Below are 144,179 nucleotides of genomic sequence, written 5' to 3'. Positions count from 1 at the left end.
TTATCTTCTAATTACATAAATAGGCATACAAAAGTCAGGTTATACATCAAATGTTAACAATGGTTATAGTTTGCTGTAAATATATTTTCAATTTTTATTTAAAATTGGTAGTAGAGGTGTGCCTGGGTGGCTCAGTCGGTTGAGCATCAGCCACTTGGTTTTGGCTCAGGTCATGATCTCATGGGTTGGGGGATTGAGCCCTGCTTGGGGGGGAATCTGCTTGAAGATTCTCTCTGCCCCTCTTCCCACTCATGCCCCCCATAAATAAAATGAATCTTTAAAAGAATGGTAGTTGAAACATTTGAAACTTAAAAATATCTTTTCATGTGAATAGATATTTTTATTCTCAATCTAGACTAAATCATATTCTATCATGTGCTCTCTCATAACTTAACCAGACTCTTATTAATGGACATTTTAATTTATTCTGATTTTCATCATTATTTGAAACAATATTTTTGTAGAAACACTCATACATAAATTTTAATGCTCGTCTCAGATTATACCCTTAGGATAAATTTCTGAAATGTTATTGCTAGAATAAATGTTTTTCAGATTTTGTGGCTTTCTACACATATTACCAAATTCCTTATAGAACAACTGTACAAATATATACTTTATATAACAACGTGTGAGAAAGTCTATTAAAAGGGCTTTCTCACACCCAAGTTATTAGATCTTTCATCAATTTTTATAGATGAAAACATGGCATTTCAATGTAACTTCAATTTGCATTTCTTCAAATACTAGCAAGGTCGACTGTATCTACAAATTTTCATTGGTTATTTAAAATTTTTCTGTTCTGAATTAGTCATTCATATCATAATGTAAATTTTCATTTTAAATTGGGTATTCACAGTTTTTGATAAATCTGCCAGAATAATTTAAATCCTAAGAAAATCATGTGTTTTTTCATAATAATACTTTACAAAGTAAATAACCTACCAGGATATGTTTTGCAATCTTGCTTTTTTTCATGTTTATATAGTAAAAATCAGGTGTTACTTTCTCTTATTTTCATCCACTTAGGTTACCTTTACAAAGTCCATTTCACCTTTGAGTATTCATTTGTTTCCTTGTGTTTTCTTAATTTTTACCATGTAGATTTAGATCTATAGTCCTAGAATCTATTTTGAGGACTATAAGGATATATTTTCTTTAGGTTTCAATTTGGTTGTACTGTCTACATAAAAAGTGAGCTCTACCTTTTGTGTATTCTAGAAACATATAGGATTAGCTTTGTGTGGGTTTTTGACAATTCCTTTTTTCATTTCTTCTTTCACTGTTGTCTTTTTGCGGTTCTCCACATCTGTTTGAATATGTCTTCATAATTTATATTTTCCTCAAACTATTTCTTAGAAAAATTTAAATATTTACTGAATATCAAACGTGTCTTTCACTTAATTTATGTTTTTTCTTATTTAATGCATTGTGTTTTTTATCTCTCTGTTTTTCTAGAGGTTTGTCCACATTGCCTTTTAAAAAATTACCTCTTGGGCACTTGGGTGGCTCAGTCGGTTGGGCATCTGCCTTCGGCTCAGGTCATGATCCTGAAGTCCTAGGGTCGAGCCCCACATTGGGCTCCCTGCTCAGTGGGGTGGCTGCTTCTCCCTCTGCCTAATGCTCGTGTTATCTCTCTCTCTCTCTCTCTCTCAAATAAATAAATAAAATCTTTTTAAAAAATTACCTCTTGGTTATATTTATGAATTATAATCTTTCTTTCTTTCTATCTTATTCCTGATTTTATCTTACTAAGTCTCAATTTCCTAACAGTTTAGCTTAGGTTACTGAGGAAGAAAATGCTTAGAATCTTTTCATTATTGTCATTTAATAATAAATAATAAAAGGCAAATTTTTTTGAACTTATTCTCTATGGATTACTTCTTTTCCTCTCTGTCCTGTGCTTTGTCTTATTTTTTCAAAGAATTTAAAAAACTTTTACTGTCATTTCCTGTCTCTAATCCTTGTTCCTACCTCTAAGGACATGGCTTGGAATTTTTGTCCAGATACTATTACATTGTTTTATATTGAGGAGCTTCTCCTCTGAAAATTTTAACTTTAAAATTATGTTTTATAACAAGATTTAAAGCAAATTCTCTCCCTCACTCTCTTTTTTTTGTTGTTGCTGTTGTTGTCTTCACTGGTTTTGGGAGTTTTTACCCGGCTTTCTAAGCTGTGACATACAACTTCTTTCACATGGGAAACAAAGTGACACATGGAAAGAGGCAGGGAGAAACGAGAAAGCTGGTAGGGTTCTATTCTTAGATTCTTGTTTCTGAGTTGCACTGCGTCCTTGCCCTTTCTGTGGTAGGATTTATCAACAAAATTTTGAAAACCAATAAATGTTATTATTTCTAATTTATGTAGTGTTTTGGAAGTTGCAATAAAAAGGCTTGAGAAATGCCATTAATATATTTCCTGAATGTATACCCATCTTAGAATGCCTTTCTGTGGCCTCACTTACAAACAACAACTTAACCATGTATAATATCATCACCACGACATTTCTTCAACAGCCGTTGTCTTGCACATAGTTTTGTAAAAGAGAAGTTAACATCAGTTCTGTTTGTATTCATTTAAGTAAGCTATATGTTTTCTACCTGGATGTATATAAATTTTTTTTCTTTTATCAATGCATTTAAAAAAATTTCCTCAAGTATTGATTAGTATTTCCACTAACTGATTTTATCTAGAAAAGAATGACTCCTTTAAACTTACATGCATCTTCAGTTCTTTCTTGAAGAAATGTCCTATTATATCCTTGTCTATTTTTCCTATTGAAGTTACTCTGGATCTTCTTTCCAAAGTAATGTTTATTTTTGTTTGACTTTACTACAGTTAAAAAAAATGGTCCCTAACCTCAGTAATTTACACAACAAGCATTTATATCCTGCTTATGATATGTCACTTATGTTACCCTTCACATATTTTTTTATCCTGCGATCTAGGCTGATAGAGCAGCTCGTTTTTGGAGTTTGCAGTCTGGTAGCAGAGGGAATGGTAAGAGAGATGGTAGAGGCATGGAATGCTTTTAAGGAATTATTCTAAGACATGATATATTATTATTTCCACCACGTTTACTTGGCCCAAGCAATCCATGATCAGATTTAAAAATAGAGAAGCATACTCCACCTTCAGGGAGGCATTGCAAGCCATGTTGAATTGGGTAGAAATGCATCATCTTCTTACAGGGCAGGGAGCACCTGGTAGTAAACAATAATAAAATCAATTACAGTATCTATCCTATTGTTGTCTATCCTCCAATTTTATCAGCTTTTTTTTATCGCATTCATTACTTTGCTCTTTTCCTCTATATACATGAAAACTGATCAATTGTATCCTTCAGTTTACTTACCCAGATTTCCATGGCGCTAATTTTATTTACCATCACTAAAAGGGGTCTGGTTGTTTCTAATTACCTTGTAAACTGTCTTGTCATTTATTTCTATTACTATGTTTCTTCATCTTATTCTATTCTTCTTTCATAGAGGGCATATACTCTTAAAATCTGCTCTAGATAAAGATAGTCACATAATTTTTTGCTCTTTCCTTTGTATTTACTCATTGTTAAACAGAGCAAGATTTGTCCATACTCCTTAATTGCCAACACACAAAATAAGTAAGTACTCTTTCTTCTTGTTTTATCTGGGTTGGTTGCTGAATCCTCTTTGTAAATCAGTTGGAGTAGAGGTTGATAAAAACATTTTAATTCTATATTTTTGTTATGTATTCACCTGTTTTATAGATATTTTTGCTTCTTTTCCTCCTTTATGGTCGTCTGCTCTTTGGCTCCTAAGGTTCAGGGTTCTCATGAAGTACCTTCCCCTATTCCACCTTTAGAATCCTGCTTTTGGGGGTGACAACTGTCAGATTGCGCTTTGCCATCAAAAATTCTCATTGATTGTTGTTGATCATTTTATCTGTGAATATGAAGTATCTCTTGGTTTTAAGAAGGTATTATGGAAGGAGTAGAAGAAAAGNNGAAAGAGTGATATCTATAGGGCAAGGAAAGCAGTATTTCTTCTTATAGAGTATTTTCTTATGAGTAGGAGGAAGCTGCAGAACGTTTACATACTGTTGCGCCCTGCATAAAGATGGCCAGTGACAGGCACTGGCAAGAGCTGAAATTTATCCCTTTCCATCAACTAAGCCATATGCTCTTCATCAGCCTGGAGAAAGAGTGCATTTTGGCTGTTTGCACAACAGTGTTATATGTGATAACAGCAGCCCACTTTTTACCATTTATGTACTTTATATAAATAGGGTCCTAAGTATATAGTCTTTGTGTCTGGCTTCTTTCAACATTATTTTTGTAATCTTCATTCATATTGTTGTGTGTGGTTGTTATTTATTCATTCTCAGTGCTGTATGGTGTTTATACAACTTAATTTATTCTATTAAGGTTCATTTGAGTAGTTTTCAGCTTGGAGCATATAAATATTTTTGCTACTACAATTAACATAGATGTTTTGGGGGAATATATTTGCTTATTTCTGTTAAATATATTCTTAGAGGTATAATTGCTAGATCATTGTGTGTGTGTGTTATATAGTTATATATAGTTATATATATATCGTCATAGTCATAGTCATAGTATATGTATGAGTTTTAGTAGTATGAGCATATAGTTCTTCTCCACAGTGTTTTACTGGTTGACACTTCTACCATTTGTGTGTTGGGGTTCTGGTTATTTTATATTTTTGCCATTGCTTAGCCCTCTGATGGGTATGCAATGGGTTTTTATTAGGGTTTAATTATCAAGTCCCTAATGATTAACAAAGTTGAGCATCTTTTAGCATATGTATTAACCTTTTGGATATGCTCTTTTATTGGGTGTTAATGTCTTTTACCAATTTTTCTATTTTTTTAAGATTTATTTATTTATTTGAGAGAGAGAGAGAGAGAGAGAGGGAGAGAGCTCATAAGCAAGGGGCAGGGGCAGAAGGAGAGGAAGAAACAAGAAACCTGACTCAGGGCTCAATCCCAGGACCCTGGGATCATGACCTGAGCCTAAGGCAGATGCTTAACATACTGAGCCACCCAGGTGCCCCTAATTTTTCTATTGAATTGTCTTTTTTCTTATTGATAGGGGTTCTTTATACAATCTATTGTTGATTATATGCTTCATGAAAATATTTTCCTATTTGCAGATTGTTTTATCACTCTCCTAAAGGTGTTTTTTGATAACAGAAATTCTTAATTTTAATGTAATACAGTTCATTAAGTTTTTCTTTTGTGAATACTACCTTGGGGCCCCTTTAAGAAATCTTTGCATAATCCAAGTTAACAAAGATTTCTTTAAAAAATTTGTAGATATGCATATTTGAACTGATTATTTTTCTGTGATAAGTTGCCCAAACACATTTTTCTTACAGATATCCAATTGATCCCAGCTCCTATATTGAAAAGTTCATCTTCTACCCACTGTAATATAGTATCACCTTTCTCATAAATTCTAGGCAAATTTTAAAGTTGAAAACATTTTTTAAAATGATGTGTAACAAATGCCCGCTATGAACATCCACATTTGAAATGGTTTTTTCTTTATCTGGAGTTAAAATATTTTTAAAATATTTTATTAACTTCTTATTTCTTTATTCAACTCAGTGAGAAGCAGTGATGATACTTTCTTGGGTAATGTGATTTTTATTAAGCTTTCTTGCCATGTGCAAATGATAAACATTTAAAAATAAATGAAGTAAAAGGTGTGCTTCTGCTCAGAGGTATCTCTACTCACTATAGTGACCTCTTACACCTGCAGAGAAATTTCTATCTCCAAGTAACCTTAGAAATATATTTATTTTAATATAAGAAAATTTTAGTCCCAGAAAAATGAAGTGAGTTGTCACAGTTCTGGTTAGGGAAGGAGCCTGGAATTTAAATCCAGAAATCCTGAGTCTTATTTTCTTAGAGACTCTTATATTTTTAAAAAAACAATAAAAGAAAAGTATGACTTACGTAATCATTTTTGATAACCTGGCAATTTAACAAACATATATTTTCACTAGCTTCTTTGCTCTCCATATGATTGGAGATCATTGGGTCTCTGGATTTTGAGCTTGAGACAATGGAAGCCCTATACCAGTCTCCTGAGGACCCCTGTTATGGTCTGGATGTTTGTGTACCCCAAAATTCATGTGTTGAAATCCTAGCCCCCAAACATATTGAGAGGTGATATTAAGAACCTTTGGGAGGTTCTTAGGTCATGGGGGCAGAGCCCTCTTGAATGCAAATAAAGAGGGGAGGTGGGGGATAAGAAAATAGGTGGTGGGGATTAAGGATTGCACTTGCTGTGATGAGCAGCGGGTGGTATATGGAACTGTTGAATCACATTGTACACCAAAACTAATATTACACTGTATGTTAACTAATTGGAATTTAAATAAGAACTTAAAAAAAGAGAGAGAGAGCTCCCTAGCCCCTTTTACTGTATAAGGACACAGAGAAGGCACTGGCTGTGAACCAGAAAGAGAACCTTTATCAAAATATGACCATGCTGATGCCTTGATCTCAAACTTCCATCCTTCAAAACTGTGAGAAATAAGTTTCTGTTGTTTATAAGGCATGCTGTCTGTGATATCTTGTTATGGCAGCCTGCACAGACTAAGACACAACTTAACCTCCTGGTGAAAAATCAGGGAAGCAACAGAAAATGGCAAAAAGGGGCCCTGCCTGTATGAATTCTTGCTAATAATACCTAGATTCATGACTCTAAGACACCATTCACTGTGTAGATTTTGGAAAATTATAAACAATTTGTGAGGAAAACCAAATTTCTCTCAATATATCTGTGTATGTATACATGTGTGATAGGGTATATCTAGTTTCTGTACATTGTATAATCTTTCATATATTTTTCTTGATCTTTTTACTTGGACTTTACATAATCAAAAAAATATATAGGGATGGCTGGGTGGCTTAGTCCATTAAGCATCTGCCTTCGGCTCAGGTCATGATCCTGGGGTCCTGGGATCAGGCCCCATGTTGGGCTCCCGCTTAGCAGAGAGTCTGTTTCTCCCCCTCTGCCCCTTTCTTGTGCTCTCTCTCTTACTCTTTCTTTCAAATAAATCAATGAAATCTTTTAAAAAATACAAATTAATTCTAATTGATAGGCATTCTATATTTTTTTCATCCAGAAGTCAGTATCTAAGGTAATCATATATTTCCTCTGTTTGAAAATGGGGGCATTTGCTCCTTTCTTGTCCTGCATTTTTCCCTTTCTGCATAATTAATATATTTCTGGCATGAGTCTGAGATCATATTTGTACAGTTCTACAGCTCCCTAGAATATAAATCTTCACAGTTTTGAGACTTGGGTTAATCTAAAGTAACTAGGGAGTGCCTTGGGCCATTTACATATTACCTCAAGCAGCAACATCATTTTTTTTTGCATTGCTCTTTTTTTAGCTCAAAGGTCATTTTTTTTTGCTAGAAAAGATGGAATTCAAAGAATGTTTGGATATTGTTCCTTCTTTCATTTGTAATAATAAATTTTTGCTAAGTAATGTGTCTATTCTTCTCATCTCTCTACCAGTAAAACTTTAGAAGAATATGGATTTTCTTCTTTTGATATGGGGTGGCTTAATGGATTCAAGAAGACATGAATGTGAATCCTAATATTGTTTCATTTATTAGTTTGGGCAAGTTTCTTAACTTTTAGAAGCTTTTTTCATCTGTAATTCTGAAAAAAGTATAATCACTCAAGATTTATGATAAGGACTTAGAGAACATGCAGTGTAAATATAAAATATTTAGCACAGTGTTTGGCATATACTTTACATAACAAATTGTTAATCTCATTAAGTCACATTTCAATTTACACTGTTTTCAGGGGGTCATCATCACAGAGTGATTAAGAGTGATTGTATGAGTCGTGTCTCTGGACACGAGCTGGAGTTAAGAGTGCAAGACTTTAATTTGGCTGGGGTGGAGGGGTGTGGGCAGGAAGAGCCTTCAGACCGCCGTCCAGATCTATCTTCTGTGAAAAGAGAAGTGAGATCTTAGACTAAGGTAGAGATCTGTCACATTCTTATCTGGCCGAAGGAGTTTTGGAGCAAAATTACCCATTAGAGGAGACTTGCAATAGGCAGAAATACCAGACTCTAACATCTCTGCTACACTCATCACTGGATGGGGAAAATCCTGGGAGGAAGGTAGCCTTGGTTCAAAAATTTAGACATTGTAGTTAGACAGTGTCAGCCAACTGCACTTCTTGTAGCCAAACAGCAAACTTTCTTGAAGGGAAATCCAAGCAATGCCTCTCATGCTGCCCCGTATAGTTGTGGAGCAAAACTACCTGTGTTCATTCAAATATGACTCCTACCCTTACTAACTGGGGGGCTATAAGGTACTTCACCCCTCTGCCCTTGGTTTCTTCATCTGTAACATGCAGAAAGTAATGGTAGCTACTATAACATTATTGTTAAAGTTAAATGACATATATAGAGTACCTTGGATAACATCTGGAACAGAGACTTAATAAATATTTGCTATTATTATTGGCATATTCTTACAAATTTTGCTACTTCCTTTGATTTATTCTTGCCTATATACTCCCCTCTTGCATCTTATGTACCTACTGTTTACAAAGAAATACAGGTTTTGCTGTGAACTTAAAATTCCTTTTAAAAAAAAGCCTTAATAAAACCTCTTCAAAGAATATCCTGAGTAAATATTCATTGATTATATGCTTTTCCTTCCTCTGATTTCTCACTGTTCATTGTTGTCAGTCCAGGTAATTGCTTTTATTAATATTTCATTTAATAATCACATTTGGTATAGGTAAGAAGAGAATCTACATGAGATTTTCATGTAAAAAGCTTGCAAAGTCGATGTCCTGGTTCCACAGTATGAACAAAATAAGCTTCTCTCAGAGAAAATCATAAGCATTATGTACTATATCCTTCCCAGATAAAATGGAGCTATTTTACGTCCATCAAAGTTGAAATAAGGTTTAGTTTAGTGGACCAGAAAAATATTACCTGTTTTGAAGTAAATACAATGGAACAATTCCAAAGAAATCCAATTTTGATCAGCATTGCATGCAAGGATTGGAAAGTTTCAGAAGATTTGGATGTTTGGAATGCTTTTTGTTGTTTGAGGTGTTCTCCTACGATTAACTGAGCTTATTATGTAAAGATGAACCAGCTTTATTCTTGTGCTTTTTCAATCTCTTCAAAAATGAAAAATTTAATAATGAGTTATCATATTCTCATCCATTCCAAGAATCTAAGTCTTTTTAAGTTGTAGCATGTTTTATTTCTTAAATAAGAATGTTTAAATTAGTTGTTGAGATTTAAAACTATTTTGAAGTCATTTTTTTACATAGTTGATGCTAGTAAAGTGATATATCAATATGAGTCTTGATTTGATAAGGGAGCCCCATAAAAAGCCTTCAGTGGGTTCCCCATTAAATTGTCTTTTTTGTGCCAACACATAAAATGTCAACAAAGGTTGAAGTTTTTAGGTGTATCATCTCCTTAAGAAGATACTCCTTTGGAGCTGTCCCAGGGCCACTGTTAGTATTCTTATTTAAAAATAGAAAATATGGTGCACTGGGTGTTATATGCAACTAATGAATCATCGAACTTTGCATCAGAAACCAGGGATGTACCGTATGGTGACTAACATAATAGAATAAAAAAAATTAAAAAATAAATTAAAAAAAAAAGAAAATATAGGGCCACCTGGGTGGCTCAGTCAGTTAAGCATCTGACTCTTGATTTCAGCTCAGGTCATGATTTCAGGGTTGTGAGATCAAGCCCCACATTGGGCTCTGCACTGGACACAGAGCCTGCTTAAGAATTTTGGGGCACCTGGGTGGCACAGTCATTAAGTGTCTGCCTTTGGCTCAGGGTGTGATCCCAGTGTTCTGGGACCGAGCCCCACATCAGGCTTCTCCGCTAGGAGACTGCTTCTTCCTCTCCCACTCCCCCTGCTTGTGTTCCCTCTCTCTCTGGCTGTCTCTCTCCGTCAAATAAACCCTTAAAAAAAAATTTCTCTCTCTCCCTCTGCCCCTCCCCCACCTCTTTCTATCTCTCTTAAAAAGAATAGAAACTATAAACTATGTTTGTAGAAAAGAAATTGGGATTGTTTTGGCCAGCTTAAATGATCATGTCTTTGTTTTCTTTTAAAATGTCCTTCTTTAAAATCATGTAATATGACAGCATGACATACAGGAATGTAAGTAATGAATCTGAGTACTCTTTTCATGATCCTTGAGTCACCACTCTTCAAATACTGCCATAGCATCATTTAGTCACTGTAAATATTTATTGAGCAGCTACTTTGTGGCTGGCCTACTTCTAGGTACAATGGCATAGAAGTGAACAATTGACATAGGATTTATTCTCCAGCATAAAGAATTCTTACATTGTCTACAAGGCTAAATCAATATGCAAGTCTTTATATCTATGAGCTTAAGTCATACAATATCTCCTGAGCTTATTCTCCTGTAAGCCACACTGTTTTACTGCCCTTCTCTTTGTTTGTGAGCATGTCAAATTTTTCCTGACTCAGGCCATTTGCACTGGCTGTTATCTTTATCAGGTATAGCCCTTCCTTCAGATCCTATAGTTTCTTTTCATTATTCAGATCTCTGTCAAAAATGCAACCTCACAGGTCTAAATAAAAGAGCTCCCAGCCTCACTCTCCAATCACTACCTATCCTTTAATACTGTTTTATTTTCTTATCCAAAATAAGAATTATTGGAAGTCATCTTACTTGTTTTTTAATATATATTGACTTTTAACTGGGGGCTACAGAAGGTAACAGAAGGGAACGGGTGGGGGAATGGGGTAACCGGGTGATGGGTATGAAGGAGGGCAGGTGATGTGATGGGCACTGGGTGTTATATGCAACTAATGAATCACTAACCACTACATCAAAAACTAATGATGTACTATATACTGGCTAATTGAACATAATAATAAAAAAATGTGTGTGTATGTTTGGATACACACACACACACACACACACACACACACAAAGAGCAGATTGAATTTCTTCCCACAGTGATAACATTGTTGGAATTTTGGAATTTCTTCCAACATTAATTATAGTTCTTCAGTATCATGAAAACCAATTATTAGTTTTTTAAGGAGAAGTATGCTTGTTATTTATCACATCATAACAGGTAATTCCCCCTATTCAGATAGACTTATGGAGTAGATACTAGATAAGAAAAAGGCAGAATACTTAATGACTTAGTTATATGCAGAGAACAAAATATAAATCTATTATTTGATTATGGTTATTTTCATAAGAATTCTGTTTCAAAATGGAATTTATGTCTTCAAATACTTAGAAGAAAACAGAATAAGATAGATCACCAATTAATATAGCTACAACATGTGCCACTGAAGTAACTTCCTCATATGTCACTGGGATTAGCCAGAATAAAGACACTATTGCTTGACTCATTACCTTAACATTATACAAAGAAAGATAATTCAGCTTTTATATTCAAATATTCTTCCATACATGGTTAAAAATACATATCAATGACAGGAACATCAGAAATTGTATTAAATAAACAAACTGGGCCAAGTATTAGGTAAAGCCATTACTTAATTCTTCAATAACCTTAGATCTAGAATTAAGTTTTTAAAAAATATTAAACTGTTTCCTCATAAAAGAGAACCTTTCATTAATTTGTTTTAGAATGTCATCTACTCTGGAATTATATTTTCAAGAGCATAGTTATTTTTATGCTCTGGAAAAGGTATGGGTTGGCATTGCTTTTGTTTTCTATTATTTTTACTGAAGCAGTTCAGGCAACTTGAACTGAAATTAATGCGAGAGAGAAAGATCAGCATCATTCAATGGAAATTTCCATGCACCACAGTCTGTGGTGTTCTTTGTAGCAATCTAGGGTGAAATGAGCAGTGATTTCCATTCTAAAGAGTTTTTTTAACATTGGCCTTTGATAGTGCATGAAAAGATGTATTCCAGTCACTGGCAGCCACACTTGCCCAAATATTCACAGTGATCGCACCTTACATAGATTTATATGTTGAGGCTTTTACACAACTGAGATAGTCAGAGATTTATGTCCACATTCCTCCAATGTGGAAAAAAAGATATGTGCAAACTACATGCCAAGTGGTTATGAATAATACCTCAACTTGGGTAGCACTGCTTTAAAAGAAAGATGAGAGCAAACTGGAAAGAAGAGAAAATGTGGCCTAGAAGAAAAGACACATTGATTTATTCCACTTAGCGTAATACCCTCTAGTTCCATCCATGTCAATCAGAGAAACACAATTATCATATGGTTTCACTCATATGTGGAACATAAGGAATAGTGCAGAGGACAATAGGGGTGCGGGGAGAAACTGAATGCGAAGTCATCAGAGAGGAAGAAAAACCATGAGAGACTCCTGACTTCGGGAAACAAACTGAGGGCTGCTGGAGGGAAGGTGGGGGGGGGGGATGCAGTAACTAGGTAACAGGCATTAAGGATGGCATGTGGTGTGATGAGCACTGGGTATTTTACTGAACTGATGAATCATTGAATATTATATCAAAAACCAATGATGTGCTATACCTTGACTAATTGAATTTCAATTTAAAAAATAAAGAACAGAGAAAGGGGAGAAGAGTATAGATAAGGCTATAGAATACTGAAATGAGCAAAGGGGTAAAAAAGAATGGTGGATGGCCTAGATTTTATCTTCAAGTCCCATAACAAATTTAGGTTCATTTTCTTATTACCTTCTCCAGTTCCCCAAACATTTGTCATACTCAGTCCATATTGTCTTCCAGATCATTTTACGTTCTTAATCTTTTAAAACTAGTACGAGAATTAGTTCCAGAAAGAGGCTTGTTGGCCTCCTGACTTCACATGAGCAAAGATAGTCCTTTAGGACTGCAGGTAATGACCTCTAGCATGTCATGTATAGACAATTTTAATTTTAAGTGAGTAAAAAGTTTGGCAGAAATATTAGGGACAAGTGAGGGCATATACAATAAATGAGATAACAGCTCCATTTTCCCCCACACGTGAATGAAGCAAGTTGTCACGAGGGCAGGTAGGATGTGCCCAGGCTCCCCTACCATAGTGAGGGAATTTCTCTCCCACAGTACATGCTGGGAAGTATTCTTGTTTTATAAACCCTCCAAAGGCTTATGATCATGAGGAGAGCTGCGTTGGAAGAAAACAAACAACTGACCACACTGTAACCATAATGCTTTTCCTATTCCGTGTCTATATACTAAAGATGATCCCTCTCTCTGTGACACGTGCATTTTCCCCAAGGTGAGCTCTGCTCAGCTGATGTGTCAACCTGTGGTCTAAAAATGCAAGCTAACTATTGGGTAAAGTATGGCCCTAACTACAGAAGCATGAGGGATGAAATTGATCTGTATTAACAGTTATTTTCCTTTCTACAACCCTATGCCCTAGATTTTAATGTAATTTTTAATAAATAAGGACTCCCAAATTTCACCTCTCCTGTTACTCCATATCTTCCCATTAGAAGTTTTAACCCATTAACCTTTCCCAATAACCTGTTTTTTGAGGACATGGACCTTTAAAGTAAATAATAAAATTGCTTTTTTTCTGGAATAATTTACGTGCTTTATATTCATGAAAATATGTCATACAATGTGGGGTTTGACAGTTCCCCACATTTTTGGGATGAACGCTGGATTCAAAATGAGACTTTTTCATGAGGAATCGAATAGAGGCTTTCAAAACATGGTGTTGTATTCAAAAAAGAGGAGGATGATGAGTAAGTTTGATTTTAAGTGACTAAATAATAAACTGAAGGACAGCAAAAACAGAACAATAGGAGAAATCATTGTGCTCTTTTGTGATTAGAACAGAGATTGTTTGATATGCCTCCTCTTTTCAAAGACCTGCATTTTAAAATAATTATCTTCTGTTTAGCTCACGTGATAATCTTTTGCTTAGAATTTCTACTTGTATTACTGACATTTTAAAAAATATTCTCCCCACTCCCCATTTCTCCTTTACAAACTAGAATCTCAAAAGAAGGATTTAAACATGTATGCATTTAGACAATACAAGGTACATGACTGAGAAAATTTTAAATACTGCAGTTTAAGACACATGTCACAGTAACTTTCATATTAGTTACACTCTCATATTATTACAATCAAATCTAAATTTCTGGCTCAACATGCTTGATTCTATGAGCATGGTCTCAGGTGTCCAAAGCCTTTAGATACTTTCCCATTTTTGTTTAGATTCAATAATGTGGTTATTGAAACAATTAGGGGGAAAAAGCACAATGAACAAGCTTTCAAAACAAAATTCTATTAATCTGTAAAATCCACCCAATGACCAAATTTTAGACCTATCAAATAACCTTAAGTCAGATCATTTTGATCTAGACTATTTCTACCCTCAGAAACATATAGGAGGCTACTCTTCTGCTAATGAGTAGAGTTTTTTTTTTATTTTTTTAGAGATTTCATTTTTAAGTAATCTCTGTGCCTAATGCAGGGCTCGAACTCACAAACCCAAGATCAAGAGTCACTCTCTCTACTGACTGAAACACCCAGGCACCCTTTAAAAAAATTTTTTTTAATAATTTTAAGTAATTCCAGTGAATAGTTTTAAAAAATGTAAAAAATCCTTTTTCACCGATTGATCATCGCTTTCTCATCTTACCTGACCATCACCTGTCACATCAGTGAAAGCATGCCTACCTTCTCTCAGAAACATAGCAAAAGTTACAGCTTTTTCTCCCAGCAGAGGTGGAGTGGTGGAGATGATAAAGAAGTGAGGAAATTTGGAAGTCTTGTAAGGATCAATGAGAAACATGAAATTACTTTATAAATTGTATATTCCTATGTATATATAAATATTGCCATTCTTTTCTCCATGATTATTATTGCTGATGTTGCTGCTGCTACTACTTTTACCATAGTTAATAGTTGGATTTTCTAGAGCCTGAAGGAATCCCAAAGATCCTGTTTGTCCTGAGGGGAGGCATAGTACCATCAATTGATAATAGGCCTTATCATAGATATCCATATCTGAATTCTGGCTCAGTATTCAATATCTATGTGATTTAAGGCAAATTATCTTAATTATCTGTGCCTCAGGTTCTTTTTATGTAAAATGGGAATAAAAATTGTATCTGAGTTTCAATTTTAAAAAATGTATCTGGGGTGCCTGGATGGCTCAGTCGGTTGAGCATCTGCCTTCAGCTCAGGTCATGATCCTGAGGTCCTGGGATAGGGCCCCATGCCAGGCTCTCTCTGCTCAGCGGGGAGTCTGCTTCTCCCTCTGCTGCTCCCCCTCTTTGTGTGTGCACTCTCTCTCTCTTCTATGTAAAGAACTAGATAAATATGTATAAATAACCTATATGAACCAACTTTTTCCAGACATTAGGCCATACCCAGAGCTGACTTTTTTGTCCTTAAAGAAGGGAAAAACATGCTGAGACCTGCAATCATTTCAGCTTTCTACCTGGATGTATGTTCCAGATTATGGAGCAGGGAGAGAGAATCTACGTAAGGGTGACATTTTTGCTCAGTTGAGTTAGCAAGCAGAGATCAGGGAAGCTAAGGCTGCTGGGATTTTTAGGGCAGTACAGTAGTCAAGGGAGCAACACAAAAGAGCACTAAAACTTACAGAGGGGTTCCATTGGTCTTTAACTCTCGAACTATTACATGTGACCAAACTCTATGAGCCCGTCAAAGAACAATTACTGGAACAGGACAATTCTGGGAGCTTTCCCTGAAAGCTACCAAATGGAATTTTTAAAGGGATTGAATATATTTGAGTTCTGACCAGCCAGAATAGAGATATCTTACTGAATATTCAGTGGAGAATTTACTATGTAGCAAAAAAACCTTTAAACAGTTTAGCCTGTATTGCTTCTCTTCATGGAGCCCCTTCTTGTTCCTGCTTCATTTTCTAAAGTTAGGTGTGGGGTTGGGGGTAAACTTTACTAAAAGGGAAGTGGAGATGTGACCATCTTCTTACAAGAGGAAAAAGAAGAATAGAAGGAGAGGGATAGAAAATAAACATAGGACATGCATACGTATGAATCCAAGGGGAAAGGGACAAATTTCATAAAAACAAGAATTCTGAACCTCTAACACTCATGATAAACACTCTTACCTCTCAGCACCATGGCCTAATAATGTTCTTCACTATGACTCCCATCGGTGCTTCTTTTTCTTGGGGGGTAGAATGCAGAGGGCTTGAATTCGGCTAGCGAAACTGAAGTTTGCCATTAGTAATCATAACCTGAACTCCAGTGATGGCAACATGAGGAAAAAAAGGAAATAAATCGAGAGGTGCTGCAGAGGGATAAATTAAAGGCTGGAGTTTCAAGGATTAAACAGAAAGAAAATGGTGGCACCATTAATCGTATATGGAACATGTACATAATAGATAAAGATACAAAAAGTATGCAATGTCTCGAACACGTGGAAGTGAGTCTAATTTTGCATATGCTGAATTGGAAGTGTTGGGATGGCACTGAGGTGAAGTTGTACAGCTGAAAACAGAATAAAGAGACTTATTTTATGTGAGCTGTTGGAATTGAATATATAGAATTTGAAGTGATCTGCTTGGAGGTGACCATTGACATTTAGAAGGTAATTAATGAAGAAGTTGACATTAAGGATAAAAGAAAGTTTAGGATAAAATCTGAAGTAAATCGGACATTCAGATGAGTGAAATGGAAGATGAGATACCCAACATAGATGAAGGGTGGTGAGAAGTGAGATGTCCAGTGCTCAGTGGGTAAAAAATTAGCTTACTAGTAAGACTGTGTGATATTATGATTATAATAGGAAATATATATTTATTTTTTGACATCCTTCCAGCACAGAGCTCCTAAAGCACTTAGGATTTCCCTAAGTGATGGGAACAATAATTGTGGTTTTGTTATGGTAATGAGGTGATTTTGGAACACACCTAAAGGAGAGGGCAGTTGCTCCTGTGATTGGAGGATTGGAACTTTCCCACTCCCCAAAAAACATCATGGGAAAGAAGGGGGGGCTGGATATTGTGTTCAATCACCAGTGATTGATGATTTAATCAAGCATGCCTATGTAATGAAGCCTCCATAAAAACCCAAAGGGTGTGGTTTGGAGACTTTTCAGGTTGGTGAACATGAGAAGATTAGGGGAGAGTGGCAAAGCACGGTGGCTCCACATGCTTTCCCCATGCCTTGCTCTATGCATCTCTTTCATCTGTCCGTTCCTGAGTTATATTGCTTTGTAATGATCTGGTTATCTAGTAAGTAAAGTGTTTCTCTAAATTCTGTGAGCTGCCCTAGCAAATTAATCAAACCTGAGGAGGGGGTCATGGGACTCTCCAATCTGTGGCCAGTGGGTCAGAAACTCAGATGACAGCATAGGCTTACAATTGACATCTGAAGTGAGCATGGGGGAGCAGGACAATCTTGCAGGACTGAGCCCTTAACTTGTGGAATATGATGCTATCTCTAGGTAGATAGCGTCAGAATTGAGTTGAGTAGGACACCCAGCTGTTGTCAGAAAATTGGTGGCTGTATGGGGAATACACACACACACACCACACACACACACACAGGGCAATTGGGTGTAGTACCCTCAGGCTGCTATAACAAAATACCATAGACTGGGTGGCTTAAACAATAGAAACTTGTTTTCTTAACATTCTGAAGGCTAGAAGTCTAAGACCAAGGTGTCAGCAAGGTTGGATTCTTCTAGACCTTTCTCCTTGGTTTGTGGGTGACTGCATTTTCACTGTGTCATTTGGGTCTTTTCTCTGTGAAGGAAGATTCCTGATGTGTCTCTGTATGTCCTAATATCCCCTTCTTATAAGAACACCAGTCAGATTGGTTTAGGGCCTACCCTAACAGACTCATTTTTACTTAATTACTTCTTTAAAGGCCCTATCTTCAAATATAGGCACATTCTGAGGTACTGGAGGCTAAGACTCAACATATAAATTTTGAGGGAACGCAATCAGCCCATAACAGTGAGGGAGAAAGAAGAGCATCTCAAGAAAAGCGTATTGAAGGATATCTACAATTAAGTATAGAGTGACCAAGGATAAAGGGATTACAAAATGTAAGCTATGGAATTCATAAACAGAATAGTGTGACAGGGATAGAGGACAGAATGAATGTAAAGGGTTTAGGATTGAGGGGTTGAATGGGCAATGAAGACATAGATGTTGAGATTGGAAGGGCTATTTTTTTAAATGCAAAGATCTGAGCATTTTTGGTTGAATGGAAGAAGTTGATGATACACAACAAAATAGGTATGGTTAATAGAAAAAATTATGAAGGACTTTGGAAGGAAATGGATTAGAAAGAAAAGAGGTTAAGGGGATTTAATTTGTCATGGAAGAGAGAAGTTGAATATGCCAATTGGTCTCAAGCTTCATTAAAATATGTTGCTAGGCCATCTTGAAAAAAATGAGAAGTGTTTGTCTTTCTCTGACTAGCTTATTTCACTTAGCAACTTGTATGAGATATCCAAACTGGTCAAACACAAAGAAGCAGAGAGTCAAATAATGTTTGTCAGAGGCTGGGGGAATGGGGAATGGGAACTGGGTATAAACTGGGTATAAAGTTGCCATTATATGAGATGATTACCTTCTAGAGATCTGCTATACAACAGGGTCCCTCTAGTTATAATACTGTATTGTACACTTAAAATTTAAGAGGTAGATTTCATGTTAAGTGCTCTTACCATAATAAAAAAAATAAATTGGTGCAGCTCTAGCTTACTGGTAATGCAAACAAACAGGGAGTGATGGAGAGAACAGAAGTTAATATAATGTTGGTGTTGAGAAGGTTTAATAAGAACGGATGGGAGGTTGAAGAGAGGAATTGTATTTAAAGATAGAAAATTGCGTTTGGTAGAATGCTGGAGAAATCATAGGAATAGAATGTTCTTCAGAAGAAACAATGATAACACTATGGGTTTCAAGGATTTGGCGAATAAAGAAAAGTAGTTTAATTTCACTAAAGAATGGGTGAGAGATGAGCTAATATCAGGCAGCTGACATTAACAGAAGTAATCCCTTATTTTTTTTCTGTCTCTCTTAGTGGCCCTGCTCACATAATAAACCACATTAGGAGCTAAGGGGTTATTTTCATTCTGTAACAGTGCCTCATCTTTGAATTATATGAGTGGTTTTCATTATAAACTTTTGTTGCAAATTTTAATAGTCTGAATATACACAGCCTTAGGAAAGCTAATTTGTTTCTAAGGAATTCTTTAATAGCTATTACAAAAACTAAGAAAAAACAGGCCTTAAAAAAAGGATTAAAGTTGATTTATCTATGTCTCAGAAAATGCAAGCTAACTGAAAACACAACATGCCTCAATGCATGGAAATTGTTGTCATAAAAATAAATTATCTCAGTGGATATGCATTCAGAAGGTGGTAAATAATGCTATTCACTCATAAGAACACATTTAAACTGGAAAAAAATTACAGACATCTCCCATTAAGAAAGATAGCCTCTTATGTTCTTGTAATATAGACACAGTAAATGGTATAAAATCACAACACAGTCAGCAAGTCTGAAAACTCTTGAGGTCGTATCTACATAATGATAGTACTAGGATCCAGGTTCAAAAATTATCTCATGCCCATGTTGCCTGTTCTCATTCTAGTACAAAATAATGTAACTAAAATGGAAATAGATGAGCAGATTTTTTATCTATGGTTTCCCAGGATCAGAAAAATTTGGTACATAATCACATTCACAAGGAGATAAATTTGGCAGGGTAACATATTCACTTCCATTGCAGTTCAAAGGAAAAAAAGAGTTACATAGACCTTTTATTCTTTCTATCTGATCTGTTCTTCCTCAGAAGTCTCCAACCCCACTGGGCAGCTGAAAGAAAGAAAGCTAAATTTACCTAGTTCAGTAATTTTAGTTTGATTCAATAATGTCAAACAACTAAGTAATTCCATTTCTTTGGATAAAAAGATTTCTTTCAGATGTCTATCTCTGCCCTTTTGAGAGAATGTGAACTTTTATGCACTCTCCTGTCAGCAGAAGAGATGCAGGCTGTAAACCCACATGTTATATATACGAGTGTTGACAATACTGACTCCATCTTGTTCATGTCCCAGTGATGACCTCCCTTGGGGATAAGTGTTCTAGGCCCCTTGTATGTTAATGTATGCCTGACCAGAATTCAGCAAGGCTTATACTGATCTTCCCTAAAGTTTAGATAACTAGTAGAGAGAACATAGTTTCGTCCCCTCTGGCACACAGATGGTGACACTTTGGATACCTACCCTTTGACTTCACCATAATGCCCCTTGCTCTATAATATCCAGGTATTTAGGTGAGACTTTGTGGAGAATAGCTGTCTATTGCCTGATCGTTATCTACCCAACCACCCATCCGTAAGTTACCCTGAACAAAACTCTGTGTAAATGGTATGGAGTGGCTTGATTCATTTTGTGGTCTCAAAGTGACTTCACAGTCTAGAGGATGTTTTACTGTCCCTTCTCCACCTTCTAACAGTGTCCCATGCATCCTCCATGATCTTGGCGGTGGAGGGCCTTAGACTGGTCAACTCTCTGATGCAGTGAAGTACGACTAATCACGTATCACTCTATGTGTGTTATGCTGGCACCCACTTCTGGCTACAGGTACTTGTCCTATGCCTCTCATTTCCAATCTGTAATAGCTCTGTCATGAAACTGCAAGTTTGACAGGACATCTCCTGTCCCCCTTCGCACATCTGCTTTCCCTCTCAAGGCGTGTCTGACGGCCCAGAGCCTTAGTACAAAAAATAAAGGCCCAGAAGAAGATGTGCACGCACATCTTCAAGTCTATCGGCGTGCCTCTGGCCATCACTGTTGAGCCAGTACTTTTGTGCCACATTGACACAGTGGATTCAGAACATTTTATCAGGGATTTGCAGCTGCCATCACAATTCCTATGGAATTATGCCACTTGCTACAACGTTCCCAAAATCTAACCTACAAGAATAGATTTTTTAAAAACCCTCACCTTAAAGTGCTGAGTGATAAAGGAATTTTGACCTTGACACTATTTAATTTCCCTTAAGAGAGCAAGACTTAGGACCTAATCATCGTAAGCAGATGGGAATATCTTCTCTGCAGTATGAAAGAAAATCTATGAATGGAGTCTATTAGGCTTATTGCTTCATGTACTAAAAAATTTTAGAAAATCATGTCTCTCTGGAAAAGCTTAGATATCTAGAAAATTGTTTTTCATCAAAATACTATTTTGAACATTATAAATCAAGTACAGAATTAACTCTTTAATTCCCTTTGCATTCCTGCTGCATCAGCTATTATTCTTCACATATAAACTGAAAAGGTTGCCTTGCTTCTGACAGACTAGTGAGACAGTCACAAACGCATTACAGAAAGAAAAACCAGTGCCTTAATATATTTCAAAATATCAGATCCCCTACACTTAAAAGGGAAACTGTAGACTTAGGGTGGAATTGATTTGAATTTGGAATCTATTATCTACCAATTTCCTCCAGACTTTCCACTGACTTCTTTTGAATTGAGAGAACCAAGCAAGTAGGGCTCATATTTTATCACTTCTCTATTATCTATGCATTCCTCAGGCCAAATCGGAAATTGACTCCCTTATGTAACATGAGTTATCCTTGAGAACCTGTAACTCTGGGATGATCCGCTAACTCTCTGATGAAAAAACAAAATTTTCGTACTCCATTTTTTGATGTATGGTAGGGTTCTATTAATGTCTATTAATTATCTACCTTACTTTGTTACTGTTCCCACAGAAACCTAGACTTCATTCATCTCTTATATGGCTTTGTTTTCTTTCTTTGTCCATCACCTTCACCCTAAATTTGGCCTTTATAACTTGTACCAGTCATACTTTTTTTTGCCTGTTAAGCATCATTTCTGTATTAGTTTTTAATAGCTGAGTAACAAATTACCTCACAATTTAGTTCTTAAAAGGCATTTATTATTGTACCACTCTGTGTATCAAGAACTGGGGAGCCCTTATGAGTGCTTCTGGCACAAAGTTTTGCATGAGGTTGCTATCAGGATTCAGCTAGGCTGCAGTCATCTGGAGGCGAGCTGAAGGATTTACTTGGAATCTCACTCACATGGCTGTTGGCAAGAAGCCTCATTTCCTTGCAGGCTATTAGCCAGAGGCCTCCATTCCTCACCATAGGGGCCATAGGAAAGTTCTAGTGTTCTCATGACATGGAGAAAGCTGCATACTTTTTATGATCTAGTCTGGGAACTGTGACTGGCTATGACTTCATGTTCACCATATTCTATTTTTCAGAATCAAGTGATTAAATCTAGCCCACATTTAAGGAGAGGGGAATTAAGCTTTACCTCTCAAAAGGCGGAGTATTTGTGGATACTCAGATAATTTGTGGATATATTTTGAAACCACAATACCCTCCTACAGAGAACTACTTTTCTGCCATAATAATGCATCTGACTTTCATAGCGCTCTCCTGGACCCAGAAGTTAGCATGTAACCAGATCAGGCCAATGACTTCCATCCACTGGACAATGATAGTACATTACAGAGCCTACTACTAAAGATCTTCACTCTTCACCCCAAGAGTTGTATGTACACTTACCTATCATAATCCTCTTACCTACATACTCTCTGCTCTCCCAAATCTATGTATTTGTCCACCAGATTCCTGCCTGAAATACATTTCTAACTAATTTCCTCGTCTTATTATATCTTCTTAATCTTTGTGTATAAAATCCTAACATATCTCTCAATTCTAGCTCAAATGCTATCTCATGTTAAGGTTTTCTGTATAAAAAACATCTTACCCCCCCATCCTCTTACATTCTCTTGGTCTACCTTTTCCTTCAGCCATTGCCATAGCAACCATCTTCACACAGATATGACCTGACGGCACCTCCCATTAGCTGTACCAGTGATCTTTTACTTTCTGTCCCAAGCTTCTCTGACGTGGGACACCTGTGGGAACCAATCTGGACACTTATGTGCAACTTGGAAGTATGAGTGCGTTAATGACCCAATGGACCACTATTAACAGAATAGAGAGAGAATCATTGTTATTAAGTTCTGACTTCTTTTGTCCTCCAGACAGGCAGTTCTAGGACACACCCTTCATGGCTCCACAGAATGTCAAGAGAGAATCAAGCCAAGTTGCTATCAGTAGCGACCAATTCAATAATGTACTCTGGATTTGACTTTCCCTCCTTCCCTATTTCCCTCAGCCTGATCTGCTACTCCTCTTCCCTGCAGCTATTGCTGAAAATAAACTAACCATCTACTAGCAATATTTTCTACCTCTGTTTCTAGGTCTATAGCTTGAGGAAGACAATCTACTTGGTGATAATGGAAAGCAATCACTTCTTCCTTCTCTATCACATTAGGTCTTCTATGTTGTCCTTATTATGCTTCCCTGTACTTGGCTGTAACATTTTTTAAAGTGGAAACAGTGTGCTATTTATCTTCACAACTGTGATGCCTATCCCAGCGTTTTTCATATCATAGGTTTTCAATCATTTCTTGAATGAAGATGTAACTTTTAGATTCCTTAAAAGTAGATGACATAGTGAATACATATGCATGTTGTCCACAAACCCAGATAAGAAACTTCTTTGTAAAATGTTCACTGTAACATTTAGTCAATGAGACAAATCAATTTCAACTTGTTTATATTCTTAAAACAGATGCAAACTCTGGCAATTTGGATTGTGGGAGGCATCTCTTCTAGGAAATTATAGCTATAGACTTATGGGGAACTTTCAGGGATTTTAAAGACTTTATAAAACCTAAGCATCTTGGGAAGATCATCTGAGGCTATGTTATATGACATCAGAAAAAAAGAAAATAACTTATAGAATAGCCAGATTAATATAAGAATGAAAAAAATATATTAACATAGAAACTAGCCCTATCATTTCCCTTTGCCTTTATTTCATAGTGTTCCACAGTAATAAAGGAGATTTCTAGCAAAAAATCCTTCTTATTTTTTGGTCGATCTGTTTCCCAAATCGTCACAAAGTCAACATCTTTCATTTTAAAGAGTTATAAGGTATAACTGTTCTCCCTGTTCCCATTTGACTTTCTTAAAATTAATTTCCCACACACAGCAGCCAAAATATTTTTGAAATTGCCTATCAGATCATGTCATCATTCTGCTTAAGACAGGAGATATTAGAATAAACCCACATCTTACCTTGAGTTATGGAGCCCTGTATCATTGGACTCTTACTTGTCTCTCCCACCTTTCATACCATTCTTACTCTTGATTATGGTGCCAGGCACACAGTCCAATATTTTCTAACATTCTAATTTTTTCTCGTGTTGTGGTCTTTACCCTACTTCCCTCTATCTGGAGTGCTCTTCTGCCTTTTTTGCATGTCTGAGTCCTTATCCTTCAGTATCAGTTCAGTGTTATCTTCTTAAGATAATTCTCCCCTAATAATCATATCTAATGAAACCATGCTCAACCATTTATTTCACAGCACCTTTTACAATCCAACATTAAATTATATGTTTATTTGTTTATTATCAGTTTTCCTTGTCTCTCTCCACCCCCATCAGGTCCATTAAAACAGGGACCTTGTCTTTTGCTATATCCCTAGTGATCTGTCCGTATCATGTGGTATTCAATAATTCTCTGTTGAATAAATGAATAAGAAACTATATATAGCATGGTAGGAAGAGCAACGGGCTTTAGAGTCAGACTGTCTGGTTTTGAATATCAGCCCCACTACCCACTAACTATACACCATGAGCAATTTACTCGGTCTCATTTTAAAATGAGATGGTAAAATGGAAACGATGAAAAATCAATCTCAACATTATTGTGAAGATTAAATGCCTAGAACACAGCTCAGCATTACAAGGACTCAATGAACATTAGATTTGTCAGGGTGGGGGGCATCATGGCCTTATTTAAAGAGATGGAAACTGCCTATATCTCCACCACTCATTTTCAAAATTAGGGATGCCAGTAATTGGAGGAAAGGAGAGTGGTGGTGGGTATTTATGTAGAAAGGGAAAATTTAAAACTTTTCCAACAGCAAGACCCCTGAAAAAACTGGCCACTATCATGGGGTGACTTAGAGGCAGCTAAGAAAAATGTCTAGGAGGCAGTGATGGTTCTTCATTGAGTACCACACAAAATGACATGAAAGATTGTCAGAAAGAAAGGTCAAGGTGGTAAATGCTAGAATTTCCTAAGATTAACTCATTAAAAGATTAAATAATTTTTGAAAGGGGACTTTGTACAGATGAAAAACACTATTTTGAACCAGAAGCAATGGATAAGCTAAATTTAAAGTTTGTTTTTTGTTCTTTATTTCAGTATTTTGAAACTAGAGTTAGGTAGCAAGCTGAAATCAGTAATAGGAAATAAGATTACAGATTTTATGAATTTGAGTTACAATGCATACTTTTTGAAATTCCACACACACACATATACACTTATTTTGAATATTTAAAAAATATACTATGAAAAATTTTGCCATATCTGGAACCAAGGAATAGATCCTCAAACTTGAATGGGCAAAAGAATTGCATGGTGGTGTTATAACTACAGATATGCAGACTTTAACTCTGAAGAGTCTGATTCAGTAGGGCCAGGCAGGCCTGGAAATCTGTTTTAAAAACACTCTGTAGATGACCAATCATATGACAGGCCGTATGAGGACTAAACTCAAAACTCTTTGCTCTAAAGATTTGTTCAACTCATAGTTCCAATAAACTATGGGGGCATTTTCACAAGGCTTATTCCACAAGGGAATAACAAGCCCAGATTTTAGATAGTATGAAAAGAGGGGAGTAAATCGTTGAAAATACAAATGCCATCTGCTCACAATCTAAAAACCTAATAACTAACGTTGGTTGTATTCACTGATAACCAGAAAAAGTTGAAATACTGTAGAGAATGCAAACTCTGTATAATTAAAAAGTTTAGGGAAAAAAATCTTAAAAAGAAATAAAGACAAAATTTCATATATTTTATTCTTCTACCCTTCCTAATTATTTCATTTTCAAATAGCTTAAATTATTCCTGAGGTCAAATATAAGTGTGCCAACTGCTGACAGATACCTTAATTTTATACCAATGAATGGGCGTAATCAAGGGCAAATATGTTCCCATTGGAGCCTCAAGTGACTTGAGCCAATTTGTCAGTTAAAAAAGAATCTTCTTTGCACTGTGTGATTCCATCTGTATTTTACAGTCAGCAACAGGCAAAACTAATCTATGCTGTTAGAGGTCAGGATTGTGGTTGCCTTTGGGGAAGGGGTGGTAAGGACAGGGGATGGAGGTCCTGGGGAGAATGAGGAGGCTTCCATGGTGCTGGTGATATTCTACTGGGAGCTAGACACACAAGGGTTTAAAAACATTGAGCTATATACATAGGACATGTATTTTTTAAAACAACTTTTTGTAAAATAAAATAAACTAACTTTGTTGTTTTAGAATAGTTTTAGATTTACAGAAAGATTGTAAACATAGTCCTGAGAATTTCCATATACCTCACACCCAATTTCCCCTATTATTAACATCTTACTTTTGCCATACTTAGTTTCTTCATACTTAGTTTTCTGTTCCAGTGCTCTATGCAGAATTTCACACTGCATTTAGACATGATGTCTCATTAGCTGTGAAGTTTATCAAAGTTTTTTTTTTTTTTTCAGTTTTGATGACCTTGATCAGGTATTTTGCAAACTATCCCTCAATTAGGATTTATCTGATATTTTTCTCATTATAGATTGGGCCTATGGGTTTTGGGGGAGGAAGTGTCATTCTTATCACATCATATCAAGAGTACATGCTATCTACATGATTTACCTCTCTTGATGTTAACATTTATCACCTGCATATGGTAGTTATTGTCGGATGTCTCCACTGTAAAGCCCCTTTTTTTTCTCCCTTTCTATACTGCGCTGTATGGATGGAAATCACTGTGTGTAGCCCACACTCAATGAGTGGGAAGTTATGCTCTAACTACTTGACGTTAGGGTACCTACAAAAATTATTTGGAATTCTTCTGCACAGGGGCTTTATCTATTTTCCCTGTTTATTCGTTTATTCTGTTAGTTATATCAATATGAACTCATAAATTTATATATAAATTTATGTATAAATTTATATATAAAATATATCAATATGAACTCATAAACTTCTTTGATGAGGTATATTGATATATTTTATATTATACTTTGGATTGAACTAATATGATTTTACTGTTTGCTCAAACTTTTACGAATTTGGTCACTGGGAACCGTTTTAGTTGGTTCTTGCGCCCTTTTGATATATCCACACACTGTGCCTCCTTTGTTTTGTTTTGTTGTATTTGTTTGTTCATTTGTTTCGGTAAGCAATTCCTTCCTTCCTGGCACGACAAAATGTTCCAGCCTCCTCTTATATATTTCCTGCCTCAGGCCTAGAATCAGCCATTTCTTCAAGGAGCAACTGGCTCTTTTTATTGGAGAATGATAAAACCAAGATCTGAGTGTTAAGTGTGATCACTGCCCCTAGGATGTTGTTGATTCTAATCCTTCTCAGCTGACAGATCAAGAAAATATGTGTGTATATACCAGCTAATATACGTTTAAATATCCATAAATATTTCTATATGTCATCACCTGTATCTACATTAAGCTGAATATAAATATAGGCAAACTCTATTCCGTTACTCCATGAATCCTTCTGGGTTCTTGTTCTTACTTACCTGTATGTAACCTCCCACTCCAATAATAAGAAAGCTGGCTCCCACTGTATATAAGCCATAATGGTCAGTTGCAGTATACATAAAAACATTATCAGAATTGTTAATCAGTTATGCTGTGTGACAACAGTTTTATCAACTAGGGTACATACTTCCATGCAGTTTCTTTTTCCTTTAGTCTCACTGATTCCACACATTTCCAAAATTACTTCAGTCAGCACCTTTCATTCCATCCCCTTTAGTGAAGTTGTTTCATACATTTACTCTGCATTCTATTGTATGGTATCTTTTTAAATATTTCAAATGACTTTAAAAAATTTACATACATAAAGTCTCCTTTTTTTGTAAAGTTCTATGGGTTATGTTAAATACACAGTTTTGTATACTCATCATTACAGCATCATACTGAACAGCTTTGCCTCCCCCCAAAATTCCCATCCCCTGTAAATCACCCTTCCCCCACAACCACTGAACCCCTAAAAGCCACTGATCTGCTTATTGTCCTTACAATTTTGCCCTTTCCAGAATGTTATATAATTGAATATGTATTGAATATATATGTAGCCTTTGAGAATGACTTATTTTCTTTAGTAATATGCATTTTAGATCCATCCATGTGTTTGTGTGGCTTTATACTTTGTTCATCTGTATTGTGTAGCATTCCCTTGTATGGATATAAAACAGCCTGTTTATCAATTTACCTATTGAAGAACATCTTCGTTGCTTCCAGTCTTTGGTGATTATGAATGGTTGAATCTTCGGTATTATAAAAAATTCCATGTAGGTTTTTTGTGGATATACATTTTTAAATGATTTGGGCAGATATCTAAGAGTTTGCTGAATCACAAGTTAAGATTATGTTTGGCTTTGAAAGAAACTGCCAAAGTGTCTTCCAAAGTGGGTGTACCCACTTGCATTCCCTCCAGTAATGAATGAGAGTTTCTGTTTCTGAATATCCTCACCAACATTTGGAAATGTCAGTTGTTTGGATTTTAGCCATTCTGATACATGTGTAGTGGGATGTCATTATAGTTTTAGTTGGTATTGCCCTAATGACATATAATGTTGAGCATCTTTTCAGGTGCTCATTTGTTATCATTATATCTTCTTTGATGAGGTATTTGTTCAGCTCTTGTGCTCATTATTTACTGATTTAACTTATTTTTGTGTTTGAAGAGTTCTTTGTATATTTTAATACATTCTTTATCATATATGTGTTATAAATATTTTCTCCTAGTCTGTGGCTTATCTTTCATTCCCTTAATAGTATTTTTTTGCAAAGTTTTTCATTTTATTAAAGACCAGCTTACCATGTTTTGACTTTTATAGATTATGCTTTTAGTGTTGCATCAAAAACTACTCACCAGATTTAAGGTCATCTAGATTTTCTCATATATTTTCTTCCATCAGTTTTATAATTTTTCCATTTGGGATATACATTTTTTATGTCAGATATACATCAGTTAAAATATCTTGTTTTGTTACTTTTGTTAAGATGAATCTTCTGTTCCAAGACATTTGTGTTAAGTGCTCAGCCACCAGGGATTGAGCTGGATTAAAGGAAAGTTGTATCTGGGAGTGGTCTGGCCTCAATTAGATAGGCCAAAACGTTGGCAACATTTTCCCTAGATGTGATAGCTCTGTTGGTGGCCAAGACCAAGCTCCACCTTGGTGCTATGGGACCCTAGAGTTCGAGTCCGTTACTCATGTTCCATGTTTCCAGGTGCAGATTTTCTCTGGGTCTTGGGTGAACTTGAGGGCTCCTGAAATCTTAAATAAAAGGTATCGTAGAGAAGAAGGGTAGAAGGTAGTGGTGTATTGTACATGGCATACTCTTATATCCTTAGTTGCCATGTTTGAGGCTCAATTCTATAAATTGTTTTATAGTAAAGACAAAGTAGCTTGACTTGATTATATAAACTAAAGTTACTTTGTTCTTGTGCAAATCTTCAGCAATTGAAACCAGGAGGTCAGATTGATAGACAGTTCTTTGGAAACCATAGGACGGTTATCAGAAATGCAGGCGGGTGGGCATGGCTGACATTTTAAAAACTAGATTTATTATACAGCTAATTCTACGGTTCAAGTACTCTCCCTTAGGTTGGAATTCAGCTTTTGTTAATTAAAAACCCATTTATCTAAATTGTATTAGGTTTCCCACAAATCTGAGATGTGAACACCTGTAAGTGATATTGACATTCTAAAGCCCTGGCTGCGTAAGGATAGGCGAGTTATTTTTCATTGTCAGAAATGCCCTTTTTCCAGATCTCGCTATGAGGAAAATAAGTATGTAATAGAGGAAAAAAAATGAAGCCCAGCATTATCCTCTGAGAAGACAGATACTTTTTAGAGGCAAGAGAATGTCACTATATTGATAAATCCTTATTCTGAATTATTTTGCAGTGGATATTTAGAAGCAGTAGAACATTATGATAAATGAAACTCTAATGCCAGACTACATGGGCTTATATCCCAGGTCCAAAAATGACTGAATAGTTGATCTTCCACAAGTTATTTAATCTCAGTTTCCTAATGAATATAGTATGTTAATTACATACACTTTAATGAGTTTAATGTTACCTATGCTCACAGGGATATATGCTGGTTTAATTTAATGCTCCCTTGGTCAGGGATGAGGTTCTTTCTTCAGCCTTGTTTCCATCAGGATGTTCGAATTTCCTACCATCTCTTTAAGAGAGAGCTTATAAGCATTCAACCAGTGGAAGATCAGGTTGTTTACCATTTATAGATTAGTGGGGGTAGGGGAAATTCATGACCCACCACAGTTCCATCTTAGAGGTCTCTCCAAACCATCCAGTCTCTCCTTTAGGTTATAGATATCACATCATTTTTTTCTCTCATTTCCTCAGACTGTTTTATCTAAGACTAAGCCTGTTTCTGAAAAGAAAACTGTGTTTTTCCCCTTGGATTGGCAATTTCTTTCAATCTTTCTTTTCCCTTTAGTGTAAGATAGGCAGAAGGAAAATAGCCCCTGGGTTACAGGTATGAAAGAAGAGGGTAGAGAAGTAGAGAAAATAGCTATCTTAATTAATACTTCCGGGTATAATTCCACCATGTATATAATGCCCAAAGCTCAGTGCCTGGCACTAGTAAGAGACTAGTAATGGACTTGTTACTGTCTAATCATAATCACCACTATTACGATGCCTGTCTTAGTCAGTTTAGGCTGTTATAACGAAATACCACAGATTGAGTAGCTTATAACCAACAGAAATTTAGCGCCAGCATGGTCAGATGAGGGCCCTCTTCCTCTGGTAAAAGGGGAAAGGGAGCTCCCTGAGGACTCTTTTATATGAACGTTATTCCATTCAGGAGGGCTCTACCTGCATGACCCAAGCAACTCCGGAGGTCTCCACTTCCTAATACCATCATTTTGGGGCTTTAGGTTTTTAACGTGAATTTGGGTGGGTGGGTGGCACACAGACATTCAGACCATAGATATGACCCAGGAAGTTTCCCTGACATGGGGTTTAGAGAAGATTATAAATAAGAGTTCCTGACTAGAGTGACTTAAAAAGAAGAAAGGAAGAAAAGGAAAGGAGAAGGGAAAGGGAAAAGAAAGGAAAAGAAAGGAAAACTGTCCTGACTACTTCAAATAGTAACCAAACCAATAATAGAGACTGTAGAGTGACCCAAGGTATGAAAGGGATCAGAACTGTCCTGAATGCTTTCTTTGACTAGCTTGTACTTTACTCTAAATAGCACTTGATCTCAGATCCAGGAAAGAAAAATCAGTCCTGCTCAGAAACCCACATATATTTTGGCAAGTGCCAACAGAACATTGTTCAATGAACAGCAAGACAGGTAACACACATCTCTCTCACATCAGTTTGAACTTTGGTGTTGGTCTTTCTAGAGCCTCAGATGGTGCCAAGACCAGGGCTCAGGTTGGGTGACCCTTAACATTTTCCTTCTCTTTTCGGCACAAATGATTTCCAAGTCACTTGGAATAAAGCAACTTTAATAAATAGGAAACTCTCTCACACAATTGGCTAATGTTTATTAACCCGAAATAATGATGTGGTTAGAAGATCGATCCCAATTTAAGGGTTTAATCAATTTGAGAAGTCATTTTTTATTTCTTGAGTCAGTTTTACATGTTGTATCCAGAAGCTAGAGTTATTCCTATTACTAAAATCATCAAGCCTATTCCTTTTCCTGCCATTCCTATGATCCTCTAGGATATTCTCTGAAGCTGCTCTGCGGCTACAGTGACTTAATCATAATTTTTTATTTGTTTTCACTAAACATGCAGACTTTTAGCACTGAACCTCAGCTTGACTTTTACATAATAATGGTCCATTTGCATATGCTTTACATGTTAATTATTATGCTGCTAATCTCTTTGCTATAATTAAAGTTAGCACTTCATTATAAAATCCTATTTTCTAAGTTTTATAGCATGACAGTAAATATTTCCTGAAGCTAATATTAACCTACCCACTTATTTGCAGTTCCTTTTTATGTATTGAGATATACTTGTGTGTGTGTGTGTGTGTGTGTGTGTGTGTGTGTGTGTGTTTTCCCAAGTTGGGGATGGTACAAAGTTTAGAGAGTTTTATGTTTTTGTTGTTTTCATTTCTTAGCCTGAAGTTAGTTTACTCATTTGACAATGATTGAACATTTTCATTAATAGTTGTTTTATCTTTGCTACATTAGCTTGCATTACGTATATCTGATGCAATATTTCCTATATCAAAACTTTCATATTAAATCACTTCTACCATCTCATGATTTGTGTAGGTTTTGAATAATCTAACTAGTTGAGTGTCTTCTTGCAATGGAAATAGACTTTACCAGAACTTTGCTAAGGGCTAACACCAGTATTGACTCAGCCAGTCTTACTAAGTGTAGAGACTCAAGGAGAACCCCAAACTATAGGTATCATTTACTTTCCAAAACATGAGCCACATCTATTTTCTCTTCCAAATCCATCTTTACTAACTGAAGAAAATATTCGGAAAAGAATTTGTGACAATATGGATTGGTTGTCAGGAGACCTAAGTTTTATCTAGCAGTTTGACCAGGTACATGACTCTTAATTTCTCTGGTATTTGGTTCAAAATATGAGGGTTTTGTTAAGATCATTTCTAGGGGCTACATGATGTAAAATTCTGACAACTGAAATTTTAAAAGGCCTATGTTCAAATTCCAAATCTACTCTGATAAACTCTATTGATTGGCCGGTTGATCTCTCCATGGGGTTAGGTTTCTCATCTGTGAAACAAGGGAAAGAAAGTATCTGATATCCATCAGCTTTTTCAAGTATAACATTAAGTATTGTAGATTACTAGTGCAGCAAAATAAAGACTGAAACCACAAATGATGGCATGTTGAATGTATGTATTATGTTCTGCTTCCTCCTAAAATCCCATTGACACCAAAAGAATGTTTATAAGATTTGGAGATTTGAAGATTTGGAAAGAAAATCTAAGAAAATGACAAGAACAATGAGAATGGGAGAAGACACAATAGCAACAAAATTTGTAAGGTGGAAAATTGAGGCAGAAGGAGCAACTGACGTGGTACACCCAAGACAACTAAACCTTAAGCCAATGGTATGGAAAGCAGAACAGCAACTATATTTATACTGTGACCCTTCAAAAGGCTCCAGAATTCACTTTACTGGTTACTTCTGAAAATGAGGCAGAAAATAGGACTGTAAAAGGCTGATTGAAAATCTCTTTAGGATATCGGTATACCTCCACATGCCATTCTCAGTTTTACAACTGTGCAATGCCTCTTCCTCTATCCAGAGAGTGACTGAAGTTTTGCTAATCGGTTGAATCAGACTGAGGGTTTCTGAACTGAGAGAGAGCAGACCAAGGTGAAAGTTAGAGTCCATACAGAAAAGAGGGAGAAAATTAAAGTGCATATACTGATTAAGTCCTCAAATTTTCTCCCTCACTTGGCCCCTAGAATGCTAGCAGCCAGGTCAGGAGATAGAAAGAACCTTCTCCAAGTACTCTGGATCAATCAAGAGGGAAGACTTAATGATATTGACAGAAAATGTCTCAATAAATAAATAGTCCAGATGAACATCCCACATTACAACTACACTCAATACACTCTAACTTAGATGTCCCTATCAGTGTATTATTATCTACTCTAAAATATAAATGGACAGCCAAAGGTAATCTGACATTTTAGGGATGCATTTAGTATAAAAGACAAGGCCAGAAACGAACACACAAACAGAGTAAAAGGATAACTTGGAGGAAACAATTTTTTAAAAAAACAAGTTGACAAAGAATTACCATAAGGATTTGGAAAGACAAGGGAAAGTATAGCAGTGGAGGGATGAAGGGCAGGAGGAGACGAAGGAAGAGCCACTCTGTGGATAACTGATGTAGTAAACTGGGCCAAATTTCAGCCAATCAATGCCCAGAAAGAAAACTTTATAAGCTATTTACCAATTCATTTCTTTCTTTAATATGAATAAATCAAGAGGTAAATTTCAGGTGTAAGGAGTATTCAAAGATAAGATCCTAAAATAAGAATTTATGATGAACTTTTATTTAAAACTCTTTTAGTCATGGTTATTTAGATTCATTGCCTGAATCTTCTACTCAATTTTGCTAGCTGAATCCTGACTGCAGTGACACAAATATGCTGAATTCTTTCTTCTTGCCTGTTTTGGAACCGATTCAGAGGGAAGTCCTGAACAACCCTTTCATATCGCTAGAGGTTGTCTGGGGGACCTACAAGGGCAGTCCCAGGGGTTAGAGCCACACATTTGTTGGGGGAACCACTGATTTACTCCTGTCACTCTCAGAACATTGTGATAAAGGAAATCCACATGTACATGGATCCATATGTTTGATCTTCTTCCCTGTGGCATTGTCCAGGGAAAGCCAGGAGCCCAGGCCCAGCTCATCACTTTCTGTGCTTCCTGTGATACAGGGGCCTGTTTGGTATGTGCAATTCACAGGCTGAACTGCCCACTTTTCTCTCAACTTTGTCAGTGTTCAGTTTCTATGTTTTAGCCCAGTGGTTAGCCAGGCCCAGGAGTTCCCAGCTAAGGGAGGAAGCTATGCTGTGTGAAATAGCCCTTCTGCTTTGTGAAGTAGATTTCAGAGCAGTGGGAGAGGCAGCACACAGCTATTCTAACATATTTTGTGGAAAAGGAAACCAATAGGCTTCCTGTGTTTGTTTCTCTGCCACTGCTTTTTATTAGTGTGCAGGAGGGTAATTATTCTTAAAACACCAATTTTTAATTTGATTGGTATTTACTTCATATTTTTAGGTGTGGAAATACTATTTAATGATATAGCATGCCCGCGATATCTCTTCTTGTTCCAATATTCCCTACTTACTGCACAGAGGCGAAAGAGATTGTCACACTTCAATGAAGGATCCTTCATAAACTGCAAGTGCTAGTTGGAGAAAGCTGACATTTGAGAAGTCATGCTGTGTTTCCATGGAAACTACTTGCAGTTTTAAGAAAAACTCTTAGAGCCAGATTTTAATCTCAAATGCAAGAAGCACAGAACTACACATTCTAAATGGAGAAGAGGAATGGAGTGATATAAGAAATGCTAATTTGAAAGCACAGAGTGATTGTTTTTTGCAAGTTTAAAACCTCATCCTAAAGTTATATTTGTTGTATGTATATAGCTTTCTAATAGTGCATCCAGGTTGGATTTTGTCAGAGGTCCAAGTGCACTGAAAATGAAATGAAGCATTTTTAGTATGAGACTCTCATCTTCAATTTTGGAGGGAATTTGAGAAAGCTGCTTAAAAGGAATAACACTATGAAGGGATACTTTTGCAGTAATGCACGATGGGGCTATGAAAGTTTGGCATAGACTCATCTCTGTGGAAATATAGCACCATTCTTAGGCACTAAATGACAAATTGGCTGTGTGTTAAAAATTTATTATGAGGATGGGCAGGGTGTGAGAAACATGTTAAATAAAGAATCAGAATAAAGGACCAGGATTCTTTTGTAATATTTATAATGAAAAAAGAAATGGGAAAAAGGAAAAGCTTTGTGATAGTCTCAAAAACATTCATAGGTATGCTGGCACATTTAAAAAGTATGTTGGAAGGAGATAAGAGGTATTGATAGCTAAGACAAAATGTCTTTCAAAAGTTTTGAAAGGTCTTTTGAATGTTTTTGCCATCTGTAAAAGATCAAAGCTAACTAGAGGATTACTGATTAGGTAATGAATGTTATAAAATGTCCTAAATAATTCTTTTTTCTCAGTGAAATTTTCAGAAAAGGATCAGTTAATGAGAATTTCTTAAAAGCCTAGATAAATACGGCTATGATAGTTGAACAAGGAGAACAGAGACAAGAACCCCTATTTCCCAGAAGAGAAAAATGAATCTATCAGAAATGTGATAAGATCATCAAAACCACATATATGGCTACAAATAAATTATAGCACTAGGTGATGGATCTATTGCATAACAGAAAATTCTTCATCAAGATATAAAAATTTTAATGGAAAACCGTCTTTTCTATAACCCAACAAATGGTAGTATTTTGATATTTTAGTTTTTTATGATTTGCTGCTTTGCTCATGCTTCACTTAACCCCAGGAACTTGTATGCATTGAGATATGGTAGTGAGTAGACAAAGAGAGGACTTACCAGGACATGGAACTTAAACTCCAGAAGGGATGACAGACTATAAAAATGACTATATAATATTTTTTTCTTTTGGTAAAAGAGCTTTGAAGAAAATGACATAGTACAAAGGAATAGAAAGTGATATGGCTACTATTTTAAATAGTATAGTTGGGGAATGAATTTGAGACTTTTGGGCAGAGGCGAAAATGAAATGAGGGTAACAGGAAGCTTTACAAACATCTTAAGGGAAGATCATTCCAGGAAGAGAAAGCAGCAAGGACAGAGAAAGGAGGAGCCTGAGGAACACACCTGCATAGAGCACGCTAGAGAGAGCAAAAAGGTCTGTGTGGCTAGGATGGAGTGAGAAAAGGAAGAATGAGGAAAAGATCATCACGACAGAAGCAGAGGCTAGATCATGCAGGCTTAGATGCCTACTAAATACTTTAGATTTTATTCTTAAGGTTGAAGGGAGTCATTGGGTGGTTTTATGAAATATGATGATGTAGCTTAGTAAAAAGAATCACTCCCTCAGCTACTAAGAAGGAGTTACACTGAATGCTTCCAAATATAGGAACAAGGTGAGAAGTTACAGTCAGGAAAGAAAAGATGGTGGCTACAACCAAAGTGTGGCCTCGGTGGATGGAGTGAGAAAGGTTTATATTTGGGACATATTTTAAAGGCAGAACTGGCATATTCACCACAAAAAAATGGATGTGGGATGTGAAGTAGAGATTGATTCCAAGGATTTTGGCATGAGGAATAGAAGGTATACTGAGGCCCTTGCTGGGAAAGCTAATCTTTGTGGGATGCAGGAAATTGAGTTGTTTTAAAAAAGTTAAATTTAAGTTACCTATTAGAAATCCAAATTCAGATTAGTTATATAAGCCTAGACATTCAGATGAAAACTCAGGGCTCTAGATAGAATTTTGGAAGTTACAACCTATAGATACAGTTTTGGAAGTTATGTGCATATCCATGAGATATAAAGCCATGGAACTAGACAAGTGTGCCTAGAAAGAGAATGTGGATAGAGAAGATGTACAAGTACAGAGCCCAGAGCCTTGTAACCTTCAGTGGTTAAGAAAGGCATGAGTATGCGGCAAAGTAGACTGAAAAAGAGCAATGAATGTTAGACGGAAAACCAGAAGTGGGTGATGTCACCAAAACTAAGGGAAGAAAGTTCTTTAAGGAGGAGGAAGTGATCCACTGTGTCACACTGTGTCACTGCTGAATTTAAATAAGATGGAGACAGAATTACCTTTTAAATTTGGCAATGTGAAGGTCATTAAAGACCGTAATAAGAGCATTTTTAGTGAAGTGGTAGGAAAAAAAGATTTAATTGGATCCAAAAGAGAATACCAGAAGGAATAGATGAGGGTATAAACAATTCTCCTGAAACATTTGCTATATAAAGGAACAGGGCTATAACTCGTGGGAGAGAAAGTCAAGGGAAGGTTTTTTTGTTTTATGATGGGGATATTATACATTCTTCTATGCAAATGAGAACTATCCAATAGATAAAAAATGAAAGAAACAATTCTAGGAGCAAAGTCTCTGAGGTGAAGGGAAGGAATTGGGTTACATGCACAATTCAAAAGATGGCCTTAGGGGGCGCCTGTGTGGCTCAGTCGTTAAGCATCTGCCTTTGGCTCAGGGTGTGATCTCGGAGTCCTGGGATCGAGACCTGCATCGGGCTCCTTCACTGGGAGCCTGCTTCTTCCTCTCCCACTCCCCCTGCTTGTGTTCCCTCTCTCGCTGGCTGTCTCTCTCTGTGTCAAATAAAAAAAAATAAAATCTTAAAAAAAAAAAAAAAAGATGGCCTTAGGAACACGGAAATTTTATACATTGTAACAGGAAAGACAGTTGAATAATCAAGGGAAAAAATGTAGGTAGATTGGAATACTTGCTGATGGATGTAGAAATTCTCTTCAGATAGCTTCTGTTTCCTCAATGAATTCCAGAGATCATAGACAAAGTGTTTTGGGAATTCAGGGATGTATTAGTTGCATATTGCCATGTAAAAATATCACAAATTTAGCAGCTGAAAACAAGGCAGATTTATCATCTTCCAATTTCTGTGGGTCAAGAGTCTAAGCATGATTTATCTGATCCTCTAAAAGACTGCAATCAAGGTGTTAGCCAAAGCGTGTTCTCAAAACTTGACTAGGGAGGATTCACTTTCATACTCATGTAGTCGTTGGCAGGATTCAGTACTTGCACACTGATGGATTAAGGGCCTTAGTTTCTTGTTTAGTTTCTTGCTTCTGTCAGCTGATTTCCTTCAGCTCTTTGTAATGTAGACTTTCCAAGTAAAGTTGCTTGCTCATCAAAACCAGCAAGGGAAAGCAGAAATCATAATCTCATATCATAACCACAGATGTGAACATCTAGTCACTTTTGTAGTATTCTATTGGTTAGAAGCAAGTCCCAGGCTCCCACACACACTCAAGAGGAAGAGATTACACAAAAACTCGAGTACCAAGAAGTTGGGATAGCTGAGGTTGTCTTAGAGTCTGTGGACCACAGGAAGGAATGGGAGCTTGAATCAGATTTAAAAATGTTTAGTCTCATGTGCAGGTAAATTGAGAAGGGATATGGGGTATGGACTTTTTGTCAGGGGGACTAAGATTACAGGAATATAGGACACAATGGTATTTGTATTGATGGTATTTTATGGGGAGATGGATGATTAAGTCTAATTATAGACCCATCTTGGAACTGGTTCAAGGTAAAATTTGGATGATTGGAGGATGGGAAGTCATGATCATAGTGAAAGTAAGCCAAACTCGGTCATCTCCCTCCTACCCCCTGCAATTCCTGATCCAATGGAGAGCAGTGCAAGAGCTAGGGGCCAGAAGCAGTTAGCTTTCAGTATGTCATTATAGCACAATTAAGCACACAAGCCCTAGAGTTGAACATGTCTAGGTTTAAATCCTGGTCCTATACTTGTTAGCTCTAGAAGCCTGCATAGGTTACTGTGAATCATTTTCCGCAACTAATAGCACATAATTCCAGGAGGTAAGTGCTACTATTATCTGCATTTTACAGATAGGAAACTAATACTGGAGCTAAATTTAGCTCCTTTACCCTACAAGGATGTTTTGAAGGTTAACGGGATAACAAACTTAGAACATAGTAGATATTCAAAAACAATTAGTCATAAATATCATCCTCATCTAAGATGTAAATATATGTAGGGAGAGTAATGGAAGTTCAACTATTACCTAATTTAGAGTTTGTAATTTATGAAAAATATGGTAGACCATTACCACTAAAACTTATTTTCAAAGTCCACAAAGTTCAAGGCAGATTATAACATGTAAAAATTACTTTGGTATTTAGATTTAAAAATTGAAAAGAGAATTTAAAAATGTATGGCATCATACTTTGTATCCCAATAGTTCTACCTATAAAAAAAAAAAAAATCTGGTTTGGAGGAATGTTATTTGTAGCACTTAGATTTTTTTTTTTTTCAAAGAAGGAAAAAAAGTAATGGAGAGGGAAGGAAGGAAGAAAGAAGGGGGAAAGACAGAAAGCAAGAAAGAAGTAAAGAGAAAAAAAAAGAGAGAAAAGAAGGTCCTAGAGAAATTTTTAAAACTTTGAAAATGAACTACATTTAAGCTTATTTCCAAGTTGATTATCAAGCTTTTAGTGTCACTATATTGTTAGCTCACTTGAAGCTAGTTAGGTAAAATAGGTTTCTCAAATTCATAGTTGAAAATGTTTTATTTCTTAGAGCATAGTAATTTCCATTAAGAAAGCATGATGCTTATAAATGGTGAACAAAAACACATTTCTCTGGAGTTCTTGGAAATCAGTACACAATAAAGAAGAAATACTTCAGCTTATGAACTCTTGGATTAATGTCTACAAAAGGTAAAAAGTCAAAAAGACTGAAATGTTCAGGACATCATTAAAGAAAATCAATAGCTTCTCAGCTATCTTAATAATATATAATGCCATAATGCTGAGCAACAAAAGAACAGTTGTCAATTAGTGAAAGATACCTTAATTAAAGAAGTTTTGGGTGTTTGACTAACGATAAAGAGATTACTGAGATCAATCTGCATGGCATTGTAATCACATCTGCAGAATATCAGATATTATTTGAATAAAGCGAATGTTTGACAATGTGGAGAAAAGGGAACCCTTGTGAATTGTTGATGGGAATGTAAATTGGTACAGCCACTATGGAAAACAGTATGGAGGTTCCACAAAAAATTGAAAATAGAACTATTGGGTCCAGTAATTCCACTTCTGGGTATTGGTTTGAAGAAAACAGAAACACTAATTCAGAAAGATATATGCACCCCTATGTTCACTGCAGCATTATTTACAATAGACAAGATATGGATATATCCATAGATGAATATAGAAAGAAGATGTGATACGTACACACACACACACACACACACACACACACACACACACTGGAATATCACTCAGCCATAAAAAACAATGAAATCTTAAGATTTGCTATGACATGAATCTAGGGGTATTGTTTTAAGTGAAATAAGTCAGAGAAAGACAAATACTATATGATTTCACTTTTATGTAAAATCTAAGAAAACAAACAAATGAAACAAAACAGAAACAGGACTCACAGATACAGGAAACAAACTGATGTTTGGGGAGGGATGGAGAATGAGTGAAATAGGTGAAGGAGATTAAAATGTACAAACTTCCCATTATAAAATAAGTCATTTAAAGTACAGCATAGGGAATATAGTCAATAATATAATAACTATATGGTAACAGATGGTAACTAGACTTAACCTCCATCATTTTCTAAAGTATTTAAATTATCTTAGTTAAACCAAAGTTAGAACACTTGAAACTAATATTTTATTGTATATCTTCTATATGTAAATAAAAAATTGAAATAAAATAGAATAAACTAAAACAATGTTTAAGTGAATCCCGGTCTTACTTGACCATAATAGTATGGAATTTTTTGTTCATACTTACACAATATAAGAAATCTAAGAATGAATAAATTTAAATAAATCTGAAAATATGTTATTAAATGTGATTTCATAAAATTACCAAATACTGTAATAACCACACGTAGTAGACAACTGGTCAATAAACTTATTCTTCCTACGCCCCATTTCTGTTTCACCCATTGGTCCTTAGTATATTGTTCACCTTAAGTAAACAAAAATTAGACGTTTCAGGACTCAAATCATTTTCTTTATAGGAAATCCAATCCACAACAAATAAACTTTTTGTGTATTAGTTTAATGAGTTCTTAGAACATGGCAAACATTTCAAAAATTACATATCATAAAACCTGTTGTCCTAAAAAGTGCAGACAATGGAATTTGGCTGATGATTCAGTTATCAGATGTAAACTTGAGCAATTTACTAATTGCTTTTTCCCTCCATTAAGAAATTGATGACAGTAACAGAGTTTGTTTCATAACATATGTGATATACCTAAGACAATGCTTGACTCAGAGTAAGAATTCAGAAATTCAATAAGGTATTTTTCTTGGTTAGCCCATCTGTGAATGTTTCCTTAGCCTTTCAGAGAGGATTGACTCCCTCTTCCTGATGTCTTTTCCTTATCTACCTCTATGCTGAGCCTTAAACAGTATACGCAGTTGTATTAATCAGAACACTTTCAGTTCCACGAATGAAATCTAACCAAAATTAGCTTAACCAAAAAGAAAGGTTTACTGGCTAATGGAATGGAGCTGAAAGGCAGACATAGTTAAGGGTAGAATTTGAGGGTTCCAAATATGTCTAGACACAATTATGACTAGACTGGGATTATTGTTTCTTGGAGGGGATACCACAGAGGCAGCATGTTTTTTGAAGTTAGAAGAAAACAGATCCTGTTTGCTGATGAAATGAGTCAGTAAAGAAGGGGAGATTTAATGATGTTGGAGTAAGAGAATACTACTAGTGTCAGAGTCACGCCTTTGAGCACACAAGAAGGAATAGGATTTAGAACCCAGAGGGAGAAATTGGCCTTAGATGAAACAGGATGGTTTATTCATCATTAAAGGAAAGGCTGACAGAGTTTATGAGCACAGAGGCGTGCAGGAGAGTGCATGTGGTGGTAGCAGCTTAAGCACATTTTCTTTTGGTTGTATATTAGTTTTCCATTGCTATGTAACAAATTATCACAACTTTAGCAGCTTAAAACAACAAATATTTTATTATCTTACAGTTTCTGTGAGTCAGGATACATGGCACGGCCTACCTGGCTTCTCAGCTCCAGGGTTTCACAGGGCTATACTTAAGGTGTTAGCTGGTGTTGAGGAAAACGTAAAGCTGACTTCTCTTCCCAGCTCAAGTGGTTGCTGGGGGAATTCATTTCCTTGAAGCTGTAGACTCATGGTGGTTTGCTTCTTGTCAGCAAGAGAGTATCTCTAACATCTTGTCTCTAACCTCTGGACTTTTTTTTTTTTTTTTTTTTAACAAAGTACTCACTTGATTAGATCAGCCCATCAAGGATTAATTACCTTTTGATTAACTTAAAATCAACTGAATAGGTATTTCAATTATATCCTCAAAATCCGTTCACCTTTGCCATATAATAATTGCAGGAATGATAACCCATTTACTGTGCTGAATTCCATTAGAAATAAATTATAGATCCTGCTCACACATATGGGAAGGGGATTATATTAAGGGCATGGCTCATTGGGTATCATCTTCAACTGCTTCTACTTTCTTAGTTACTGGACAGAGAAGGTGGTGGAGGTTTCAGGAAATGGGAAAAAGACTGACCTATATCTAGGAATGGGTGCCTTTTGACTAATCTTCACAAGATTTTTCCAGGATGTGGTTTCCTTGGATAATGGCTTATTCAACCCAATCATCATACTTTTGTCAAGTACTTAATGCTCTGAATGGTATTTATGGGACTATATCACAAATAGCAAGAAAATAATTGATTCTACTGTCTTTTTTTTTATTCTACTGTCTTTCTTAAGATTGAATGATCTATAAGGAATTATGATTAATGGAGAAATGAGGTTAATATTCAACACATGGTTTTCTAAATCTTAATATTGATTGAAAAGCATGTCAATATTTACTTTTTAAAAAAATTTCTGGTGCATGTTCTCTTTTAATAGCTGTGTTAAATTTAGCAAAACATTTAGTAGAAAGAGCACAGGGATTATGCAAATAGCTCAGAAGCTATGACTATCTCAAACATTATACTGTTAGAGTAAATGACTGATTACGAGTCTGTTTAATTGGGACACTTCTAGAATTTCTACCACTAATATGTTTAATCAACAAAATAGCTTTACTTTTATGTAAGCAATCGAGTTTTTTTGTTTCTTTGTTTTTGTTTGCATTATAGAACTTTCCTGAAATTTACTTTGTGTAAAAGGGTCAGAAAAACAACAACAAAAAACCCTTATGAGATACAACTAAAATTTTATTTTTAATGTTTTAATGAAGATTAAAAAGAAATTATATATGCCAATATTTGATTATAACCATCAAATCATGGAACACATCTACAATTTTCTTGCCAGTAGCTCAAGAGGAATAGGATAACAATAAATGTTCATGAATAGAAATCTTCGTGTAACACATTGTTTTGTACATGCAAAGCTTCGTATAAATCTGTCTTCAATTCAACAAGTATTTAATTTGCATCTACTCTGTGTCAGACCCTGAGAGTGTAAGGTAGAAAAGACATACTCCCTGAGGTTTCAAAGTTATGAGGAATGCTACATTTCATTAAATTTAGTGTTGGGTCATGACTGCGTTTAAAGAAAAACTTAAATATCTACTATGAACTCTTTCCTATGTGTGATATATTTATATTCTTAAAAAAGTGAAACCAAAGATATTTCCCACCCCCAGAAAGATACTCACTGATGAAGCTTATCTCAGTATAAAGTAGTTGAAGTGCTAGGATAGAAGTATACTCAGAGTACCTAAACTGTGTGAGAGCAGGGGAAGTGTTGGGCATAGGGAAATACTTCTAGATAAGTTGGCTCCATAGTGGAATAACATAGTTTGTTCAGACCCATCTCTACTCAGTTGTGGGACATTGGCAACTTCTGTAATATAGTTTAACTACAAAATAAATAAAGGCTACCTCAATGTTGGATGAATATTACATGAAATAACATGTATAACACTTTAACAAAGCGTTTGATATACATTAAATACTAGTTAGAAATATTTATTTCCTTTCTTCCTTTGCTTTTCTGTTCCATTCTCATCCTTTTTCAAATAGAAGTAAATAAGTGAAGGGGGCTCCTGGGTGGCTCAGTCGTTAAGCGTTTGCCTTCGGCTCAGGGCGTGATCCCGGCGTTCTGGGATCGAGCCCCGTATCGGGCTCCTCTGCTGCAAGCCTGCTTCTTCCTCTCCCACTCCCCCTGCTTGTGTTCCCTCTCTCACTTGCTGTCTCTCTCTCTGTCAAATAAATAAGTAAAATCTTTTTTAAAAATCTTTTTAAAAAGTAGTAAATAAGTGAGGAACAATGAAAAAGACATCACACATACACATATATACATATATGTGTGTATATGTGTATATATAGATAGATATATAGAGAGATATCTATATGTCTATAGTTATATAGATATCTTCATGGGTTTATGGAATAAGTTGTGTTTGATAATCCCTTTGAAGTAAAATATCGTTGCAAAAATTTTGAGGGAAAAAATGAACCAGGGGAGCTATGCTATAGGCATAGAATGGTAATGGGCATCTTACATACTTTGTGAAGTTTGTGGTTTATTCTACAGGAAATTGGCAGTCAAATCAATCAATTGGATTTGAAGCAAGAGAATGACTTAGACTCTGGGTCTAGAGATTGATTTGAATTAAGCAATGCTATAGGTATATAAACTAGGTGAGAAGATCTACCAGCCCAAGTGAAAAATGATGATGCCCTGGGTATGGTCAGAGGTTAGACCAATGGAGAATAGCACAAATATTTAGAGACTATCTAGGGAAAAAAGTTAGCAGTACTTACTGGCTTATGTGTTTTAGGGCACTGAGAGAGTGTGTTAAGGCAAAGAATGACTTCATGTTTTTGGGTGTATGGTATGAATGACAATGTTATGAATTGAGATAGGGAAGAGAAAATGAGGAAAGATGATGAGAAATTCTACTAGTGAAAGTGACATTGTTGGCCATAGTGTAAAGATTTTTGAAAGTCGGGGAAATATTTTATATTAGCACCAGAAAAGTATGAGTGCTTTAACATTGTCAGTTTTTTTAATATTAGTCATTTGTATGAGTGTGTAGTAGTACCATATTGTAGGCTTAAAAAATACAATTCATCTGTTTTTTTTTTCTTGCATATGTATATGTTGAGTGGAGAGGAGTTACATACCTTTGTGAATTTTGGCAAATGTATGGTGCTGTTGAGTAATCAAAAATCTTGTGCTGCTCCATTTTAATCGAGCCCCTGTCCCCAACTCCTAGACTTGGGGACCACCAATCTATTTTGCTTTTTCCAGAATATCATAGAAGTAGAATCATAAAATACATACTTTATGTGTGTAGCAGGCCTCCCCTGCTACCCAGAAGTTTGCTTTATGCCATTTTTCTTTCAGGAAAGACCTACATTAGTATCTATTTGCTAACCAAAAGAAATTTGAAGAGGATTTTCACTTTTGTGAAATGGTAATTGCTTCTTTGCTTTACATGATTTTAGCTCACAAAGGTTTCATAGGAACATTCTGCTTTCAGATAAATGGGGGGAAACCTTTAATCCCTGGCAGCAGCTGACTTCTTTCACTTAGCACAATGCATCTGAGATTTATCCATGTGGTTGCATGTATCAGTGTTTTGTTATTTTTTACTGCCGAGCAATATTCTATTATATGAATGTACCAGAGTTCATTTGTCCTTTCACTCACGGATGGACATTTTAGTTGTCCTTATTTTGAGTATAAAAATGACAGGAATGGCCAAAATTTATTGAACATTAGCATATTTGGGGATGATTTTAGATGCTTTATTTGTATTAACAAATTTAACATCCACAATGATGTTATTTGAAAGGCAAACATTAGAGTAATAAAATCCAGAGTGGATGACAGATGTTAATTTTTTTATTTTAATGTTTTTTTTATTATGTTAGTCACCATACAGTACATTCCTGGTTTCTGATGTAAAGTTTGATGATTCATTAGTTGCGTATAACACCCAGTGCGCCATGCAATATGTGCCCTCCTTACTGCCCATCACCAGTCTATCCCATTCCCCCACCCCCTCCCCTCTGAAGCCCTCAGTTTGTTTCTCATAGTCCATAGTCTCTCATGCTTCATTCCCCCTTCTGATTACCACCACTTTCATTATCTCTTTCTTCCCCTACCGATCTCCTAGTTCTTATGTTCCATAGATGAGAGAAACCATATGATAATTGTCTTTCTCTGCTTGACTTATTTCACTTAGCATTATCTCCTCCAGTGCCATCCATGTTGTAGCAAATGTTGAGAAATCGTTCTTTTTGATAGCTGAGTAATATTCCATTGTATACATGGACCACAAATTCTTTTTTTTTTTTTAGCATACTAAGAACATTTATTTAACATAAAAGGAGACAATCAAGAAGGAGAAGATAGAAAACAAATAGCGAAATGAAAAATGTATAACTAATATCAATAATTAAATTAAATCTGAATTCACTAAACATCCTAATCAAAACATAGCGATTGAAAGCATAAAAACGCAAGACCCAGGGGCACCTCGGTTGCTTGGTCAGTTGAGTGAGGGACTCTTTCTTTTTTTAATGTTTTTTTATTATATTATGTTAGTCACCATACAGTACGCCCCTGGTTTCTGATGCAAAGTTTAATGATTCATTAGTTGTATATAACACCCAGTGTACCATGCAATACGTGCCCTCCTTACTACCCATCACCAATCTATCCCATTCCCCCACGCCCCTCCCCGCTGAAGCCCTCAGTTTGTTTCTCATAGTCCATAGTCTCTCATGCTTCATTCCCCCTTCTGATTACCCCCTTTCTTTATCCCTTTCTTCCCCTACTGATCTTCCTAGTTCTTATGTTCCATAGATGAGAGAAATCATATATAATTTTCTCTGCTTGACTTATTTCACTTAGCATTATCTCTTAGCATTATCTCTTCCCCCTTCACTTAGCATGTTGCAGGAAATGTTGAGAACTCATTCTTTCTGATAGCTGAGTAATATTCCATTGTATATATGGACCACAGCTTCGTAATCCAGTCATCTGTTGAAGGGCATCACGGTTCCTTCCACGATTTAGCTATTGTGGACAATGATGCTATGAACATTGGGGTGCATATGGCCCTTCTCTTCACTACATCTGTATCTTTGGAGTAAATACCCAGTAGTGCAATGGCTGGGTCATAGGGTAGCTCAATTTTTAACTTTTTAAGGGACCTCCACACTGTTTTCCAGAGCGGCTGCACCAAACTGCATTCCCACCAACAATGTAGGAGGGATCCCTTTTCTCCACATCTCCTCCAGCAATTGCTGTTTCCTGCCTTGTTAATTTTTGCCATTCTAACTGGCATAAGGTGGTATCTTAGTGTGGTTTTGATTTGAATATCCCTGATGGCTAATGATTTTGAATATTTTTTCATGTGTCTGTTGGCCATTTGTATGTCCTCATTGGAAAAGTGTCTGTTCATATCTTCTGCCCATTTTATGATTTATTTGTTTCTCACGTATTGAGTTTGAGAAGTTCTTTGTAGATCTTGGATACCAGTCTTTTAACTGTAGCATCATTTGCAAATATCTTCTCCCATTCCGTGGGCTGCCTCTTATATTTTTTGACTGTTTCCTTGGCTGTGCAGAAGCTTTTTATCTTGATGAAGTCCCACATGTTCATTTTATCTTTTGTTTCTCTTGCCTTTGGAGATGTGTCATGAAAAATGTTGCTTTGGCTGATGTCGTAGAGGTTGTTGCCTATGTTCTCCTCTAGGATTTTGATGGATTCCTGTCTCACATAGAGGTCTTTCATCCATTTGGAGTATATCTTTGTGTATGGTGTGAGAGAGTGGTCAAGTTTCATTCTTTTGCATGTAGCTGTCCGATTTTCCCAGCACCATTTATTGAAGAGACTCTCTTTTTTTCCACCGGATGTTTTTTCCTGCTTTGTCAAAGATTAGTTGCCCAAAGAGCCGAGGGTCCATTTCTGGGTACTCTATTCTGTTCCATTGGTTTATGTGTCTGTTTTTGTGCCAGTACCATGCTGTCTTTGTGATCTCAGCTTTGTAGTACAGCTCGAAATCCGGCATTGTGATGCCCCCAGCTTTGTTTTTCCTTTTCAACAGTTCCTTGACGATTCGGGACCTTTTCTGATTCCATACAAATTTAAGGACTGTTATTCCAGTTCTTTGAAAAATGTCATCAGTATTTTGATTGGGATAGCATTGAAAGTGTAGATTGCTTTGGGTAGCATGGACATTTTAACCATGAGCATGGAATATTTTTCCATCTTTTTGTGTCTTCCTCAATGTCTTTCAAGAGTGATTTATAGTTTCTAGAATATAGGTCCTTTACGTCTCTGGTTAAGTATATTCCAAGAAACATATGGTTTTTGGTGATATTGTAAATCGGATGGATTCCCTAATTTCTCTTTCTTCAGCTCGTGTATAGAAATGCAACTGATTTCTGAGCATTGATTTTGTATCCCGCCACATTACTGAATTGCTCTATAACTTCCAATAGTTTGGGCGTGGATTCTTTTGGGTTTTCCATATAGAGTATCATGTCGTCTGCGAAGAGAGACATTTTTACTTCTTCTTTGCTGATTTGGATACCTTTTATCCCTTTTTTTGTCTGATTGCTGTTGCAAGGACTTCTAGTACTATGTTGAATAATAGTGGCGAGAGTGGGCATCCTTGTCATGTTCCTGATCTTAAGGGAAAGGCTTCCAGCTTTTCCCCATTGAGAATGATATTTGCTGTAGGCTTTTCATAGGTGTTTTTTATGAGATTGAGGAATGTACCCTCTATGCTACACTCTGAAGGGTTTTAATCAGGAAAGGGTGCTGTATTTTGTCAAATGCTTTTTCTGCATCAGTTGAGAAGATCATATAGTTCCTGAGTCTTTTCTTGGATATGATGTATCACGCTGATCGATTTGCAAATGTTGAACCGCACTTGCATCCCAGGGATGAATCCCACTTGGTCATGGTGGATAATCCTTTTAATGTACTGTTGGATTCTATTAGCCAGGAGCTTGTTGAGGATTTTGGCATCCATATTCATTAGGGAAATCAGACTGTAATTCTCCTTTTTGATGGGGTCTTTGCCTGGTTTTGGGATCAAGGTAATATTGGCCTTATAGAATGAGTTTGTTAGCTTTCCTTCTGTTTCTATTTTTTGAAATAGCATTAGGAGAATAGGTATTATTTCTTCTTTGAATGTTTGGTAGAATTCCCCAGGAAAACCATCTGGGCCTGGAGTTTTGTTATTTGGAAGGTTGTTTGTCACTGACTCAATCTCTTCATAATTAATTGGCCTGTTTACAAAATCAATTTCTTCCTGTTTCAGTCTTGATAGTTTATAGGTTTCCAGGAAGTCCTCCATCTCTTCCAGATTGCTTAGTTTATTGGCATATAGCTGTTGATAAAAGTTTCTAATAATCGTTCCTATTTCATTGTGTTGGTTGTGACCTCTCCTTTTTCATTCATAATTTTATTAATTTGGGTTCTTTCTCTATTCTTTTGGACAAGTCTTGCCAGTGGTCTGTCCATTTTATTGATTCTCTCAATGAATCAGCTTCTAGTTCTGTTGATCTGCTCTACTGTACTCCTGGTTTCTAATTCATTGATTTCTGCTCTAATCTTGGTCAACTGCTTCCTCGTGCGTGAATTAGGCCTGTCCCTCTGTTGCTGTTCCAGCTTCTTGAGGTGAGAATATAAAAACTGCATTTTAGATTTTTCTATTCTTTTGAGTGAGGCTTGGATGGCTATGTATTTCCCCCTTAGGACTGCCTTTGCAGTATCCCATAGGTTTTGGATCGTTGTGTTTTCATTCTCGTTGGTCTCCATAAATTGTTTAAATTGATTTTTGATTTCCTGGTTTATCGAGTCATTCCTGAGCAGGATGGTTCTTAGTCTCCAAGTGTTTGAGTTTCTTCCAAATTTTTCCTTGTGGTTGAGTTCCAATTTCAGGGCATTGTGGTCTGAGAATATGCAGGGAATAATTCCAGTCCTTTGGTATCGGTTGAGACCTGTTTTGTGACCCAGAACATGGTCTATTCTTGAGAATGTTCCATGGGCATTAGAATAGAATGAGTATTCTTTGGTTCTGGGGTGTAGTGTTCTATATATATATATCTATGAGGTCCAACTCCTTGAGTATGGCATTCAAAGCTCTTGTTTCTTTGCTGATTTCTTGCTTAGGTGATCTGTCTATTGCTGATAGTGGAGTGTTGAGGTCTCCTACTATTAGTGTATTTTTATCTATATGTCTCTTTATTGTGGTTAAGAGTTGGCTTGTGTATCTTGCAGCTCCCCTGTTGGGGGCATAGATATTTATAATTGTCATATCCACTTGTTGGATACATCCTTTAGGAATAATATAGTGCCCTTCTGTGTCTCTCACTATAGTCTTTAGTTTAAAATCCAATCTGTTTGATATGAGAATTGCTACCCCAGCTTCTTTTGAGGTTCATTGGCGTGAAAGATGGTATTCCATCCCTTTACTTTCAGTCTGAATGTATCTTTAGGTTCAAAATGAGTCTCTCGTAGACAGCAAATGGATGGGTCATGTCTTTTTATCCAATCTGCAACCCTGTGGCGTTTATGGGAGCATTTAGGCCATTTACATTGAGACTGATTATTGAGTGATATGATTTTAATGATGCCATGTTGCCTGTAAATCTTTGTTTCTATAGATTGTGACTTTCTGTTCTGTATCACTCTTGGGGCCTTTTTACTTTTATAGAACCCCCCTTAATATCTCCTGTATGGCTGGTTTCATGGTTACGAAATTGGTCAATGACTGGTGATTCTGGAAGGTCTGTATTTCTCCATCAATTCTGAATGACAGCCTTGCTGGATAAAGGATCCTTGGCTGCATGTTTCTCTCTGAAAGAGCTTTAAAAATGCCCCCCCCCTTTCTCTCATTCCAGGTCTGTGTAGATAGGTCTGACGTAATTCTGATACCTTTGCCTTGGTACGTGAGAAATTTCTTTGCCCTGGCAGCTTTCAATACTGTATCCTTGGATCTAATATTTGCGAATTGCACTGTGACATGACGTGGTGTAGGTTTGTCGTGGTTGAGCTTGGGAGGGGTCCTCTCTGCCTCCTGGACACGAATGTTTGTTTCCCTTGCTAGATTAGGGAAGTTTTCAGTTACAATTTGTTCAAACATCTCTTCTAGACCTCTGTTTTTCTCCACCCCCTTGGGGATGCTGATGATTCTGACATTTGAACGTTTCATTGAGTCAGGAATCTTCTGTAACCTACATTCGTAAGCGTGGATTTTTTTGAGTCCAGATTCTATTTTAGCTTTTTCTTCTATTAACCCATCCTCCAATTCGCTGATACGTTCTTCTGCCTCATTCACCCTGGCCATCAGAGCTAGTTTTGACTGCATTTGGCTCATAGAATTTTTAATTTCTGCCAGATTCGCTCTCATTTCCACCCTTAAGAGATTCTATATTCTCATTAACATTTTCGTTAATACTTTTTTCAAGTCTACACAACATCTTGACCATTGTTACTCTGAATTCCATTTCTGATAATTTGGTTATATCCATATCGATTAGTTCTGTGGCATAGGTCACAGACTCATTGTCTTTTCTTTGCTGGGGGGCAGATTTCTCCTTCTTGTCATTCTGATGAGGAGAGGTTGCAGGGTTGTCCAGAGCCCAAATTATTGACTGGGACCCAGGCTATGCACCCTTGTTTTATAGGGACCTTAGGGATGTGGGCTTCTTGGTTTTTCAGCCTGCCATCTGGGGGAGGGGCCTGCCGTGCTGATACTCAGGCAACCCTGTTTGGGTAGAGTCTCCGTGTCCCCTGAGAAGGGGTATGGGGATGGGCACACTGTGAGCCGGTCTTTCCAGGCTTTTGTTCTCTGGTGGCTTTCCCTGGTGGTTTGCTGTGCCTCTTCTGAGAGTCAGAGCAGCAGTGGCCGAATCTCAGCCTCTGTCTCCGAACAGAGGGATCGCCGACCGTTCTCCACTGGTGTTCTGGCTACTTTAACTCTCTTTCTGTTGGTGCTGCTCAACCCTGCAGAGTCTGGGGATGTGAGCCCCACACCCGGTGTCCTAGCCCTCACTTCCAGGGCCGGCGCATCTCTGTCCTTTGTGTTTCTAACACCGCCAGCCGCCAGCTGCCCCCACGCGCTCCCGGAGCTCCCAGTCTCAGTCTGGTTCCAGTGAGCACACCGGAGCTCCAGTTTTCAGTCTGGTCGCGCTCGTTCCCTAGCTCACGGTCTCAGTTTGCTCTCTCGCAGGAGCCAGGAGCCGGTCCACGGGTCCGCCTGCTCCCCTGTGCAGGTGGCTACCGCTTCCCGGCGCCTGAACGCGGCGGCTCCCTCCCCCTTCTGTTTATCTTCCGATATGTGTGCCCGGTTTCACGGCTCCCTGATTCGTACCTCAATATTCAGCGCTGGAGATGTTCATTTGTAGAGATCCAGATGTATCTTCCTGCGTCTCAGGTGATTCCATGGATGTTCAAGCTGGTCTGGTACCTATCCAACTCGACTCAGGGGACGGCTGAAAAAGGGGTCCCCTATTCCTCAGCCATCTTAACTCTCCTCTTTGACAGATGTTAATTTTAAAGTTTGTATGATTTTATCAAATCCTCTTTTTCAGATAGTTTTTATGTTTGTAGAAATGCAGACTTTTTCATTTTTTTTTTGTTTTGGTTTTGATGCTATTGATAACATAAAAATAGTAATAGTTCTAAATAACAATCTTAGCTATTTCCAACCCAGTGCCTTCATTTTAAAGATAGGGAAACCAGGTAGATGAGTTATCAGTAAACATTTTGGTCTCCTTCTTTGTAAATGAATGGTGATCTATGGCTAATGTACTACCAATTCAGCAAATGTAAAAATTTTTCTGTATAAAGTTGTGAGCTACATAATTTCATTTTCCCTTCTGGAACTAATGTATGTTTGACTCAGCCTTTCATTTAGGTTATTTATAGGAAATCTGTTATGTATGTAGCTGACTGGGTACGAGGGATCAAAAAATGTAAACTGCATCACCTAAAACATAATGCTTTGTTAAAAACTTTTAAGTATTTTGAAATCAGGAAGCTAGTGTCTTCTTCATGCATAATCTCCTTCACCATTACACTCTGGCAAAAATTCAAGAAATATTAGTGAATATTCAAAAAACTGTGGGAAGAATTGCTTGAAAGATACATGGACTACTCACTTTTTGAGATAAATGGATGGATGGATGAGTGGGTGGGTGGATGGATAAATAAATGCTTTTAGTGATTGTGCTTTAGTATGATACTGCAATCACATATTGTAAAGATATTTACAAGAAAAAGCCTTATGAAATAAGGGTGTTGATAAAGACATTGTTCTTTACAGTATCCTCTGTGAACCCTCAAAAAGAAATTCTTCTCTTAATACTAAGACAGATATAATAGTTGACACATGCTACATTAGTTTCAGGTGTACAACATAGTGATTTGACATCATGCTAGTTTCACAAGTATAGCTACCCTCTTCCACCATACAACACTATTATAATACCACTGACTATATTCCCTGGGCTGTACCTTTCATCCCTGTGATTTCTTTTCTATAACTGGAAACCTGTCTCTCCAACCCACTCCCCTTTACCCATTTTGCTCATTCCCCCACTCCTCTCCCTTCTGGCAACCACCAGTTTTATTTATGTGTCTGTTTCTGCTTTACTTGTTCTTTTTTGTTTTTTAAATTCCACATATAAGTGAAACCATATGGTATTTGTCCTTCTCTGTCTGACTTACTTCACTTAGCATAATACCCTGTATGTCCATCCATGTTGTTGCAAATGGCAAGATCTCATTCTTTCTATGGCTGAGTAATACTACTTTTATATATTTACCACATCTTCTTTACTCATTCATCTATAGAGGGACACTTTGGTTGCTTCCTTGGGTACTGTAAATGATGCCGAATAAACAGGGATGCAAATATCTTTTCAACTTTGTGTTTTCATTCCTATGGGTAAATATCTAGTAGTGGAATTACTGGATCATACGATGTTTCAATTTTTTTTACAAAACTCCCTCAATGGCTGTACCAATTTACATTCCCACCAAGTGCATGAGGGTTCCTTTTTTCTTTGCATCCTTGCCAACACTTTTTTTTTATTCTAGCCATTCTGATAGGTATAAGGTGATGATATCTCATTGTGGTTTTGGTTAGCATTTACTAATGATTAGTGATGTTGAGCATCTTTTCATGTGCTGGTCATCTGTATATCTTCTTTGGGAAAATGTCTATTCATGTCCTCAGCCCATTTTTTAATCAGATTTGTTTTACTGATGTTGAGTTGTATAAGTTCATTATATATTTTGGATATTAACCCCTTATTGGATATATTGTTTGCAAATACCTTCTCCCATTCAGTAGGCTGCCACTTCATTTTGCTGGTTTCTTCTGTGCAAAAGCTTTTTATTTTGGTATAGTCCAATAGTTCAATTTTGTCATTTCCCTTGCTTGAGGAGACATATCCACAAATATTTTGCTAGAGTTGAGGTCAAAGAGATTACTGCCTATTTTCTTCTAGGAGTTTAATGGTTTTAGGTCTCATAATTAGGTCTTTAATCCATTTTACTTTTGTGTATTGTGTAAGTGGTCCAGTTTCCCCAGCACCATTTATTGAAGAGACTTTTTTCCATTGTATTCTTGCCTTTGTCATAATTAGTTGGCCATATAAGTGTGGGTTTATAGCTGAGCTCTCTATTCTGTTCCATTGATCTATGTGTCTGTTTTTGTGCCAGTGCTGTACTGTCTTGATTACTACACCTTGGTAGTATATTTTGAAATCTGGGAAGGTTTTGTTCTTCTTTCAAGATTGATTTTGCTATTTGGAGTCTTTTGTGGTCCCATATATTTCCTAGTATTATTCTAGTTCTGTGAAAAATGCTGTTGGCATTTTGATAGAAATTGCATTGAATCTGTAGATTGCTTTGGGTAGTATGGACACATTAGCAATATTATTCCAATCCATGAGTATGGCATATCTTTCCATTTGTGTTATCTTCAATTTCTTTCATCAGTATTTTAGAGTTTTCAGAATACAGATCTTTCACCTCTTTGGTTAAGTTTTATTCTGAGGTATTTTTTTTTAATACAGTTTAAATGGGATTGTTTTAATTTCTTTCTTATCATTAGCACATAGAAAGATAACAGATTTCTATATATTAAGTTTGTATCCTGCACCTTTACTGAATTCACTTATTTCTAATTTTTTTTTAGGAGAGCCTATAGGTTTTCTGTGTTTTGTATCATGTCATCTATAAATAGTTTTATAGATGCCTTTTATTTCTTGTCTGATTGTTGTGGCTAGGACTTTCAGTACTAATTTGAATAAATGTGGTAAGAGTGGACATCCATAAGACAGCTATACTTTTCTTGAGAAATTTGTATCTTACTCTATGGACATTGCATAATATGTAGATGATTAGATGTTTTTTCATATTGGCTACTCAGCTTAAATTTGTGATCACCAGTATAGCAGTGTATTTACCATTATACTGTTTTCCTTTTAAAGCTGGGTTCAATGTGTATTCCTATTCTTGTTCCACTTCAACTGAGACATTTTGTCACATGTTATATATTCTAACAGATCACTAATATCCTCTTTGAAACAAAGATTAGAAAGGCAGGTAAGTTGAGAGTAAGAAAGAAAGGTTGAATAGCAGGCATTAAAAAGGCCGAGAATAGGTTACAGAAGTGTGGGGCTATAATGAAAGGCAGTGTTTTCTATTTACTTTCCAGGCTCCAAACATGGATCCATATCTAAAAGCAAAAGAATAAAAGCATTCCAGGTCCCTCTCAGTAAACAAAATTAATTCAAATCAGCTATTCAAATGCCAAATTAGGATAAATAATAAATGAAATTTGGTCTTGGCATATTGGTCCTGGCTGAGTTATGTACCTCATTGTTGGGGTGCTTTATTTCTGATCTTCCGTAAGATCTGGGAAAAGTTATATAATTAGAACCTTCATGGATTCACTTTCATTGAGTTTTGCTATATACTTAGAATTTATCCAATAATCATCAGAATAACTACTCATATGAAATCCCCGAGTGTAATATTATGAAAAATGTTCTCAATAATTTCATATTCTTATCAGAGGTCACAAATTAGTGACCCGAACCAGCAAATATTTTAAAAATCTTTTCTGGTATTTGCCAGCATGTTGTAATTCGAAAAATTTATACATACATGGGCATACATACTTCGTTTTAGTGACCCATAACTACAAAATGAATTGACAGAGCTGATTGGCAATTACTCCTTTTAAGTGAAAGTGGTCCACAGTTCCTAGGACTCTCTCGGGTCTTAAACCTGTTGCATTTATTTACAGTACATTACCGGACAGTTTCCTGTAGGTTTTTACATTTTTTACCATAGGTATAATGCCAATTTGAGAAATTTACTTTTTTTAAGTGTGTATGTGTGTGTGTTTGTATAGTTGATACACGTTACATTAGTTTTAGGTGTCCAACATAGTGACTCAACAACTCTATATGTTATGCTGTGCTCACCATTAAGTGTAGTTACCATCTGTCAGCATACAACACTATTACAGTACCATTGAGTATATTCCCTATGCTTTACCTTTTATTTTAAATTGTGATGACAAGGTAAAATTTACCTTGTAGAGGAAGGAGGTACTTCTTTCCTGGCAAAAAAACAAAACAAAACAAAAAACAAAAAAACAAACCCACATCTTATATTAACTACTCAGAAGCTCAATACCAAATATGTAGTCAACCATATATGCTAGCATTATAAATTCTTTTTAAAATCCCATCTTTCAAAGACAGTACACATTTTAAATAAAGGAAACATTACCTACACTCTCTATAAAGAATGACTCTAGTAAAAATAAAACAATGAAACAATGAAATAAAATATTATACATTAAAAGAGTATTTTATTTGGGGATTATATGAAGTCTTTAGCTAAGAATACATAATACTAATGAGGAAATATAGAATTTGAGCTCAGCTACTATTCATAAAATGATTGTCAACATTTTTTTTTTTACAAGACAGCTAAAAAGTCAAGAGCACAACTTTCAATAATTAATGTACTTTAAATATAACACCAAATTTTCAAGTAAGAATTTAGCAGCCTTGAAGTTAACTTTTTACATAAAGCCAGAGATTAGACTGCTCTATTTTAGTATTAATGGCTTAATACACTGCCACATGGCTAAGGAATCTAAGTAATTAAAAAACAATACATAGAATGGCAGCATTCAATAAAGACAAACTTGCTACACCCAAAAAACATTCTGACATACTATCCTTAGGTGACTGTGTTTAAATATATAAATTTCTAAGCCTTGTTAAGCATTTATTATAATTTCTTCTAAATATTTTTCTTTCTTGTACTTGATAGTTTCAAAATCAGGGTAAAGATCACATTACATTAGACATTATCAAATTAATAGTGTTTTCATAACGGCTTTTGTAAAACTGACTCACTTTTATGCATGAACATAATTATCTATTTTAAATGTAATTGAATAGCTAAAGAGGGTCACTTTATTTCATGTTGTTTACCACAATCTTTGCTCAGATTAACCAATTCTTTCAAAAAGTCAAAAACAAAGCATGATGATACAATCATATACCATAGGTTAAATTATATATAGAATTATCTAACCATAGTACACTATTGCCTTATGTCATGAAATATTTCATGGGGTATTTTCTGAAATCCTCTTTAAGTTTATGATTAAATTCATGGTTACTTTTTTAATATAAGTTGAGAAAGTTAAAATATATAAGATGCTTTTAAATGAAGTCCAGAACATACAAAATAGTTCTATGTTTTAACCTCACTAAATTTTAGACCTGTGACCATTTACTTACTAGTTGTTTTTTCTTTTGAGATCATAAATTATGTAACAAAAACTAATCACATTGAAAAAATGTTCTTCATTGATGAAATATAATAGCAATACTACTAAGTTCTTTGATTGGACTACGAGTCTCTGTAATTAAGCCAATGTAGCGCTTGAATTCTCAAGAATGATAATCTTATAGGAAGCATACAATAACATTTAGACTTTATGTGGACATATAGCAACAAAGTCAGTATAAAATTTTATCTGAGCCAAAAAACTTTTTTGCTTGTGGCTAGGTCCATTTGTCATTTTAAAATTATAGATATAAAAATAACTGGAATTTTGCTGGTCATAAATAAAGTATTGCTTCTATACTATGGGACACGAGGGTGTTCAAACTTAATTCAAAATTTAGATACAGACTTTTAAGAACGGTTTCTGTAGGCACTATAGAGTTCAGGAACAGTCATCATGTTTAACTGATCAGTTTGAAAAACTGCATGGTTATAAACTTGTTAGGGTAAGATTTCCCAAAAGAGTTACAGCTAACATGATTATACCCAAAGAATAAAAAAATAAGAGAACATCTCTGCCCCCACGCCCCCCGAAAACCTTTTTTTTGTGTGTGTGTTTGTTTAACAAATTCACAGACTTAAATATGTATATACAGTTAAAGATACAGACTAAGTGCTGAATGAATACTACTTTTCATCTGTTAATCAGAAATTAAATATCTCATAAATAGAAAGGGACACATTTTTATACCTAAGACACACTATTTCACGTATGCTTTTATTAAAGTTAATTACTCCATATAACAAAATAGTCTTTTAAAACAGAAAAAAGTTAACATACAACTTAAAACATTAATAACAGCAGTTTTTGACAATATTAGTCCTTAAGGGGAACAATAAAACAAAGGTTGTTTTCTATACAGTCAAAACAGACTGATTAAACCATAAGAGCTGTGATTCATGCACTGCATACATTACACTGTTTAACAGTTATTTTAGGTTATTGAATTCACACCTAGATAGTTTAAATTAGGCAATCAGTTCTTTGCCTTTACTTGTGATCATAATGATCTAAACTGTGTTATAAGTCAAATGATAAAGGCAGCTGTAATGAGTACCTGAGGAAGATTTTAAGAGCGTTCCTAAGAATAATGAAATTAGAGATAATTCCTCCTAATTGTTTTTTAAAACAGGCAAAAAGACACAGGATTTTCATATAAATTCTTAAACCATTATGAGACCAGATTCCAAACATTCTTAAGAACAAATCTGTTTTATCTTACTTTGAAATCTGACCTTTACTGGCTGGTTGGAGTACTGTGTTGGGAACCACAACAAATCCGAGGTAAAGAGTGCTGTGGTAGGTTATCTAGGTCTGCAGCCGGAGCAAGACAGAAAGTGGTAGTATTCGCATGGAGGATTTGTTGACCTTGTTTTTAATTTCAGAACTATTTCATAAAATTTTCTGTCACAGTAGGTTCAAATATACAGTACAAACAATGACAAAAATTCCTCTGTAGTAATTTCTCTAAATTTAATAAAATACGGTATAAGTGATTATTAGGCATGACACACTTAAGAGTTTATCCCTATGATAACATATAGTGGCTAACTGGATATAAGAAAAAAAAAAATCCACAGGTTATAACTGTATGAACGTTCCTATGAAGAGGCTTGGTTATACCATTATAGTGATTTATTCTCGTAATTGCCTCCAGAAAGTAGATTACTACTATTGTTCTAATTTCTCATGGCCTGATCATTCTCTGCAAAATGGTAAATTCTTAAGTTAAACATTAATCATGCCTCTTTTCACAAGAAAAGGTATTTTACTTCAAAATCACTGGCCAAAATAAATTTCATCACCTGATGGGCTATTTTATGACAAATTCTGTTTATTTCTGAATGAATCTCTCTAAAACCTGAAAATTTATATGTATTGTTTAGTATTGCTTCTCTTTAGTAAATTAGGTATCTAAGAAATAATAATCTTGTAATAGCATATATATATTTTATAGTTCTACTTAACTATAAGAACTGAAGGATAACATATACTCTATTATAAAGAGAGTCATTTTTAGCATACAGGTGGATTAATTTGTCACAATATGACAAACAAGTGATCACAAGTATTGAATTTGATATATCTCCATGTAAAAATGCTATCTATTGTCTTTTAAACAAGATTATTGCCAACATTAAATGTTCAATTTACAAGTTAAACTTCAGGAATGGATTTAAGATATAAAAGAATTTGCATCTCCATGTTCCTAAAATGCTAGGTAAATTTTCTCTATTTTGGTAAAAATAGCTTAAAAATATTAAGAAGGAAATCCAATGATAGGTAAGAAAGCAAAAAGTTGATACTAACAGTTGGTCTCTGATTAACATTAAATTTTAAAAACATGAATAGAATAACAAGTTAAAGATTGACAGGTTATCCAAAAACTGATATTTTGGGCATTCTATCTTCATAATAATTGTGAACCAACTATGTTTTCTTTATACAGAAGTATGAAAGAACTTTCCATAGCTTCTAAAATCTGGAATTCAGCATTGTAAAACAGACACATTAGACATGCAAATACCCAGCATGCTGTTAAGTAACCAAAAAATCCTCAAAAGATGATGCATATTGTGCTGTAGAAAGCAGGCCTTCCTAACACAATGTGATTCACAGTAAGGCTTAAGTTATTATTTTATTTTCCTTAAGAATTTTTATCGGAGGCTTCATTGTATTAGTGAAGGGACTCTGGATGACTGAATCATCAGAAAAAAATCTAAATGAAACATGTACACTATCTTTTAGGTCTTATTTTCTTCACTAGACACACCAAATACACACAATCTATTTCTTTAGGCCCAGAATACAAGAAGTTTTTAACTGTGCACTAATTCTCTATGTAACATAAACATTTTTGTGTGGAATAAAAATTAGCAAAGTAGAATTTCAGTCAGAAATTCAACTTATGCCACAAGGAATGTTATTTGCACAATTTTTCTCTCAGGTATTTTGTCAGTGCAGCATTGTGAAGGATGGCAATGATATTACCATTTTTTAAAAAGTACAAATTCTTTTTATTATGGGGATAACTGCCCATCAGTATATACTTAAAAGGTACGTATTGAAATGAGGTGATTTCTATAGTTGTTTAAGAAAGAGGCAACTTCTGATCTAATGCATAAGTTGCTCTTTCCTTACTGTATTTTTCAGACCACTTGCGAGTTAGTTCTAGATAAAGACTTGGTTTATGAGGCCGGTAATCCAGATACACTGTATTACTGGTTCTTTTGGGAATAGCTTTCTCTATCTGAGTTCCTTCATGCCACTCATTGAAAGAGGTGATAGAAATCACACTGGGGTGGGCATGGAGTGCAGCACCCAGGGCAGTTTCATAGTACTTCCCGCTGATCCGGTTCCGAGTGTTCTGAGCGTTCCATGGGCGGATGCTGGTATCTATATATCCTGGGCCCACACTTGGGATAAACAGTAGGTTGAACTGGTCACAAAAAAATTTTAGCCTTGCCCAATTCTCATATGATGAGCCATAAGTAAAGCCATTTGTGGCGAAATATGTGTAAATTCCATCAAAACCACCTTGAAGAATATCATATCTATGTTTGCTTTCTACTAGAAGTGCAATAAACAGTCCATCATAAGGAGAATTGCGGATGCTCTGAGACCCTGCGGTGGTTAACAAATTGGCCCATTTTTCAGGCTTTGTGATATAGGAATCATAGATATAAAACATAGGAAGAGCATTGCCGGTCTTAGTCTTGTACCTATAAAAGGCCGGATGATTTCCATATCTAGAATACAAAAATATGTAAAAGTGAAGTGAGTATCTGCATTTTCCATAGACAATAACTGTTTCTATATTGAAAATGAAGGTAATCAGTGCAATTTAATCACATCGTTCACTTTCTTTGGGAAATCAGTTATATTAAAGGTAATAGTTAAGAATGCATCTTCAATTTTGCAGACTGGAAAAATGAGATATTGGATACATCACTAACAAGAAATTACCTTATACTGAGGTTTACAAATGATGACCAACACCATAAAAAGCCCATTTTCCATATGAATATGTCAAATGCTATCAGTGATAAATGTCTCACTGTTGCTGACAAGAGTACAGTATCTGTCACGGGTTCTTACCAGTAAAATTCTTGAACATAATGAAGCTGTATTTTTTCTTTGTAATCAGACTAAATATAAATGAAAATATTGGATGTGGGTCCACAGATATAAAAGCAGTTCACATTTCATAATTTGAGCCTTCTTTTTAAAAGACAAAACTCTGCATTCATGATTTATAGAATACCAATTTAAAATGTCAGCCGAAAAATCATAAATAATACAGTAAATAATCTATACAGAAAGTGAATCATAAGGAATTTTAGAAATGTTCCTTAAAATGATTCATTACAAAATTTAAGTCATTCAAATCACAAATATAATTTAAATGTACTCTTATAACAGTTATCATTGGATCGTAAAGCAATAATTAGAAGAAACTCACTTGTCTATAATATACTTGACATTTTTGTACATGTTTTGATCATCTCGATTGCTATATGGTTCGATGTGAAAAGTGACCTAAAACAAATGATTAGAGAAAAAAATTATGTAAAAATAAAGTATATTTCATAACAAATTTAAAACCTTAAGATGAAAACTTATTATTGAACATTAACAGATTTCTAGCAGAGAAAGCTCTTAGTCAGCATTGTTACTGTGAAATCAACACGCTCAACAGTTTATACTTCTTACCTGTTCTTACAACTCCCTAAGGTAGTTACCAAGTAAGGCAGACTGCTGGAGGCAAAATAGGCAATCTGAATTCAGAACTCAAATGTTCGACCACTATGCAATACTTCTTCCTACATGTTTATTTCTTATAAAGAATAAATAGGGATATATTCTACATCCAGACATGTTTCTTTAAAAAGAACATGGTCCAGAAAAAGCTGGATTCTTTTCCCAGGTGTGACAAGTTGGCATTTAAATAGAATCAACAAATTTTTTTTTTTTTTTTTTGTAAGATTTGAGAGTGAGCACGGTGCCAGTGGGGGGAGCAGCAGAGGGAGAGAATCTCAAGCAGACTCCTCGCTGAGCATGGAGGCTGCCTAGGGGCTGGATCTCACTGCCCTGAGATCATGACCTGAGCAGAAATCAAGAGTCAGAAGCTTAACTGAGTTAACGCAAGCACCCCAAAAGCAAGTAACTTCTTTAAATGACAAAGTCCTCTATCATTAAAACACCATTTCACAAACTAATCTACATTTAATGTGTACTATTACTCAAAGAATTTATCACAAAATTACTGGAAAAGCAAGCAATACCACTAGTACTATGAATGCTTGTTATTGATATGGTTTAAAGATCTCTACCATAACTGTAGAAAGGATTAACCAAAAGTATTTTTTAAATACTGTGCTTAGAAGATTTTTAGTTTAAAAAATGTTATATATAAATCAAGAAAAACTGATTAGGGCTAGTAAAACCATTTTGTAGGACACTTCTGGCTAGTAGTGTAGAACGTCACTTAGATCTGTAAATCAAATAGAATTTTCACTTTTATTACTAACCTTAACTGACTTACCAGTAACCATCTTTATGACAATCTACTAAGCATCTTAATATTATTCTAATTTAAGGGTTTAGTCTCTACGAAGCATGTATGGAATTAGAAACTTCTGTGCTACTGCAATATGAAATGTTTTGTTTCGGGGGCACCTGGGTGGCACAGCTGACTGAGCATCCCACTCTTGTTTTCAGCTCAGGTCATGATCTCACGGTGTTGGCATCAGGCCTGCTGCTCAGTGTGGAGTGAGTCTGCTTGGGAATGTCTCTCTCCCTGTGCCCCTCCCTCCCATGTTCTTTCTAAAATAAATAAATCTTTAAAATGTTTTTGTTTTCTATTAACCAATTAAAGTAAAATGAATAAATATGAATACTATGAATAATAAAATGGATTTTACTACATGTCATAGAATTTCAAAGTCAGACAGCATTTAGTGAAAATATTCCCTACTTTGTATATTAATGAAATCTCATTTTATTAAAAGGAAGTTTTATCAATAACAAAGTAAAGTCAAATTCAATTCTGTATATTGTAAGTATTGCTAGGACAGTCACAGTTTTTAGTAGCTTTTTAACTTCAAGTGAAAGCAGAATGGCAAGGGTATAGGTATTTTCATGTTCTTATATAATGTTACCTTGGGTAATTCTCCCTTTAAATGGAATGTTGAATTTTCTAAGCTTCCATTTTATATATAAAGGGTACCCTATTTAAGCAAATAGCCTATGTCAAAATATAAATGGCATCCTTTCCTTCTTTTGTAAAGTACAGATCAAAAAAAGCCGTTATATACAATATTTTCATTTTCCCTCATGTATTTCAAACAATTAAAATCACTTTGTAAAGGTTTAATGATGTAATATAGTTAATATTTCTCTTTTATTGGGAAAACCTATTAGACCAATATTAAAGTAACTTTACAAATGATAGAATACTATATATAAAATGTTTGTGTTAGCTTCAGATTAGGAAGAGTCATAAATGTTCCCTCATTTCATAGTTCTACACTTTTGACTTTTCCAGCTCTTCTCCAACCTGCAGCCAAAGTAAACTTTCTAAAGTGAACATCTGATGATCCTGGAGAGTGAGGTCAGCAATGAAATGTTCCTCTTATTTATCCCCCCTCCCAAAAATCAAAGGATCAGACATTCATACATGAATAAAAGCACCCTCATGGGTGTTTTTAGACCTTTCAACCTTACTCCAAGGAACCTGGCAGGAGTTTCACCCACCAGAGCACCCAGGAAGGGACCTCTGTATGGGCTGGGGAACCAGAGGAGCCAGCCAAACTGCCTAGACCCTTCTTGCCCCTACAGGACAAAAATCGGGTGAGTGCAGCCTGGAATAGTATGAGAGACAGAACCTGCCTAAGTCTAGCCTTCCCTAAGGCAGACTCTAGCACACCATTTTAAAGGGGAAAAAAAAAAAGTTTGGCCACACAAGAGAAACATTCCTGGCACCAACCCTCTGCCCAATGAAACACTGAAGGGTGCTAATTTATCTGATGGCTGTGACCTCTCCTGCAGGGGAACAGGAAAGCAGTGAGTTCCTAGTTATGGCAACTGGAGAAAGCCATTCTATCCCTAGGCACCTGGAGTACCAAGGTAGGAGATCTATAACTGGAAGTTGGGAGGATATTGGGAAAGCAACAGGTAAGAATTTCAAATGGTGGAAAAGGCGTTGTGCTTATCAGGGGGTACTACTCCTGGGATCATCCTATCAGGTCTGTGAGTGCACCCCCAGTGCTAAACCCACACCTCCCTCATGCCATTAGTGCCTTGTACAGGATTCCATGTGCCACTGTGAGAGCAGTCTCCGGTAGACAGAGCATGCTCAGAAACCACTACATGCTAAAAACCAAAAAAAAAAGGCTTCTGGCCTGGTAAATTATAAGAACCAGAGAAGACATAAAAGCTTTAAAAAAAACTGCCACAAAGAAGGGACAAGACTTGAGCAGATGCACCTTCATAAACACAGAGGAAAAAGATAATACTATGGAACATAATACCCTATCTGCTGAAGGCAATAAGCAGAATTGAAGAGGTATGTACTACTTCAAACGCAAAGGTACCAGTGAATATCTACAAGGGTTACGAAAAATTAAGGAAATACCTCATCACTAAAAAAGAATTTAAAACAGCCGTAATGAGGAAACTCAAGTTACAAGAAAATTCAGAAAGACAAATCAAATCAGGAATTAAAAATACAAACAGAGTTCTTTCCAAATTCCGGAGCTGAAAATTCAGTAAATGAGATGAAGAATGTAACAGCATATACAGATCACATGAAAGAAAGAATAACTGACATGGAGGTAAGAATTTGGAAGAGGGAACTCAGAGTTAAAAAAGTGAAGAAAGCCTACATGAGTGGGCTTATTATTATTCTGATATTTGTCTTTTTTATGGATAATCAGGATTTCAGGAGAAGAGATGGAGAAGGGGGCAGAGAGTTTGTTTTGTTTTTAAATAAAGCTTGAGAAAAGACTTGTCTACTGAACTCATAGATTACCCTTTAAAAAAAAAAAAATTTTTGACAGAGCGAGTGCACAAGCAGGAAGAGCAAGAGAGGGAGAAGCAGGCTCCCCGCTGAGCAAGGAGCCCAATATGGGACTTAATCCCAGGACCCTGGGATCATGACCTGAGCCGAAGGCAGATGCTTAACCAACTGAGCCACCGAGGCACCCCATAGATTACCCTTTTATTTCAAAATGACCTTGTATAAGACATAAATTGTCATAAATCAATAAAGAATTTTAAAGGCATCTACGTTAAGAAAAAAAAAATGTAACCTATACAGAAATTCCCGTTACACTATCGGATTTCTCTGCAGAACCTCTACAAGCCAGTAGAGTGTAATGACATATTTGAAGTGTTGAAAAATATAAAACTGTCAGCCAACAATACTTAATCTGGCAAAGTTTTCCTTTAGATAAAGGAAGAAATAAAGGCTTTCCCAGATCAACTAAATCTGAAAAAGTTCACCACCACTAGACGGGCCTTGCAAGCAATGCGATAAGGGCATCTTTAATCTAAAACGACAACAGGCTGACCAGCCTCATGAAAACATACAAAAGTACACAACACACTAGGCAAAAGTAAAAATATTCCTTTCAGACTTAGAAAACTAACTCTAGGTGCGCCTGGGTGGCTCAGTCATTAAGCATCTGCCTTTGGCTAAGGGCGTGATCCTGGCGTTCTGGGATCGAGCCCCGCATCAGGTTCCTCCTTGGGAGCCTGCTTCTTCCTCTCCCACTCTCCCTGCCTGTGTTCCCTCTCTCGCTGTCAAATAAATAAATAAAATCTTAAAAAAAAAAAAAAACAAACTCTAAATTAGGATGGTGTGTCAGCTCTTCAACTACAGTATAAAAGTTAAAGGAAAAGCAGGAAAAATAACTACAGCAACAAGTTGTTAATTAAACTCAAAAAAAGATATAAATTGCAACATCAATATAAAAGAGAGGCCTTCTAGGCAATCAGAGATAAAACCATTTCAGGCTGAGAACAACTTTAAGATATTTTATGTAAGACCCCTGGTAACTAACTACGAGACAAAAACCTACAGCAGATCGACAAAGAAGGGGGAAACAGAGCATACCACCAGGAAAAATAGCCAATTTACAAAGATTCCTGCCTGGAAAGAGAGGGAAAAAGAAATAATGGAAATACAAAACCAGAAAGCAACTAAGAGGGTATTAGTAAGTCTTTAAATACTAATAATTACTTTAAATGGAAGTGGAATGAATTTATCAAAAGGCACACTGGCCAGCTGGACAAAAAAATAAGACCCAACTATTGGGTGCCAATAGGAAATACACTTCAGTTTTAAGGATGCATAGGAGACTTGCAGGGATGGGAAAGCTACTCCATGCAAGCAGAAACTGCAATATAACATCAAATTTCGGAATATAAATTCAAAGAGGGCTGAAAAATTAAGTGTTCAAGTGAAAATCATTAATTTTTTTATGGGAACATTTTCACGTGCTGTGGCAATGATGCTGTAATTGTGTGTTTCTTCTGGTAATACTTTCCCCCCAAATATCAACAGATATAATTTATTATACTTACATCAATTATTGCTAACTTTCCTCTTTATAAAATTGTGCCTCTGTGCCAAATATTTTTCTTTGTAGTTTTACTTAATTTTGTTGAAATAAATATAACTCTAGTAGGAAAAGAAAAAAAAAGCTCCAATAGTGACATAGGAAGATCCTACAGCTCACCTCACAGGGACACATTGAATCTATAGCTACCGATGGAACAATTTCCTCTGGAAAAAACCTAAAACTTGGCAGAGTGGACTCTTCACATCTGGTAAACAAGGGGAAAACCACAACAAAATTGGTAGGAAAGGCTGAGACACAATCTCACCATAAACCCCCACCACGGACCCATAATTGGATAGGGATTCAAAGTTGGAGCCTCTCCCTGAGAAAGTGTTTGAACCCACATTGGGCATCCTAATGTTTAAGACTGGCACCTGAGAGATGAGATTCCAAAACATCTGGCTTTGAAGACCTGGAGGGTTTACACCTACCAGATTGATGGGTCTACGGTAAACTGAAAATGGCTCTGAAAAGGCTCACGTGCAGACTCACCTGCCCCAGGGCTGGCACAGAAGCAGTCCTCTGCAGGTGCCCAGACTTTATTCGAAGGAAACTCATTTGCTAATGTTAAAGCATTGGTGTGAGGGGCGGGGGCCTGCAGGAAAACTTCCTGGGGAAGAAGGCTGGTGAGTGCCATCTTCCTAATCTCTCTCAGTTGTGCTCTAGAGCAACAGCTTCTCCTGGAGAAGAGCTTTTATCCATGCCTGGTATCCTGGTTTTTATGCCTGGTGACCCAGTTTTTGTACTGCCACTCAGAAAACACCCCTTTATCACCTAGCTCTAGAGAATGAGGGGCTTGTGTTCCTGGGTCCGGGACAGGCCTGTAACAATCAGAGGCAGTTTAGCAGACTAACACTCCCAGGGCAGAGTACAGATAGCAGACCACAAACCCACTCCCAATCTGAGAAATAGGACTATTTGCTGGTCCAGGGGCTCTGACCTGAGGGTTTGACCTGAGGCTTCTCGTTTGGCACATTTATAGATATTCACACTCTCCATCTGCCTTGCTTGAGCTTGCCATTATCTTTAAGAAAGGAACTTGTTATAATATTTTTGGCTGGTTCCTTGATCTTTACAGCTGCTTCTGGGGGACACTTCTATATCACCTGGCTCTGGTGGTCAGTGGAGTTTATGCTCACAAATCCCACAGGACTGTAACCAACAGAGAAAGAGTTCTTAAACAGCTACCACCATAGGGCACACCAAGAGGTAAGAGAACTAGGAGCTCAGTCTTTTTGTGAAAGAGGCCTATTAGCTTATCATCATAGCTGCAATCTGAGAGGCAGGCTTCTAATTAAACACACAATGAAGGGCTGACTATAAACCTTTCCTGAGCCTTCAGAGGGCGGGTACTATCTCTCGTTCTCCCTCTGCTGCACTCCAGAGGCTCAGCATGTCTTAGAGGGAAGGTCTTACATGTGTCTGGTGCCCTGATTTTTGCGGCTGCAATCCAAAGGATAACCCTTGATTGCCTGGCTCTCTAGCAGCAGAGCCTGAGTTCCCAACAGTTCTTGGTGGGACACCACATGGACAGTAGACTGAAACACAGTCCCATGCTGTCAAAAAGGCTGACTTGCTTGCCCTGGAGCTTCAGCCTTAGGGGCAGGCTTCAGGTTTGGCACCCAGCTAGAGCCTACAGAAGTGCTCTCAGAGAACATAAGACAGGGGATGCTATCTTTGTGCCTTCCCTCTGCCTCACTACAGCTTGTGGAATCTCCCAAAAAGCAGCTTATAAACTTGCCTGGAGCCCCAGTTTTCACAACTGCCACTCAGACAACATCTCCAGATCACCTGCCTCTGATGGTGATGATGGTTCTGATCAGCCTGAATCTAGATGCTGACTGAGGCCCTCCCCTGCTTTGGGTAACTAACTGGTATCGGAACACCCCAACTACAGGGATCTGTTAGACAACCAAAAGCTAGGGCAGGGTTGAATGTTAAAGTTCATCTCCTGCACAAGACCAACCATTCAAGGCTGGCAGAGGTGGCTGTTTCATCTAACAGAGTTTGTGTTAGTGAAATAGAGATAGTAAGTTACCTGATTGATAGAGAGTTGAAATTAATGATCATAAATATGTCCACAACACTCTGAAGAATGGATAAAAAAAAGTGAGAACATCAAGAAAGGGGTAGGAAACAAAGTATCAAATGGAAATCAATGCTAGAGAACAAAATAGCTGAACTAGAAAATATACAAGTTCAGAAAAACCTAAGCAGGCCAGAAGAAAGGGTCACAACCAAGAACACTCCACCTGGCAAAGTTATCATTCACAATTCAGAAGAGATAGTTTTCCACAGAAGCAAAAGCCAAAGGAGTTCATCACCACAAACCTGTCCTACAAGAGACATTAAAGGGACTGTTTTAGGTAGAAAAGAAAGGGTGCTAAATAGTAACAACTTGTGAAAGTATGAATTTCACTAGTAAAGGTAAATATATAGCGAGGGTAGTGAATCACAAAGCTAGCATGAAGGTTAAACAAAAGTAGTAAAAATAACTACAATAATTACGGGATACACACAATAGAAAGATGTAAAATGTGATATCATAAACATTTGAGAGCAAAAGAAGACAAAAGAAACAGAGGAACCAAAAAGCAGCCAGAAAACAACTAACAAAACAGCAAGAAATACATACTATCACATTACTTATGGTATGTCTATACCACAAAATAGGCTTTTATTTTTTTCTTTTTTAAAGATTTTATTTATTCATTTGACAGAGAGAGATAGCCAACGAGAAAGGGAACACAAGCCGGGGGAGTGGGAGAGGAAGAGGCAGGCTCCCAGCGGAGGAGCCCCACGTGGGGCTGGATCCCAGAGCTCCAGGATCATGCCCTGAGCCGAAGGCAGACGCTCAATGACTGAGCCACCCAGGCACCCCCAAAATATGATAGTCTTTGTTTTAAAAGCCTAAGAGATAAAAAGGGGAATTCCATAATGATAAAGGGGTCAATCCAATAAGAAGATATAGCATTTGCAAATATTTATGCACTCAACATAGGACCACCTAAATATATAAAGCAAATGTTAAAACACCTGAAGGGAGAAAAAGGAATACAATAATAGTAGGAGACTTAAATACCTACTACGTCAATGGGTAAATCATTCAGAGAATAAAAGGAATTAAAGGCCTTAACATGTCAGAACAGATGAACTTAACATATTTACAGAAAATTTCATTCAAAGCAACGGACTGCACCTTCTTAAAGTGCATAGTCATTCTCCAGGATAGGTTATATGTTATGCCACAAAACAAGTATTAACAAATTAAGTAATATTGAAATCAATTACCATGTGGTCAGATAAGATGCTTGATGAAACCAGGAAACAATTATAAGAAAACTGGGAAATTCACAAACATGTGGAGATTAAACAGCATGGTACTGAACAACCAATATATCAATGAAGAAATTAAAAGAGAAATTTAAATATTCCTTGAGATAATGAAAATAGATTAAAAATACAAAAACTTAAGAGGGGAGTTCATAGCAATAAATGCCTACTTCCAGAAATAAGAAAAAAAATATCAAATGAACAACCTAACTCTACATGTCAAAGAACTAGAAAAAAAAAAGAACAGAGCCCAAAGTTATAAGGAAGGAAGGAGAAAATGAAGTTTGGAGAGACTAAAATGGTAATAAAGAAGAAACCGAGAGCGGTTTCTTTGAAAATATAAACAAAATTGTCAAACCTTTAACTAGTCTAACCAATAAAACAAACAAAATCAGAAATAAGAGATGTTACAAATGAACCATAGAAATACAAAGGATCATAAAAACTACAATGAACAAATATATGCCAACAAATGGACAAACCTAGAAGATATGGATAAGTTTCTAGAAACACACAACTTTCTGAGACTGCATCATGAAGAAAGAGAAAATCTGAACAAACCTATTACTGGTAAGGAGATTGAGTCAGTAATCAAAAACTTTTTTTTTTTTTTAAGATTTTATTTATTTATTCGACAGAGATAGAGACAGCCAGCGAGAGAGGGACCACAAGCAGGGGGAGTGGGAGAGGAAGAAGCAGGCTCATAACGGAGGAGCCCGATGTGGGCTCGATCCCATAACGCCGGGATCACGCCCTGAGCCGAAGGCAGGCGCTTAACTGCTGTGCCACCCAGGCGCCCCAGTAATCAAAAACTTCTAATAAACAAAAGTCCAGGGACAGAATGCTGCATTGGTGAATTCTACCAAATATTCAAAGAATTAATATCAATCTTTACTTTCCAAAAAACAAAAGAGGAGCGAACTCTTCCAAACTCATTTTACAAGGTTAGCATTACCCTGATACCCAAACTAGACAAGGATGCCACAAGAAAAGAAAATTACAGGCCAATATGCATGATGAACGCAGATGCAAAAATCATCAACAAATTATTAAGCTGCATTATTTATAATAGCCAAGACAACAGAACAAACTAAATGTCCACTGAAGGATGAATGGGTAAAGAAGTAGCAGTATGTATGTGTATATATAGTGATACACGCGCACACACACACACATACACTCTGGAATATTATTCAGCCATAATAAAGAATGAATAAAATCTTGCCATTTATGACAACATGGGTAAACCTTGAGGGATTTATACTAAGTAAAATAAGTCAGACAGAGAAAGAGAAATGCTGTATGATCTCACTTAAATGTGGAACAAACCAAGCTCACAGATACAAAGGCAGAGGGTAGGAGGTTTAGGGATGTGGGCAAAGGTGTTCAAGATGCACAAAATTTCCAGTTATAAAAAGAACAGTCATGGGGATGTAATGTACAGCATGGCCACTACAGTTCCTAATACTCTACTGCACATTTGAAAGTTGCTAAGAGAATATATCTTAAAACTTTTTATCGCAAGCAAACTGAGGCAACCTACTGAACAGATATTAACTAAACTTATTGTGGTGATCATTCCTAAATATATATAAAGTCTTTACATTGTACACCTGAAACTAATATAATGCTACACGTCAATTATACCCAGTTAAAGAAAAAGGAAATCAAAGAATATCTCAAAACAAATGAAAATGGAAACACAACATACCAAAAATCAATGGACTGCTGCAAAACTAGTTCTAAGACAGAAATTTATAGTGACGCATGCACATATTAAGAAATGAGAAAGATGGTAAATAAACAGCCTTAACTTTACACCTCAAGGAACTAGAAAAAGAACTAAGCCCAGAGTTAGCAGAAGGAAAGAAATAATAAAGGTCATAGCAAAAGTAAATGGAGACCAGAAAAGCAATAGAAAAGATCAATGAAACTAAGAGCTGGTTTTTTGGAAAGATTAACAGAATTTACAACTCTTAAGCAAGACTGAAAATCTGAGACAGGAGACTCAAATAAAAAGAAATTACAAGAGACACTACCAAAATAAATAGGATAATAAGAGACAACTATGGATAATTATATGCCAACAAATTAGATAACCTAAGGATAATTTCCTAGAGACACAGAAATAGAAGTCTGAACAGTAACATGTAAGTAGACTGAATCATTATCAGAAACTTACTGACAATCGAAACCCCATGAACAGATATCTTAACTGGGCAATTCTACCAAATATTTAAAGAGGAATTAATGCCAATACTTTTCAATTTTTCCACAAACTAGAGAACGAGGGAACACTTCTAACCTCATTCTGTGAGGCCAGCATTACTGTGATGCCAAAGCTAGATAATGATTGATGGAAAACTATAGATGCTATGAAAAGAGAGGCAAAAATTTTCAACTATTAACAAACTGAATTCAAGAACTCTTTAAAGGAATTATATACCATGATCAAGTGGGATTTATCCCTGGGAATTAAGAATGGTTCAACATACTTAAATCAATGAGATACATCACTTTAATAGAATGAAAGATAAAAATCATAAGATGATCATCTCAACAGATGCAGAAAAGGCATTTAAAAAGATATCCTTTCACGATAAAACTTTCAACATATATGACACAGAAAGAACATACCTAATGATAATAAAGGCAAAATACAACACACCCACATTACAGTCAGGGAAAAACTGAAAAATTTCCTCTAAGATTAGGAAAAAGACAAGTATGCTCACGTTACCACTCTTATTCAATAGAGTCCATGCAAGTCCTAGCTAGAGCAATCAGGCAAGACAAAGATATATAAGTATCTGAATAGGAGAAGAATAAGTAAAACTGTCATTATTTGCAGATGATAGGACCTTATATATTAAAAATCCTGAAGACTCAAAGTATTGGATCTAATCAGTGAATTCGGTAAAGCTGCACAAATTAAAACCAATACACAGAAATCAGTTGCATTCTCTACACTAACGTACATTTGAAAAGGAAACAAACAAAAAAATATCTCAGGGCACCTGGGTGGTTCAGTTGGTTAAGGGTCTGCCTTCCGCTCAGGTCATGATCCTAGGTTCTGGGATGAGCCCCAAGGCTGGATCCCTGCTCAGCAGGGAACTGCTTCTCCCTCTCCCTCTGCTCCTCCCCTCTGCTCGTGCTCTGTCTCCTCTCTCTCAAATAAATAAAATCTTTAAAAAAAAATCTCATTAACAAAAGCATCAAAAACAATAAATACAGACGAATAAATTTAAGTAAAAGATCTGTATAATGAAAACTACATAACTTTGCTAAAAGAAACTGAAGACAACATAAACAAATGGAAAGACATCTCGTGTTCACAGTTGCAAGAGATAATAGTAAAATGTTCATGCTACCCAAAGCAGTCTATAGATTCAATGCAATCCCTATCCAAATCCAATGTAATTTTTCACAGAAATAGAAAAAACAATCCTCAAATTTGTTTGAAACCACAGAAGACCCCTAATAGATAAAACAAAACTAGATGTGGAATACCAACAGTATGAGAAATGTGATTTATATATCAAATAGAAAAACACCTGCTATTTTAAAATACTAAATTTATTAAAATGCAAGACCATCAGTGGCTAAGTTGGTTCTTTCACAGGATCCTCCTGATTTTCTTTTACCTAGATGGATGGTTTTCTCAGTCAGATTGTGATGTGATGATGTTATACAATTAACAACCCACAATCTGAGTGGCTTTCAAAGACAAACATTTGTTGCACATAGTTAGATAGACTGGCTATGATGGCTCTGCTCCCGACTATGGATCAGGTTCAGATCTGCTCCATGTGCCTATCATTCTGGGTCCTAAGAAGAAAGAGCACTGGGGGCAAGCTGTTCTCACAGAAGAGAAAAGGAATACAACCATGGAAGCACATACAGTGTTTATGCTTAGATATGGTATATATTATGTTTTTTTCACATCTTGCCAAAGCCAGCCATGAGGCCTAGGCCAACATCAATGGGTCAGGAGATACACTCACTCTTTTCCATGGAGCAGAAGGGACAAAGGAATACTGACTAAACAATGATACGATCTACCAAAATGTGCAAACACTATTTTACTACTGTGCTCTTTTTTTTTTAAAGTTTATTTATTTTAGAGCATTCAAACGGGAGGGAAGGGGCAGGGCGGTAGGGGAAGAGAAAGGAGAGCAGCAGACTCCCCACTAAGCGGGGAGCCCCACAGGAGGCTCCATCTCAAGACCCTGAGATGATGACCTGAGCCAAAATCAAGAGTCTGATGCTGAACCTACTGAGCCACCAAGGAGAGCCCCTCACTGCTGTGTTCTTAAAGATATAGGAGGATGGCAAAGATACAGTGGAAAAGATCCAGCTCTGATTTTTATTATAGTTAAAAGATGTTACAACAGCCCTTGTTTCAGTGAATATGCTAACAAATATATCAAAGAGCAGATATCTAAATCTCTTTGAAAAAAACTCAATTTATATTTTGCTTTACGCATTTACTCTGCCCCCAAGAATTAATTAGTCCACATTTGCTAAAGATAAAGCAAAACAAAGAACTAAAGTGTCAAACATTTTTGTTATTCTTGCTCATCTGTTTGACTTAAAAGCCCTCACCTAAAATGACCCGGTTGAAGTTAATAAATAAAAATTGCAATTACAAAGTACTTAATGACTAATACTAGTTAAACCATTATGTAATCAAAACTATCAAAGCTATGACAAAAGCTTAACTGTGAGACAAACTCATTTCTTAACAAACTCTCTATCCCTAAACCAAAAAAAAGAATGAAAATAAAAGAAAAACATTTTCACTTCAAAAAATAGGGAAGAGTTTAAAACCCAAGGAAAGAATGATTAGTTCTATCCAATGAAGACTGAATAGAATTAATACATTAAAACTATTCGAATATTTTAAAAAAAACTATTAGAATATTTTAAAAATAAAATTGCTAATTTGAAGGGCTGCTTTTTTGGCAGGAAGGGGGGCTAAGCAACTCTGTACCAACCAAACTGTAGAAAAGGGGAGATTATTTCCTTGTGCTGAAAATTAGCAAGGACAAAAAGAGGTGTTACTAATAAACTCACTTATTTTACTCAAAGTTTCAGGTGTGATAAGTTATGCACATTGTAGGTCCCAGTTTATTAGCACAGAACTCACAATATTATTCATTTCTTCTATCATTGCCTTAGAACTTTAATTTTAGAAAGTTACAGTCATTACTTAAGCATCATCTTTTCTTTGTATTAGCAGGCAAAGTTTCCATTCTTTACAAAAACAGGATAAAAACACTAATTATAAGAAATACCTGCTCAACAACACTACAGAAATCACACAAAAATCCAATAAATAAAACCATCTTATGGTTTCATCCTGTCATTTTGTGAATGAGGAAGATAATCCAAGATGAAGTAACTAACACAAAATACCAGAACTGAGATAACTCCATTCTCATGGTTCCTGGTCTATTTTTGTAAGCACTGCATAGTTGCTTGCTCCCCAGACACAGGGCCAAGAAATATCCTAAACATTTTGTAAAATATTAGCCTGTCTGGCTCCAAATGTTTCTGATCATTAGACACAAAAGCTGAAGCACAGAGAGACCAAGTATGTTAGCAATCAGATATCTTTGCCAAACTCTCCTAAACAGGAGAAAACCAAACCTATCCTCATGCATCAGAACATCCTCATTTTACCTTTAAACTCCTGAAAGTACATACTAAAAAGCCAGCTTTCTTGAATTGTGAAGGCCTCTTCCCTCTCATCTCCCAGGATTACAGTACCTATAATTACATGGACAGAAGAGTGGCCTTTGGACCTGTTTTGTGGAACATAAATCATATGACTTATCCAGTTTCAGACCTGGTGCCAGAATTTGCAAGGTCTGTGTATTTGCAGATTTCAAATGCCAATGAGAGCTTACTGAATGGTACTGGCAGACATGGCAAATGACAGCTCTTTCCAGTCAGCTAATTTAGGAGATGCTGCTGCCTTAAGAGCTTTAGGATTATAAAGTAGAAAAAGGCAGCTTTATGGACAGGAATGGGGAAGGAAAAAAAAAAAAAAAAAAAAAAGAACTTGCCTATTGCCTATTTAAGCTGCTCCTGTTTCCCTAGAGTTCTAGTTCTACCCCCTGATAAGTTACTGAATCCTTAAGCTGCAAGAGGTATTAAAACTAATTTTTCAGATCTTTATTTGGAAATAAATATTTCACATCATCTCTTAAACACCTCACTTGGTTTACCTGTACTGGACAAACCAGCCTGTCTTCCATTAGGATATATGAACTTCAAGACATTTCAGAGCAAATAAAAACCCTCAGTGATTTTTAAGAGTGGTAACAACCTGAGAATTCAGAATAAATAGCCACTAGTGAAAAGATACTCTGATTCACATTTTCATTAAGATTTGCTAGCATACTACCTTAAAAAACAGTAATAAAAATGAGCAATCTAAGAATTATTAGACGTGAAAATTATTGCTTAAGGACAAGAACAGAACGGATAATGCAAAAAAACTAAACCAGTATTATGAAGACCACATTATTAATAAACATTCCTTTTACACTTCATTCTAAACAATTCTTGAATTATATACTCAAATCTCATATAAAGTGCTTTGTTTCTGGATTATGTTTCATTGATCTCTTTCTGTATACTAACGCTAATGCCATACTCCTAATATCTGTCATTTTACAGTACATTTCATTATTTGGAAAAACAAGTTTTCCCTTCATTAACATTTTTTAAAGTCTTTTTTTAAGATCTTATATTTTAAATAAAATCTTAAAAAATTTTTTTTTTACAAAGCTGCTTGAGTGGCTCAGTTGGTCAACCTTCTGCCTTCAGCTCAGGTCATGATCCCAGTGTCCTAGGATCAAGTCTCACATTAGTCTGCTTCTCCCTCTCACTCTGTCAAGTAAATAAATAAAATCTTAAAAAACTATTTTTTAGAGAGCGCATGCAGGGAGCATGAGCAGGAGAGGGGCAAAGGGAGAGGGAAAAGCAGAATTCCACTGAGCCCAGAGCCCTCAATCTCAGGATGACCCTGAGATCATAACCCAAGTCAAAGTCAGCCGCGTAACCGAGTCACTCAGGTGCCCCTAAAAGTCTTACTTTTTTCTAACTTATTTATAAACTTTAGGATTAGGTGGTTAAATTCTGCATTTAAAATCTCATCAGAATTTTTCACTGGGATTACATTAAATTTATAAATTATATTAAAATATAAAATATAGGGGCTGAGCCACCTAGGTTAAACATCTGCCTTCGGCTCAGGTCATGATCTTGGGGTCTTGGGATGGAGCCCCAAATCGGGCTTCCTGCTCAGCAAGGAGCCTGCTTCTCCCTCTCCCTTTGCTCCTTCCCCATCACTCATGCTCGCATGCTCACTCTCTAACGAGTGGATAAAATCTTTAAAATATATATATAAAATACAAATGATCGAAAAGAATGGCCACATGGCAATTTTGAATCTTCACATTAAATTCATGTTTTTCCATTTATGCAAGTCTTATATGCTTTCATAAAATGCCAAAGACTTCTTTGTATATCTACTTCTATACTATTTTCAGTGTACATTTTTTCCCGTTAATATAGGATTCCTATTGACTCATATTCATTGGTTTCAACCACCTTACTGTACTCATTACATACAAGTTTTTAGATACTTCTCATGAGTTTCATAGGTATTTTCCATTTGCAAAGAATGGTAATTTTACTTAGAACATTTTTTTTCTTTTTGTATTTTTTAGTTAAAGTGATTTGTTCAGAATCTCTATAACAGGGTGCCTGGGTGGCTCAGTTGGTTAAGCATCTGCCTTCAGCTTGGGTCATGATCTCAGGGTCATGGAATCCAGCCCTGCATTGGGCTCCTTGCTCAGCAGGGAGTCTGCTTCTCCTCTGCCTCTCCCCACTGCATCTGTATGCTCTCTCTCTCTCTCTCTCTGGCTCTCTCTCTCTCTCGCTCTCTGTGTCAAATAAATGAAATGTTAAAAAGAATCTCTATAACAATATTAAATAATACTGATGACAGAGGGGATTCTTTATTGATCTTGGTTTAACAAGCACGATACCACTGTTTTTCCATTAAGGATGGTGTTTGAGGGGCGCGTGGGTGATTTAATCGGTTAAGCATCTGCCTTTGGCTCACGTCATGATCTCAGAGTCTTGGGATCTAGCCATCCAGCTCCCCGCTCAGCGAGGAGTCTGCTTCTCCCCCTGCTCATGCTCTAATAAATAAATAAAATCTTAAAAGAAAAAAGACGGTGTTTGATATAGGTTAGTAAAATACCTCATCTATCAAGTTATAGAACTAACATTAATAGACTAATGAATTTTAATTTCCTTGAAATTTCAGTACCTGTTAAGATGATATTTTATCTCCAGCAAATAATCAATTAAGTTTTATTTACTTAATATAGTGCTTACTGTGTGCCAGACACTGAGTATTTTTCATATATTGCCTCATGTAATCTTCATAACCGCTCTGTAAAGTACAAAATACTTCCTCCATTTGAGAAATGAGAAAACTCAGGCATAAGAGTTACATAGTTCTTATAAGTGGTTGACCTGGGACTGAATGCAAAGATTTGGATTCAGATTTCATACTCTTGAAACCATTCTTAGATTCTTGCTAATAAGCACTTCTTTAGAAATTTTGCACATATTTTCATTAGTAAGATCAGTCTATAAATCTTTTAAGATTTTTAATTTATTTATTTGAGAAAGAGAGAGAGAGAGTGCATGAATAGGGAGGGAAGGGCAGACAGACTCCCCCCTGAGCAGGGAGACTGACTCGGGGCTCGAACCCAGGACCATGAGATCATGACCCTAGCTGAAGGCAGACGCTTAACTGACTAAGCCACCAGGGGCCCCCGTCTTTAAATCTTCCTCATGCTATACTTGTTTGGTTGGTTTATCCAGTAGATAAACCAACAGAATAGGGCAAAGGTGATAGTCACTTCTAAGATTAGGTCAAGAAAACACTTCAGCTTCTCCAGTGGACTCTCTCATTCACTATGGGGAAACTAGCTGCCATGTCTTAAGGAGACTCAGGTAGCTCTGTGGAGAGGCTTAAAAGCACCAAAACTCCCATTCCAATAGCAGACAGGAACGGAGGCCTGTTAACCCTTACATGAGAAAGCTTGGAAGGATCCTACAGCCTTCAGATTAACTGCAGCACCAGTAAAAAGACGGACTATAACCTCTTGGGAAAGCCTGACCAGACCCATCAGGTTAAGCCACTTCCAGATTCTCAATTTTCAGACAATGGGTGAGATAATACTGGCTTGTTGCTTTACACTACAGAATTTAGGGTAATCTGTCATGTAGCAATAGACAATGAATAAGCTTTCCATCATATTTCAGTAACATAAGGATCTGTTTTTTCTCAAAGGCTGACTAGAAGTGTCAGGTGAATCTGATGTTCTGGGAAGATATGTTCAATAAACTTTCAGAACTTTTTTCTAGGATACAAGTCAATTCAGATTATTTAAACTCCTTTCTGCACATAAATGAATTTTATTTGTATTTTCTAAGAAAATGTCCTATTTCTTATACATTTTAAATATGGTGATATAAAACCTAAAATCTCTTCTGCATCTATGGGTATATTCCCTTTTAATTTTTGATATATTTCCTCTTTTTCCTTTTTTAATCTCATGAGTGACTTTTCTATTTTGTAAGTGAAAAAAAATGATGGATTTATCCAGGCTACTGATTTGAAGGTTTTGTATTCTATTTAATTGCTTACTTCATCCTTATTAATTCCTCCTCCCCCTTTTAGTTTATTATTGCTATCCCACTAGTCTTAATTAATGCAGAAATTTTCTCAGTGCTATTTATTTTTATATCATCTTAAATTTCACTCTTGATTTTTCAAGTGTTATTTTATTTAGAATTTTACAATTAAAATTTTTAAAATTTGATTCCTTTTAAATGTTTCATTTGGCCTTAACTGTTGTTTAGTTATACTGAATATGCCCAAAGAATGCGGAATCTATGGTTATAGTTCTTATGAATTTATTATGATTAATGTTGCCACCTACTACATAACCAATTTTTGAAAAGTATCTGTGGATAAAAGCAATGCTTATACTCTTGCTATTTAGTATAAAATTTTCCTTTGCAGGGCTACTGAAATCCTTCTAATCATCATTTCTATTTGTTTCCATGATTCATTAATTTCCAAAAGAAATAAAACCTTACACTGTGAAAAATTTTCCCCATTTCTAACACACTTTAATATATGGGTAGAATATATATGGTCTGGGACACCTGGGTGGTTCAGTTGGTCAAACGTCTGCCTTCGGCTCAGGTCATGATCCCAGTGTCCTGGGATCGAGTCCCACATCAGGCTCTTTGCTCAGCAGGGAGCCTGCTTCTCTCTCTGCTTTCTGTTCCCCCTGCTTGTGCTTGCTCTCTCTGACAAATAAATAAAATTTAAAAAAAAAAAAAAAAGAAGAATATACTTGGTCTTAAAGCTGTCCTCAGACTTTCACCTGCATCTTATATGTACATAGATAGATATATATGTGTGTTGGGGATGGTATATGTGTTAAATCCGGCTTAAGTAAATATCAGATTTTGACAAATTTTTGAGTGGCAGTTTGTTTTCCAATTACTTTATAAATACTTAAATTCACATGGTTAATACCACTTGCTTTTGGTACCTCTTTGACATCTAAGATATTTAAACATGTAAATCTAATTACTATATTACCTTCATAAAAGAACATTTCAATCCTTTCCCACTAAGTAAACAATAAATAAATGAATGTAACACACGTATATGAAATAGTAAGAGATCTTTAATAAATTATAATGTACCCAAGTTTTGGAATTCATGATAGAAACTTTTTATGAAAAAATACAGTATTAGAAAAGATTCTCATTCATATTTTCACATTTTTATAAAAATAACTATTCCAAAAACTAATATCCTTATGTCCAAAAGAATTAACTTATGAGCAGCTTGATAATAAAATGAACTATCTTCAGAAGGTGACATAGAAGGATCCTTAACTCACCTCCTCCCATGGACATACCAAATCTACAAAATAATTTCCTCTGTAAGAAATCCAAAAAGTAGCTGAGTTACTTCTATATATCAGGCTAACAAGAAAAAAACCCATGTTGAAATGGAAAGGACAGGTTGAGGCACAATCTAACCATAAACTCCACTATCAGTGCAGCAACCCACAATCATGAGGGACAGAGAAGCCAAAATCTTCAATAAAATATTAATAAACTGAATTCAACAATACATTAAAAAGATCATATATACCATGATTAAATGGGATTTATTCCAGGAACACAAGAATGGTTTAAGATCAGCAAATCAGTCAATGTGAAACACATTAAGAATAAAAAGCATATCATCTCAATAGATGGAGAAAAAAAAGCATTCAACAAAATTCAACATCCATTTACGGTAAAACTCTCAACAAAGTGGGTACAGAGGAAATGTACCTCAACGTAGCAAAGGCTGTATATGACAAGCCCCCCAGTTAACATCATACCCAATGGAGAAATACTGAATGTATTTTCCTCTAAGATCACGAACAACATAAGGATGCCCACTCTCACCACTTTTATTCAACATAGTATTGGGATTCCCAGGCAGAGCAACAGTGCAAGAAAAAGAAATATAAGGAATGCAAATTAGAAAGGAAGAAACAAAACTGTAATTTTTACAGATGACATATGACATAGAAAACTCTAAAACTTCATCAAAAAACTGTTAGAATAAACTATTGTTTTATTTTAATTTAGTAAAGTTGCAGAATACAAAATTTAGTAAAGTCGCAGGATATAAAATCAGTATATGAAATTGTTGGTATTTCTATTCATTAATAATGAGCTAACAGAGAAATAAAGAAAATCCCATTTACAACTTCATCAAAAATAATAAAATACCAAAGAATAAATTTTACCAAGAAGGTGAAAGATCTGGACACTGACAAGTATAAGACACTAATGAAAACACAGTGAAGAAAACACAAATGGAAAGATATGCCATGCTCATAAACTAAAAGAACTAATATTGTTAAAATGTCCATACTAGGGACACCTGGGTGGCTCAGTTGGTTAAACGTCTGCCTTTGGCTCAGGTCATGATCCCAGAGTCCTGGGATCCAGCCCAGGCTTAGGCTCCCTGCTCAGCGGGGAGTCTGCTTCTTCCTCCCCCTCTGCCCCTGCTTGTGTGGTCTCGCTCTCTTGCTCACTCTATCCCTCAAATAAAATCTTAACAAAAAAAAAGTCCATACTACACGAAGCAATGTATAAATTCAATACAATCCCTATTAATATTCCAATGTCATTTTCAACAGAAATGGAACAACTCATTCTAAAATTTGTATGGAACAAGACAGAACCAAAGCAATCTTGTGAAAAACAAACCTGGAAGCATCAAGGTCTCTAATTTCAAATTATATTACAAAAGCTACAGTAATCCAAACAGTATGGTATTGGCAAAAACACAAAGAAAAAAAACCAAAACCAGACACAGATCAATGGAACACACAGAACAGAAAGACTCCTTCCCCTGCCAGAAAAACCCAAGCAGATATCGTCAATTAATCTTCAACAGTAGAGACAAGAATACACAATGAGGAAAGGCCAGTCTCTTCAATAAATCATGTTGGGAAACTGGACAGCTACATGCAAAAAAAAAGAAAAGAAAAGAAACTGAACCACTAAATTACACCATACACAAAACTAACTCAAAATGGATTAAAATCTTAAAACATAAACCTAGAAAGTATAAAACTTTGGAAGACAACACAGGTGATAAGCTCCTTCACAAAGGTCTTAGTGATGATTTTTTGGATTTGAAACCATAAAGCAAAGGCAACAAAAACAAAAATAAACAAGTGGGACTACATCAAACTAAAAAGTTTCTGCGCAGCAAAGTGAAAGGCAACCTAACAAATGGGAGAAAATATTTGCATATCATATATTTGATAAGAAGTTAATATCCAAAGTCAATTTAAAAAAAGCATACAATCCAATTTAAAAACGGGCAGAAGTTCTGAATATTTTTCCTAAGAAGATATCCAGATGGCCAACAGGTACCTGAAAAGATGCTCATCCTCACTAATTATCAGGGAAATGCAAATCAAACCACAATGAGATACGCCTCACAACACCTCACAATAGTACGGCTATTATCTTAAAAAGACAAGAAATAACCAGTTTTGGGAGCATGTGGGTGCCTCAGTCAGTTGAGCATCCACCTCTTGGTTTTGGCCAGGTCATGATCTCAGGGTCGTGGGATCGAGTACTGCATCAGGCTCTGTGCTCAATGTGGAGTCTGCTTGAGATACTCTCCCTTTCTCTCCCTCTGCTCCTAGCCCCACTCAGGCACACACATGCCCTCTTTCTCTAAAATAAATCAATCTTTAAGAAATAACAAGTGTTGGAGAGGATGGGAAGAAAAGGGAACCCTTGTGCAGTTGGTGGGAATATTAATTAATGGGGCCACTATAGAAAACACTATGGAAGTACTCTAAAAAATTAAAAACAAAACTACCATATGATCCGGCAATTCCCTTTCTGGTATTTATCCAAAGGAAACAAAAACAAGTTTGAAAAAAATACTGATGCTTACTGCACAATTATAAGCAAACCTCAGAGACATTACAAGTTCAGTTCCAGACCATCAAAATAAATACTGCAAAAAAGTAAGTCAAATGATTTTTTTGGTTTCCCAGTGTATAAAAAAGTTCAGCTTATACTACACTGTAGTCTGTTAAGTTTGCAATAGCATTACGTCTAAGAAGCGATATATGTGTCTTAATTAAAAGATAGTTTATTGCTAAAACAAAGCTAGCCATCATTTGATCTTTCAGCAAGTCTTAATCACTCATCACAGATCACCTTAACAAATATAATGAACAAGTTTGAAATATTGTGAGAATTACCAAAATGTGACGCAGAACATGAAGCAAATGCTGTTGGAAAAATAGTGCTAATATATTTGCTATATGCAGGGTTGCCACAAAACTTCAATTTTTTAAAAAATGTAGTATCTGCAAAGCACAAAATCTAAGCCCAACAAAATGAGGTGTGCCTGTATTTACAATAGCCAAGGAATGGATGTAACCTAAATGTCCATTAATGGGTGGATGGATAGAGAAAATGTGGTATGTATACAAGGCAAGTATTATTCTGCCACAAAAAGAAGGAAATCTCGCTATTTGCTACAACATGGACCTTGAGGACATTATGCTATCTGAAATAAGTCTGTCAGACAAAGACAAATATCCTATGATCTCACTTAAGTGTGTAATTAAAAAAAAAAACTCATAGATACAGATAACATATGCATGGTTGTCTGAGGAGGGGGTGAAATGGGTAAAGATGGTTAAAAAGTACAAATTTCTAGTCATAAAATAAAAAAAGACCTAGGCATATAATGTACAGTATAGTGACTATAGTTAACATTGTATGATACATTTGAAAGCCACTAAAAGAATACATCTTATAAATTCTTAACACACACACAAAATAATTTGTAATTGTGTGATGTTAACTAGACTTACTATGATTATCATTTCACAAAATAAACACACTAAATCATTATGTTGAACACCTGAAACTAATATGTTATATGTCAATGATATCTCAAAAAAAATAAAGTTAAATACCTTCAGATTATATTTATGAGCTTTATCCAAAATAGTCGGTACCAAGTCATCAGTATTTTCTCCATTCTCATCATTTGTACCAGGTGGGTACCAAGATAGGGCTAGTACACCTAACAGAAAAGAGCAGAAAGAAAAATAAATACAGAAACAGGAGTGACTAGAGGTATTCTAAAAAAAATAAAAAAAAAATAAGGCAGAATAAGACCAAATTGTTTACAGAAAAGAAACACATTCTCATATAGGTTGTCGTTTTGTTACTTTACTTACTTTACTTAGATACTACCTACGGTTACTTAATTACTTTGTATAGCCACATTTATGAACTCTTTATCAAGTATGAATGTATTTAGTTAATAGGTTTTACTTTCCAGATTGGGTTTACAGAAAAATTGCACAGAAAGTAGTTTCCATATATTCTCTTCTTACACAGCCCTTCCCCAACCCACATATGATTCTTGTTAATATGCTGCATTAATGTGGCATGTTTGTTGCACATGATGAACCAATATTGATACATCATTATTAACCAAAGCCCACAGTATACATTAGGGTTCACTCTTTGTGGTGTACAGTTGTATCACTTCTGACAAAAACATATGTACCCACCATTACAGTATCATGTAGAATAGTTTTACAGACCTCAAAACCATCTGACATCCAACTATTCATCCCTCCTCCCTCACTCCCCTGGATAATAATTGATCTTTTCAGTATTTCTATTGTTTTGTCTTTTCCACAATGCTACATAGGTGGAATCATGACAGTAAGTTTTTCAGACTGGCTTCTTACACTTAGCAAGACACAATTAAGGTTCATTTATGTCTTTTTGTGGATTTATAGATCATTCTTTTTACTGTTGCATGATAACTCATTGCATGGATGTACCACATTTTATCCATTCACCTACTGGAGATACCATGGATGCTACTAATTTGGGGCAATTATGAAGATTCGAGAAAAAAGATTACAGTTTCTCCCTGTAGTACTTACTTACTTTCAAAATGATACATTACAAAATAAGTTTTAGAAACATAAGCCTGCAAAAGAAAAAAAATCACTGACTTTGAAGGAATATTTGAAATCAACTAATTCAAACCCTATTATATAAAAAAAATGAGAGGCTATTAGGAAAATGCTGCTTATTTCTAAATCAACCAACACACTCTTTAAGGCATGGAGAGAAATACAATGGTACCGAAAGAGAAGCATGTGGAAATAAAGGAACTGCAAGGTTAGAAACGGGCAGAGAACTAAATTATAAGATTTAAACTTTATAGACCTGTCATGTACAGAGCAGCCCTATCCAGAGAAACAAAACAGAAGTTTCATTTAAAGTTTACAGGAAAAAAAAGATGTCTATGTTCTCTATCCACTCTGAAAATAAGAATAGCAATGAGAACACAAGAGGTAGAAAAAATAATCTATAATACATGAGGTGCTTTAGGGAAGCTTATGGCTAGCGATGAAGGGAGTCTATTATATAGAGAAAAGTGCTAGTAAGAAAAGTATCTGGAAACAACTGATCAAACATCTAAGTTACCTACTAGCTTAGCTTCTAAAAAGAACAGTACCAATGGAGAGTCACAGTAAAAAAAATTCTCAACATGAAATTTATGAATCCTGCAAAAAATTAAAAAAAAAACCCACAAAGTTGAAACAAAATAGTAGAGGAGGAACATATAAAAGATTATGTCATGAAGCCTAGGAAAATCGTAAGCATAGCACTCTTCCATGAAATTCAAAAGAGAAGATTCCTGTTTCTAATAGATTAGGTTACACAGGCTAACATTTCCATGAAAAAAATTGTTAAATAAAATATGGATTACAAAAAACTTCTTAAAGCCAAAGAGCTGGAGAGTAAGGAATTACCTGTCCAAATTGAGGCAAAAACATGAGGAGAAGTAAATGAGCAAGAAAGTCAGTTTTCCCAAAACGTAACTGACAGAAATAAACCAACCATCAAAACCAGTGAATTAAGTCCCAGGTTGACAATGCTTGGGAAATTCTCTAGCTTTAAGGTGACCAGTATTTCTTCTGTATTGAACAACACAGATACAGAACATTTTCATTATCACAGAAAGTTCTATTGGACAGAATTGCTAGATTGTTGATTATCCTAATACCCTAAACTTTTCATTCTTGTCTACTGATTTTTCTTCCTCCTTATCCTCCTTATTCCTAGTTATACTCTAAGGCTTGAGGAGAATGTTCTTTGTTCCACATTATTACCTTCTTTCAGCTTTTTATTGTATCAAATTATCATTTCCAAATGTCTAATTCTATCTCTATACTGTGCTCCACAATCTAATTTATCTTTGTACAGTATCTTTTGGACTATCTCACTCATGAGTTCTGAATAAGTAATGGCCTGGGAAACAAGACATTGATGGTCCTCCTCATGAGGAGGGTTGGACCACTTGCAATGGTTATGAATCATCACAGCAACCAGAGGTTTCTCTAACACACATAAACTAAGTATCATTAATAAAATTACTACATATTTCTAGTATTTCAATTGTGTAGTGAAAAAGGATATTCTTTGAGGTCTATTCTTAGAATATTAGCATTTCATTTTATTATTTTTTTAAAAGATTTATTTGTTTACTTTAGAGAACTCAAGGCAGCATGCACAAGTGGGGGGAAGGGCAGAGGGAGAAGGTCAGAGACCAACAAGGGGCTCGATCTCATGACCCATGAGATCACGACCTGAATTGAAACCAAGAGTCAGAAACTTAACTGACTGAGCCATTTTATGAAATGCAGATGTCACATTAATCGTGTTGTCCTAACATGATTTTATGAAATGCAGACGTCACATTGACCATGTTGTCCCTCCATAGCACATATCACAGGGACTTCAATATATGTGATAGCCAATCTTTTCTTTTCCCCTCCCTCCCTCCCTTCTTTCTTTCTTCCCTTCTTTCATTCTTCCCTTTCCTTTTTCTTTCTTCCCTTCTTCCCTTTCCTCTTTCTTTCTTTCTTTCTCTTTCTTTCTCTCTTTCTTTCTTTCTTCTTTCTTGTCAAATGATGACTCTGAACAGGGTAATAGTTAAGAACAGAAGATATGAAATCAGACAGGACCTGGAGAATCAAGTTCCCATTCCATTATTTGATAGGTTTTATCTTTAATTTTACTTAAGTTTCCATTTGTAAAATGCGGATAAGTTCATCTCATTGCCTAAAAGTGTGTTTTAAGAAGTATAGAGAATGCCTTACATAGAATAAGACCCCCAAAAGTAATTACAAAGATGATAATGAAAAGATAATGGCAAGTAAATTAACTAAACAGAGCTTATGATAGCTTCCCTTATATATATGTAACTCACCGTTTCTTTCCAAAATATCAAACATTACTTCAAACTAAACATTTAGCAGAAAGGCAAGCACAGTTCCAGACATAAACACTATTATCACTACACAAGATAACCCATGTTCAACAATGTTGAACAAAGTGTAAGGCATATAAAAAAAGAAAAAAAAAATAACTGTCAAGAGGCAAAACAGTCAACAGAGGCAGACTCTGATATGAAACAGATGCTGAAACAATTAGACAAGGAATATATGATTAAATACAGTTCAGCCACATTAGAGCACACACAGCATGCAGAGGAGACGCTCCAGGAGCACCTGTTTCTGGTGACAAAGGGGGGATTGACAAGGTACCACAGGACATCTTCTACAGAAGACAATGCTTTTAAGACCAGGAGACATAATTGACCTCCCTAATATATGGACACAAACAGAGAATTAGACAAAATGAGAAGCTAGAGAAATATGTCCCAAATGAAAGAACAAGACAGAATCACATCAAAAGAGTTCAATGAAAGATAAGCAAATATACCTGATAGAGAATTCAATTCAATTAATGGTCATAAAGATAGTCACTGGATTTGACAAGAGTGGATGAACTCAGATCTTCAACACAGAAATGTATTTAAAAAAAAAAAAAAAAAAAACCAGGGATGTCTGGGTGGCTCAGTCAGTTGGGCATCTGCCTTTGGCTAAGGTCATAATCCCAGGGTCCTGGGATCAAGTCCCACACCAGGCTCCTTGCTTGGTGGGGAGCCTGCTTCTCCCTCTCTCACTCCCCCTACTTGTGTGCTCTCTCTCCGTGAAAATAAATAAAAAAATAAAATCTTAAAGAAAAAAAAAAAGAACCAGAGATAAAGAACTCAACTGCTGAGATTATATATATATTTTAGAGGGAACAACAAATTAGAGGATGCAGAAGAACAGATCAGTGATCTGGGAAGGAAGTGATGGGAAGGAAACTAAGCCGAAAGCAAAAAGAAAATAGAGTAATAAAAAAATAAGAATGGGTTAAGGAAACTAATCACCAAGTGTAATAACATCCCCATTATTGAGATAACAGAAAAAGGAAAGAGAGAAGTGAGAAAATTTACTTGAAAAAATAAAGCTGAAAACTTCTCTAATGTGGGGAAGGAAACAGCCCCCAACAAGATGAACCCAAGGTCCACACTATGACACATAATAAGTAAAATGGCAAAAAGTAATGATAAAGAGAGAATTTTAAAATCAGCAAGAGGAAAAGTAAACAGTTACATACAAAGGAAACTCCATAAGGCCATCAGCTGATTTCTCATCAGAAAATGTGTAGGCCACGGGGGACCTGGGTGGCTCAGCCGTTAAGTGTCTGTCTTCGGCTCAGGTCATGATCCCAGGGTCCTGGGATCGAGCCCTGCCTTGGGCTCCCTGCTCGGCAGGAAGCTTGCTTCTCCCTCTCACACTTCCCTTGCTTGTGTTCCCTCTCACTGTCTCTGTCAAATAAATAAATAAAATCTTAAAACAAAACTGTGAAGGCCAAAAGAAAGTGGCATGATATATTCAAAGGGATGAAAGGGAAAAACAAACAAACTTGCAACCAAGAAGACCCAGCAAGGTTATCATTCAGAATAGAACAAGAAGTAGTTTTCCAAACAAAAGTTAAAGGAGTTCATCACCACTAAACCAGCCTTACATGATAAATGGAATTTTTCAAATCAAAAGAAGAGGACATAATTACAGGTAGGAAAATTATTAAAGAGAAAATTTCACAGGTAAAACACACATATAGTAAAGGTAATAGATGAGTCACTTACAAAGCCAGTATGGAGGTTAAGACACAAAAGCAATAAAATCAGTTATATTTACAAAAATCATTCAAGGCATACACAAAATAAAAAGATATATGACAAAATATGTATAAAACAAAGGTGGAATAAAAATTTATTGCTTTCAGAATGTGTTTGAATGTAAGTAACCATTAACATAGACTAGTATGCGTTATATATGCACTAATGGAAACCACAAATCAAAAACCTATAATGGATACACACACACACACACACACACACACACACACAGAATCCAAGCATAACACTAAAGAAAACCATCAAACCAAATTAAGAGAAGATACAGAGAAAAACTAAACAACAGCAGCAAAAAAAACAATTAACAAAATGGCAATAAGTACATACCTACCAATAATTTAAATGTAAATGGACTAAATCAAAAGACACAGGGCTACTGAATGGATAACAGAACAAGACCCCTTTATATTCTGCTCACAAGAGATTCACTTCAGACCTAAAGATACACACACACTGAAAGTGAAGTAGAGCTGGAAAAACATACACTATCCAAAAAGAAAAGGGAAAAAAAAAAAAAAAAAAGCAAGCAAGCTGTGGTACCAATACTAATGAGAGAAAATAAACTTTAAAACAAAGACTGTAGCAAGAAACAAAGAAGGGCATTACATAATGATAAAGGGATCAATCCAACAAGAAGATATAATGACTGTAAATATCTATACACCCAAAACAGAAACACCTAAATATATAAAGCAAACATTAATAGACAGAAATGGAGAAATTGACAGTATTACAGTAATAGTAGAGGTCTTTAACACCATACTTATATCAATGGATCGATAATCCAGACAGAAAATCAATGAGGAAAACATAACTCTGAATGACACGTTAAACCAGATGGGAATTAACAGATATATAAAGAACATTCTATCCGAAAACAGAAGTATACATGTTCTTTTCAAATGCACATGCAACATTCTCCAAGAAATAGCACAGAAAATCAGTCTCAATAAATTTAAGAAGATCATATATAGCATCTTTCGACCAGAATAGTATGAAACTAGAAATCAATTACAACAGAAAAATCTGGAATGAACATAAATACATGAAGCTAAACAACATGCTACTGAACAGTGAATGAGTCAATGATGAAATCAAAGAGGAAATAAAAAAATACACGGAGACAAATGAAAATGAAAATACACCAGTTTAAATCTTTGGAACACAGAAAAAGCAGTTCTAAGAAGTTTATGGCAATACAGGCCTATCTCAAGAACAAGAAAAATCTCAAATAACCAAACCCACACCAAAAAGAGCTAGAAAAAGAACAAACATAGCCAAAGACAATAGAAGGAAGGAAATGATAAAATTCAGAGCAGAAATAGAGACAAAAACAAAAACAAACAAAAAAACAGAAGAAAAAGATCAATGAAACCAGAAACTGGTTCCTTGAAAAGATAAACAAAATTGATAAAGTTTTAGCCAGACTCAAATCCAAGAAAGAGAGGACTCAAATAAATGAAAACAGAAATGAAGGCAAAATAACCACCAACACTACAGAAATGTAAAGATTTATAAGAGAATATAATGAAAAACCACATCCTAAAAAATTGGGACAAGGGGCTCTGGATGGCTCAGTCAGTTAAGCGTCCAACTTGATTTTGGCAGAGGTCATGATCTCAGGGTCATGAGATCAAGCCCCACTTGGGTTCTGCTCTGGGCACGGAGCCTGCTTAAGATTCCTCCTCTCCTTCTGCCCATCCCACAACTCGCACTCTATTAAAACAAAACAAAACAAAACAAAAAAACTGTCCAAACCCAATGGATTCACAGGTGAATCCTACCAAATATTTAAGGAAGAGTTAAAATTTATTCTTTTCAAACTATTCCCCAAAACAGAAGAAATAAAAAGTCCAATTTCATTCTATGAGGCCAGCATTATCCTGATACCAAAACTAGACAAAGACAACCCACAGAAAGAAAACTGGAGGCCATTATTTCTGATGAACACAGATGCAAAATCCTCAACAAAATACCAGCAAACAGAATTAAACAATATATGAAAAGTATCATTCACCACAATCAAGTAGGATTTATTCTAGGGATGCAAGGGTGTTTCAATATGCACAAAACAATCAGAGTGATATATCACGTTAAGAGAAAGGATAAAAACCATATGATCAGCTCAATAGAGGCAGAAATAACAAATGACATAATAATACACCCATTCATGATAAACTCTCAACAAAGTGGATTTAGAGGTAACAAAACCTAATAATGGCCATGTATTAAAAACACACAGTTAACATCCCACTCAATGGTGAAAAACTCAAAGTTTTTCCACTATCGGGAATGAAGCAAGTATGTCCACCTTCACCATTTTTATTCAATATAGTATGAAGTCCTAGCTGCAGTAATCAGACAAGAAATAAAAGGTATTAAAATTGGCAAGAAGTAAAACTATCACTATTTGCATATGAGGTGATTACTAAGAATAAGTGAATTCAGTAAAGTTGCAAGATACAAGATTAATATACAGAAATCTGTTGCAATCTATATATTAATGACAAAGTAGCAGAAAGAGAAATTTAAAAAACAATTTTGTTTACAATAACACCAAAAATGATAAAACACTTAAGAATAAATGTAACCAGGAGGTGAAAAACCTGTACTCTGAAACTATAAAAAACTGATGAAAAAAATTAAAGAGGACACAAATAAAGGGAAAGATGTTCCATGCTCATGGTTTGGAAGAATACTGTTGAAATGTCCATATTAACCAAAGCAATCTACAGACTCAGTGCAAACTCCATCAAAACACCAAGAGGAAATTACCACAACAAAAGCTATATATAAATAAAAAAGACAAAAAACAAATAAAAAAAAAACACACAGTGAATAGCCAACAGTGATATTCAAAGTTTTTCCTAGAGAATCAACACCAGGGCAGGATGGCCACTTTTACCACTTCCATTTAACATAACACTGGAACTACTCAGCCATCAAAACAGAAAGAGAAAGAAAAGGAAAGAAAGAAAAGAAAAAAAAGGACAGAAAGGAAGGCAAGGCAGGCAAGCTGGGAAGAAAAGAAAGGAAAGGAAAAGAAAAAGGAAAGGAAAGGAAAGAAAGAAAAAAGAAGAGGAAATAAGGAAAGAAAGAAAGGAAGGAAAGAAAGAAAGAAAGAAAAAGAAAGGAGAAGGAAGAAGGGGAAGAAAGAAGAGGAAGAAAGGGAAGGAAGAAAGGAAGAAAGCAAGCAAGTTTGCCATTTGCAATGATGTGGATGGAGCTAGAGTGTATTATGCTAAATGAAATAAGTCAGTCAGAAAAAAACATATACCGGGGGCGCCTGGGTGGCACAGCGGTTAAGCGTCTGCCTTCGGCTCAGGGCGTGATCCCGGCGTTATGGGATCGAGCCCCACATCAGGCTCCTCTGCTATGAGCCTGCTTCTTCCTCTCCCACTCCCCCCTGCTTGTGTTCCCTCTCTCGCTGGCTGTCTCTATCTCTGTCAAATAAATAAAATCTTAAAAAAAAAAAAAAAGAAAAGAAAAAAACATATACCGTATAATTTCACTCATATATGAATTTAAGGAACAAAACAGATGAACATAAAGGAATGGGGGGAAAGGAGAGACTCTTAATGATAGAGAAAAAACAGGATCGATACAGGGAGATAGGCAGGGGATGGGCTAAATGACAGGTATTAAGAAGGGCACATGCTGTGGTGAACACTAGGTGTTGGATGTAAGTGATAAATCACTAAATTCTACTCCTGAAACTGATATTACAGTATATGTCAAATAACTAGAATTTAAATAAAAATTTGGAGAAAAAGAAAAGCATAACATAAAAACAAAAAACAGTGCTAAAGGATCTAGCCAGAACACTTAGGAAAGGAAAAGACATACAAGTTGGAAAGAAAGAAGTAAAATTATCTGTTTGCAAATGAAATGACTTTATATTTGGAAAACTCTCAAGGTTCTACCAAAAAGGAAAAAAAAAAAAAATAATAACTTCTGCAAAGTAGCAAGATACAAAGGAAACGTGGGAAAATCAGTTTCATTTCTATACTAACAACAAATGATCTGAAAAGGATATTGCAAAAACAATTCCAATACAATAGCATCAAAAAGAATAAAATAGTTAGGAATTAACTATGGAGGTGACAGGCTTGTACAATGAAAAGTACAAAACACTGAGAAAAGAAATTAAAGGCAACAAGAAAAGACATAGGAAAAAAAATAAAAAGGAAAGTAACCTACAAGGAAACACCATTAGGCTATCAGTGGATTTCTCTGCAGAAACTCTACATGTCAGTGAAGAGTGGAATGATATATATTCAAAGAGCTGAAAGATAGAAACAGCCAGCCAAAAATACTTTATCCAACAGTTATCCCTCAGATGTGAAGAACAAGTAAAGGCTTTCACAAACACACAAAATCTGAAAGAGCTTACCACCACCAGATCTGTCTTGCAAGAAATACTGAAAGTAGTTCTTTAAGCTGAAATGAAAACAGGCTTATCAGCCTCATAAAAACATATGAAAGTACACAACACACTGGTAAAGTGAAAATTATACAGTCCACACAGAAAACACTAACTATATTAGGATGATGTATTTATTAACTATAATACAAAGGTTAACACAGAAAGTTGGAAAAATAACTACAGCCACTCTAAGTTAAATACATAACAAAAAGTAGATAAACTGTAAGGTCAGTAGTATAAAAGGGAGAAGTAAAAGGACGGAGACTTTATAGGCAGCAGAAACAAGCTGTTCTCAGCCTAAAATGGATGGTTTTATAAGATGTTGTATGTAAGCCCAATAGTAACCACAAGACCAAAACCTAGAGCAGAGCTACAAAACACAAACCAAAAGAAAAAAAAAAAAAAAGAGAGGAGGGGGGAACTGACATACCACCACGGAAAATAACAAATTTATAAAGGTGGCAGAAACAGGGAAAATAAAACCAAAAAGCAATTAATAAGATGGCAGTAGTAAGTCCTTACATATTAATAACTGCCCTAAATATAAATGAATTGAATTTACCAATCAAAAGGCACACAGTAGAGAAGTAGATAAAAAACAAGATCCAACTATGTGGTGCCAGTAAGAGATCCATTTCAGCTTTAAGGATGTATAGAAGACTCAAAGTGAAGGGATAAAAAGATAATCTATGTAAGTGGAAACCAAAAAGTAGGGTTAGCTATATTTATATCAAAATAGCTAGAAAATTTACAAATACATGGAAACTAAACAAACTCCTGAACAACCAATAAGTGAAACAATAGACTAAAAAAGAAATTTCAAACAAATGGGATGCTGCAAAACATTTCTAGAAGTTCATAGCAATATATGCATATATTAAGAAATGAGAAAGATTGCAAATAAAAGTAACTTTACACCTCAAAGAAGTAAAAGAACAAAACAAAGCTCAGAGTTAGCAGAAGGAAGGAAATAATAAGTATCAGAGTTGGAAAAAAGAAAACTGAGTAAGAGACCAGAAAAACCAATAGAAAAAGTCAACAAAGAGCTGGTTTTTTGGAAAGATAAATTTGACAACACTTCAGCGAGAGTACTAATAAGAGAGAAAACTCAAATAAATAAAATCAGAAATGGACGAGGAGAAATTGCAATTGACTACAGAAATACATAGGCTCGTAAGAGACTACTATAAAGTCTCTTTATAGTATATATAGTATATATACTATATACTATAGCAAGTATATGCGAGCAAATTATATAATATAGAAGAAATGAATAATTTCCTACAATCCTATAATCTTCCAAGACTGAACCAGGAATACAGAGTCTGAACAAAATGATAACATGTAAAGAGAATGAATCAATAATCAAAAGCCTCCCAACACAGAAATATGCAGACCAGATGGCTTCCCTGATGAATTATAGTGAACATTTAAAGAAGAATTAAAGCCAATTCTCAAACTTTTCCAAGAAGCTGGGGAGAAGGAAACACTTCCAAAGTTACTATATGAGGTAAGTAATACCAGATAAGGACCCTACAAGAATAAAAAACTAGAGACCAATATCCCTGATGGACAAAAATGCAACAATTCTAAACAAAATATTAGCAAACGAAATACAACAATTCACTGAAAGGATTATACACCATGACCAAGTAGAAGATATCCCTAGGGTTCAAGGATGGTTCAACATATATAAAGCAATAAATGTGATACACCAGAATAACAGAATGAAAAATAGAAAGCATATGATCATCTCAAAAGATGCAAAAAAAAAAAAAAAAAGAGACATTTGAAAAATACAACGTTCTTTCATGATAAAATCCCCCAACAGATTGAGTATAGAAAGAACATACTTCAACATAATAAAAGTAATATACAACAAACCCATAGGTAACATTATACTCAATGAAGAGAAACAAAGTTTTTCCTCTAAGCTCAAGAATAATACAAAGGGGCCCACTGTCACCACTCTTATTCAACATAGTACTGGAGGTCCTACCTGGTACAGTCAGGCAGGATAAGGAAAAAGTAAATAGGAAAGGAAGAATTAAAATTGTTGCTATTGCAGAGGATATGACCTTATATGTTGAAAATCCCAAAGACTGAAATAAACTGTTGGGTCTAATCAATGAATACAATAAAGTTGCAGGATATAAAATCAAAACACAGAAATTAGTTGTTTGCCATACACTAACCTTAATAAAGCATCTGAAAAAAAAAAGAAAACTCCCATTCACAATGGCATCAAAAATAATAAAATACCTAGGAATAAATTTCATCAAGTGAAAGATCTATGAAAACTACAAGAATTTGCTAAAGGAAACTGAAGATAATATAAATAAATGGAAGGATAGCCCAGGTCAAGGATTTGATGAGTTAATATTGTTAGAATGTCCATGTTATTGGGGTGTCTGGGTGGCTCAGTTGGTTAAGCATCTGCCTTTGGCTCAGGTCATGATCTCAGGTCCTGGGATCGAGCCCCATGTCAGTCTCCCTGCTCAGCAGGGAGTCTGCTTTTCCCTCTCCCCTCTCTTTTAAAAAAATTTTTTTTTAGTCTGCATTATTAAAGCCATTTACATATCCAACACAATCACTATGAAAATTCCTATAGCAGATGGTGGGGGACCAGGGAAGATAGTAAAGGAGTAGGGGACCCTAGTTTTGTCTGCTCCCTGGAATTCATATAGTTAGCTATCAAATCATTCTGAATACCCACAAACTCAACCGGAGATCTAAGAAAAGAATTGCTGCAATTCTACAAATAGAAAAGGGACCACTTTTGCCAAGGTAGGAGGTGTGGAGAAGTGAATCTAAGGCCATATGTTGGAAGATAAACCATGGGGGAGGGACACTGCGAAAGCCAACTACCGGAAAGTGATATAGCAACAGAGTGTAAAATTGGAACTTCCAGCAGTCTTCTCCAGTGAGGGACATCCCCGCCTGAAAGGCGCTCAGGTGGAGAAGAGGGGTGGAATCCTAGGTGGGGCAGTGTGGTCTCAGGATTGCCGGGATCACAGAAAGAACAGGTGTGCCTGAGTGCAGCAGAGTTCCTGGGCATAACAGCAAGGATGCAGGCTGCAATCAGTGAGTCCAGGAGTGGGCTTTCAGCTCGGTGTTCCCATAAACCACAAACAGCACAGTCAGCAGGGCAACCACTCTCCCATCAAGGCCCAGGAAGTGGCAGACTCATGGCAAGACCCTTTTGCTTCCCCTGGGAGGGGCAGCATAGGTGCATGCTATAGAGTCTGCAGGATTTGGAGACCCCAAACAGGATGGCAGTGTGCCTGAGATCAAAACACTTGGACACAAGGCTGGGTGAGAATAGAGTGTAAGTGGAAACCAGGGAGATAGATAAAAGTGATTGACTCCTTTTCCCTGAGGGTGCACTGAGGAGTGGGGCTCTGCTATCTTTCAGCTCTGGAGATCAGGACACAGCCAATTTTATTTGTATCCTCTAGAGCAACACAGAAAGCCTTCAGGGAACAAAAGCCACATAGGACAATCCAAAGCCACTTACACTGAGTCCGGCCCCCTGGCAAAGTCAGTGCAGCTTCACCTGGGGCAAAGACACCTGGGAATCAGCACAACAGGACCCTACCCCAAAAAATCAGCAAGAACATCTAGTTAAGACCAAGTTTACCAATCACAAAGAACTGCAAAACTCCAGAACTAGAGGAAAATAGTATAAACAGTATTTTTTCATCATTCTTTAGTCTTTCAATTTTAATTTTTTTCCTTTTCAACTAATTTCTTATCAACTAAGTCTTTTTTAATTTTCATTTTTACAGCCACATTTTCTCCATTCATTATAATTTTATTTTTGTATACACGTAAGTTTTTCTTGCTTTACAATTTTGGGATATAATTTCTTCTAACAAACAGACCAAAATACACCCAGAATCGAGTGTATTGCTCTTTCTGTTCTGATTATATTTTTTATGTCTCTTTTAATTTTCATTTTTACAGTTACATTCTATCCTTCCAATGTATTTAATTTTGTTTTTGTATATACAGGTTTTTCTTTCTATAGAGTTTTGGGACCTAGTTTTCTAATAAACAGACCAAAATACATGCCGGATTTAGTCTATCTAGTGTATTGCTTTGTTTTGTTCATGTGTATATTTTCCTTGTTGATTTCTGGTCTCTTCTGAATTGTTTAGTGTATACTTCTCTGGGGTCGTTGTTGCTATTTTACTATTTTGTTCTCTCATTCATCTATTCTTCTCTGGACAGAATGACAAGACAGAAAAACCTCTCGAAAAAGAGAACAAGAGGCAATACTGAATATGAGGGACCTAATCACTTTAGATGCAAGTAAGATGATGGAAAGATCAGAATCATTATTCTGATTATAAAGATACTATCTGGGCTTGAAAAAAGCACAGGAGGCACTAGAGAATCCATTTCTGAAGAAATAAAAGAACTAAAATCTAATCAAGTTGAAAAAATAAAGGCTATAATGAGATGCAATAAAAAATTGAGGCTTGGGGCACCTGGGTGTCTCAGTTAGTTGAGCGTCTGCCTTCAGCTCATGTCATGATCCCAGTGTCCTGGGATCAAGTGTTACATCTGGCTCCCTGTTCAGCGGGGAGCCTGCTTCTCCCTCTCCCTCTGCCCCTCCACCTCCTTCTGTTCTCTCTCTCAAATAAATAAAATTTTTAAAAAAACCTGAGGCTCTAACTGCTGGGATCAGAGCCTGAGTCAGAAGAGAAAATTAGTGATATAGAAGACCCAATGATGGAGAATAAAGAAGCTGAGAAAAAGAGATAAGCCACCGGATCATGAGGGGGGAATTCGAGAGATAAATGATATCATGAAGTGAAACAATATTAGAATAATTGGGATCCCAGAAGAAGGGGTGGGGCAGAAGACATACTGGAGCAAATTATAGCGGAGAACATCCTTAATCTGGGGAAGGAAAGAGACATTCAAGTCTAGGAAGCACAGAGGAAACCCCCTCAAAAAAAAAAAAAAAAAAAGTAGGTCAACAACCTAAAATATAAATAGTGAAACTTGCAAATCTCAGAGACAATGAGAAAATCCTGAAAACAGTTCAGGACAAGAGGTATGTAACCTGCAAGGATAGAAACATCAGACTGACAGCAGACCGATCCACAGAGACCTGGAAGGCCAGAAAGGTATAGCATGATATATTAAGGGTTCTAAATGAGAAAAATATGCAGCCAATAATACTTTATCCAGAAAGGCTGTCATTCAGAATAGGAGAGAGAAAGAGCTTCCAGGACAAAAAGAAACTAAAACAGCTTGTGATCACTAAACCAGTCCTGCAAGAAATATTAAAGGGGATCCTTTAAGCAAAGAGAGAGCCCAAAGGTAACCAGAAAGGAACAGGGACAATACACAGAAATAGTGATTTACAGGTAACACAGTGGCACTAAATTCATATCTTTTAGTAGTTACTCTGAATAAAAATGGCCTAAATATCCCAATTGAAAGAACACTGGGTATTAGATTAGATAAAAAAGCAAGACCCATCAATATGCTGCCTGCAAGAGACTCATTTCAGACCCAAAGACACCTTCAGATTGAAAGTGAGGGGGTGGAAAATAATTTATCATGCTAATGGACATCAAAAGAAAGCTCGGGTGGCAATCCTTACACCAGACAAATTAGATTTTAAACCAAAGACTGTAATAAGAGATGAAAGGTCACTATATCATGATTAAAGGGTCTATCCAACAAGACAATCTAACAATTATAAATATTTATGCCCCTAACTTGGGAACAGCCAATTAAATAAACCAATCAATAACAACAAAAAAAACTAATAAAATTATATAAACCAGTAACAAAAATAATAATAATAATAATAATAAGGGTTTTTAACCCCATTCAATGCAATGGAGAGATTACCTAAGCAGAAGATTAACAAGGAAACAAGGGCTTTGAATGACACACTAGAATAGATGGACTTCACAGGTATATTCAGAACATTCCATCTTAAAGCAACAGCATACATATTCTTCTCAAGTGAACACGAAACACTCTCCAGAATAGATCACATATTGGGTCACAAATCAGGTCTCAACTGGTACTAAATGATTGGGATCATTCACTGCATATTTTCAGACCAAAATGCTTTAAATTTGATTTCACAAGAGGAAATTTGGAAAAAACTCAAATACATGGAGGCTAAAGAGCATCCTACTAAAGAATGAATGGGTCAACCAGGAAATAAAAGAATTTAAAAAAATTCATGGAAACAAATGAAAATGAAAACACAACTGTTCAAAACCTCTGGGAGGCAGCAAAGACAGTCCTAAGAGAGAAGTACATAGAAGTACAAGCCTTTCTCAAGAAACAAGAAAGGTCTCAAATACACAACCTAACATTCCAACTAAAGGAGCTGGAGAAAGAACAGCAAATAAAGCCTAAATCCAGCAGAAGAGAAATAAAATTAGAGCAGAAATTAATGAAATAGAAACCAAAAGAACAGAACAGATCAACAAAACCAGTAGCTGGTTCTTTGAAAGAATTAATAGGATTTATCAACCCCTGCCCAGACTGATCAAAAAGAGAAAGGACCCAAATAAATAAAATCATCAATGAAAAAGGAGAGTATCACAACCAACATTGAAGAAATACAAACAAGTATAAGAACATATTACGAGCAACTATGTACCAACAAATTAGGCAATCTGGAAGAAATGGATGCATGCCTAGAGACCAAAACTACCAAACTGAACCAGAAAGAAACAGAAAACCTGAACAGACCCAAACCAGCAAGGAAATTGAAGCAATAATCAAAAATCTCCCAACACACAAGAGCCCAGGACCAGATAGCTTCCCAGGGGAATTCTACCAAACATTTAAAAAAAGAATTAATACCTATACTTCTGAAGCTGTTAAAAAATACAAATGGAAGGAAAACTTCCAAACTCGTTCTATGAGGCCAGCATTACCTTGATCCCAAAGCCAGACAAAGAGCCCATCAACAAACAAGAATTATAGACCAATATCTCTGATAAACATAGACGCAAAAATTCTCACCAAGATAATAACCAACAGAACCCAGCAATACATTAAAAGGAGTATTCACCATAACCAAGTGGGACTTATTCATGGGCTGCAAAGGTGGTTCAACATCCTCAAACCAATGTGATACACTGCATTAATAAAAGGCCAAGAACCATATGATCCTCTCAATAGATGCAGAAAAAGTATTTGACAAAGTACAGAATCCTATTTTTTTTAAAGATTTTATTTATTTGAGAGACAGGGAGAACAAGCAGTGGCAGAGGGAGAGGGAGAAGCAGGCTACTCACTGAGCAGAAAGCCGACTTGGGGCTCAATCCCAGGAACCTGAGATCATGACCAGAGCCAAAGGCAGCTGCTTAATTGACTGAAACCCAGGTGCCCCCAGCATCCTTTCTTGATTAAAACTCTCTGCAGTGTAGGGATAGAGGTAACATACCTCAATATCACAAAAGCCATATACAAAAAGCCCACAGTGAATTATCATTCTCAATGGGGAAAACCTGAGAGCTTTTCCCCTAAAGTCAGGAACACAATGGGGATGCCCATTCTCACCACTGTTGTTCAACATAGTATTAGGAGACCTAGCCTCAGAAATCAGACAACAAAAAGAAATAAAAGGCATCCGAATCGTCTGCAGATGACATGATACTCTATGTGGAAAACCCAAAAGACCCCACCCCAAAACTTCTAGAACTCATATAGGAATTCAGTAAAGTGTCAGGATATAAAATCAAAACACAGAAATCAGTTGCATTTCTAGAGAAATTAAGTTGCACTTCTAGAAGAAAGAGAAATTAAGGAGTCAATCCCATTTACAACTGCACCCAAAACCATAAGATACCTAGGAATAAGCCTAACCAAAGAGGCAAAGGATCTATACTCAGAACACTCATGAAAGAAACTGAGGAAGACACAAAGAATTGGAAAAACATTCCATGCTCATGGATTCTAACAAGTATTGTTAAAATGTCTATGCTAGCCAGAGCTATCTACACATTCAATGCAATCCCTATCAAAATACCATCAAAATTTTTCAGAGTTGTAAAAAACAATCCTAAAATTTGTTTGGAACCTGAAAAGACCCCTAGTAGCCAAATAAATGTTGAAAATGAAAACCAAAGCTAGTGGCATCACAATTCTGGATTTCAAGCTGTATTACAAAGCTATAATCATCAAGACCGTATGGTACTGGCACAAAAACAGAATCATAGATCAATGGAACAGAAGAGAGAACCCAGAAATGGACCCTCAACAATATGGTCAACTAATCTTACACAAAGCAGGAAAGAATATTCAATGGAAAAAAAAGTCTCTTCAACAAATGGTGCTGGGAAAATTGGACAGCCACATGCAGAAGAATGAAAATGGACCATTTCCTTACCCCATACACAAAAGTAGACTCACAGTGGATGAAAGATCTAAACATGAGACAGGAATCCATCAAAATCCTAAAGGAGAACACAGGCAGCAGCTTCTTTGACTTTGGCCGCGGCAGCTTCTTGTACACACATCTCCAAAGGCAAGGGAAACAAAGGCAAAAATGAACTACTGGGATTTCATCAAGATAAAAAGCTTTTGCACAGAAAAGGAAACAGTCAACAAAACCAAAAGACAACAGAATGGAAGAAGATATTTGCAAATGTCTTATCAGATAAAGGGATATTATCCAAAATCTATAAAGAATTTATCAAACTCAACTCCCAAAGAACAAATAATCCAATCAAGAAATGGGCAGAAGACATGAACAGACATTTCTCCGAAGAAGACATACAAATGGCCAACAGATACATGAAAAAATGCTCATCATCACTTGGTAACAGGGAAATACAAATGAAAAACCACAATGAGATACCACTTCACACTAGTCAGAATGGCTAAAATTAACATATCAGGAAATGACCAAGGCTGGCAAGGATGTGGAGAAAGGGGAATCCTCACACACTGTTGGTGGGAATGCAAGCAGGTACAGCCAAAGAGAGTAGGGAGGTTCCTCAAAAAGTTGAAAATAGAGCTACCCTACAAATCCAGCAATCACACTGCTGAGTATTTACCCCAACAATACAAATGCAGTGATCCAAAGGGGCACCTATACCCCAAAGTTTATAGCAGCAATGTCCACAATAGCAAACTATGGAAAGAGCCCAGATGTCCATCGACAGATGAATGGATAAAGATGTGGTATGTATACACACACACACACACAAAATGAACTACTACTCAGCCATGAAAAAAATGAATTCTTGCCATTTGGAAGACATGGATGGAACCAGAGGGTATTATGCTAAGCAAAATAAGTCAATCAGAGAAAGACTCATGATTTCACTCATGTGGAATTTAAAAAACAAAACAAAGGAGCATAGGAGAAGGGACGGTAAATGAAACAAGATGAAATCACAGAGGGTGGGACGTCTGGGTGGCTCAGTCCCTTAAGTGTCTGCCTTTGGCTCAGGTCAGGATCCCAGGGTCCTGGGATCAAGTCCTGTGTCAGGCCCTATGTTCAACAAGGAGCCTGCTTCTCCTTCTGCCTGCCACTCCCCCTGCTTGTGCGCATGCTCTGACAAAAAAATAAAATCTTAAAAAGAAAAAAAAAGAAATCATAGAGCAAGGCAATCCATAAGAGACTCTTAATCATAGGAAACAAACTGAGGGTTGCTGGAGGGGAAAGGGATGGAGGATGGGGTAACTTGGTGATGGACATTAAGGAGGGCACAGGATGTAATGAGCACTAGGTGTTATAGAAGACTGATGAATCACTTAACTCTACCTCTGAAACAAATAATACACTATGTTAATTGAATTTAAATGAAAATATTTTAAAATGAATAATATTTTAAACACAAATGCTAGATGATTCTATATTCACACAGTAACAGAACATTCACAACTATTCTACAGTGAGAGAAATCAGATTCACAGTTTCCTGGGGAAGAATATGCGGGTGGCACAAGGGAAGCATGACAAAAATTTCTGGGCTATAGAATAATTTACTTCATGTTGGGGTAATATTTAAATAGGTGTATACCTTATAGAAACATCATTGAGCTGTATACTTCGAGTGGGAGAACTCATTGTATCTTATGTAAATCATAATTTAATACAATTCAGAAAGAATATTAAAAATTAGAAATCAATAAAAATATACCCAGAAATCTTCCAAAAATTCGAAATTAAACAATGTATTTTAAAGTAGTATTAAAAGGTGGTTTCCTGGACATTTAAGTACACACATACAGCTTAGTTTGGAGTTTCTAAGTTTAAAATTATAATAACAATGTGAAGAGTACTTAGTAACTTAAATGCTCTACATTTACACACACACAGACACACATACACAATCACATATCTAAACACACAAAAATAATTACCAATTGAAGCTGAGTACATTTGTTTCATGTGAGTTTCAATGACAGAAGGATCCCGAGAGCTGTAAATTCCCAACTCAGGGTAAAAGCTGGAGCCAATGTCATCCGGGGGAATGTGTTTCCCTTGTGGATAATTCTTGGTTAGTCTGGGGTCCCAGTGCTTCAGGATTGGATGGTTCCAATGTATGTATTTACCATCAAATTGTGGATTTCCATACCAACTGTAATAGAATACATGTAAATAATAATTCAGAGGTTGCAGCTCCTCCAGGTAAGGTTCAGAGGCTTTGGAAGGTTTCATAGTGATTTCAACACTTTTTAAATTCTTGTTATTTGTTTCACTGTTGACTTTGTCATTGTTTTGGGAATCAAAGCTTTTCCCTAAGCGAGTTTGTTGATGAAGTACTGGAAGAAGTTCAAGTCCAAAAGGATCTCCGAAAGTAGCTTTATTTGGTCTCAGCATTTTTAAACCCATCATCAGGGAGAAAATAAATAGAATAAAAAATGACAAAATGATGCAAGTCCTTCTTCGAAACTTTGCCATGATGACATACTTTAAACTCCAAAATGGTAAATGTTTAGCTGTAATTTATTGAAAAATGGTAATTAGTAAATGGTATTGACAAAATTTCCCAATGTATTCGAAATGAAAACTAAAATCCAAAGTTCATGACATTGAAAAGTTTTAAAAGTGCAATACATTAGTTGTATTATCAAATACTGATGTCTACAAAATCTATATATGGCTAGACTAAATGGCAGTATTTATTTGGAAATATCACAATTATATTTTGTCAGATAAACATCTTAGGAATATTATTTAAGGAAGTATTTTGCATCATTTGAACAGATTTTGTGTATGCTGAATGTAAGAAGGGAGTATTCTATGTGAGTGGACTAAAATTTTCAAAATGTAAAATTAAAGGCTCATAGTTTAAAAAAGGAAATACTTATGAATAGAGTAAAAGCCTAGTCATTAAATGGATTTTCAACAAACCTTTTTTTTTTTTTTTGACTAAAATAATGATGGCACAAGAAGGGAGTAATCATACATTTTTATGACATTTCTGAAATGAAAATGAGATAAATGAAAAAACAATGATCACGAGTGAGGGGTTCCTAATTTAAAAATATATTACTTTATAACTTTGAACATCTTATTGAACAAAGGTTATAAACATGGACTTATAACTTCTAAAATGGTATATTTATATTTTTATGTTTCAATAACATGTATAGACATATATGTGTAGTGTGTGTGTATATACATAGGTATATATACATACATATGAATAAAATGTCTTTATGTACAAATTCCTTATTAGAAAGTATTTGGGGGAAATTGACATTGACTTTATAAGATATGACTTTTTTATAATAAACTATGCTGTTGTTATTCTAGAGAATTAAGTTACAACAAAGTAACCCTGATAGAAAAGACAGATAAATAAAACTTAATCTAGCCAGCAATTCTGTCTCACACACACACACACACACACACAAATACTCTCTACAAATTGCTATTTTCATTATGCATATTTGCAAGAATTACTGAGACGAGCAAGCATATTTCTTTTAAGACTAAAATCACAGATTCCTCTCAAAGTTAACCTTGTTTAACTGTGAAATAGATTACACCTAAAGATTAATATAAAAAACATATGTCTAGGTTGAAACACATAAACAATCAAAAAGGAAATTGCCAGCTTAATTGCCCATTTCCATTTTTTGTGCCCCTTGTCAATCACCAGCCCTGCCCATTCTCCTTGCTCAAGAAGGACAATTTGACTTTTGTATTTAGCATCCCCTCACCTTTCTTTACAGTTTTCCAAAACATAACATACCTAACCAATCTTGATTTTGTTTTGCCAGTTCCAAAATTTTATTTAAGTAGATATGGTATATCCAAATAAATTACATACATATATATATATACACACACACATTATCAATATGCATAATCTACAGATTATGTATGCTTTACATATCCTTAGATATGCTCTAAATATGTATAATTATATATAATCAGATATACATAAAATATATAAAAATATTGGGAAACAACATTACTAAACCTTCTCTGACACCTTACTTGGTGTCTTACCTCTTTCCCACCCCTGCATTCCTTCACATCAGTTCTTCCATTCTCAAAAAAAACAAAAAAACAAAAAAAAAAAACAAAAAAAAACACAACACACACCATGAAAATGGAAAAGAGTAGGTAGATAGGTTTGGAGAATTTTGTTTTACAACTGTATTAATCTACTGGTTTGATGAAAATGTTTTCATGCCAAGTATTCTCCTTCTTAAACTTCAGAAATAAAAAGCAACCCTTTCTCTATTGTTCCTAATAGGAATTTAGGGACCCCCCCAAAGTTATTATATTTTATTATTAAATGGATACATTGTCACCACACCAACAAACCAGACTCATTAAAGTATATCATGTAACCAATTGATAACATTACACATAAACTAAAACAAGCATTATGAAAGTAGACATAGTTGACTTTAAGATGAGAAACAGTTAAGTCCCTACTGTTGTTTTGAACAAAAATGTATTTCATTTGGTTGAAATATCAAAAGTCTAGAAAACTAAAAAGATGTATAACTCAGTTTAATTGAGAAACTCAGTTGTATAAAAACTAGTATGCTAAGTGCCACATGAGACTGATTAGATAGATTAGTAAGACATAGTTCTTATGTTCAAGGTGCTTAGAGTCCATGGGGAAGGCAGAAGACACATGAGCAAGCAACTGTAATTCAAAGAAGAAAAGTGTCAATAGAGAAGGGAAAAGCATATATAAAGCAATAAAATGCCTTATGTAAATTAAGGAGTTGAAGACAATGCTTTAGGAAAAAAAATAAGATCTTAGAAGAATGAGTACAATATGCATAGGCTGGTGGAAAAGGAAAGGAGAAAGAGAATGGCCATAGTGTTAGAGGAAGTGTGCCTAAAGATATATTTACTGGACATGAAAGACACATTGTGAAACAAAAAGGCCTCTGCAGGCTGCAGCCAAGAAAACAAGATGAGGAGGAAAAATAAAGCTGTAGTGCCACGCTGGAACAATCCTGTACCAAAGAAAGAGGACTTTTCTGGTAAATAGGGGACCACTGAAGACTTGTAAACAAAATATTTGCATCATGAGACTACAGATTAGAAGGATGGAGCTGTTGTAGAAAATATTCAAGACATCAAATTTCACCACTTTCTCAATCTAATAATCTCCCATTCATGATAATTTTAATTTACTCTCTCCCCACATTACTGTTTTTAATGACTCTACCAACACGGATGATCCATCCAGTAGTTAGCCTCCCAATTCTTTGCCTCACTTCTAGAGATCTGCTCTTCCACCCCTGCTTCACCAACTCAGGTATCATACTCCTACTCTTGATCCTGTCTTTTAAATCATTTACCACTCCAAAAATCTTTTTTTTTTTTTTCCATTTTCCAAACATAACCTTTTGTGCTTTGAGCTCCACTAGTTTGATAGGCTCATTCTGGCAATTCCTTGACCTTACTGAGATGTCCTATCCACTGTGACACAGTTTATCATCCATAATCCAACATTTTAATTCCTCACTTCTCTCCTTTCTTGATACATACTTAGTAAAACTTCAAATAAATGATGTGTGTCTTGCCTTGATTCAGAACTACAAAACTATACTGGACAAAACCATGCAACCATGCTAACTTTTCACTATGAATTCATGACCATAAATTTCAAATGAACACTCAAGACCACTTAACTATCCTGTTACCATACTCTAGTATGTTCACTCTTCTAACCTCAGAATTTCATTTTAATTTTTCATCAAACCTACTGCTATGTCACCAACTTCCTTTATTATCTTCAGATAGCTATGTCTTACACAGTTGACCCTTCAACACTGTGGGTTTGAACTGTGCAGATTCATTTATATGTGGATTTGTTTCGATAAATATGATACAGTATTAAAATGCATTTTCTCTTATTATTTTAATACCATTTATTTACTCTAGCTTACTTTAACATAAGAACACAGATATAATGTGTACGACATACAAAACATATGTTAATGAACTGTTTGCTATCAGTAAGGCTTCTAGTCAACAGTGGGTAATTAGTTGTTCAATTTCCCAGAGTCAAAAGTTATATGCAGATTTCCAACTGCACAGGAGTCAGTACCCCTAACCTCCAGTGCTCAAGGGTCAACAGTACTTCATAGGGAAAAAAGAAACAATCCTACAGGAACTCCCTTATCTTCCCATTAAGAAATTAACTAACCTATTGGCATCAACTTTTATTGTAAGCAAATGTTTCCAATTTTAGTATTTGTTCTGTTTCACTGCTTTTTCTTCTATAGAAAATTCTATTAATTTTGTTGAATTTTGCTCAATTTTTTCAGCTGCATTTTCTAAGTTTCTTTACCCTCTTTCTCATAAGGCCTGGTCTGGTGTGTCTATCTTGAAGTCATTTATGAAATAATTACCTCATTTCTGACTTTTTATAGTTTTAATTTGCTTATTCATTCATATCTCATAACTTATTTCTATTTAAATATTAGGTTACAGTTGTCATATTTTGTGAACATGGCTCTCTGGCATGCCCTTAGCATTTACAAGTATGTTCACTTATTTGCCTATGACTTTGTATGGAATTTGACTGATCTTTTTTCTGTTACTAAATAGTACATGAAATAATTCTCAATTTTTAGAAGTGTTTTATCATGATAATTTTTCTAGCTTCATGCTCTAGAGAACTTCTGTTGTTTTTGTGAAATCTTACTATGGCCTTGAAGTTCTTCTGAGATCAGCTGGGTTTTTCTCCATTCCCACATTTATCTGGATGTTTTTATTTCCTTGGCTTCTGTTTTGTTATTCTGCTCAATTTGAAATTCCAGAAGTTACTCTTCCATATGGGGTTCTGTCCTGAAAACCAAGATGCTCTAGCCTCTTCAGACAGACTTCAAAGTTTCCCTTCCCCCTTGCAGCTAATTATTCTCAGGCTGGGCTGTCCTTCTTTCAAATATTTAGAAAGGTCCCTGTTATCAGTTGAAGCAGATGCACTATTGCTTTCCTCTCCTTCCTTCAGTACAAACCGAGTTAGAACACAAGTTTTATAGCTGTTGGTGAGCTGTCCCCTTCCACTCACCTTGGGGTCCATGGGGATAATTTGTCATTTCAGTTTTGTTACAAGTTATCTGTTTGGTTTTTACTACCTAATGGTCTTTTTAGGATTTCAAAATGTTTCAAACACTACACCACTGCTGTTGCCATCACATCTTTAGCAGTATGAGTTCTGCACCCCTGCATTTTCATGACCACTTAGTTCATAATATATTCAAATTTCCATTAATTCTCCTCTGATGACTATTTATAAACATATTATATTTGGGAGACTTTCTAGTTTTTTGTTATTGATTTAGTGTGAATCCACTGAAAACTTCCCCTATATGATTTCAGTCCTTTGAAATATGTCGAGACTTGCTTTAAGGCTTAACCTATGACCAGTTCTGTTAAGTGTCCCATATACACCTCAAAGAATACATGTTAAACAGCTAAGGGTTACAGGTATCTACATGTGTCTACCAAACCAAATATGCTAACCATTTTGTAATATTTTTCATATCCTCACTCATCTGTATGTTAAAAATCCCCCACTACCGTATTTATATCTATAGTTTGCATTATATAATTTTAATGCTATGTACAAATTTGCAACTATTTTCCTTAAGTACTAAATCTTATTTCACAATGAAACATCCTTTTCTTCTCCACTGATGGGTTGTCTTACATTCTACTCCAATATTAATACAGCTGCAATGGATTTTATTTGGAACAGTATCATTTTCATCATTTTACTGTCACCTTAGATTTGTTGAAATAACATTGTTTTATTACTGTTTTTTTTTTTAAAGATTTTTTTAATTTATCTGAGAGAAGAGATAGTGACAGAGATAGTGAGAGAGAGCATAAGTGGGAAAGAGAGGGTGAAACAGGCTCTGAGCAGGGAGCCCATTATGGGGCTCGTTCCCAGGATGGATCATGACCTGAGCAGAAGGTAGACACTTACCCGAATGAGCCATCCAGGCACCCCTTATTGTTGCTATTTTTAATCTAATCTGATAGTCTCTGTCCAGTAATTGTAGTATGCAGCACAGTTACAGTTCTGCAAATACAGATATTTAAATCGACTTTTTACCCTTGCTTTTCCTTTTGGTCTCCTTTTCGAGCTCCATTTTTCTCTTACCTTTTTATTTTTCCCTATTTGTTAATTCTACATTTACATAGTCTTTGCTATTATTTTTATTACTTTATGATTACAGCATGCATTCTTATGTGTCAAAATCCAGGATGAATCAGAAATTTACTGTGTCTCAACAAAAGCACACTTAGAAGACTTTAACTCCTTTATCCCTGACCCAACTTTGTGCTCCTGTTTTGGTGTATTTTACTTTTTACACAAATCTTAATCCCTACCAGATGGGATACTGTTTTACACAGTCGACATTCATTGCATTTACCCTTTCCTTTGCTCTTCATGAACTTTCTCCTGCATCCCCCTACTTCTATTCAAAACAATTTTCCTTATGGTGAAGAAATTATTCCCTTTAGTAAGGCTTTTAGTATCAGCCTGCTGCTGATAAATTCCATATCAGTTTGTTTGAAAATATATTTTACCTTTACTATAACATGCATCTATAGACTTCTATATTGGCAATTTTCTTTCAGCACAACCCATTATCTTCTGCCTTTGTTTCTGTTGAAAACTCAACTATTGTTTTGTGGCTCTTTTCCTTGATTTTTTAAAGACTTTAAGGATATTTTCTTTTTCTCATCTTTGGTTTTCAACAGTTTTGCTATGGAATATGGTTTTCTTAGTATTTATCCTGCTTTATGTCCAGTGTGCTTCCTCAGTCTGTGGGTTGATATCTTTCCTTAGCTTTTTAAAATTCTTGACCACAATCTCTTCAAATATTGCTTTTGCTCCATGATTCCTTTCTTGTTCATTTCTCATTTTGGAATACATTACTCATGTTAGAATTTTATATCCTGTTTTTTAAACATTTTTAAGATTTCCCTCTTCTCTCCATGCCTCAGTCTGAGGACTTCTGTACTCTTCCAGTTTCCTACTTCTCTTCAGCTGTGATTTAATGTTATAATTTTACTCTTAGCATTTTCATTTGACTCTTTTCAAAGACATCAGTTCTCTGCTAAAATTTTCCATCTTCTAATTCCTCTAACATGTTAATTCCATTTACTTAAAGTCCACCTCTAATAACCTGAACTGCATCTTAAGGATTCTGCTTCTATTGCCTGTTTCTGTTGTTTTTGTTTTGTTCTCTCTCTATAACTGGACAGTCACTTTTGTATGCTGGATAAATTTTTTTTTAATTGAATGCCCGTCATTGTAATGAAAATTTTTAGAGACAATGAAACTCTATATATGACTTTCCTCCAGAGAAAACTGAGGTTTGTTTCTTGAGGACTGCTATGGTAGAGGAATATTATCTTAATCTAATCAGAGTGAAATCTTCAAAACTAGCTTTAAGTCCTTGTAAATATTTGAACTATTTCTGATTAATCCTACTCCCTTACAAGCATGGGTACTGAAATTAAAGCCATAGGTTTTATCAAGATCCTGCCACTTTCTATTTTCTACTTAGGTTCTTAGCGTCTCTGCTACTCTGAATCAGGGGTTTTAAACAACTCTCCCTATTCCCTCCACAATCTCTCAAACAATAATGCATGTTGTAAGGCTCAAAGCCATTTAAGTAATTAAGGAATTCCACCTCAATTCCCTTATGACCTGAGTGTAATGGAAGGCTTTAGAACAATGACTCAAAATTCAGATGCAATAAATGAAAAGACAAACTACATAAATTTTAAAATATGCATATCAGAAAACACTATTAACAACTGACAAACAGTGAAAATATTGGCAAGACCTTCTACCTCACTCAAAATTCTAAAAATTGCAAGTTAAAGGGGCTCCTGGGTGGCTCAATCTGTTAAGCATTCAACTCTTGATTTTGGTTCAGGTGCTAATCTCAAGGTTGTGAGATGGAGCCTGCTTGAGATTCTCTCTGCCCGTTCCCCCTCTAAAATAAATCTTTAAAATAATGCAAAATAAAACTACGTAATGGAATCATTTCTTATCTATGAAACTAACAAAACAAAAACAAAAATACATCCTGTTGGCAAGACGATGGGATAACAAGCACTTCCAAACATTGCTAGCTGAATACAAAGTGGTACAACAGCCGTTTTGTGAATTTGGCAACAGCTAACAAAATTACAAATCCATTTATCTTTGGACTCAGAAGTCCTACTTCATGGAAATTACCTTAAAAGTACACAATCACATAAATAGCACACAAATCCATATACGGCACTGTAATTGTAAAATACTGGGGTGTTTAGCTGATGAAGAAGAGCTCTTTGAAATGATATAAATTGATTTTCTGGATATACTGCTAAGTGAAAAAAGGAAAATGCAAATAAGAAAATATACATTTTTCTCAAGTGCACAAAAGAAACACAGGAAGAATAAACAAGAATCTTAAAGAGGTTGATTATGTATGGGGGTAAGGACAAACAGGACAGAGAATGTGGGGGGAGGAGAATGGGTAGAATGGTTGAAGAAAGGACTCTTTACCTTTTTACAGTTTTGGCTTTTTGAGCCATGTCATATTTCACATACTCTAAAAAAACAAATATTAAATGTTAAATTCCAGTTAGTAAGCTGTTTTCGCAATGGCACACATTAGCAATTTTTTTTTTTTTTTTTTTTTTTTTTTTTTTTTTTTAAGATTTTGTTTGTCAGAGAGAGAGCACAAGCAGGGGGAGTGGCAGGCAGAGGGAGAAGCAGACTTCCTGATGAGCAAGGAGCCCGACAAGGGACTCGATCCCAGAATCCTGGGATCGTGATCTGGGCCGAAGGCAGAGCCTTAACCAACTGAGCCACCCAAGCGTCCTGCAATTCTTAATGGGTATTCTACACATAAGCAAATAATGTATGCTGGAAACTGGGGCCCAGGTTTTGAATGGACAAAAAAGTGAGTTATGTATAAAGCGGGAGACTGGAATGAAACTTGTGTTGTCAGATTGTAATTAGCAGTATCTGTATGAATGTGTGGCTTTTACCAGTAAATAGGGGTGTGTTTGTGTGTATACATGTTAATATATTCACATTATTTCCTAGTTCTGTACACTGACAGAGTCTAGAACCAAAGAAATCCCAGCAGCAATTAACACATCTGATGCCAAGATTTTGGCTTTTAAATATCCTTCTCTACTTAGAAGTACCAGGTTACTTGGAGAAATGTTGATTCCCAGACTGTGGCTGGGAAAGTACAAAATAAGCCTTGATCATCTTACCAGAAAGTAAGAAGTACTCATGTTGGGAACATGTCCATTGGACACAGGAGCCAGCCTGAAGGGGCAACCACTTGCTAAATCGTGGACAATTTCAGCATCAAAATAAGGAGTAGTAAATGACAGGTATTAAAATAAGAATTCATGAATCCATAAGGATATTTTTTCATACTGTTGTTTTAAATGCAAAAATAAAAGGAATAAGGAAGACTCATATTAGAATGCCAACTAATAAATTTAGATGGAGGGGCACCTGGGTGGCACAGCGGTTAAGCGTCTGCCTTCGGCTCAGGGCGTGATACCGGCATGGGATCGAGCCCCACATCAGGCTCCTCTGCTGTGAGACTGCTTCTTCCTCTACCACTCCCCCTGCTTGTGTTCGCTCTCTCGCTGGCTGTCTCTATCTCTGTCAAATAAATAAATAAAATCTTTAAATAAATAAATAAATAAATTTAGATGGAATAATGAAATATCACCATTTGGCAACTACCATAACAACCATACAAGGCAAAAAAATCATCAACGGATATTAAATGAGGAAATAAAAGTTTGATGAGAAACAAGATCTCCAAATATTGGCAAAGAATCTCCCCAAAAGACCCCTAATTAACTACAAAGGGAACAACAGTCAGTGCAAAACCTAGCAGACACACCTTAAACAAGTGATCAAAATAAACTTCGAGGATGCCCTAACGAAGAAACAGAATCACTGCTATGGTATTTCTGTCAAAATTTAACTTGGATCTAAACATGAGGAAACATCGACAATATATTAGATACACATACATACACATATGCATATATACCTATGCACACACATACTTATTACATGTATATAATTATATGCAAGGTAAAACAAGTGTGTACAGATGTATGATGATAAAGCAAATATAGTAACATATTACCATTTGGTGAATATACAGGAAAAATACACAGGAACTGAGTTGTTTGTACTGTATTTGAAAATTTAAAAAAAAGCAAGCAAGCAAGCAAACTGGAGGACATAAGCTGGTAACCTAATACTTATTTCTGGGAAGGCCAACTCATACCATCCTTCAAGCTCTGCAATACAAGACTCCAGGGAGTGAAATTCTAATGTATGGAATATGGCAGCCCTACAGAGAAGAACTTCAAAGAGATGATACTACAATTCTGGTCTGCCTCTATCATCTCTTGTCCTGAAAATTCCAAATTATCATGATTAAAAACAAATCCTTCCCTTAAAGACAGTAAGAAATTTGACAAGTCATGAGTAGAAAAAAGAATTATGGATACAATAGGATCTCAACTACATTAAAGATAGACAAAGGGAAAAAAAAAACACTTAAACATGTAAAATGATTACCTCTAGGTGATAAAATATAGTGATATTCTCCTACTCTAACTTCTAAACTTAGAAAATACTTAAGAAAAGTTTAGGAAATAACAGTAATGAACATTGCGAAGTCACAGGACAGCAGTAATGACTACAAGATTTAGAAACTAGTAAGACCTTGCTTTTTGAGAGACTGAGTGGTGAAGTGTGTGGAAGAGTCAGGATATAGAACAGAATATTGGCCTTGCAATCTAAAAACCAAAGCCCAAATCAGCCATGTTTAACTCTTAAAAAAAAATTATCTGTTGTGTTTTCTGACAAAGTTGGTCCCTCTTTTTTTATATTACTTAATTCACTCACTTAAAATGTTCATTTATCATTATAGGTTCACTGGCTCTATCCTAACAGCCACATCTCAATTAACCGTAAGTCACCTCAACCTAAAGGCTGAGCACTGTAATTAAAGGCAAATAATCTCCAGCTGTGCCTTTTAAATCTATTTCACCTTTCAAATGACCTCATCTTTCTGCTTTTCTCATCTATGCAATGAGTTATTACCTCATTCACAGATTTTTGAGCATGAGTTATTATAAAACTTTTGGAATCATTTCCTGTTTAGATTAACACTAAATGAGTATTTATGATGATTATTAAAGATGGGCATCTGGCAAGCAATTAATAACATAGTTAATTTTCTCTAAATGTCTATTCTCTACATGGCTAACTTTTAAAATGCTACTCATCCTTCAAAACAAAGCTAAAATGCTACCTCTTCTTGATACCTTCCCTAATGATTCCAGAGTGAAAAGTACTCATTTTCTCATACATTCTATTGTTACAGCATTGCCTACTTATTAAAGTGGCATTTCTTTATGTATTGCATTATGCTATTTACTTATGTGTATGTATCCACTACTAGATTGCTTCTTGAGATAAAAAAATGGAGTCCTCATATTTATTTATCTGCAGAAGAGCCCCACATATCTTACACATAGTGACCATTAAGTGTTCAGCTTAAACAATTTAATTTCAGGTCTTTTTGTTTTTGACATTAGAATATATTACGGCAGTACGTGTATAAATAGATTCTACTAACTATACAGATGGTTGACCTTTTTATAATCTACATTAAACATATGGGAAGAAACATCCAATAATTAAGAATTCATTTTAACAAAAATTATGTTCAAGATAGCAAAACCACGATGACCCTTGAGATGCTAACAGGTCTAATGACCTAGGAAGAAAGGAATGGAGGAACTATTTATTTGGCTTCAACAAAAGAAAGAAGTTTCAGAAGTCACCTGAGAAAATAAAATTACAAGTTAACTGCAGATCTATGGGTTCCCAAATTAGGAATCTACTCAAGGTATTAGCTATTGAAGACCTGTTTTCTTCAAAGAGCAGCTAACATTACATAATAATACACGGAAGTTATACCTAATAGGTTCTCTTGAAACTCTTATGGTTTCTACTTTTGTGTTTTATGCTTTTCATCTTCGAAATGCTAGGTTTTGACTTAGAGTTCTAAGAGATCCAGAGCATTGTGACATCAACTTATTCCAGAAAGTATTTGCTGTCAATCCAGTTAGGCCAAAAAGATTTCACCTTTTAATTACCTATTAAATTATACAGACTCCTGGTGTTTTTCTTTTAGTATTATTTTCTAGTTTTCTAAGAAGCCATTACAGATAAACAACTAATAACAGAAGACACACCTGGAACTTTCAAAATCAGTTTCTATACGGAGGCTTCCTTGCCCAGGTGGTTTTAGTGTAAACACTTATAACCTATAACCATAGGTTATAGAAATTCAGTTACGCATAATCTTATCCTTCCATTTTAAAAAGTAAAACTTTTTAACACCATTTTACAGATGACAGGTGTAATAGAGGTACAAAGCAAATGGTAAGTTTTCAGTGGGCTTAGTGAAGGGCTAAGTAACACTCTGAGGTTAAGCACCAGCAAGCAGAGCAAATTTGGCTCTAGCACTCAAGCTCTTGCCTTCTATTCCACCTTCTCCAACGGACTACACAAATCAGGTTTAGAGGTTTTTTTGTTTTTTGTGACAGATGAAAATCGCTGACATGTAGTCATGTTTTCATTTAAATAGTATGGGCTTAGAAAACAATGATTATCTGTTACTTACTAATAAACTGCAGCTCAACTTTAATCTGAGGACAGTTTATTTTCTGATCCTATACTTATTATTCATCACGTGACTACCAGAAACAGGTCGGTTAATGTTTTATGCACAGAGCCTGAAAGTCTACAAGAATCACCGCACCCCACCATTCTTCTGAGTTTACATAAAGCTCAGTAAGAAGGAAATCACACATTATCATGAAAATAATCTGTAATGTGACAGTATTACCAAACCTACATTTTGTATTTTTCCTTCAAACTACTATCTAACATAGCACAAACAACCCGTTCCTGTCCTGTTTGTCTCTTTTAAAGTCCGATTTGATCCTCCCTTGTTTTATTCATCTTTAAATACTTTCACGTTTTCTCTTAACATTTAACCATAGGGTCTTACAATAATAAAACGAAAATTAAAAGTGCCTGAATTTAAATTTGCTCCTGTGGAAAATGGAAAAAGACATTATTAGTCTGGCATAGCTGCATCCTGAAACTTAGCAAACAGTAACAGTCTACGCTGATAGAGCCAAACGTGTTGACAAATGAATGAAAAAACCATCTCTGGGGGTGGCTTCGCCATCCCTGCTCTCCTCGCCAGAGGCCCCAAGGCGCCAGGAAGCAGGCGGCCGCGACCCTCCTGCGACACCCCGAGCGCAGTAGGCCTCGATCCTCCCCCTCTCCCCGCAGGCTCGAGGCGCAGCTGCAGTTTGGATACAAACAGGGCAGGCATTGAACAGCCTCCGTCACTCCCGGAATTCCCAACTTGCTGGGGAGAGGAGGGAAAACCAAGGCGACGACGGGAGGTTCCGCTCCAAAGAAGCGGCCCACACAAAGCCGACAGGGTCTGTAAAAAGCAGGCAATAAAACTAACCCAGACACAAAGAAGAGCTAAGAGAGACAGTGAGGTAGCCCGGGGTCGGAAAACCGCAGCTCGACGCCTCTCGCCAGCCCGAGAGGCGCGGGGTCAAAGGCCAGAAGCTGCTAGCACATTGGCTGGCGGACAGATGCGCAGGCGCTGGGAGTGGGGGTGGGTCCCGTACTCGCCGCAAGCGCGTCTGAGGAGCCCTGAATCCTCCAGCTACTCACCAGGGTCTGGGAATCCGGCCACAAGCAGATGCTCCAGCCAGAGCCGCGGGGGCTGAGAGAAGAAGGAGAGCGGACGCAGACAGTCTGCGGCCTCCCCGCGGCGAGGCCATCCAGCCCCGCCTCCCAAAAGGCGCGCGCAGAGCGTTCTTGCAGCCCCCGAGGGGCGGGGCCTGACGCCGGGCTCTAGAAGGGGGCGGGGCGCTGGATTTCCCCGAACCGGCTCCCCTGACCTGTGAGCTTCGGAAAGGGCTTGGATGAAGGAGGGGAGAGCTTTTCCGGGTGTCCGGTGCGGGTGGAGAAAAGGGGCCGAGCCCCGACTCTGGCTGGACTCCCGTCCTCCCTCTCTCAATTGGAGATGACCCACCCCTGTCTTAAAAACTGTTCTGAGGTTCCTCTGGAAAGCTCTCACTAAGGGAAGACAGCTGGTTTTGATGGGAGAAAGTTACTCTAACTCGGGTACACCGGTTGTTTTCAAACTCTTTAACGAATAATTTTATCTGTAAAAAAAGAAAACTGGAAGTTTTCCTGCAGGCCTTAAGTAAACAGATAAAGATGACATTTAATTTGCAAATGTTTTGTATAAAATCACATTTGTAGTGGAGTATAGAAATAATTGACAACAATGAGACAGGTGTAAAGAACAAGAACTTTCGAAATAGAGGTTACAGCTGAAGGTTTCCATCTTACATCAGCCTGAGAAGCCAAGAGAATTCTTTATTTTGTTTTGTTACATAGTAACAAGGAAATCCTGGCTCACAGTCTAGAACTTGCTGACGCGAACAATTTTGTAAGGGCTGACCTTAAAATCACATTGGATTTTTAACAGGAATTTTAGTTGTGAAATACGCATATATGAATGATATGTGCACGTTTTAAAGAATAATAAAAAGAATACCCTGGTATCCACTACAGAGCTGAAGATGCAGAACACTAGTATTTTTGAAGCCTTCTCAAAAGCCCTCTCCGTTCTTGCTCCCAGACAGAAATAACCATTATGCTAAATTTTGTATTACTTATTTCCTTGCATTTTGAACATAGTTATATATGTATGATTCCCTAAAAATATAAGTTATTCTGGTGTTGTATTTTTTATAACGAACCATACAGCATTTTCCACTCCAACTTTTTTTTTTTTTTTTAAGATTTTATTTATTTAATTGACAGAGAGACAGCCAGCGAGAGAGGGAACACAAGCAGGGGGAGTGGAAGAGGAAGAAGCAGGCTCCCAGCAGAGGAGCCCGACGTGGGGCTCCATCCCAGAACACTGGGATCACGCCCTGAGCTAAAGGCAGACACTTAACGAAGGAGCCACCCAGGAGCCCTCCTCTCCAACTTCTTTTTTTTTTCACTACACATTTGGGTTTTGAGATTCATCTATACACAAATACATTTCACATAGACTAGGCTAGCACATCACCATAACACCTGTTATTGTTAGATTTTAAAATTTTTGCCTGGCAATAGCAACTTTTAATTTGCTCTTTCAATCTACACTAACCCCCTTGCCAATGAGGTTGTGCATCTTTATAAATGCTTAGTGGCTATTTGGGTTTCTGTGAAATGCCTGTTCTCAATTTTAACTCACTTTTTATAGGCTCCTTGCTTTTGGAAATTAATTTGTAGATCATCTTGATGTATTTTTCAAGTTTAAATACTTCTCTCTTATTGGTTATATGTGTTTCAAATAGCTTCTCTCGTTTATGGATTGTCCTTTAACTTTCAATGGTATCTTTTGATAACCAAAAGCTATATGTTTTAAGTATTGCTAGTCAAATTTAACAAAATTTTACATTATGATTTCATGCATTTTGCTTTCTTGTTTACAAGAGTCTTCCCAACCTAAGACCATAAGATATTCTCTTTTATTTTCTAAAAGTTCTAAAGCATAATTACGAAATATTTTTAGAAACAGAAAAATATAAATAAAATAATGGGTATGTTATAGGCTTTATTGCTTTTAGAAATTGGTTTTTAGATAATCCTTACATATTTTTAAAGTTTAAATACTTCTCTCTTGTTGGTTATATGCACTCAACTCTACATATTGAAAAATTTAGTGAGTCCCTCTTTCTTATGATTCTTCTCTAAAATTGCCTTAACTACTTTTGGCTGTTTGCTTTTTCATATAAACTTGAGGATGAATCAGCCAAGATTCATAAAAAACCCTATTTGGATTTTGATTGGAATGGGTTTGACTTTATTTATTAATTTATGCACAAGCCTGGGAAATAAGAAGTATCTTTATTGCTAATGCCAAAAAGAAATGGATGCTATTTTGCTAGTAGCAAGACAAGATCAACCCCAAGGATCTTGTGGGGTAGAGACAATTATAATAATAAATGGTAATTAGGAGAAGCCAAAGGCTACTATTAGTTTAGTGCATTAGAACAGTTCTCAAAAAGAATTTGATAGGCAAAATTTGTATTTTTCCCCCTTCTTCCCTGTTTGGATCATTTCTTTTTTCCTTTGGGATCTCAGTGACCACCCTGATGCAACACATTTAAAATGTCTACTTACTACACAAAATCAATTTATATGCAGTTCTCACTTTTTTCCTTCTGGGAATCCATCTATTAGATGAATGGCATATTCCTCGGGTGCTAGTTTTTAGTTAAAATACATATGAAAAATAGACAATTGAATTTGGCAGAAATTATAGCCATCCTATATTTGAAAAATGTCAAGATTTAGTATGTAAAAATATATGTGAACATTACAACAAAACATTGTTCAAATACCTCCCAATAATTAAGTAATCCACACAAAAACACTTTGAAAAAAAAAAAGTGATGTGGAAAAAAAAACAATGACAACAACATTGTCTCTATAAGTGATATTTCAACATTTCCTTGCCATTAGCAAGGGACCGACAGAACAGTCAGAATTATAGGATGGGGCATTAGCTGCAATCCCAATCCAATTTACAAATATTGTTTTGCACTCAATCTGATGGGTAGAAAAAGTCGTGCAATGAAAATCTATTTACCCTAACTTATTTATGCTGGCAGGCATAATCAAACAGTTTTTAAGAAGGATGAAGTGATATATTTATAAAATAAAATACCCTTTATTTCATTCAATATCAGAATATTTACTAGAATAATAACTCCCATAAACATATTAGAGTAGGGAATAATGATTATTTCAAAAAATGCAGGAAAAAAAAAAACCGAGGCCCTTAGGACTGATACTCTCTTACTTTGATTTACTAGGATTCTATGATACCAGAAATAATACTTTAGAATTTCTATTTCCGTCAATTTTTAAAATTGATAAATTGATGGCAATAATTGACTCTAGAGAGAGAGTTATCTAAATGTTTAAACTGAAGCAAGAAAGGAATTTGTATCCTGAAATCCCCTACTGCACTGTAAAAGATTGGTGTCTCCTTGACAGCATGGATTTTGCCCTTTTTATGTGTCCAGAACCAACAAAAGTTGTTGACACATAACAAGAATGCAACAAATAATTTATTCAGGGGATAAAAGAATAAAAGACTAAGAAGTTACTTACTCATTATTATTTAATCCTACTTTCTGATATGTACTGTTTGCTCTAGTCCTAGAACTGTCCTTACTGTCTATCACCTGAATACTTTTTTTCCCCCTCCAGTCCCTGTAGTTTCATTAGAATCTCCTAGACATATTATGTCATTTCATACCTTTGTTCATCACTCCACTCATCTGACATGCCTTCTCAGTTCCTGTCCATATCCTCTCCACTCATGTTAGTCAGAGTTCTTTTTTGCAAGCAATAGAAACTGAATCTGGTACACTAAAGCACAAATAGACCTCATGTGAAAGGTTACAGAATATAACAGGAAGGTGAAGCCTAGTAAATTAGGCAATGGGCAGGAACCCAGAAGAGCTGGACAATTGGGATCACAACCTCATGCAACTACACAAATTAAGGCACTGATACTTTCAAGTGTGCACTGAACTCTCAGTGTTTTTGACACCAGCATGAAGAATTTCTTCATTCTGCCTGCATTGTTTGCCTTACTTCTTCAAGATTCAAATCTTTGGTTGGAAAAATTTGATTAGCTAAGTCTAGTTTATATGTCTGTATCTCCTTAGCTTCTTTGAAATGGAAGTTGGTCCTTTTGACTTCCTAAATGGGAAGTCAGGCACAAGACACACACTATGGTATTCCTCCAAAACCAGGATTTTTGGATTCTAAATAGCCAACAAACAAACAAATGCAGTAAATCTCAAAACTAAAGTTCAATTATCTACTACACTATGCTTCTATATACATGTCAAGTCTTCCTTCTCTAATGCCATTGTACTACATACAACGTAATTATTATTACATACATACATTACTCACTATTACATTATAGGCAGTACTATGAAACACAGCAATAATTTCTTCATTAATTAAATTGTCATACCATTCTTTACATCATATTTTGCTTTATTAAGGTGTAACTAGGCTATCTCTTGACATCAATTGGAATGCAAAGAATATAACTTCCAAGAAATCCCCTGAATATAACACCAAAGCCTCTACCAGCTGATAGCAGCAGATAATTCAGAGATCTAAACTCTTACTCATCACCCTACTGCTCTAATTTTTCACCAGGTGTACCCAGAGATCTTGAGTACCTACCAGTCTTGACAACAAAGAATACAATCTAACTCTATCTTACATAAACTCATGAATCATGACACAGGTCAAAGAGAAAACTGGCATTGGCAGGTCATGTCTCTAACTTAGAGCTGTGTAAATTCCCTGACCTTGTAGTGGCCACAGGGGCTAAGGTGCCTTTTTCACTCATTAGTAGAAGCTGATTTAGGATTGACTCACACCCTAGTATTAAACTCAGTGTAGGTAATTCTCAACTGCTATGGTCTCAATGTTTGCATCCCTTCAAAATATGTTGGAACCAAACTCCTCCAGTGATGGTACCAGGAGGTGGAGAATTTTGGAGGTGGGGACTTTTGAGGTGATTAGGTCGTGAAAGCAAAGCCCTCATGAATGGGTATAGTGCCTTTAGAAAAGAGGATCCAGAGAGACCCTGGCCCTCTTCTGCCATTTGAGGATAGAATAAGAAATCTATGACCCAAAAGAGGGCTTTCTCCTGACCATGCTGGCACCCTAATCTTGAACGTCTAGCCTCCAGAACTAGGAGAAATAAATGCTTGATGTTTATAAATCATCTGGTTATCATATTTTGTATTTTGGCCCTAAGCAGACTGAGAAACCAACTAAATAGGCCAAGCCCCTTTGACCAAAGCTCTTTTCATTTCTGATTGAAGCACCTGGCCAGGTTATGGCACTGCAAGTGATGGAGATGGGAGAGCGTTCCAGTGTCATTACCGTCCCACACAGAGGTGGCAGAACATTCACCTCTGGCTAATTGGTGCTGCTAGATTGAACTCACTGATGACTGGGTATGGACCAACTCTCTTGGCAAGACCCTGTTCCATGTGGCAGTTGAGACAGACGGTTGTCTTTAGTTAAAGCAGGGCCAGCAGAAGGATAGAGCACTTCCTGAGTGGGGCAACTACTCCACAGGTTGATACAAAGCCTGTCAGTGTTTTGGGGGAAGGAAGTTTCATGTATTGTGATCAAGTATTAATTTTATACCCTAATTAGCCAACCCTCAAACGTTGTAATACCTAAGTCTACTTCAGATTTTACGGAGTTATTTTCTAAGGCATTAAGTTGTTGTTGTTTTCTTTATAGGATAACATAGATTCCTTAATCAAACTGACCTAACCATTCTTCTGTCATAAAACCAACATCTCCTGACGTTAAAAAAAAAAGGGAGCAGTTTGCAAACTTTACTAAAGAAAAAAAAAAAAAAAGGCCTGTTATTGCTTAAGATAGATGAGCCCACTCATCCTCTATTTATATAAGAGAGAACACAAGTAATTTTTCTCAACAGTGAGTGCTGCAAGGTGATTTTCTGTGCCTGCTTATTCTAAGAAGTAGCTGGCAATTTCTCTTGCTAAAAGAGTAAAAGAACATGCACTTATTCTCTGTTAAAATATCCCTCTATTAAAGAACCCAATTAAAAAGCAGGTCTGTGCCTTGTACATCTTTTCTACCTCCCATAATGTCAAGATCCATAAGCACAGATACAAAGATGTCTAATTCACTGCTGGGTCTGCTATATTCAGCATGTAGTAGGTGCCTGTAGTAGGATGAGTAATGGTCTCCAAAGAGAACGAGCTCCAAATCCTCTGAAAACGTGAATGTTACTTTACATGGCAAAAGAGACTTTGCAGATGTGGTTAAGTATTTTGAGAGGAAGATTGCCTGCGTGGGCCCTAACTACCATCACAAGTGCCCTAATCAGAGGCAGAGAAAAGAAAATTTGACAGAGAAGGCAATGTGGCTGCTGACGCAAAATGCTATGCTGCCAGCTTTGAAGATCAGGGAAGGGGCTGCAAGGAAAGGAAGGAAAGAAATGCAGCTCCGGAAGCTAGAAAAGGCAAAAACCCAAATTCTCCCCCTAAGTCTTCAAAGGGAGAGCGACCAACCAAGCCAACACCTTGATTTCAGCCCAGGGAAACTGACTTCAGCCTTCGGAATTCCAGAACTGTAAGAAAATAAATGAATGTTTTTTTAAGCTACCAAGTTTGTACTAATTGGTTCCAGCAACTAAAGGAAACTAATAATGGTGCTGAAGAAATGTGTTGAATAAATAAAGAACAGTAGGGATTCAGTAAATGTTACATTAATTACAAGATACCCAGGTTGGTCTAAAAATAGTGTGTGAGAAGAAAAACGGTAGATGTACCATTTACTCTTCCTTTTATTGTGGACATTAAAATGGTTTTTTGGATGTGAGAGAATTGCCTTTCAAATATATGCACAGAGTTAAAATTAATCACACTAACCTGGGGTTTTCATTCATCAAATCTTATTCTGGTTGTTTTGGCTGTTTTGTTTTGTTGAGATTGCTCAGTATGTTGGTTTTATGATAATTGGTTTTGATTATGCATTTATTCACAATTTTTTGGGGGGTGCCTACTGTGAGAATACATCAGTTCAGAAGAAATGTCCGTCTTTAGGAGCTTGCTACCTAGAAGACACAGAGATACACACTGTGTGGTTTACATTAATTATCCACTTACCACCGTATGGGCTACTTCAATTATATTTGTAGATGTCTGTATTTTCACGAGTTTGTGTTCCTGTAAGGCGGGCTTTCCTTCATTCATCTTTATATTTTTATAGCACCTAGCTCAATGCCTTTCATATAGCAAGTCTTCAAATATGTTCCTTTAATTGAAGGTATCTAGTGGCCAGAAATTCATTCTTTATTGACTAAATAAGGAATAACACACTGTGTGTATGTGTATGCCTGTTTTTTCATGTGTGTGATAACTTGGTGGTAACATTTTTATGTTCCTGCTTCTTTCAAAATAAATTCTTTGAGTACGATTTTAATCATCTTTTAGAATAAAAAAATGCAACAATAAAAGCAGAACTTACCAAATTACCATTTATGATTCCATAGCAGAGAAAAGAAATACACATATATTCTCTAAACGCTCTCTTAATATTTTATGGTTCATTAGCAAAATATAATGTGCTCCCAGAAATACAGTTTTACACATATATTTTAACTGCTTTTATATGTTTAGGACTTGTTTCAAGGTATGAAATATCTTTATTTTGCAACATTAATGTTTCTATTTTGTACAACTTGTTCAGGAAAAGTATAGAAGAAAATATCAAAAGAATGAGAAAATATTGACTTCAAAAACTATTTTTCAAGTGAGTGTAAATGATATTTAGTCCATTTAAAAAAACAAGATAAGGTAATTTTTGATTGGGTTTACCAAGAAACAGAATTTATTGACTTCCCCCGAATTTTTCTCCAAACTTTCCGGTTCAGTTTTGACTGTCTCCTACATATGTTCAAGTTCCCCAGATGATGTTTATCTTCCTAGTTCTCCCTGGGGTATCTTTGTCTACAAGCCTGAGATTTCTTTTCCCTCCAGCTCTTACTGTGGGCAGCTCTGTAGTTCCAAAAATTCTGGCTGTAGGTACCTGGCTTGGGCTCATTGGCTCCCCCTAGATTACATCAGGCTTGCATCTACTGGGACTTTGTTGGAGTTATGACAACTCATAGGATTTTAGAATGTGAAGGATATTAAAGTTCAGCGGGACAGCATTCCTCTTAGAACAATCTCTTCTACAACAGTCCAAACACACGGTTACTATAGATGGCTTGAAACAGCCAAGAATAGGCAACTGATGCCCACAAACTTAGGAAAACTTGCTGCAAAGTATCCCTCAAACTAAGCCAAAACTAAGCCTATCCCTTCCATAAATCGATCCTAGCTCTTTCTACGGAGCTACAGAAAATACTATAATACCTCTTCTATAAGAAAGCACTAAAAATAAATATGTTTCTAATTTTCTTTCCAAGTTTTTAGAGAGAAGTATTTGACCTCCTTAAAAATTCTCTGTGACTTTACAGCCAGAATTAAGAACTGAGTTGCCAGAGCAGAATATACTCTATTTTTCTGTCAATTTAGCCTGAGATGTCAGTATGAAGAGTAAATGAAAAGTTCTAATTTTTCACATCAACTTACTTTAAATATCAAGTTTCTGGTGAACACAATGCTGGGTGAATTAACCAACGTAGATAGCCCCCTTCCCACACACATAGAAACGCTGGGTAAAATGTAATTCCAAACTATTTAGTTTTAATATATAACAGAGCAGAGAAAAAGAGAGGGAAAAAGAATACTTTTAAGTGTCAAAAACAAACAGAATTTGAAGCCAAACAACAAACGCAACAATACAATTAATAACAGCAACAACCCATTAGACACAGACTGTTTTAGAAGAGCTACTGAAAACTGTTCAAAGAAACAAGAAAAAAGATTGAAGATTCAGGCACATATGACTAAATTTTAGTCATGGATGGTAGTTATATGCATTTCATATTTTGGAGCATATGAAAATATTTTATAATAGAGAAAACTAAGGATATATGTTTAACATACTTAAAAAATATGAGATGCATGGACTCACATCTGCCACCTCCTGCTTCCCAAGTTGTCTGGCTAGGACTGTTGCACTCACGGAGATTTTTCACAACCTTCTAGTGGATAGTTGCTGGACATGGCTGAGCAACTTGAACCAGTTCAGAAGAGAGTAGGTGAAAGAAGATGTACAGCAGCTGTAATGTCCAACAAGCTTTCAGAAAAAGTGAAATAAACGAAAGTGCTTAGTTGGGTTAATGACACAACCATTGTAGGTATTGCGTTTCATAACCATATGTATGGCAAACATTTTGTACTTTTTTAGTACTGTGCATTATATAAAAGTGAGTTTGTATAGTCATTTAAAATGTTAAATAAAGTTGAAATATTTCAAAACACAACAAAAATCTAAGGAGAACTCCACACTTAACTTTGGGGCACCTGGGTGGTTCAGTCGGTTCAGCATCTGCCTTGGGCTCAGGTCATGATCCCAGAGTCCCAGGATCCAGCCCTGCTTCACTGGGCCCCCTGCCCCACAAAATGCACAGGTTGGCAGATGAGGTGCTGGTGAGGTCTGTACCAGTATTCTAGGGAATGGTGCCCACATTGCCAGAATTGAGGCAAGCATGGCTGGGAAGGATGGACCCACTGAAGTAAGGTTTCGGTCGGGGCGTAGTATAAGCAAGTTAGGTATTAATAAGCGTGGAATCTACACCGGTTCTTGCAGGTGGCTATGTGTTCATGCTGGGAGGTCAGGGATGGAAAGGGTACCTGCCAGTTCCTTTGTTCCTGGAGAGTCTTCCCTTGATCCCTGCCTCTCCAGACCAAGCTCTGAGATGGGTAAATAACATCCCTCCCCTCTGGCCCTGGCATTTTCCAAAGTGCTGCTTCCAAGCTATATCCCTGCAGGCTATTTGTCATGCTGTCTTTAAGGTTGAGAACTCTGCTTTTTAAATTAATTAATTAATTAATTAGTTTGATAGTCTGTTTTCCTACCCTTCTCCACATCCTGTGGGGTGGCTCCCTACCCACCACAAACAGCCACGGTCTTCTTCACTCTCAAACAGTGTCTTCACACTTCCTATCTTCTTTGACATGGCCTCTTCTCTACCTTTAGTTGTATAGTTTGGTCTGCCAGTCTTCAGGTCATTTTCTGGATTATTTATACTGATGTGAGTATTATCTAGTTGTATCCATGGGGCAAGGTGAATTTAGGGTCCTCCTACTCTGCCATCTTCCCAACCTCCCTAAGCAAGTATAATTTGATATAGGTTCCTCATGAAAATCTTCTCTGATAAAGTATATCTACGCTTTGTCTGAACTATTCTATTTTCTTATGAATCCCCCATCGATTAAAGACTTACCTTAATCTCACTGCATATAAGCTGTTGTGGATTCAGAAAATATCCCAAGACACATCCTGTGTCTTTTATTTAAGTTATTTAGGAACTAATACTCTCATAACTTGGGATGGAAAGGGTTGTGGTGGTAGGAAGAGACTGGAGAATGGCATTAGAATCCAGGTAAGTGCTGCTAATATCATCACCTGAGGTACATAAAGTATCTGATTGAATGTAGACAGTTATCCACCCTTCAGTTAAGTCCGAGCACAAAGCTTTGGGACTCAGGAGTATGGGCCTTTTATTCAAAATTGTCTAAATATTTTCTGAGTTAATAATGAATTTTATACTGCCAATTCCTCATAGACACTAAGAAAATATACTAGGCTAAGAGGCCAGTCTTATAAAATCATGTGTGGGCTTTTAATATGTCACATTGGAATCCATGTGAGATTCAGACAAAGAAAAAATAATGGCACTTAATGGTCACAAAAGCAATTTTCAGTCCTGCAAAAGACAAAGGCCATGGTGTTAAAATGACTGATAATATCCAGTTCAGGCAAGGACAGAGAATATGGACACTCTTATACATTATTGGTGGAAATATTAGTTGAGAGAACCTTTCCAAAAGGCAATTTGGGTACACCTGGTAAAGTTTATTCTTTGTATGAGTTATTTGTAGCAGTTTCTCCTGCAAATTACACCCATTTGTAAGTAAATGTAGCACAAAAATATGTCCATGTATATATTTTTAAGAGAAATGAAGTTGCAAAGCTATGTAGATAGCTATAGAAATATATTTATGTCTGTATAGTTTTCTACCACTATCCTATCAAATTACCTAAATTAGTGGCTTAAACAACACGGCTTTATTTTTTCATAGTTCTTTAGGTTGGAAGTCAGACTTGGGTCTTCTTAAGGTAAAGTCAAGGTATCAGCAAGACTGCCTTCCTTACTGAAAGCTCTAGGGGTGATTTAGTTTCTTTGCTTATTCAATTGTTGGCAGAATTCAGTGTCTTACAGTTAAATGACTTGAGGTCTGCATTTTTCTGTTGGCTGTAAACTAAGGACAGGTTCCAGTTTCTTGATTCGTTGCATTTTTTGGCTCATGACACCCTTCCTCCACTGTCAAAGCCAGCAAAGGCAGGTCAAGTCCTTCTCATGTCACATTCATCTGACCCACTCTTCCGCTTTCCTCTTCTACTTTTAAGGACTCATGAGATTGTAGTGGGTCCAAGTAAATAATCAGTATAATCTCCCCATCTCAAGATACTTAACCTTAATTGCATGTACACTCTTGTCATGTAAGGTAACACAGTCACAGTTTCTGGGGAATAGGGTGTAGACATCTTCAGGGGCCCATTATTTCACCTACCACAATATTTATAAGTATATTTTATATATATATACATATATATATGTATATATATATTTTGTGTGTGTATATATATACATATATTTATATGTATATTTATATACATACAACCACAGAGGTGAGGAAAGAGAGAGACAGAGGGAGAACAACATCGACAACAACAAAAAATAAATATGTGTTCATGTAGAACAAGTTTCTAGAAATAAATATACCAAACACTTTTAACTGGTTATTTCTGGGAATTGAGGTTTCAGTTTCCACGTTCACATTTAAGACTAGTTTGCATATATACAATAAGCACACATTAATTTTGCACTGAAAAAAGTAAAAAAGTAATAAATTGATCACCTGCCCTCAAGACACTTGATGTAAATCGCTACATCCCCGAATATAAACACCTAGGGAAAGAAACAGTCTCTATGTTCCTTGAATTATTCATCAAAATATATTGGCAGACACTTCACCACAGGTGTTATATGCTCTGAATTGAAGAAATTAACCTTTAAACTAGTAATTGGCTGATCTGTGGCATATCTAAATATTCTTGGTATAAAATGATCATTTTAGTATTATCACTAATAACACTACTCCTGCAATGGTAATAACAAGGCAAATATTAAATTGTTTCATATTTTAGTGATTTATAATTCTACATTTTCAAATACTTTTTTTTTTTTAAATCTGAAAACTATCCTATAATGTTAAGTAGGGAGAACAGATAATATTATCATCACTTTTTGGAAGGGAAAATATTCAAAAGGCCTAGGTAAAATTTCATGAAGTTCCAGTAACTCAAAATTATGCAGAACAAAAATAAGTACTTAGGTGTTCTATTTTGAGAACTATGTATAATGTAAAAAGAAATATAATTTCTTCCCTAATGAAATTAATGGTGTAGAAAGGGTGGTAAGACATTAATGTGGGTGGTCATACACAAGGCAGAGAGTCATTAGCATTATAAAGAGTACCAATGAAGTGTTATAAGAGTTCAGAGACAAGTAGATCGCTTGAGTATGAGATCATTAGGGAAATTTAATCAAACAAGCAGTGTTTGGATTGGCTGAAATAATACATATTGTATGCTTTTCCATAAACAGGAACTGAAGCAGGGGTATGAGAATATAAGGCAAGGATTGAACAAGAGTGGTCCTATTAAAAGCAATGAGAAGGAGAAGCGAGAAAGAAGCAAGAGTCATTGTGCATAGAATTAACATCAGAAGACAAATGAGAGAATAGAATCAAAGATGACTCCACGTTTTATATTCTGGATACATAGAATAGTGGAACTGTTAGAAATACTCATGAGAAACATTTCCTCACCTCCCATTACTTCCTGAACCTTCTGTATGATGGTTACTGCTCCCAATACTCCTTAGGAATTGCTTTTTCAAGGTCTCCAGTGATTTCCTTGCACTAAATATAATAAAAAAAATTTTAGCCTCTACCATATTTGATTTCTTGGCTACATTCAGCTCTATGGTCAGCCCCATCTATCTTGAACACTTTCTTCTGATTTTCTTGACTCCACACTCTCCAGTGTTACATAAGGCAATTAATGCTCAGTGCATACACGTGCTCAAAATGTTAGCTTAGTCCTGTGATGATTCCTATTACTTTTTTGATGACCCTATAATCTCCTTTGTAGGCTTCTATTTCTTGGTTGAGCCCTCAAATAGACTCTCTTCTGTCTGGGTCCTCTCTTTTCTCATGCAATGTACTCACTGGGGGCAACCTCCGTTCAGTTTCCTGGCTTTCATAATCATCAGTATCCTAAGAATCATCATAGCAAAGTTTCTAGTTCAGATTTTTCTCCTAAACTCCAGACCCATTGACTTCTTTTTGACTATTTATGCTTATAAATACTTTAGGAAACTCAAATGCAACACGTCCAAGATTGAACACAAGTTTTCCTCCTTAACCTCCTCCTCTCCTTCTGCTCCATTTCTCCACAGAAGGTTGCAGTATAATAAAAAAAGAAATATTTGGTATTTGTTCCCAGTCCCCAGCATACAGCTCCTAGAACCCCTGAAATCGCCTCAATGATAAGGGTTATAGGAGCATCGTTTGTTCTATGAGATGACTTGGATGAAACTCCCATAAAATCCCCTAATCAACAGTGTTTGGAGAGCTACTGGGTTGATGAACACACCATGGTGCGGGGAGGTAGATGCACTCAAAGAGGGCTTGGAAGCTCCACATCCCCTCCTCCACACCTTATCTTATGCATCTCTTCCATTTGGCTGTTCCTGAGTTGTATCCATTATAATAAAACAGTAAGTAAGGTATTTTCCTCTGCCTTGTGAGTTATTCTAACAAATTATCAGACCTGAACAATGGAAGGGGGGATTGTAGGAACCCTTACCAGCTTAGCAGGACTTTTTAGCTTAGTGGAACAGAACTGCAGATAACCTTGTGACTCAAAACTTGCAACTGACATCTGAAGTGAGAGCGGTCTTGTAGACTGAGCCTTTAAAACTGTGGAGTCTGATGCTACCCGCATGGTAGTTAGTATCAGAATTTAACTGAATTGTAAAACACCCTGTGAGTATCAGAATTGATTTGTGTCATGACAAAAAAAAAAAAAAATACCCACAAAGATATCTTTATCCAACCCCTTACTCAAGCCAGAAATCTTTGTCTCTTTTTTTCTCTAGGGTCTCAATCAAATAAATTGCCAAGTCTTTCAAAATATATTTTAAATCTCTGAGCTTTCTTCATCTCTAATGTGACTACTTTAATCAAAAATTTCATCACCTCTCATTTGATTCTAATTGATCTTTCCCCTGCCTTTGGCCTTTCAATGCAACCTCCACACCACAGTCAAATGCTCTTTCTAAAATTCAAACGTGATCATATAACGCCCTTCCTTATAAACTTCAATACTTTCTCTGTTTCTCAGGAAGTAGACTCTTTCTAAACAACTTAAAGAGCCGTAAGGAATTTGGCTGTTGATTGCCTTTCCTGTCTCAAAACTCACTACTCTATACCACCTGTACTCCAGCTATAATAAACTTTTTTCTATTCCTAGGTTTGATGTGTGCCACGGTCTTTTTTACTTTCATACTTACTGTTCTTTCAGCCTATAATACTCTCTCCTCCTCCCCTTTACAGGGCTAAATTACTACTCAAGCTTCAGCATTCAACTTAGATGTTATTTCCTTTAAAAAAAAACCTTTTCCTGACATCAAGTCAGGATTAGGTGACCCCTTTGTTCTTTCATCTTATCACAAGCTCATCATTACTTGGCACTTATCATGCCATCTCATGTTTTTCTGCTAACTTGTGGGCATGCATGTCCCTTAATTCTGTTTAAAGTCCCTCAGAGAAGAGACCTTGTCTACCATCCTCATCAGTATACACTCAGCAACAGAATGCTACACAAAGAAAGTATTCGATAAAGACAACGATGACTGAATATATAAATAAGCAGATGAATGAACAAGTAGAGAAATAGATTTGGGAAGGTAGAAAATGATGCACTCAGATTTGGACATGTTGCTTTACTTAAAGTCATCATCATAATATTCAAGGCAGGAGCAGGTATTCATCTGGATGGTTAAGCCAGAGTTTACAGAAAATGTGAATGTAGGTACTAAGATCTGGGAGTGATCCACAAGTAGAGATAACCAAAGCGACAAAACTTGATGAAATTGTATATAGAAAACATAGAGAAAAAGAGAGAAGAACTGAAGATGAAACATTAGGGAAGATCCATATTTATTTTTAGGTGAAAGCACAGTAAACCTGAACTCAGGTGGGTAAAAGCTCCATTAAGGACTCTAGACAAACACAATTTGATGAGAATTTAAGTTTGTGAATGAGAAGCTATTGGTGATGACTTCTAGACAAGTAGTTCCCCCGAGTACTGGTATATCTAGCAAAACAACATTCTCAGTTACCTAGTAATTAATAACAAAATGATCAAAGAAACAAAAAATGGTGAAAAGCCTGTGTAGTCTTATGAGCCATGACTAATCAATATACCTCAAACTGAGTTAATTTATCTGGAAACACAACAAGGACTCATTGCTTCTCCTTCCTGAGATTGTAGCGTAACATTACAGAAAATAAATTTAGGAGATTCTGGCATTCACAATTTCCAGCAGAGAAGGATAAAGGCAATGGCACAGCATAAAATAAGCAGGGAGCACATATCTAAAATCCCTTTACTTGCTCTCATCAGCAGCATTCTGAATTATCTGCAATGGGAGACATATGAAAGTGTAAGCTGCTCAAGGAGGAAGCCAGTAGGTGGTGGTTTTCTCCCTGATCTATTATGATTCTTTCCAATGATTGGATAGTAACACAGGAGAGGCAACGAGATACACCATATCTGTAGATTTAAGACTGGGGCAAATGGAAAGGGAGACACAGAAAGCTAGTCCCAGGAATAGCAGCCTCATAAATTATAGAAAGGAAATTATGCACAGATTAAATTATCCCACTAGGTCTGCCCATGTCTTAGCATCCTTCCAATTCTTTTTAGAATGCTGGGTTACTAAATTTATGCTGTCTTTCTAGTTTAAAATCTTAAAAAAATATATTTTGAAAAATATATTAAGTGTACAATAAAGATACCAAAATGTATTCTCCCATGTGCTACTTAGACAAATTTCAGGCCATAAATGACCTCTCTACCTTAAAGAATAAGAAAACAGAATGAAGAAAATTAAAAGTAATAGTTTGTTTTAATAAAAGGAGTAAAATCCAACAATAAAAATTGTTCTTGAAAAAGAAAAAGCCTCCTTTCCCGAGAAACAAAATTTGTTTTAAAGTGTCTGTTTCAGAAAAAGATATATACCATATGATCTCACTTATATGTGGAATCTAAACAAACGAAAAATAAAAACAAAAACAAAAAACAAAACCTGAGCTTATGGATATAGAACAAAGATTGGTGGTTGCCCGAGGTAGGTGGGGGAAAGGGGTTCAGGGGGTCAAAAGGTACAAATTTAAGTTATAAAATGAGAAAGCATAGGGATATAATATAGAGCATGGTGACTATAGCCAATAATACTGTGTTGCATATTTTAAAGTAGCTAGGAGAATGGATCTTGAAAGGTCTCGTTACAAAAAAAAAAATGAGTAACTATGTATGGTGATGGATGTTAACTGGACTTTCCGTGGTGATCATTTTGCAATATATACAAATATCAAACTATTATGTTGTACACCTGAAACTAATATAATGTTATATGTCAATTATACCTTCATATAAATAACTTCACAAAAAGAAATTAGTAGTGCATTAAAAAATAATATACTGTAATACATTTAATTTTTCTCCATAGTGGAATTATAGTTCAATATTTGGAAATTTACTAAAATAGCATGTCTTATTAATTGGTCAAAGGAGATAAAAATAAAAGTGTCTTATACTATCAAAAGAATTCACATGGATTGAAGCAAAAAAATAAGATGAAATGATAATCAAAATACTAAGTTCAAATCTTGTAACAATCATTCATATCTCTTAGTTTCAAGGAATTTGGGCTGAAGATATGTGCTATAATAGAGGCTTCACTCCCCGCCACATGTCAATTATAAGAGACTATTGAACTCAGACAGTTAAAGGTATCTAGATAGAAAAGTACCCAGAGGGAAACTTTTTGTCATGCTTTACTCTTCTGGAAGTTGACTAATAGCAAGGTATAAAATTAGATGATGGATGTGTAAAGCCTGGATGTGAGGGTACATCCAAATTGTTTAAAAGACCAAATTCCATTAATGTAGGTGAAAGTGCAGAGAAAATATGCATCCCCACAACAAAGACAAAGCTATCAGAGAGTTGTTGTTGTTGTTGTTGTTGTTTAATCTCTTCTAAATCTCTCTTCTAAATTCTTACAAATGTGGCAGGTTCACAACAAAGTAGAAGAACAATCTATAATATATAGATTATTATATATTATAATCTATAATATACATTCTTGCAATACGTGGTGGACACAGTACCTGATAAATTAATTTTAAAAATAAAAACTATTTGGCTTTTGTGATCTGAGAGTATAGTTCTCACTCTCTTCAGGCAGCTAAATACTGAAATAGGTAATAAAACCTTACACTCTGCCAATCCCTTAAACTTAAGTTCTGTGTAAATGATCAAATGAGGCCCAGTAAATGGAAGAAGACTTAAGAAGAATTCAACCAACTTCTTGTAGCATGTAAGTAACTTATCTGCAAATTATAAATGATATTCTGTCTAGGCTGACAAAGTATTAAAAGGTATTCTTTCCTTATGATTTCAACTGAAAGCCAGAATAGAACACAGGGAAACTGATTGATTCAGTACCCAGTGGACTTTGTCCTCTGACACACCACAGTGTGGGGGAAAAATAGATCATAAGAAGCAAACAGCACAGTGACCACTAGCAAAATTAATATACAAAACTAACAGCATTTTTATCCTTTGAAAAGATAAAATATAAAAGCAAAATAAACCTAAGAATGTGCAGGACCTATATGAAGAAAGCTATATTTTACTGAGATACATGAACAAAGACTTGGATAAATGGAGGTTCATACCTTGTTTTTTGGCATAAAAGTTAATGTTTAAGATATTGATTTTCCCAGCTGGATCAACATATTCATTGTTTTGGCAATCAAAATCTCAAGAATTGTCCTAACTTGATGAAACAATTCAAAAACATAAGTTAGAAAATTCACCGGTAAGAAAATCACCAGAAAAATTCTGAAGGAAGAAGAATGAATAGAATCATAGAACTATAATAGTTAAAATAGAGTATATTTGGGGAAGATCACTCAGATCAATGAAACTGAATAGAGAATCTAGAAGTTGATCCTACATTCTTACTGATGCATGAAAAATGTGGCATTTCTAATCACTGGGGAAAATATAGATTATAAGATAAATGATATTAGGTCAAATGAATAACCAGTTTGATTAAAAGAAAATGCAGTTAGGATCTGATCCCAAGTAAAAAACATTATAAGATTAAATATTTAAACATAATGTAAGTACAAACAAAAAACCTCATAAAACATAAGAAAAAGTAGATAATGTTTTAGTAATTTAGGCATAAGGTATATAAAAAGTTTGTACAAATCAATAAAAAGATATATTGAATTTTTAAAACTGGGTGAAAGCCACTCAAAAACAGGAGTCAGAAATTAAATTAAAAGGGCTTATATGCATTTGAAAAGCTAAGCCTGGGGTTAGTTTCCTGAGTGTGAAACTTTTAGAGTCAAGAGAGCCACAAGCTTATAAAAGGCCCATGCTTAGTGTAATACTCTGTTGTCATACTCTTGAAATCCTTAATAATTTTGAAAAAACAGCCCTGAACTTTCATTTTACATGGGATCCTGCAATTTATGTAGCCAGTCCTGATTTATTTTCACATATAGTCCATGAAATACAAATTAGACCTGAATTTTAAAAATTGTTTTTGGATAGAAAAAGATAAAAAAAACTTAATGATGTCATATAATATTAAGAATGTAGATAAGGGGGGGCACCTGAGTGATTCTGTCGGTTAAGCTTCCAACTCTAGATTTCAGCTCCAGTCATGATCTCAGGGTCTTCGGATTGAGACCCATGTCCAGCTCCATGCTCGTTGGGGAGTCTGCTTGAGGATTCTCTCTCTCCCTCTCTCTCTGTCCCTCCTCCTCTTCATTCTCTCTCAAATAAATAAACCTTTAAAAATAAAAGAGTGTAGATAAGGCAGAACACTCGCACACTGTTAGTTCAGCCAATTGCAAACACTCTAGTGTTTGCAAAAACTTAAAGTGATCCCGCCATTTTTCCTCCAGAAATAGATCTACAGAAACTAACTGAACCAATATGTAAAAATAAGGACATTCATCACAGTGCTGTTTATAATAGCAATCTAAATGTCCATAAAATCATTGATTATAAATTGAAAGATACATTTATATAGCTGCACATTATACTTTAACTTGAAATGTTATACAAATTGTTTATTCACATAAACACATCCATATGATGTATAAAGATATACAGTGATGTGGAAAGATATCCATGATCTACTGCCAAGTGAAAAGCAGGCTATGTAACAAGGAGAGTGAAATGCTATAGGTACCTATAGAAAACTTTTTGTGTATATGGATAAAAAGTTCTGAAAAGAAAAACACAAAGATATTTTTGTCTGGATTACATAAAATTTTCGTTTCATTGTTACAGTTTTTGGTAGTCTTCTTTTAAACAATGACCTTTTATTCCTATTTAAATTTAAGAAAAAACATTTAATTTAAATGAATAAGAATCAGTCTATTTAATTTCGTCTGTGATCATTAAAATACTGAAAACAGGTCTTCCTCGACTTTAGATGGGGTTGTATCCCAATAAACACATCCTAAGTTGAAAGTATCATGAATTGAAAATGCATAATATACCTAACCTACCAAACATCATAGCTTAGCCTAGCCTAACTTAAGTGTTCTCAGAACACTTACATTAGTTTATAGTTGGGTGAAATCACCAAACACATCAAACGCTTTTATAAAGTGTTGAATATCTCATGTAACTTATTGAATGCTGTACTGAAAGGGAGAAACAGAATAGTTGTATGGGTGCAAAATGGTTGTAAGTATATTGGCTGTTTACCCTCATGATCATGTGGCTGACTGGGTTCTGTGGTTTGTTGCTACTGCCCAGCATCATGAGAGAGTCATATGTCGCTAGCCTGGAAAAAGATCAAAATTCAAAATTCAAAATATAGTTTCTACTGAATGTTTCATTTTTGCACCATCATAAATTTGAAAAGTTGTACATCGAACTGTTGTAAGCCGGGGGCTGTCTGTTTATAGTTGCAAAAATAATTTTAATTTGGCATCAAATAGGGCAAATGACATAAAAAAATCTGAAAGAAAGAATCAACAATATTTAAAAGTTATGGTAAATTGTTTCAAACATGCAGATTATACAACTAAAAATTGGAATGTGGAATCACAAGTATACTGATTTCTTCATCTTAAAAGGAAGGAAATAAATATTTACTGCTTCAGTTCTGACATAGATAACTAAAGAAATATAGGTTTAATTTTGCTTTTGTGAAGCATAATTGTAGTAGAATTTATAAGGGTTTTTAGAAGCATGAAAAATTACACCAGACAACACAGGATTATGAGGTAGAACATAAGCTGGTATATCTTGAGTTGGAGTGAAGAATAGTACTTAATGTGAAAAATACTAATGGATTTGGATTCAAATTTAATTAAAAAGAGAGGAAGCCATACCACATTTAATGAACCAAAGAAAATTTCAGTCTTTCATCTAAAAAAGAAAGCACACAGAGTGTAGCTGAATCCAGATGATGTATTACGGCCATTGAGTTAATTCTCCCTGTTGATTGAAATAAATACATAATCTCCAATAAATTGCTTCCTGATATTCCTTTAAGTTGTTTTACTTGAAAGAGACTTCAAATGGAGGAAAATAGCAGACATCTAAAATAAATTCAGGACCACCTGCAGTTTGACTCTTAGAAGTCTGACGAGTAGAGATATTTTAGTCAAGTGTCTGATGTAAAACATCACATTTCTATCATCATTTTTGATTGGAAAGGGGATTCTTGGAAGGACTCCAGCACAGTGTGGTAGTCAAACGGAAAGGTAACATAAGGCTAATTTTATCTGTATATCTGAGCTATTAAAACTTCATTTTAAAGAACTTAATTAATGGATGTTTACTTTTCTTGCCAAATTCACCTAAAGTTTATTAAGTCATTTCTTTTTTCACTTCTTGAAAAGCATTGAAACCTATGCTATCAAAGTGGCAGAATAAGTAAAATTACATAAAATTAAAAATTGAATCCACATTGTCTATATTCATTATATTGATAGCTGGATACAATGAAAAAAATTGAAGAGCTCAAGCTTTTTTAAACATTAACTAAAAATGCATATGAGTTGTCAAAAGTAACACTGAATTAATGAATGCCAATTTAGAGAAAACACTTTCTTTTTAAAGAAGTCTGACCCTCTACAAAGGCAAATGCTTTAGTGACAACATTTGGCCACCTTAAATGACAGAACGTGACCACTTCAGAAAACAGGTGACCAGATGAAAAATTATGAAATAGCAGCTGGTTGTTTTTCAACCTATTTTCTGTAGACCATTAGCATAACGAATATCTGCAATGTTTTTTAAGAATTCAGATATTTAGGGGCGCCTGGGTAGCGGAGTCGTTAAGCGTCTGCCTTCGGCTCAGGGCGTGATCCCGGCGTTCCGGGATCAAGTCCCACATCGGGCTCCCCGGCTGAGAGTCTGCTTCTTCCTCTCCCACTCCCCTGCTGTGTTCCCTCTCTCTCTGGCTGTCTCTCTGTCACATAAATAAATAAAAAATCTTAAAAAAAAAAAAGAATTCAGATATTTAGCCCTGTTTTAGAATGACCAAATCCAAATTTCTGAGGTAAAACTCAGGAAGATGCATTTCTGCCAAAACCTTACCAACGTCGTCAAGAAGTCTTCTACATTATTAATTGCTCTTAAGTCCCTGCTTAGAGGGCGAGAGGCAAGAATCTGGAAAGGAGAAGCAAGCGTGGGACACTACGCGAGGGCCACGAGTTGGTTCTCTGAGAGCAGCTGACTTCCCAGTTCCTATGCACCGCTAAAGCAAAACTCTGCAGGGTCTTTGGAGTGTGTTAGGAAGACAGATGTCAGGAGAATTAGGTGCAGAGAACAGAGTGACCGTGGAGGGTGCACGGACCTGCTGTATCAGCCATTTTGCAGATAAAACTCAGGGATGAAAGTTAAGAAATGTGTACTTATCTTTCTGACCTGCTGTATGAATTTTGGGAAAAACACATTTTTACATCTACTTTGCTATCAGGTATAAAAAAAATAAAAATAACGTATGAACTCTTCCAGCCTCAGATAAATATTTATGTGAACAATTCAATGTTTCAAAGAGCTTTGTCCTGTCCAAAGAATTGGTCACTGGCTCACTACTTGTCACTAAATCACTTTTTTTCCTCTCACTGAACTATATCCTACCCCCTTTGATCCCCTCTTTTCTTCTGTATAGAGAAAATGTTGATAGACTTCCTTGTAGACTAACATTTTAATATAATACCTAGCATTGTCACCGGGCATATAATTTATTAATAAGGAATATTTAGTATGGTTGATAAATTGCTAATGTTTAATTTATGTTTCACGTTCACCTCTTTTTTTTTTTAATTCACTGATCAAGTATGTTTGAGAATCTACTTGCACAGGTCACTGCTAGGCCCTATTCAGGAAGTGATGTATCCAGTCGACACCATTATGAAGTCTGTAGGATAACAGAGGAAGCAAATATCAGACAGGTATTCAAACAAATACATTTTCAAAAAGTTGGAAATGCTACTGACAAAAAGTATAGGGTCCTCTCGAAGAATATATAGTAATTAACACAGTAATTTAATTAATTAATGCAGTAATCTAATAGGGAGGTCAGTAAGGGCCTCTTGGATGGAGTCCTATTTGAGGAGGTGCTGGGGCCTGAAAGATAAATTTGCTAGCATTTGTCCACAAGAGTGAGGGTGAAAGGGTTCCAGACAGCAGAGAGGATAAAGAGTATCTTCAAAATCTGGAAAGCAGTCTAGTGTGTCTGGAGCATAGTGACAGAGAGGGAGAGTAGCTGGGAAAGAAGCTGAAGGTGGAGGCAGGAGTCAAAGCAAAAACTTAGGAGCTTGTGCTAAAGCAATTGTAAGCGCCTGAAGGGTTTGGAGCAGGGGAGTGACCGGATCCTCTTGGCTGCCTCCATGGAGAAATGATATAAACATCAAACATGAGGAGAACATTAGAGGCGAGTTTATTCTGGGCAAAAGGTAACAGTGACTTGTTTCAAGTCATCTAGTGAAGTTGGTGAGGATTGGTTAGCTTTAAAATGTATTTCACATGTGCTACCACCTAAGTAGGGATAGGTTAGCTGTGGGGTTGGCTGGAATGAGAGGAAAGCAAATGCCAAGCTAGCTTAAAGATAAGAAGATATTGCTTACTGACATTTTCTCATTTTTGAATTTGGTACGTTCTAGGAAATAAGCCTTGAATAATCCCAGAGAAACGCTGACCTACAGCTAGGTCTCACCATAATGGCGAAATAGAACTTCCTGCCAGTTTGTTTCCCAGAGTCCACAGTCTCTCAACTGAGGCCTTCAGAGGGGAGCGGGGGTGGGGGATTGGGATAGGCCCAGGATGGTATTAAGGAGGGCACGTATTGCATGGTGCACTGGGTGTTATATGCAAATAATGAATCATGGAACATTGCATCAAAAACTGGGGATGTACTGTATGGTGACTAATAGAACAAAATAAAAATTATAAAAAAAAAAAAGAAAAAAAAACAAAAATAAATAAATAAATCTTAAAAAAAAAAAAAAAAAAAAAAAAAACTTCCTGCCGGGAGTTAGGCAAAATGCATTTCAGGAAGTAGAGTACAATGTTGAAAAGCTAATATATGTTAGCCCTGTGGTATCAGAGGGAGCCTACTGAGGGCAACAGGTTTAGAAATAGCAGCAGGGAAGCAGAGCCAGCCCGGCAGCAGCTGATTGTCCTCCTCAGACTGGCGGCAGGTTTTGAACTTCAGGGCAGAACGACAACCCCTCACTTTGTTACAGGAGTAAGTAAACCCAGAGGATCTAAAGCACTGGGTAGGTAACCAAGAGAGGGATTTGAATTCACAGAAGAAAAGGCAGAGCTCTGTCTTCAAAACTCATATGTAAGAATGAAACCAAGGCAAAATTTTCAAAACTATAGCAAGACTAGTGGCACAGGTGACAATGCTTAG

The 144,179-nt window shown here is 36.0% G+C and overlaps 1 protein-coding gene across 3 annotated transcripts; it reads right to left on the bottom strand.

Moving 5' to 3' along the window:
* Positions 1-59,011: 59,011 nt before the first annotated feature.
* Positions 59,012-119,880, bottom strand: MANEA (mannosidase endo-alpha). 3 transcript variants are annotated; one of them, XM_008705036.2, is made up of 5 exons: positions 119,762-119,880; positions 105,855-106,433; positions 85,912-86,021; positions 62,776-62,852; positions 59,012-62,062 (listed from the first exon to the last, which is right to left on the bottom strand). In XM_008705036.2, exons 2-5 carry the CDS (start codon positions 106,393-106,395, stop codon positions 61,405-61,407), a joined length of 1,386 nt encoding a protein of 461 aa, XP_008703258.1. In that variant the 5' UTR covers positions 106,396-106,433; positions 119,762-119,880; the 3' UTR covers positions 59,012-61,404. The 3 variants fall into 3 exon arrangements, with proteins under 3 accessions (XP_008703258.1, XP_008703259.1, XP_008703257.1); XM_008705037.2 differs by lacking the exon at positions 119,762-119,880 and adding an exon at positions 119,547-119,718; XM_008705035.2 differs by lacking the exon at positions 119,762-119,880 and adding an exon at positions 114,500-114,628.
* Between the last annotated feature and the right edge of the window lie 24,299 nt (positions 119,881-144,179).

Source organism: Ursus maritimus, unplaced genomic scaffold (assembly GCF_017311325.1).
Source record: "Ursus maritimus isolate PB19 unplaced genomic scaffold, ASM1731132v1 scaffold_13, whole genome shotgun sequence".
NCBI lineage: Eukaryota > Metazoa > Chordata > Mammalia > Carnivora > Ursidae > Ursus > Ursus maritimus.
Note: the sequence above shows the minus strand (reverse complement) of the source record. Positions and strands in the feature narration are given on the sequence as shown.

What these genes read in the sequence shown, in the direction of transcription:
- MANEA (XM_008705036.2), bottom strand. Translation starts at nt 106,395, where the DNA reads ATGGCAAAGTTTCGAAGAAGGACTTGCATCATTTTGTCATTTTTTATT. An exon ending in AATGTACTCAGCTTCAATTG is followed by an intron (nt 86,022 to 105,854) that starts GTAATTATTTTT and finishes CTTTTCTGTTAG; the next exon opens with GTGTACTAGCCCTATCTTGG. An exon ending in GTCAAGTATATTATAGACAA is followed by an intron (nt 62,063 to 62,775) that starts GTGAGTTTCTTC and finishes TTTGTATTCTAG; the next exon opens with ATATGGAAATCATCCGGCCT.